Raw genomic sequence first — 109,715 nt, 5'->3', positions numbered from 1 at the left:
ACAACTTGGTTCTATCAAAATCCTATGAGATTACTTGGTTTGAAAGAAACTACTCATGTTTTAAACTATGAATTCTACAAATTTTGTCCTTTCAATCATATGTTGTTCTCCCTAAAACTTGGTATGAAATACTAATATAAAGTTCGAAGGCAAGCAACAAAATTATCTATTGGTAACTTTTGGTTGATACTTTCTTAGTAAATGGTTTGGTAAAACTGTTGGAGTTTTAATAGATGAAATCTGCAAAATTCTAGATTTCTTTTAGAAGAATTATTTGTAAAATGTACACTTGTAGAAATCACTACATTTTATCCGCCTTTACATACAACTAATCGCAGCCTTTTACCTACTCTTACATACACCTACACACACAAATATTAAAGAAAGAATGAATTCACATGCACAAACTAACAAAGCTATAATGATATGTGCTGTGAAGTGGTGAAGCGATTAAGTCCTAGGTAAGAAGTGCAAAACATATAAAATCTATATATATGAGTATGCAAAGAATTCAGTTGAATTTGTTTTATTAATAACAAACATATGAATTACTCTGGTCCATATTTGAGAAATGTTCAAAGGATTTGTTCGGTTTAATTAAGGGCTCAAACAAAGTCATGCATTCAGTTTAAATACTTCCAAATTTCAAAGTCCAAGTTTAATAAGGTGCCGGCTAGGCGGGCCAACACTCTTTCATCATATTTTCCCATATATAATTCTCCCAAAAGTTTTGATAAATATTTGGAGAGGCAAGAAATGAGTAAATTCTATCCGAAATAATCAATCAAACCCAGTCAAAATTCGCATCATTATTTTCGTTACTTACCATCATAATGGAGGCCCAAATCGGATGCAATACGGGCTAAGTGAATACCATTTTCATTTCAGCTTGGTGAGCCATACCCAATCTACATCTGCCCCAATTGTGCTAAAGTTATATACCATGCCAAATGCAATATGTAATGCCAAATCAGACTGACTGTAGTTGGATTATGTAAAAAGTGTCAAACAAAAATATAGATCATTCATCAGACATTTTCCTTGTTGAAAGAAGAAAAATTGATAAAGAAAAATATTCTACAATTATAATTGATTAAATTCAATATATGATACTCCTTCCATCCACGAATAAGAGTCTCGTTTTTCTATTTTGGTCCGTCAGCGAATAGGAGTCCCGGTTCACTTTTACTATAAATGGTTATAGGGTCTCATATTTCACTAACTTAGTTCATCCACATTTCATTTAAAACTAATAGTACTATTATACAAGTGTCACTCATATTCTACTACCCACTTTTCTTAATATTTTTTAAAATTCGTGCCACCAAGGAATGAGACTCTTAATAGCGGATGGAGGGAGTATTATGGAGTATGAAGTATGAACCCCAAATCTCTAAATTTTTACTAGCATTTCACCGCTTACTTAGATACTCCCTCCGTCCCACAAAGATAGTCCCACTTTGACCCGACACGGATTTTAAAAAATGCAATGAAAAGTGAGTTGAAAAAGTTGGTAGGATGTGGGTCATACTTTTAACGTATTAATTTTATAATAAAATGTGAGTAGGAATGAGTTGGTGGAATATGAGGTCCACTACTAAAAATGGCAAAAGTGAAATGGGACAAACTTTGTGGGACAGACATAAATGGAAAAATGGGACAATCTTTGTGAGACAGAAGGAGTAATTTTTTTGAACATATAAAAAAGAAAAAAAATTGAAAAAATTGCGATATATGCATAGCTCATACAAAATATTTCATATTTGTTTCATATTGGTACAAAACATTTGAACTTTATATAAGTTATACAAAGAGTTTCATTCTTGTTAATTATGTTTCGACGACATTATCACTTTGCTAGTACAAAATGTTTCATCATTGTTTTTTGCTAGTACAAAAAATTGCATAATATTTTATGTTGGTACAAAATTTTTTATTATTGTTTATCTTTCGTGTTTTTTATGTTTTGATATCATTATATCTTTGCTTATTAACGTGTATAAAATGTTTCATTATTGTTTTATGTTGGTACAAAAATTTTCATTATTGTTTTATGTTTGGCTAACGATATTCAAACACATGAATTATTGTTTTATGTTTGCTATGTTGAAACTCATATGACAGAATGTATTAAATTGAAACGTTATGAAATTTTTTGTACTCCATTCGTTCTATCATACGTGATTGATTTCCCTCCCTCTGTTCTACCATACGTGATGTCCTACCATACGTGATTGATTTCCTATTTTTAACTAAAAACAAAATATCTAAAATCAGTTACTTTACTCTTTTATATTTTAGTTTCTCTTATTTTATCATATCTTTTATTTTATTTTATTTATTTAATTTAATAAATAGAAGCACCTTTTTATTAAATTTTATGTTGAGAAGAAATTGCCCACATATGGTTAAACGGATTTACTGAGGGCGAGGAAGTATAATTTATGCAATTTTCAAATATTTTATACCAATATAATTGTTAAAATAAAATGTTTTGTATGAATTGTGTAATTATTTAAAAAAAATCAAATCTCTGAAATCATGTCTCTTGGCTAAAACCCCAAATAAAGATAATCAATTAGGACGAAAGCATCGCCCTACCCACACACCCAACTGGAAAATTTCCCCGCAATTCACATCAATCACCCTTTATGTTTATGGGAAGATCAATTCAATCTGCACAAAATATCCAGCAATTTGTTCGATTCATCTCTTCCCCTCAAATCGAGCCACGCCGCGCCGCCCAATTGAAACCCAAATCCAGTGCTCGACCCGCCTCCTCCCCCTACCCGACCGATCCCATACCCGACCCGCACAAGCTAAGGGTGCGCACCCGCCTCATGGAAGCGGGCGAGAACTCTGAGCGCCAGCGGAGGACGCCGCTGGCGGATGTGGTGTCGGATTGCGCAAGGCGGTGGTTTCAAGACGCGCTCAAGGAAGCCAAAACTGGTGATACCGCCATGCAGGTGCTTGTGGGCCAGATGTATACCAGCGGATATGGGGTTGCCAAAGATGCCCAGAAGGTGTTTGGTTTTATGCCTGTGTTACTGTAGTTTGTTTATTTGATACTTTCTGATTGTTTGAAATTTCTGTTTGGGCAAAAGATTTTACTTTGTAGCAAGAACCATGTAAATTGAGTTGGGAGAATTGGGGACTGATGCAGGTAAAGGTGAAAAATAACACTAAGCTACAAGTCTTGTGGTAATTGCCATCGGGGAATTGAATTTAAGTGCGAAATTTCAGAGAATATGGTTTAACAATTTAATATCTTAATAATGCAATGTACTTTGATAAGAGGATGGATTAAAATAGCTTTCTTTATCTGTTTGGAGTAGCTCAGTTTCTTATTGCATTTTGTTTTCAGGGAAGAGCATGGATTAACCGGGCAGCGAGAAGTCGGTCTTCAGTATGGAAAGTAGGCGATAAGCGTCCAGGTATTTGATTTTAGTCACTCTGTCGTTAAACTCAATTACTAGTGGTTCCAGCCGTTTGCTATTGCTCTTGATTGATTTGTTGTATTTTTGTTCTCGTCAAGGCTATAATGCTAGTGATTCAGATTCAGACGAAGCAGAAGAAGTCTCAAATAGTTAAATGAGTGTACATCAATGATAATGTGAGTCCTCTTCTCGCCACAAGTCATCGAGCTTTCTCTTCTTGCTCCCCCTGTTATCAACAGTGTTTTACTGAAATTGGTCTGTGTTTAGGTTTCTTGTTGAGATATGTAATCTCTTCTCTCCTTTTCATATCTACTTATCATTTACGAGCATCTTTTCACTTTAATGTTATAACCATACTTTTGTAATGAATGGAATGATATTTGCTATTGATGGAATTGATGCAATGCAATCAACAAAGGAGGCTTAATGTTAGGGTACAATAGGTCTGATTGATTGTAGATAGCGCGCAAAGTTTTGCATTAACTTTTAAGTAGAGCTCCACAAGGTGCAACACAACCAATACAACTACTGTAATACTATATGTATTCGTTTCAGCTTCCCAGACATATATACTCTGAAAGAAGGATATCAATACTTGTTTAAGCTATAGTAAAACCTGTTTTATTGCAGTGTACTTCTATGCTGTCTGAAATCTCTGGCTGCCATGCTTCTGTAACTGCGATGATCTGCTTCGTTCTGACCTCACACATTTTCCTTCAAATTAAGCTATTGTTTGGATCTTATCATCTTCAAGTGCTTAATTTCCAAATTGTGTTTTCTTGTTCTATGGTCATCTGTATGCATCTTAACACAGCTCTTCATTGTTGTTGCCTTGTTGGATCACTCCATCCCTTTTCTTCTGATTCTTCTGAGTTTGGCTGCTTGTCGTATCTCTATGGATTTTGGTTACTATGGGAAACCATTTACTCAGTTTATATTTGCTGGGTTTCAACTATGTAAACTACTTGTGCGCACACACAGGAAAATAATATTTTCATTGCGAAACACTACTTGATCAATAAGCACTCTAACCTCATGTGGATCTTGAAAATAAGTGAGGTTTTGAGCATAATTACATAGCTCTATATAAACAGCTTGGACTCAAGAAGATAACTTATATTTGAGTCCTAACAAGTTAGAGTAACAAAAAATTTCAATACCATTTCCTTAAATAACATAATCACATTCTAATCCTTAGACCAAGATGCCAAGCGATCTATCTGCTTTCACGTCTGTCCTTCCTCCACTCCCATGGCATATCCGGGTTCAGAGATGACCATAAACCCACCCGCTTCACACGAGCCTCTTTCTCCCACTTCATCATACAACACAACAGTGGATTCATAAATATCAAGGCCTATCCAAAATAACGAGAAGACAAGCAAATGTGTATTAGGAAGACAACCTTATCCAGCTCTGGACGTCGATTTGTAGTGCCATGCTAGCCCCTTCTTAATCATCAACTCCTATCAAAACCCAACACTCTTATATCACATTGTATTCAGATGTTAACCAAAAGAATGGTGCATGAATCTGATCACACTACCTGAAGTCCTGAACAAAGACGCCGTTGCAATATACATCACCCACGCACCTACCATAACGATCTTCACCAAACACTAGTACTCTTAAACACTTGTTCTGCACAATTTTCACCAGTTCTTCCTCAGCTTCTTGTCCGAATGGCATTTCACGCTCAGGTGCATCAATACCCCTATTTAAGTAAGTCCACACACTTCAGAAATGTCTCAAAAAACACCAAATGCATTCAAGAAATCACTACCTTAGCTGTATTCTGTATTTTTTTGGCAAGAACCTCCTCATTTTGAAGTTTTATCACCCTGCATACAAAGCCTAATCAGCATCGATTATCTGAACTCACATTGACCTGCAAGACAAGAGATTACACATCCAACCTGTATCCAGCATCAATAATAAGCTTGTGGAGTTCATCAGCGTCACCATAGTTCCTCCTCGCACGAGCCTTAGCTTTTTCATCAGCTGCAACTTGGACTAGTCTAGGAACATTAGCAGACTCCCTAGGGTCCGCAACACTTACGTACACAGTTATTGTATCGCCATCCGTCACAGCCCTCGGGTCTACCTGCTCCGATTGTATAGTTATCGAGTCAGAAACAGCTGCTGATTTCAGACTGTAGGAAAGGTCGAAAGAAAGCATTTTTCTTTTCTTACTGGTATAGTATGTAATTCGAACATGAGACCTTGAGGCTCGGACGGAGGAGCCCCGGTGGTGAGCTCTGTCAAAGAGTGAGGCAGAGGAAGGCCATAGTAAGCTAAGATACCCTTCAAAAGGAAAGCAACCAAGATTATAAATATCCACATTTTGCTACTACTCATTATTGCGAAAATGGTTGTAAGGCCGTCAGTTTCTGTGCTTAAGAAAGGAAACAACATGCACGTGTGTGCTAAGGCGTTAAGCACGCCACTGGAGATCCTTAAGTACGCAGCCGATGCACGCATTTTGTGCATAAGCACGGTCACTGATGTTTCTAGTTTTCACGTTTCAGGTACTTATGCAATTTTTTTCATCTCAACATAGGGCATTTTAGTCCAAAATATGCAGAAACATCTCAAACGTGCAAACCTCAAAATCAAAATCCAGTGTAGAAAAGCACATGATTAGTGTAAGAAGATAGGCAGAAAAGCACGTGGATAGTGCAAGTGCTCAAACTTGAAGTGTTTTAATTTGCTTGAACATGGTTGCTGATGCGATAAGAAACCTCGACGTCAGCCTTTTGATTTCTCTTGAGAGTCCGAATTACTAGCCGGGAGGCTTCTTCCGCCGATTTAGGTGGTGGTTTTGTCTCTCTCCATGCTCCGGCTAGAATTGCAGTTGGTCTCCTATGAGGGCTGTGGTTTGTAACTACCGTCTCGAAGCCGAGCTTGCGACGTCAAAAACTAATTCTAATCCTGGAACTTATTTATTAGAATTATTTTAGAATTGATTGATAAATTATGTTGTTAATTATGATGCATTAGTATGATGATTGCAAATTTTTTTGAACCAAGAAAACTAATTATAGAGATTGAAGTTTGAAAGGTACAAATTTCAAGAACAAGTGGGATGTCAAACAATGAAGTAGGTGTTCTTGAAGAAAACATTTCCTAAAGACTGAAGAATGTGTCACCCAAATTGATGTTGACAAATTAGGCTACAAAAATCGAATGCTAAAGTTTTTAATTGTGTTGTTGTGTGTTCTAATTGGATTGATCATCTTCCATATCATCTTTAATCAGTTGAAATTTGTTATCAATAGGAAAAAGATTGAATATCAATCAAAGTTCATGACAAGTACTGAGATAAGTCCTCTTTAAACAAACTAAGAGTATATTAATACTTAAAACGAATAAAATTGAAAGATTTAAGAATACGTGAATTATGATATTGAATTTTAGAGAAATGACATAATTTGCATTATGATATATATAGATGAAACTTACAGATGCATGATGCATGACAGTATTAGAAAGAAAAATATAAAATATACTATCATGTATAAGGATACATGAGTAGTTGAGTAAAACTATAAGGAACTTAAGAAAGAAGGACATGGAGGTATCGGAATCTCGACAGTTCCCTCCAACATTAGCAAAACTTTCTTCATAGTTGGGCGCAGTGACGGATCATATTGCACACACCATATCCCTATCTGCACCATCCTCTCCACTTTCCTCTCCTCCACCATCTCGTCCCCGACCAAACTCCCAATCTTTCCCGTTGCATAACAGTCGTAAACCCATTCCTCAAGAATTGCCTCATCCTCATTCTTGCTCGAATCAACACACTTCCTACAACATATGATCTCCAGCAGCATCACTCCAAAGCTATACACATCCGCTTTCACTGTGATTGCCTGCTTTTGGAACCACTCTGGTGCAACATAGCCTTTAGTCCCTCTTATCCCAGTATATGTTTTAGTCTGATCTTGTTTTAGAAGCTTCGCTAGCCCAAAGTCTGATATCTTAGCGCACCAGTTCCCATCCATGAGTATGTTCTGAGGCTTTATATCGCAGTGAATGATCTGCGTCTCACACTCTTGGTGCAAATACAATATCCCTCTCGATATATCTCGAGCGATATCCATCCGCTCCTCCCAGGTTGGCTGTTTCTCTTGATTGAAAAGTATGTCAGCGAGGGATCCGTTGCTCATGTACTCAAACACCAACAGTTTGTTGTCTCCATCAAAGCAGTAACCTAGGAGCCGGACTAGGTTCCTATGATACATCTTCCCAATCGTCGTCAACTCTGTCTTGAACTCTATCTCTCCTTGTGCGAATTCCTTCTCCAACCTCTTCACTGCCACCATTTTCTGCTGCAGAACCCCTTTGAACACCGTACCAGATGCTCCTCTCCCCAGCTCTTCCATGAAGCCATTTGTTGCTTCGGACAGATGCTCGAATGTGAACAATTGCAGCGAAATGCCCTCGGCAACGTTAGCTCCATCATCCTTGCTGATCTTGTTGTAGTCCTTCCGTTTCTTGTGAGCAAGCATCACAGAAATTGACAAGGCCAAGATGCCTATAGTCATAACCACAATGCTGATGATTAAAAGGTCTATACGCCGCTCTTTCTTGATGATTCTTGTATTGTCGGAATTGCCTCCCATGTTGGATAGCGTGGTTGTACTGACGCGAACGAAAGCTATGTTTGAGTTTTCCATAGACCTTCTGCCGAATCTTAACGGAAGCCTTTGCTTCTTGCATTGGTTGTCTTTAAAGAAGGCTGCTTCGCAGTTGCAGTCATCGAGGCATGCTTTGCTGCACTCTTCTTCACTCATCATCATATTTAAATTGCCATAAGAGTTATCCTCCCATTCGGTGTTTTCTACCTTTCTCATATCGTATTTCAATCTTCCGTCAATTTGGGAGCAGCCCTGCGCTTGGAAGTATCTAGAACATCCAGCTGTGTTGTTGCCGGGCTGAACGTAGGTGAAACCGGGAAGACACTGACATTCCGGCTTATTATCCATAAGAATGCAGAATGAGTTGTCTCCACATAAACCTTTGGGATCACACTCGTTGAGCGTAGATGACCATCTCCTGGTCATGGCGAGATTACCGAGAGACAGCGAGTAGATGCGGAAAATTCCTCCGACGTCAAGCCTCATGAGATTGATGGATCCCTGCGTAGGGAATCCACCACTGGATATATTCATCAGAGGCAAACTACCGTTGAGCAGATAAAGGCGGCCATCGCTGTCTAGTTCTAGAGAGACATAAACACCTGCTCCGTTTGTTTCTGAGAGACATAACCACCTGCTCCAACCTGTATCCTGCGTCAATAATAAGCTTGTGGAGTTCATCAGCATCACCATAGTTCCTCCTCGCACGAGCCTTAGCTTTTTCATCAGCTGCAACTTGGACTACTCTAGGAACATTTGCAGACTCCCTAGGGTCCGCAACACTTACGTATACAGTTATTGTATCGCCATCCGCCACAGCCCTCGGGTCTACCTGTGGACACACACCAATTGCACAGTTATTGAATCAGAAACAACTGCTGATTTCAGACTGTAGGAAAGGTTGAAAGAAAGCATCTTTCTTTTCTTACTGGTATCGTATGTAATTCGTACATGAGACCTTGAGGCTCTGACGGAGGAGCCCAGGTGGTGAGCTCCGCCAAAGAGTGAGGCAGAGGAAGGCCATAGTAAGCTAAGAGACCCTTCAAAAGCAAAGCAACCACGATTATAAATATCCACATGTTGCTACTACTCAGTATTGCAAAAATGGTTGTAAGGCCGTCAGTTTCCGTGCTTAAGAAAGGGTAAAACACGTTAAGCACGCAGCCAATGCCCACATTTTGTACATAAGCACGGTCACTGATGTTTCAACTTTACACGTTTAAGGTACTTTTGCACTTTTTGCATTTTCATCATCTAATGCTTAAAAAGGGCATTTTGGTCCAAAAAAATGCACGTTACATAGTGCATACCAGCAGGGGAATAGTGCAAGTGCTCAAAATTTAAGAGTTTTTGCATGCACGTGGTTGCTAATGCGCTAAAAAACCTCGACATCGGCCTTTTGATGTCTCTTGAGAGTCCGAATCACGAGCCGGGAGGCTTCTTCCAGTGATTTAGGTGGTGGTTTTGTCTCTCTCCAAGCTCCGGCTAGATTCTTGTACCTTTAATTTTCAGTGTTGCTAATTTCAATTTAATGCGAAAGAAATAGATAAGTGAAAAAAATGGATCGAGTGATTTACCACTTGCATTGAGCTTTTCTGGAGGAAACAACATGCTTACACAGTTCTCTTGGAACCTAAAGTTAAAATCCAGAAACACCAAAAATTAAAATCTGTGGTCTCTTTCTAGAAAAACAAAAGAAAAATTCGAATAAATGTGGTAATTGGGGTTACCTGGTTGGTGATTTCAAAGTTGTAAAGATCGTGGGCGAGGGCGGAAACTCCGACAGTGACGCCGCCGGAATCGGACCGTTCGCAGAGTTTGGCGGACAGGAACCTTAGAGCGTTCCCCATTTGCAGAATTTTTTTATTTTTTTCCGATTTGGGGGTTTAATGTATTTACGATTGCCTTGAAAATGATGAAATACTATTCCATCTTGCAACTGTAGTTGGGGTTTTAACTGCTTTTGCATGTAAAGAAAAATGAAGATTGCAACTGTAGCTGGGGTATTGACCGGCTACTACATGTTTTCTTGGGGTTATGACTTGCTGTTCAATGCTACTCATGTCTCTTTCTCTCAAATTCTATTGGTGGAAATTTGAGATGTTGCCGGTTCAAGAACCATCGGTTTGACATTGACTATGCACGTTTTATTATGCTTAAACTTAGTTGTTAGATTTTTTTTAAGAATGTATTGATGGATTATGTTGTTAATTGATGCATTATAGTATGATGATGGCAAAAAAATTTGAACAAAGAAAATTATTTGTAGAGATTGAAGTTTGAAATAGGCAAATTTGAGGAACAACTACTAGTGTGATGCCAAACCATGAAGGAACACTTTTCTTAAGGATTGAAGAATGTGTCGCTTCAAATTGATGTTGACAAATTAGGCTAGAAAAATCGAATGCTGTGTATTATAATTGGATTGAAGATCTTCCATATCATCTTTAATAGTGAGTTGGAATTTGTTATCAATAGGATAAAATTTGAACCTCTATCAAAACTCATGATAACATACACTCCACCTTAAAAGACTTACTATAACTTTAAGCAGTACTCCCTCCGTCTCCGATTAAGAGTCACACATTTCCATTTCGGTCCGTCCTCAATTAAGAGTCACACTTCATTTTGACCATAAATAGTAAGTAGGTCCTGTTGGAAGATCTGGAGTATTCAGCAAGACATCTTCTGGAGTATTCAACAAGACATAAGATTGAGGGAAATCTTACCTTGTATAGCATTATTCTAGCTTATATATAATGTACAAATTCATTGTGAATAACATAATAAAGAATTTACCCAATTCTACATGGCATCCGAGCAGGTTAGGCACAAAAAAATATCATCATAGCCCCCAAATAATAACCCCAGAACAGATATACAATTCTCGACCGAGACGGCGAGAAACCAACAATCAAAATGACCGACGAGAATAAGGAACAAATCGAGCCGATTGCCGAGAAGATCAGATCAAGTAAAAGCGTTACCGTAGCCTTCAAATTGAATGGCTCCAACTATTCACTATGGGCTCGCCTAATGAAGGTGGCCATCGGCGGCAGAGGAGTCTACCGCCACATCATTGGAAATTCGACTCCACCGGGACCGGGAGAGAAGGGATACTTCGATTGGGAGGAGATAGACTTGATAGTCTTCTCATGGATTATTGACAACATGGAGACACATATTATAGCCGATTTCGCACACCACCAAACGGCGAAATCTCTGTGGGATACGCTCGCCGTAACCTTCGCAAGTTCGGCAGATTCGTATCTGATATATGACCTGCGAGAGAAAGCAAGCAGAATCACTCAAGGGGAAACAAGTTTGGAGGCCTACTGGAGTAGACTCCATGGAGCATGGATGGACATAGATCGGTGTCCACACAGGACCGTAGATTGCTGTGATAAAGGAGTTTCACAGTATCGGAGCATCAAATCGGAGTTGAGATTATTCAAATTTCTCACCGGATTGAACGAGAGGTACGATTGGGTCAAACGCGAGATCCTCAAGGAGGATCCATATCCCTCAGTCGATGAGGCCTACGGATGGGTGAAACGGGAGGCAGCTCGATTGAAAATCATGTCACCGGCGTCCGAATCACCCACCACCGCCGTCGGAAGTGACTCATCATCGGGAGTAGGGTTCGGCTTTGGAGTCAGAGAATACCGCCAGTCGCAACCTCAACACAGGAGTCAACCGCCGCCACGCCCCACCACTAACCGCCGGGGAAGCACCAAACCGGACAAATCAAAGCTATGGTGTTCCCACTGTGGGATGAACAAGCACACAAAGGAAACTTGCTTCCAATTAATTGGATATCCAGACTGGTGGGAGGAGGAGAAGGCGACGAAGGCCAAGGTAGCCATAAGGAGGAGGAAAAATTCAGGGAGGAGCAGGGGCAGAAAGGAGCCGTGAAACGGCTCAGTTCCAGGAGCGGCGACCGGAAACCAGTGGTCTCCAAACCGGCGGTGGCCAGCGCGGCGACAATGGAGGGAGAAGAACAGCCGAGGCAATGATCGCCTCCCTCAAGCTTGACGGTGCCGAAAGTGGAGGTAAAGGGTTGGGGAGTGAGAACCCTAGCCCTAATACTTTCTCTCTTGCAATTAAGTCCCCAGTTAATAAAAAATGTGAAAGAAGACCCCATTTTAGGAGTATTACAGAATCCGACCCCGTTATTTGCAAGAATTCATTTGCACCCTTAGAAAGTTTGTCGTATGCTTTTGAGGCCCGGGATAGTGATGAAATTGATGATACGGGGTGGATTTTCGATTGTGGGGCCACAGATACAATGACTTATGATAGAAAAGATTTTGTAGAATTTTATAAGACCCCTAAGTCACATATAAAAACTGCCAATGGAGGAATAACACCAGTTGAGGGGGCAGGGACTATAGAAATATTTCCGAATGTGCAACTTTCGAACTGCCTCTATGTTCCGAATTTATCTCAAAAGTTGATGTCAATTAGTCATGTGACTAAGGATTTGAATTGTACTCTGCTGATGCAACCAACATTTTGTCTCTTCCAGGATATCCGGACGGGGAAGATTATTGGACGTGGCACTGAACGGCGTGGGCTCTATTTTGTAGACGAGATCGCTCAACAAGATGGTGCGGCGATGCTTGCTCACGGACCAACCACTCAGGAGACTTGGCTCTGGCACCGAAGAATGGGTCATACCTCTCCGGGTTATCTAAAATCTTTATTTCCCAAACTTTTTGTTCCTAAGAATTTTTCTTGTGAAACTTGCGTTTTGGCCAAGAGCCACCGTAACACCTTTAAACCGAATGATACTCGTGTTAAGACTGTTTTTTCTTTAATACATTCTGATGTGTGGGGCCCTGCGCCTGTTGGTACTAGTCTTGGTTTTAAGTATTTTGTGATATTCGTGGATGATTGCAGTAGAGCCACTTGGGTATATTTTATGAAACAAAAATCAGAAGTTGTTGACAAATTTATTTTGTTCTATAAAATGATCCAAACCCAATTTCAAACATCCATTAAGATCCTACGTTCAGATAGCGGGGGGGGGGGGGGGGGGGGGGGGAATTTGTGAACAAATCTATGTCTCAATTTCTTAGGGAAAATGGGTTAATCCACCAAACTTCCTGGCCTCACACACCCGAATAAAATGGAGTTGCTGAACGAAAAAACCGAATCATCCTAGAAATGACCCGAGCCCTCTTATTTGACTCAAAAGTTCCACCATATTTTTGGCCAGAAGCCATATCCACCTCCATTTACCTTCTAAATCGACTCCCCACTAAAACATTAAACCAAAAAACTCCACTAGACCACTTGGCTACCTTGACACAAGTTCCCGCAGCCTTATCTCTTCCACCAAAAATTTTTGGCTGTTCGGTCTATGTACACATTCCAAAACACGAAAGAACCAAGTTTTCACCATGTGCGATTAAGTGTGTATTTGTTGGTTATGGGATCAATCAAAAGGGCTATAGATGTTACGATCCAAAAACCAAACGGGTTATCACTACCATGAACTGCAACTTTCTCGAAACAGAATTCTTTTACCACCTTGGGACTCAGGGGGAGAGTGAGAGACAGAGGGAGACCCAAGAAACCGACTCCCTTTGGTGGTATGTGCCAAGTCACTTTGATATGGGGCCAACAGAGCAAGTTGGCACTGTTCATGAGCCGAACCTGTCTACAGAAATGAGTCAAACGACGCTTCCCCTGCGATCCTCTGATCCAACCATAACGAAATGTGAGGTAATATCTAGTCCACATCTTGACAGTTCAGTTATTATTTCTGACCCTCCTAGTACAGAAGAAGAAGACACTAGTATTGATCAAGATACAGGGAAATATGTGCGTCCCGTTAGGAGTACGAGGGGCATCCCTCCGAAAAGATACTCTCCAGAAAGAATAGGGCGAAAGAGCAGGTACTCAATAGCCAACTTCGCCGAGGCCAACATCTCCAAAATGGCAAAGGCTTTTCAAACTGTATTGTACGAGGAGGAGATACCTCGAACCTTTGAAGAAGCAGTAAAGATCAAACATTGGAGGGATGCAATGCTGGTAGAGATGAAAGAATTAAAGAAGAATGGTACTTGGGAGATTAGTCCATTGCCCAATGGAAAGCATACAGTGGGGTGTCGATGGGTCTTCACAATTAAACGAAGACCAGATGGAAGTATCGAGCGATACAAAGCTCGATTGGTAGCAAAGGGATATACTCAAACCCAAGGGATCGACTACTCTGAGACGTTCTCTCCAGTTGCGAAGATGAACACTGTGAGAGTACTTCTTTCTATTGCGGCAAATAGGGACTGGCCACTTCATCAGTACGATGTAACCAACGCATTCCTTCATGGAGAATTGAAGGACCTTATATATATGGAGGCTCCACCAGGATTCTTTGAAGAGTTTGAGCAAGGAAAGGTGTGCAAACTAAAGAAGACACTATATGGGCTAAAGCAATCCCCAAGGGCCTGGTTCGGAAGATTTACAGAGGTGATGAAGAAGTATGGGTACCAACGGAGTAACTCCGACCACACCCTCTTCATCAAACGAAGAAAGGAAAAGATCACTTGTCTAATAATCTATGTAGATGATATGATAATTACTGGAGATGATGTCGAAGAGATACAACAACTCAAGGAACATTTAGCCACAGAATTTGAGATGAAGAATCTTGGTGACCTCAAGTATTTCCTCGGGATTGAAGTACTTAGGTCAGGGAAAGGAATCTTCATCAGTCAACGAAAATATGTTCTTGATCTTTTGGCAGAGATAGGGATGTTGTAAGCCGGCAGATACTCCTATTGTTCAGAATCACGGACTTCAACTCATCAAAGGGGCGGTCCCTACTGATCGGGGAAGATACCAGAGGCTAGTTGGGAAACTCATCTATCTATCCCATACTAGACCAGATGTTGCATATGCAGTGGGAGTCTTAAGCCAGTTCGTGCATAGTCCGCAGGAAGAACATTGGGAGGCAACTTAGAGTTGTTCGCTACTTGAAAGGAACCGCTGGGCATGGAGTTTTGTTTCGAAAAAACGGACATCTAGATATCCATGGATACACTGATGCTGATTGGGCAGGGAATCTGGTCGACAGACGTTCCACGAGAGGATACTTCACCTTTATTGGTGGGAATTTGGTGACTTGGAGAAGCAAGAAACAGAAAGTGGTCGCCCTCTCTAGTGCCGAAGCAGAGTTTCGAGGAATCAGGAGCGGATTAACTGAAATCCTTTGGCTTAGGAGATTGATGAAAGAATTAAGCTTGGAACCGCAGAAAACATGCAAATTTTTGTGTGATAATAAGGCCGCGATCAGTATCTCAGAAAACCCGGTACAGCATGACAGAACGAAGCATGTCGAAATTGATCGACACTTCATAAAGGAGAATCTTGAGGAGAAGATAGTGGAAATTCCATATGTGAAATCAGAAGATCAACTGGCCGACATCCTGACCAAAGCAGTCTCGGCAAAGTCATTTCAAGAAGTGTTGGGCAAGTTAAGCTTCGGTAATCCCGTCACTTAACTTGAGGGGGAGTGTTGGAAGATCTGGAGTATTCAGCAAGACATCTTCTGGAGTATTCAACAAGACAAAAGATTGAGGGAAATCTTACCTTGTATAGCATTATTCTAGCTTATATATAATGTACAAATTCATTGTGAATAACATAACAAAGAATTTACCCAATTCTACAGGTCCCACATTCCACTAATTCAATTCACTCACATTTTATTATAAAATCAATATAAAAAAATGGATCCCACATTCCACTAATTTTTTCATCCACCTTTTCTTTACATTTCTTAAAACTCATGTCAAAATGTGACTCTTAGTAATACTCATAATGAGTTTGTGATACAGGACATTATTCGAAAGAAAAATTAGAAAACAAATTACACTCGTATAATAAACGAGTTTGTGATACAGACATTATTCGAAAGAAAAATTAGAAAACAAATTACACTAGTATAATAAACTACGCTAGATAGAACTTAAGAAAGAAGTGGGATTTGGAGGAATGGGAATCTCTACAGTGCCCTCCAACATTAGGAGAACTCTCTTCATTGTTGGACGCAACGACGGATCATATTGCACACACCATATCCCTATCTTCACCATCCTCTCCACTTTCTTCCCCTCCACCGTTTCATCCCCCACCAGACTCCCAATCTTCCCCGTTGCATAACAGTCGTAAACCCATTCCTCAAGAATTGCCTCATCCTCACTCCTCCTATAATCAACACACTTTTTACAACATATGATCTCCAGCAGCATCACTTCAAAGCTATAAACATCAGCTTTCACCGTGATCGCCTGCTTTTGGTACCACTCTGGCGCTACATAGCCCTTAGTCCCTCTTATCTCAGTATACGTATTAGTCTGGTCTTGCTTAAGAAGCTTCGCCAGCCCAAAATCCGATATCTTGGCACACCAGTTCTCGTCCATCAGTATGTTCAGTATGTTCTGAGGCTTGATTGCACAATGAATGATCTGCGTCTCGTACTCTTGGTGCAGATACAATATCCCTCTTGATATATCTCGAGGGATGTCCATCCGTTCCTCCCAGTTCGGATGTATCTCATGATTGAAAAGTATGTCTGCAAGGGATCCGTTGCTCATGTACTCAAACACCAGCAGTTTATTGTCTCCGTCGAAGCAGTAACCTAGGAGCCGGACTAGGTTTCGGTGATACATCTTCCCAATAGTCTTCAGCTCCGTCTGGAACTCTATCTCTCCTTGTGCGAATTCCTTCTCCAACCTCTTCACCGCCACCATTTTCTGGCTATTATGTAAAACCCCTTTGAAAACCGTGCCAGATGCTCCTCTCCCCAACTCTTCCTTGAAGCCATTTGTTGCTTCAAACAGATGCTCGAATGTGAATACTTGCAGTGAAATGCCCTCAGCAAAGTTAGCTCCATTATCCTTGCTGATCTTCTTGTAGTCCTTCCGTTTCTTGTGAGTGATGATCATTGAAATGGACAAGGCCAATACCCCTATAAACATAAGCACAATGCCGGTGATGAGGTAGTCACTACGCCATTCTTTCTTGATGATTCTCTTATGGTCGGAATCGCCTCCCATGTCGGGTACAATGGCTGTACTAACACGAACAAGAGCCATGTTTGAATTTCGCAGAGACCTTCTTCCGAATCTTAACGGAAGCCTCTGTTTTGTGCATTCGCCGTCTTTAAAGAAGGCTGCTTCGCAGCTGCAATCATCGAGGCATGCTTTGCTGCATTCTTTTTCACTTATCATCATTTTCAAACTCTCATACGAGTTATCCTCCCATTCCGTGTTTTCGATTATTTTCATTTCGTACTTCAATCCACCATCAACTATGGGACAGCCCTGCATGGAGAAGGTTCTAGAACATCCGGCTGTGTTGTTGCCGGAATGAGCAGAGACGAAACCGGGAAGACACTCACATTCCGGCACATTATCAATCAGAATGCAGGAGTTGACTCCGCAGAATGTAAGTTTTATGTCTCATATATGTGACATGTGATAGAATCTTAAATAGAATTGGATATTTAATATAATACATTAACTTGGTATGCGGCACATTTTTCCCTAATTAATTATTGTTATTGGGACGTTTCCTAATCATATGATTAATTAGTCAATTAATGGTAATTTACAATATGATTCCTATGGCTAACAAGGAAATTGAGGTTATATATAATTATATATGGCCGATTGTTAGTTGACTAATATATAGTCACTGATTTGGGAATAATATATTTCCTATCATATATTAAGGAAAGGAATATATAAGTAAGGAATAATGTTTGTGATTTACGTGAGACTTGAGAATCAAGTTTATGATTATGAATAAATTATTTTGGGCCTCTTTGATGGAAAGGGCTTTTAGGGTTTGATAATTAGGGTTTGTCCTCTCTCTGCCTATAAATACAAGTGTGGTGATCCCATCAAATCACACACATCAAGAGAACACATAAACGAGGGAAAGAGAGAGAAACAAATCCTTGGAGTTGGAGTTACGCCACTACGCCAAAGAAAGTCCGGGGAAGTTCGTCTCCTCCTTCCTCAATCGCTTCCGCTATGGATCGCCAAGGTATGTTTCGATCCTATTATGTTTATGGTTGTACGTGAAATACATGTTGTTGAAGATCTTGCTTTATTTATATTCAATTATGTATTCTTGAATATATGATGATAAATAATCTCCAACATGTGGTATCAGAGCATGGTTGAGAACTCATGTATTTTCGTATTATTGAAAACCATAATTTTAGAATTTATTGTTTGATAAACTACTGTATGAATTGAATCGTTTGTTTTTTTTTATGGTCAAATATATTATGAATTCAATTTTGTTGAATTGTATGTTACGTATTTTATGAATATATATGAGTTATAATCATAGAAACTTATCAAACTATGCTTTATGTATTAGTCGTCTGTTTTATTTTCTAGAATACGTTCAAGCATCTTATGACTTAGATCTTGGTAAATCGCATAACGTATTTGTGAATTTAGTATATGTACACGACCAGTTGAATTTTTTATGTTTTGATTCGGCTGTTTTGGTAGAAAATTATTTCAGCATGAATATTTAATTCTGTTATGATTGTGTGTATAGAATGAAATTAATTGATATTGTATTGAGATATGATTTTAAGTATGTTATACTTCCATAAATCGAAATATTGTTTCCATAGTTTGATTATGGATATTTTTAATTGATGAATTGTCAATTCATATTTGTATGCTCAATCCCTCATGTTTTGAAATATATTGTTTCCATATTGATTCTATTTATGTATATGGAATTGATTTTGGGTATATTGATGGTGTATATATTGTATGTAAATTGAGTTTAAATATATGTATTGATGAATTGAGATTTCAATTAAATGTTTTATGATTATGAATCTACCGAGACGGTGGAATGAATGTTTACATAATTCAATTCTCATTTTAACATGTATTTTGATTATATTATGTTTATTTTGCAATCACCAAAGTGAGGCAAAATAAGGAGAGTCTATAATCAAACTCATATTAAAATTTGTTTAAGCAATTAATCTCTATATGTTCTTGATTATATTATGTTTATTTTACAATCACCAAAGTGAGGTAAAATAATAGTTTATAATCAAATTAAGTGAAAATCTGCTTAAACAATTAATCGCTATACATTCTTGATTATATTATGTTTATTTTGCAATCACCAAAGTGAGGTAAAATGAGAAGAGTTTATAATCAAGTTAATATGAAAAATCTATGTATGCAATTAATCATCATGCTTGTTGTGGCTATTCATTATCTAAATAGTTTGTTTGTTGTAAGGTCTAGATTCTCAAAGGAAATAGTCTTTGCGACATAATAAACACTAATGGAGTTAATAATTTAAATTGGTGTCGATTACCCAAAGGTAACGCCAATTTATTATTACTCAATTATTGAACTGAGATATGGATATTAAAAGCATGATTTTTATTATTGTATGAAGACTACCCAAAGGAGTTTTCATAATTGCCTCATGATATGGGTTTTTCAAATTAATGTTCGTGTTATTATTCAAAGCTTTTATATGTGAGCATTCATTTCTTAATTGCTCCTATAATGTAAAAACATATATTTTCCGCTACTAGTATGTTTACCTCAAACGTTCCCCAACTTAATGGAACTAACTTCTTTGAATGGAAAGAGAAACTTAAGTTCACTCTTGGAATAATGGACTTGGAACCTAACACTGTTGAATGATAATCCAATTATCTTTGATCAAAGTAGTTGGTTAATTGCCCATAATGCTTGGGAAAAATCTAACAGGACTAAGTTTATAGTTCATTAGAATATTCGTTGTAGTAAAGTCTCTCAACGGACTGACATTGCAAAAGAATGTTTGCAGAATGTTGAAGATCGCTTCACAACTGCATATAAAGTCTATTGCAAAAAAACTTATGAAGGATCTCACAAGCATGCAATATAATGGTTCTCAGACTATGTACAAGCATGTGATGGACAAAAATAACATCTCTTCTGAGCTGAAGTTAGGATTATAGGTGAATGAGGATTTCCTTGTCCAATTGACCCTAATTTCCTTATCTCCTCAATATGGACCATTCCAAATTGATTCACTATAACAGATTAGTGGACTCTTAAAGAATTGGGAAACGTATTAGTCTAGGAGGAGCATAAGATGAAGAAGTATGGAATGGGTGCATCTCATGCTCACATTGCAACTGAAGGAGCGTCTAAAGGATAATATTCATTCGAATTTATCATTCTTATGGCATAAAAGAACTGGATCATGTTTCTAGTGAAAGAATTAAGAGGCTTATAAAGGATAATATTCATTCGAATTTAGACTTTACAAGCATTACCGTTTGTGTGGATTGTATTAAATGTAAACAAACCAAACACTACTAAAAATGCCACAAGAAGCAATGAGCTCCTTAAAATCATACATACAGATATTTGCGGACCTTTTGATGTCTCGACTTTTGGAGGAGAAAAATATTTTTTCACCTTTATTGACGATTTTTTCACGTTATGGATTTATTTATTGCAAGAAAAATCTCAGGCACAATTGAACATTTTATGACTGAGGTTGAAAGGCAATTAAATAGAAAGGTGAAAATTATTCGATCTGATAGATGTGGTGAATTTTATGGTCGTACCACTAAAATAAGTCAATTACATGGACCTTTTGCCAAATATTTAGAAAAGCATGGCATTTATGCTATGCCAAGTACGTCTCAAAAGAATGATGTTGCTGAGAGACGAAACCGAACTCTCATGGAAATGGTTAGAAGTATGATAATTCTACCTTACCCATAACGTTGTGAATTTATGCTCTTAGAACCGCTATTTATGTATTAAACCGGGTTTCTAATAAGGTTGTACCAAAGACTCTATTATGAACATTGGACAGGTAGAAAACCCAGTTTGCAGCACCTTCATGTTTGGGGTTGTTCAGCGGAAACTAGAGTATACTCTTCGCAAGAAATGAAAAAAAATGGATTTTAGACAATTATTGGTTATTTTATGGGTTACCCAGTAAAGTCCAAAGGGTATAGTTTTTACCATCCTAATCATAGCATGAAAATTGTTGAAACTGGAAATGCAAGATTCTTTAAGAATGATGAGATCAGTGGGAGTTTTAAAACTCATGATGCGGTCATATGTGAGATAAGGGTAATTTTCCTCTTCTCTCTTTTCCTTAAGAGTTAAGTGTGCTAAATATTGTTGAACAATCTAACAATATTGAACATTTGAATGACCAACCACTTAATGATGATGCCAAAGTCATTGAACATAGGTATGGAAGAAACATCTCCAGATGTGCCATTAATGCTTTCTTAATGAGAACGAAGGTGGCCATCTCTGATGACTATGTGGCATATCTCTAAGAATCCGAATGTGATATTGAATACGTAATGATCCAGTTTCATATTCACTAGCCATTAAGTGTAATAATTCTAATAAATGGATTAATGCATGATAGAAGAGTTAAAATCTATGGATTATAATAAATTCTGGGACCTTGTCGAATTACCTAATAGACAAAAGTATATTGGGTGTAAATGGGTCATCAAGACCAAATTCGACATAGATGGTTTATTCAAACGATTTAAAGCCAGACTTATTTCCAAAGGTTATACTTAGAAAGATAGCGTTGATTATAAAGAGACTTTCTCTAATGTATCAAAGAAGGACTCACTTAGAATCATTTTGGTACTTGTAGCCCATATTGACTTGGAGCTGCATCAAATGGATGTGAAAATAGCTTTTCTAATTGATGATTTGTAAGAAGAAGTCTACGTGAAACAACCTGAAGACTTTATTAAGAAATGGAATGAAAATTTAGTCTGCAAACTTAAGACATCAATTTATGGACTGAAATAGGCTTCTCGACAATGGTATTTTATATTCCATGACACTATTACTGCTTTTGGTTTTAAAGAAAACACCATTTATCGGTGCATATACCTCAAGGTTAGTGGGAGCAAGTTCATATTTTTGGTTCTGTATGTTGATAATATATTGCTTGCTAGTAGTGACATTGGATTACTACATGACACTAAAATTACCTCTCTAAAAGTTTCAACATAAAAGATATGTGTGAGACATCCTACGTCATAGGATAGAAATATCTTGTGATCAATCATGTGGACTCTTGGATTGTCTCATAAAAGCTACATAGATCGAATCTTTTAGAGAGATACGACATGAGTGCATGTTCTCCAAGTGTTGTTCCAATTCATAAAGGTGACAAATTCAGTTGAATCAATGTCCAAAAACTGAATTGGAACGTAAGATGGAAAATATTCCTTATGCATCTATTGTGGGAAGTTTGATGTATGCTCAAGTTTGTACTAGACCAGACATCAACTTTGCAGTTGGAATGCTAGGCCGTTACCAAAGTAACCCTGGTGTTGAACAGTGGAGAACTGCAAAAATAATAATGAGATACTTAAAGGGAACGAAAGATTTTATGCTCACATTACGGAAATTTGATCAACTATAAATTATTGGATTTCCATTAAAGCTAAATTTATGGTTTGCTTTGAAGCATTATTGATTGCAAAATTTTATTTCAGGCCTTGGTATTGTCTCCTCAATATCCAAGCCGTTGAAATTATATTGTGATGATAGTGCAATCGTATCTTTCTGTAAGTATATGACAAGTATTCAAGGAGCTAAACACATGGAATTAAAGTTTCTTGTCGTGAAAGATGGAGTTTAGGAACAAAGAATATCTATATAATATATAAGCACACAACTTATGGTTGTTGATCCATTGACTAAGGCGTTACCGCCTAAGACATTTATGGAATAAGTTAACATAATGGGTCTTGGGTATGGAAACGTCTAACCTTTATGTTTCCATGTTGGTTCAGACACTTAAGTTATAAATATTTTGAATTCAATAAAGTTGTTTCTACTTTTCCTGCATATACTTATTATTTGAAATACATATGTACGTTTTTAGTATTAATGCAGGAGGTCTTGAAATAAGACAATTACGGACACGGTGTCACTTATAGATTATATTAGAGTGGATATTGGTGATGTGGTACATGGAAGGAACTGTATCGATTGAATGATATACGCCCGCCATGACTCGCATTAGTAGTCTCTCTAATATAATACTTATGTTTACCAATAATGAAAGTATTTATAAATTCCAATATTATGCGCGCCTTATGTTTGTTATGTCTATTTTATCGTGGCTCTGTCACGTGTGACAAGTGGGAGAATCGAAAACTTTGTGTCCCACATGTTCGCCAAGTGGGAGAATGTAAGTTTTATGTCTCACATATGTGACATGTGATAGAATCTTAAATAGAATTGGATATTTAATATAATACATTAACTTGGTATACGACACATTTTTCCCTAATTAATTATTGTTATTGGGACGTTTCCTAATCATATGATTAATTAGTCAATTAATGGTAATTTACAATATGATTCCTATGGCTAACAAGGAAATTGAGGTTATATATAATTATATATGGCCGATTGTTAGTTGACTAATATATAGTCACTGATTTGGGAATAATATATTTCCTATCATATATTAAGGAAAGGAATATATAAGTAAGGAATAATGTTTGTGATTTACGTGAGACTTGAGAATCAAGTTTATGATTATGAATAAATTATTTTGGGCCTCTTTGATGGAAAGGGCTTTTAGGGTTTGATAATTAGGGTTTGTCCTCTCTCTGCCTATAAATACAAGTGTGGTGATCCCATCAAATCACACACATCAAGAGAACACATAAACGAGGGAAAAAGAGAGAAACAAATCCTTGGAGTTGGAGTTACGCCACTACGCCAAAGAAAGTCCGGGGAAGTTCGTCTCCTCCTTCCTCAATCGCTTCCGCTATGGATCGCCAAGGTATGTTTCGATCCTATTATGTTTATGGTTGTACGTGAAATACATGTTGTTGAAGATCTTGCTTTATTTATATTCAATTATGTATTCTTGAATATATGATGATAAATAATGTCCAACACAGAAACCTTTGGGATGACACAAGTCGTAGGTGGAGGACCATCTCCTGGTCAAGTTGAGATCACCGAGAGACAGAGAGTAGATGCGGAAGATTCCTCCGACGTCGAGCCTCATGAGATTGATGGAACCCTGCGTAGGGAATCCACCATCGTATATATTCTTCAGAGGCAAGCTACCGTTGAGCAGATAAAGACGGCTGTCGCTGTCGAGGTTGAGAGAGACGTTACTACCTGCTCCGTTTGTGCCTGTTGCATAGTAAGCGTAAGGCGCTGCGTCAGGCGCGTTGAAAGGATACTGCACGAGGTTTCCATCAGTCTGCATCTTCAACCTGATAATCCCTCTGCCGTAGTCAGTCTCTGATGCGCTGGAGAAGATCTCTTCCTCGGGCAGGAGGCGCTGGCCGGGGAGGAGGGTGTCTGTCGGGTGGTCGAAGCTCTGCCAGATTATTCTTGTACTTGAATCGTAGAGAACAAAGTTGCCGTTGTCATGCATTGATGCCAAGGCGATGGTTGCGGATAGGCTGATGACGTTTATGTCTTGGCCTTGTCTCCGGCGGAGGACTAGCCGGCCCTCAGGGGATAGTAGAAGGGAGACGGTGTTGTTGGGGACGGTTGGATTGGTGTCCCTATTCGCTGTCCAGACTACGGTTTTGTCGGGAAGAAAGATGCCGACAGCGTAGCCATTGACATGTTGAGGGAAGAATCCGAAGTTGTAGACGCCGGATGGGGAAAGCCAGGAGGAGTTGGAGGTGGGAGTGATGGAAGAGCCTAAGGTGATATTGGATGATCTTCTTTGGGCTTCTGCTGCTGTAGAAATGAGGAGGAGAAACAAGATTGTGAGGATGGACATTGCTGTAAATTTGTCTGTGTATTGCTATGCTGCTGCTTTTTATTTTTAATTGAATTAAACTCGATAGTTTACTTTCTGTTTGTGTTGGAACATGGTAATAAAGAAAAAAGTTTTGCGAAATATTTATCTCTGCTTCAATTTCCACGCATGCTTTTGTGTTTTCAATTTATGTTTTGGTCTTAAAGAAATTCCACATAATTATAATTATCATTAGTCTTGGTCATAAAGAAATTCCACATAATTATCATTAGTCTTGGTTCCACACCATATATGTAAACATGTGTTCTTGAAGAAAATTCCACAACTAGATGATATCGTGTGATTTAATGTTTGAACGTACGAGGGAGGATAAGTCATCTCCCCCGAAACTATCTCGTCTTGTTTTGCGTTTCAACGAAGGAATATATCGATGTTAGTAAACTCTATTGCCGTCGAAATGGGGCAGGTTGCGAGTCTATGAGTAGAATTATCAATGTTATTAAACGTTCTAATAACGTCACAATAGGGACAATGGCTCAAATATCTCTATTTGCAGTGTGTTTCGATTCATTCTTGTTCGTTCTCTTTAAAAGTAGGAGTTGCTCTTTATCTGTACCTCTCCATCAACGTTCATTTTTTGGGAGACGCGGTCTACCCATGCTTGATAAACCATTTATTAAATGCTCTAATTATTGCATTACTATTTTCAGCACTACATTTATCACCACCTTACATGATTACCAATATGTGAATTCTAAAATGCAGATAGGACTAAAATGGCTCACAAAATAAATAAAAAAGTTAAAAATAGCAAAAAATTCTAAAACAGTGTGAAAAATAGGAAAATTTTCTGAAAAAGTCAGAGATCTTTTTGTAGTCGGAGTATTTCACTCATTACCGTGGAATAAATAAATACTAGGAGTATTTCACAAATGAAAATTAATATTATAATCTAGAAACTCATGATCACAACAAACAGAAAGGAGGATTTTCCAAGCATTTGTGTAGAAAAATAAAGGGTTTTGATTTTTTCAACATTTTGAAATTAATTAGACGTTAAAGAAGACATGGTTAAGAAGTTTTTTGTAAAATAGAAAATTATTGAACTTTTCAAGATGAATTTTTAGATATCCAGATTTATTATAATTCATAAGTAAAATATAAATGGGTATATCGGGATATGATGGGTATAGTTATATACTTATATTAATTCTAGATTTCTAGTTTTATGATTAGAATTAATCCCTACATGCATAAGAAAAATGATAAATTTAATTTTTGGCTCTTATAGTAGTAAAGATGTGTGAAATGAAAGAGTGATATGAATTATAGATTTTTATAATAACACATTTACTCTATTACAAGAAAGCTATTAACATCCATTCATTCCAAGTATATGCAAGACCAAGACACTTGACAGCACTAAATTTGTCACATTTGTAAGCCTTACGTCTTCCAGAAATAAATCAAATCAATTAGGAGTACCTAACTATTCATATATAAATAAATTAATGGTTGAACCCCCCTAAAGAAACATGTAGTGATAAGAGCAAAACAATACTTAGAAAAACAGCAATGTCCCTCCTAACAATCTTGTTTCTTCTTTTCATTTCTACATCAGCAGAAGCTCCAAGACAACCATCCAACATCACCTTAGGCTCTTCCCTCACATTCACCTCCAACTCCACATGGCCTTCCCCCTCCGGCCTCTACGCCTTCGGATTCTTCCCCCAACGCGTCAACAGCTACGCTGTCGGCATCTTTCTTCCCGACAAAACCGTCGTCTGGACACCGAATAGGGACACCAATCCAACCGTCCCCGACGATGTTGTCTCCCTGCTACTATCTACCGACGGCAGGCTAATCCTGCACCGGAGGCAAGGCCAAGACGTAGACGTCATCAACCCCTCCATAGCCATAGCGTCGGCCTCAATGCTCGACAACGGAAACTTTGTTCTCTACGATTCAAATTCAAGAATAATCTGGCAGAGCTTCGACCACCCGACAGACACCCTCCTCCCCGGCCAGCACATCTCTAATGGGCAAGAGATCTTCTCCAGCGCCTCTGAGACCGACTACGGAAGAGGGATTTTCAGGCTGAAGATGCAGACCGATGGATTCCTCGTGCAGTATCCTATCAACACACCGGAGATAGATCCATACGCTTACTATGTTCAAAAGCCAGACGGAGCAGTTAACGTCTCTCTCAACCTCGACAGCGATGGCCGCCTTTATCAGCTCAACGGTAGCTTGCCTCTGCGGAATATAACCAGTGGTCGACTCCCTACTCAGGGATACGTCAATTTCATGAGGCTCGACGTTGGAGGAATCTTCCGCGTCTACTCTCTGTCTCTCCGTGATCTCAACTTGACCGAGAGATGGTCCTCCACGGACGACGAGTGTGCTCCTAAAGGTATCTGCGGAATCAACGCCTTCTGCATTCTGTTGGATAATAAGCCGGATTGTCAGTGTCTTCCCGGTTTCGCCAACGTTCAGGCTGGCAACCGCACATCCGGTTGTTCTAGAGCCTTCTCTGTTCCGGGCTGTCCCAAAATTGAGGATACTTCAAAGTACGAAATGCGAAGAGTCGAAAACACCGAATGGGAGGATAACTCTTATGAAAATTTGGATAAGATGAGTGAAGAAGATTGCAACAAAGCATGCCTCGATGACTGCAACTGTGAAGCAGCCTTCTATGAAAACGGCCAATGCAAAAAGCAGAGGCTTCCGTTAAGATATGGAAGAAGGTCTCTGGAAAGCTCGAACATGGCTCTCGTTCGCTTCAGTACAACCGTGGTACCCGACATGGGAGGCGATTCTGATACTAAAATCATCACCAAGAAAGAGCAGCGTATAGACATCCTCATCATTGGCATTGTGGTTATGTCTATAGGCGTCTTGGCCTTGTTAGTTTCTGTGTTCTTCGCTCACAAGAAAGGGAAGGACTACAAGAACATCAGTAAGGATGACAGAGCTAACTTTGTCGAGGGCATTTCACTGCAAGTGTTCACATTCGAGCATCTTTTCGAAGCAACAAATGGCTTCAAGGAAGAGTTGGGGAGAGGAGCATCTGGCACGGTTTTTAAAGGGGTTTTGCATAATGGCCTGAAAATGGTGGCGGTGAAGAGGTTGGAGAAAGAATTCGCACAAGGAGAGATAGAGTTCCAGACGGAGCTGAAGACTATTGGGAAGATGTATCACCGAAACCTAGTTCGGCTCCTAGGTTACTGCTTCGACAGAGACAATAAACTGCTGGTGTTTGAGTTCATGCGTAACGGGTCCCTCGCAGACATACTTTTCAATCAAGAGAAACGGCCTACTTGGGAAGAACGGGTCGAGATTGCTCGAGTATATCGAGAGGGATACTGTATCTGCACCAAGAGTGCGATACGCAGATCATTCACTGTGACATCAAGCCGCAGAACATACTAATGGACGAGAACTGGTGTGCCAAGATATCGGATTTTGGGCTGGCGAAGCTATTGAAGCAAGATCAGACTAATACGTATACTGGGATAAGAGGGACTAAAGGCTATGTTGCACCAGAGTGGTACCAAAAGCAGGCGATCACAGTGAAAGCGGATGTTTATAGCTTTGGAGTGATGTTGTTGGAGATCATATGCTGTAGGAAGTGTGTTGATTATAGCAGGAGTGAGGATGAGGCAATTCTTGAGGAATGGGTTTACGACTGTTATGCAACAGGGAAGATTGGGAGTCTGGTGGGGGATGAAATGGTGGAGGGGAGGAAAGTGGAGAGGATGGTGAAGATAGGAATATGGTGCGTGCAATATGATCCATCACTACGTCCAACTATGAAGAAAGTTCTGCTAATGTTGGAGGGAACGGTCGAGATTCCCATACCTCCATGTCCTACTTCTTTCTTAAGTTCCATCTAGCTTTTTAGTATGAGTGTGCATTCTCCATTCATGAACTAGTTGGTTTTGTCACGAATTTTAATAAATTGTTTTGAGTGTATTGAGCTAAGTGACGGAGATTCCTTTAAAAATTGGAGGACAATAAAAGCTTAAATCAATTATGCTAGATAGTTTAAAAGAAGGTTTTTTTTTTCAGTATCATCGAAAATGAAATAATTTTTATCAAGTCATTCATATGTTCTAACTTCCCAAAAAACCATCCCTATGTCCCTGAAGTTACATTTTTTTTTATTTTAGACTCTCCAAAAGTTTGTCCCTTTTAAAATGCTAAAAATAAAACCTCACAAAAAGACATATTTTATCATATAATGCTTCTATGTTTATCTTGTAGGCTGCGTTTCTTCTCCAATATGTGGCTCCACCACCGATTTAATGGTACATCTCATGTTAGAGGCATAATGTACCCAAGTTAGAATGATTTGTTTGTCATGAATTTGGCAAATCCAGAGAGATTTAGATTTGCAAGGGAAACATCATTTGAGAAGAGGCACTTGAGCTATGTGGATACTGCTTCAGTCCCTTGATTTGATATTACAAAAACTTAACAATAACCATTAAAATTCATATTTGTGGTTCTTATTTTAGTGGAAGATGTGTAGGCTGAAAACAAGTTTGGGTATCTATTGCAGGCTCTGGACATCTGTGCCCCCCTATCATGGTACGAAATGTAATTTCTCGAACTAAATATCGGTTACAATGCCTATATGAAAATGATAGTAAAATAGGTGGAGACTTCGCTTGTGAGATTTCAGCTTGTTTTATTGGATGTGGTATTAGGATATTCTTAGAGATGGTAATCGAGAGAGGCGAGGTTAGGGTAACTCATATTGAGAAAGCGTTTGGGAGTAGAAGATCGGTTTTTGTATATTTCTGTGCTGTATTACAATAGACTTCAGCACCTTATTATATAGATGTGAGAATTTCCTATCTATGGTAAATACAATCAACCTATTCTAGGAAAATATGTAATGGTATCAATCCTAGTCAATCAAATATTCTTCACCATTAATTCTGTAATCTTCTCTCCTTTTAATATGTCTTGACACTCCCCCTCAAGTTGAGCAATGGTATCTCCGATGCTTAACTTGCCCAATATTTCGTTGAAGACCTTTGGATGGACAGCTTTGGTGAGTATGTCCGCAAGTTGTTCCTCTAAGCGAACAAAGGGAAATTCAATGATGCCTCCTTCCAATTTTTCTTTGATAAAGTGGTGATCAACTTCCACATGCTTCGTTCTGTCATGTTGTACTGGATTTTCTGAGATACTAATGGCCACCTTATTATCGCAGAATAATTGACTTTTCCGTGTAGGTGGAAAACCAATTTCTGTCAATAATCTCCTCAACCATAGAATCTCCATGAGTCCACTCTTCATTCCTCGGAACTCAGCTTCAGCACTTGACAGAGCTACAACTTTTTGTTTTTTGCTTCTCCAAGTGACTAGATTTCCCCCGATGAAGGTGAAATAACCTCCTGTAGATTTTCTGTCCACCGGATTGCTTGCCCAATCAGCATCGGTGTATCCATCAATCTCCAAGTCTTCTCTTTTTGCTAGGAATACTCCATAGCCTATAGTACCTTTTAAGTACCGTACTATCCTCAATGCGGCCTCCATATGATTGGCTTGTGGTTGATGCATGAACTGACTCACTATACCCACGGCGTATGTGATATCAGGTCTAGTATGTGAGAGATAGATAAGCTTTCCGACCAATCGTTGATACCTTTCCTTGTCTGCTAGCTCTGCTCCTTCCTCTATTTTCAAGCCATAGTTGGGAACCATTGGAGTATCAGCGGGCTTGCACTCGAGGAGACCTGTTTCTGCCAATAGGTCTAGGACGTACTTCTTTAGCCTTAGGAATATTCCGTGTCTGGATCGTAACACTTCAATCCCCAAGAAGTATTTGAGTGCTCCTGGGTCTTTCATCTCGAATTCTCTGAACAGATTTTCCTTCAACCTCTGGATTTCTTCTACATCGTCTCCAGTAATAATCATGTCATCAACATAAATAATCAGACATGTTACCTTGTTATCTCTCCTTTTTGTGAAGAGCGTGTGGTCTGAGTGATTTTGCTGGAATCCATGTTTGAACATTGCTTGGCAGAATCTCCCGAACCAAATTCGTGGAGACTGTTTCAACCCATACAAGGTTTTTCATAGTCGGCAGACTTCTTCTTGTCCAAATTCTTCAGAAAATCCTGGTGGGACTTCCATGTAAACTTCCTTGTTCTTTTCTAGCTCTCCACGGAGGAAGGCGTTAGTCACATCGAACTGGTATAGTGGCCAGTTTTTGCACACTGCTACAGATAATAGTGCTCGCACAGTATCCATCTCTGCGACTGGGGAGAATGTCTCCTCATAATCTACTCCATACACTTGGGTGTACCCTTTTGCCACAAGTCTCGCCTTATATCTCTCGATTGAACCATCTGCTCTTCTTTTTATGGCGAATATCCACCGACATCCAACTGGCTTCTTTCCCTCTGGCAATGTGCATTTCTCCCATGTGCCATTCTTTACTAGGGCATCTATCTCCTTCTTCATGGCTTATCTCCAATGCTTATGTTTGTTTGCCTCATCAAATGACTGTGGAATGTCTTCTTCCTCATATAAGGCAGCTTCGAAGGCTCGAGCCATTTCTGATAGGTGACTTTGAACAATATTGGATACTGCGTATTTTGCCTTTCTCCCCTTCCAGTCTGGTGAGTACCGTCGAGGAGGGATTCCTCTTGTAATTCTCCGAGTTAGTTCATATGGATCTCCAATATCTCCATTTCTTCCACTAGCTCCACATTCCTCAGTACTGCCCCTATCAAGATTAGTGTGTTCCGAAGATATATTATTCAATTCTGAACTGTTTACCTCAGGAATCGAAGGCGGGGTTGACGGCTGGACAATGTCACTTTGTTCTTCGTTCTGTATTATAGGACTTGACGGCCCGGCGGTGCTGCTCACTTCCTCAGGTGGACCAACGTCTGTGACAGGGCTTGGCTGTGACTCTCCCCCTGTCTGGTGTTCCCTTGGATGTGGCTCTCCCCCTAAGTGGTGGTTTTCAATATCTGGTGGTCAATCTAGGAGGTCATTGTTTGGACTATTGTCTGAAGGTTGTGTCTCCCCCTGACTACTGGATTGGCTGTAGAAGTATTCCCCCTCTACAAAGTCACAGTTCATGGTGGTGTGCATCTGACGGGTGTGTGGGTCATAACATCGGTAGCCTTTTTGGTTTTTTCCATAGCCAAGGAAAACACATTTGAGGGCGCATGGATCAAATTTTGAACGTTCGTGCTTAGGGATATGGACAAAGACGGAGCAACCAAAAACTCTGGGTTCAAGGGATAAGGAGGATGAGATTTCAAAGTGTTGTGAAAAAATGTCTTAGGGTGTTTTGAAGTTAAGAATCCCGGTAGGTAGACGATTTATGAGGTAGACGGCAGTAGCGATAGCTTCGGGCCAAATGGATTTTGGAATTTTGGATTCAATTAAGAGGGCTCAGGTAATTTCCAGGATGTAACAGTTTTTTCTTTCAGCTACTCCATTATGTTCCGGGGTGTACGCACACGAGGTTTGGTGGACCAATCCTTTTAGTTTAAAAAATTCCTGCATTTTATTGTTGACAAATTCCCCCCATTGTCTGATCTAAGGATCTGGATAGTGTGGTTATACTGGGTTTGAATAAGATTATAGAACTCTACGAACTTATGAAACACCTCATGTTTATTTTTCAAAAAATAGATCCAGGTCATACGGGAGTAATCATCAATAAACAGCACAAAATAACGAAAGTCGTGCCCCCCAGTGACGGGAGCAGGACCCCAAACATCAGAATGTACTAAAGCAAAAGGAGATTGCACTCTCGTATTGTTCAACTTAAAGAAATGTCTATGGTTTTTAGCTAGTACACAAGTATCACAATGAAAAGAGTTCAAAGAAGTAGCTAATTCAGGAAAAATAAGTCGAAAATATTCTAAAGACGGGTGTCCTAACCGACGATGCCAAAGCCAAGCCTGTCTTTTTGTCGGTCCGGGAGTTAGTATTATTGCAGTACTCTGTTGGGCTATCTCGTCCACATAGTACAGTCCGCCTCGCTCAATGCCACGCCCAACTATCGTCCCCTTCTTGATATCCTGCAACATGCAAAATTGAGGTTGCATTAGTAATTTACAGTTCAGTTCTTTTGTCACATGACTAATAGACAACAATTTATGTGATAACGACGGGACATAGAGACAATTAGAGAGGCATAGAGTGGGCGAAATTTTAATTGTGCCAGCCCCCATAACTCGTGCTAGGTCTCCACTGGCGGTTTGGACAAAGGTTTTTTTTGCCGTAGAGATGGATATAAAATCTGAGGCCTCAAAGGAGATTGTATCTGTCGCCCCACGATCAAAGTTCCAGTGAGGATCCTTCGAGCACGACACGGATGTAGAGGAATAGACTAAGGCGTCAAATGAGTTCCGACAAGGTATGGAGGGCTGATATTCAACTGGGACTGATTGTTGGGGTGTAATTTGCAAGGTTTTTGCAATTTGGGGTTCAATCTGAGATTTAGAGTTTTTGTGGGGGTCAATCTGAGAGGATTGGGGGCGATGGGGGTTAGTATGGGTTTTATGGGAGTTTAGGGGTGGTTTCTGAATTGATATTTTTGGGTGGGGTATGGAGTGGTATTTCGCGTTTCTGGGGGCTGGGATTGCAATTTCCGAAAGTTGGGGGTGTTTAATTTTTGTAAACCTAGCCGCCTCCCCGTTGAGCTTTTCTACCAGGCGCACCTCGCCTAGTGATTCAATAGATGAAGGTGGTTGGTTTGGGTTTTTCTGAGACATACTTAGTCTCATGTATTCAGCGAATTGTTCGGCTGAAAGGGTTATTGGCTGGTTGTTTTTCGGAGGTGTTTCAGATTCGGAATCTGACATTTTGTTGGGTTTAGGGTTTTGCAGGTTTGAAAAAGGCCAGGAAAGGTACTCGAGACTATGATAATAATTTTCTGAGTCTTAAGCCCGAATTAACCTGATCTGATACCATCTTAGAGATGGTAATCGAGAGAGGCGAGGTTAGGGTAACTCATATTGAGAAAGCGTTTGGGAGTAGAAGATCGGTTTTTGTATATTTCTATGTTGTATTACAATAGACTTCAACACCTTATTATATAGGTGTGAGAATTTCCTATCTATGGTAAATGCAATCAATCTATTCTAGGAAAATATGTAATGGTATCAATCCTAGTCAATCAAATATTCTTCACCATTAATTCTGTAATCTTCTCTCCTTTTAATATGTCTTGACAGATATCAGCTTGCAGTTCTATTTTTTCAGTCCATTCAGTTATATAATTGTCCACGCTCGAAGATGTCTTTGAAAACAATGTCTATATTTGGATTTGTTCATTATGAGTTCAATCTATATGAATGTTGCATTGTCTTGTTTTACATCTACATAGAGTTCTTTCCACTGGAGGAATTGATTTTTGGTTGGATAGACTGATGATGCTATTGGGTGCGGCTAGTACGATCAGGGAAGTCATAGCGTTCCCCATGAGAACACCGGCCTGCCGTTGTTACTTGTGCACCCTTCGTTGTTGTTTCTCCCTCATTTGTAAGTAGAATTATTTGGTGATAGCTCATTGATTTTGCTCACCATTTTCTGATGTATTGCCAAAATAAAAGCAGGCCTAATTTGAGTGGAATATAATATCCAATTTGTTGATTGACGAGAATAAAACTAATTAATTAAATAATTAAAATTTTATTTTAATAGTACTAATTTTTGGTCACTGGATGGGCGTTTACATTTTTTTTAAAATTACCGACGGACGAAATCCGTCACTAATGTTTACTAATGTTTACATAAGTCAACGTTCAGATCAGAGGTTAATGACGATATTTACTATCAGTACTCTGTTAGTAAAATTTACTGACGGTCACCAGTCCGCATAATATTTTTACTGTCAATGTATATACCGGCAGTGACCATTGGTCACTAATCTCGTCACTAAAAGTGATTACGAACGGATTTGTCAGGATTACTGACGGAATTTTCGGTCACTAAAACCCACTTTTTTTTAGTGTTTATAATAGTATTGATTGATATTCCGAAAATATTAATAATAAATTGAACTAATTTAATTAAGCAGAAGTCTATCAGAATAATATCTATCTTCTATCCTACTCTTTTTAGTCGATTGGTTGGTCAAACTCATTAAATACTTAAAACCCAGGCAAATTAAAAATATTTTCTTGTGCATACTTTAACATTATTTTTAGACCTTAAAAGATTATTAGAATAAAGAAAACAAATTACATTAGAGCACACTCGTACTGTAAACTAAATCTAGATTGAACTTAAGAAGGAAGTCGGACATGGAGGTATGGGAATCTCGACAGTTCCCTCCAACATTAGCATAACTTTTTTCATTGTTGGACGTAGCGACGGATCATATTGCACACACCAAATCCCTATCTTCACCATCCTCTCCACTTTCCTCTCCTCCACCATCTCGTCCCCGATCAGACTCCCAATCTTTCTCGATGAATAACAGTCATAAACCCATTCCTCAAGAATCGCCTCATCCTCTCTCCTGTTATAATCAACACACTTCCTACAACATATGATCTCCAGCAGCATCACTCCAAAGCTATAAACATCTGCTTTCACCGTGATCGCCTGCTTTTGGTACCACTCTGGCGCTACATAGCCCTTAGTCCCTCTTATCTCAGTATACGTATTAGTCTGGTCTTTCTTAAGAAGCTTCGCCAGCCCGAAATCCGATATCTTGGCACACCAGTTCTCGTCCATCAATATGTTCCGAGGCTTGATGTAACAATGAATGATCTGCATCTCGCACTCTTGGTGCAGATACAATATCCCTCTTGATATATCTCGAGCGATGTCCATCCGTTCCTCCCAGTTCGGATGTATCTCTTGATTGAAAAGTATGTCTGCAAGGGATCCGTTGCTCATGTACTCAAACACCAACAGTTTGTTGTCTCCATCAAAGCAGTAACCTAGGAGCCGGACTAGGTTCCTGTGATACATCTTCCCAATCGTCTTCAGCTCCGTCTGGAACTCTATCTCTCCTTGTGCGAATTCCTTCTCCAACCTCTTCACCGCCACCATTTTCAGGCCATTCTGCAGAACCCCTTTGTACACCGTGCCAGATGCTCCTCTCCCCAACTCTTCCTTGAAGCCATTTGTTGCTTCGAACAGATGCTCGAATGTGAACACTTGCAGTGAAATGCCCTCCGCGAAATTAGCTTCAACTTCCTTGCTGATCTTTTTGTAGTCCTTCCGTTTCATGTGAGCGATGATCACCGAAATCGACAAGGCCAAGACGCCTATAAACATAAGCACAATGCCGGTGATGAGGATGTCTCTACGCTGTTCACTCTTGATGACTCTTTTATGGTCGGAATCTCCTCCGATGTCAGGTACAATGGCTGTACTAACGCGAACAAGAGCCATGTTTGAGTTTCCCAGCGACCTTCTTCCGAATCTTAACGGAAGCCTCTGTTTTTTGCATTCGCCGTCTTTAAAGAAGGCTGCTTCGCAGCTGCAGTCATCTAGGCATGCTTTGCTGCACTCCTTTTCACTTATCATCATTTTCAAACTCTCATACGAGTTATCCTCCCATTCCGTGTTTTCAATTATTTTCATTTCGTACTTCAATCCACCATCAACTATGGGACAGCCCTGCATGGAGAAGGTTCTAGAACATCCGGCTGTGTTGTTGCCAGAATGAGCAGAGACGAAACCGGGAAGACACTTACATTCCGGCACATTATCCATGAGAATGCAGAAGGAGTTGACACCACAGAAACCTTTGGGATGACACTCGTCGTAGGTGGAGGACCATCTCGTCTTCCTGATCCCATCAAGAGACAGAGAGTAGATGCGGAAGATTCCTCCAACGCCGAGCCTCATGAAATTGACGTATCCTTGCGTAGGGAATCCGCCATTGGTTATATTCCGCAGAGGCAAGCTACCGTTGAGCAGATAAAGATGGCCGTCGTTGTCGAGGTTAAGAGAGATGTTACTACCTGCTCCGTTTGTGCCTGTTGCATAGTAAGCGTAAGGCGCTGTGTTGGGCGTGTCGACAGGTTACTGCACGAGGTTTCATCGGTCTGCATCCTCAGCCTGAAAATCCCTTTCCCGTAGTCGGTCTCTGAGGCGCTGGAGAAGAGCTCTTCCCCGGGCGGGAGGCGCTGGCCGGGGAGGAGCGTGTTGGTCGGGTGGTCGAAACTCTGCCAGATGATTCTGGATTCGGAATCGTAGAGAACAAAGTTGCCGTTGTCGAGCATTGAGGCCGATGTGATGGCTGTGGAGGGGTTGATGACGTCTACGTCTTGGCCTTGCCTCCGGCGCAGGATTAGCCTGCCCTCGGTAGATAATAGCAGGGAGACAACATCGTCGGGGACGGTTGGATTGCTGTCCCGATTAGCAGTCCAGACGACGGTTTTGTCAGGAAGAAAGATGCCGACAGCGTAGCTGTTGACGTGTTGGGGGAAGAATCCGAAGGCGAAGATGCCGGAGGGGGAAGGCCATGTGGAGTTGGAGGTGAGTATGAGGGAAGAGCCTAAGGTGATGTTGGATGATCTTCTCTGAGCTTCTGTTACTGTTGAAATAAGAATGAGAATCAAGACTGTTAGGATGGCCATTGCTGTTTGTGTGTGTATTGCTATGCTGTTGCTGCTATTTTTCATTGAATTAAACTCAATAGTTTACTTTCTGTTTTGTTTTTGTAAGAATATAGTAGTAGTAATAAAGAAAAAAGTTTTGCGAAATATTTACCTCTAGTGCTTCAATTTCCACCAATGCTTTTGTGTTTTCAATTTTCGTTGCAACAATCATTAAAATCTCGGTCTTGAAGAAATTCCACAACACATGTAATAATCATTTAAGTCATGGTTCCACAACATGTATGTATACTTGTGGTCTTGAAGAAAATTCCACAACTATATGATATCGTGTGATGTAATGTTTGAACATATGAGCGAGGATAAACACTATTGCCGTCGAAATGGGTCATGTTCTCGTAGAGTCACATGGGGCCAACGACTCAAATCTCTCCCTTTGTAGTGTGTTTCTATTCATTTTGGGCAACACCGCTAATCTATGCTTGATAAATCATTTACTCTTTCCATCCACGAAATATTATCCAAGTTTGACACGGCACGAGTGTTAAGAAAAATGAGTTGAAAAAGTTAGTGTAATGATAGTCTCATATTTATATGCTCCTTCCGTTCTATAGTAATAGAGGCGTTTCTTTTCAGCACGAAGATTAAGAATGCGTTAGTTGAGTTAAGTAAAGGGAGAATAAAATAGAAAATGAAAAAAAAGTGAAGAGATGAAGAAAAAAAAAAGTAGGCGTGGAAAAATTTATTGACTTATTACTATGGAATGGAGGGAGCATTAGTTTTATAATAGAATGTGAATATAATATAAAGATTTAGTAGAAAGTCAAAAATAGAAAAAAAACAAAAAAAAAACTAATTGGACAACTTTTTACGGGTGGATCAAAATGGAAATACTGTACAACATTTCACGGATAGATGTATTAAATGTTCTTATTATTTATGTTCAGCACTAAATTTATCACGTTACATGATTACCACCATGAAAGTTCTAAAATGCAGGTAGGACTAAAATTGCTCTCAAAACAAAAAAATAAAGTGAAAAATAGCAAAAATTCTAAAACAGTGTGAAAAATAGGAAAAAATTCTAAAAAAAGTCAGAGATCTTTTCTGAGTAGGAGTGTTCACTCATTAGTCATTACCTTGGAATACTCTATACTTTCTTTACATATATTTCACAAATAAAAAGTATATAAATATGGAGTAATGTTATAATCTAGAAACTGAACACAAGCAAACAGAAAGGAGGATTTGAAGATTCCTATCGGTTGGGTGGGTGGCAAAAATAATGGGTTTTGACTTTTTCAACATTTTGAAATTAATTAGACGTTATAGGATTATGATTAAGAATTTTTTTATAAAATAGAAAATTATATTTTGAACTTTTTAGATGAATTTTTTTTAATTTCATATTTTTTTATATTTATTAAATTAAAGTATTGGTATATCGGGATATGATGGGTATGATTAGAATTAATCATTACATAAGAAATATGAATAATTTAATTTTTGCCTCTTATAAATAGTAAAGAAGTATGAAATGAAACAGTGAATATGAATTAGAGATTTTTGTAAAAATTATGTATATAGTAGATAAATAATAAGATTAATATTACATTATAAAATATTGATTTTACGCTATTATCAAGAAAGCTATTCACATGATAACATCCACTTATTCGAAGTATGTAAGACCAAGTCTTTTCTTAAGACAAAGACATCATGGAAATTGACAGGGCTAAATTTGTCACATTTAATTTGTAGAATTGTTGAACTATTGGAAAAAGGTACTACGCCTTCCAGAAATAAAAATCAATTAGTACAGCAGTGAAAAAAGCACTACGCCTTCAAAGTATAAATTAAAGGTTAAACCCCTCTAAAGTCTAAAGAAACAAGTAGTGAAAAAAGCATAACAATACATATAAAAACAGCAATGTCCATCCTAACACTCTTGTCTCTCCTTCTCATTTCTACAGCAGCAGAAGCTCAAAGAAGATCATCCAACATCAGCTTAGGCTCTTCCCTCACACTCACCTCCAACTCAACATGGTCTTCCCCCTCCGGCATCTTCGCCTTCGGATTCATCCCCCAACACGTCGGCATCTTTCTTCCCAACATAACCGTGGTCTGGACAGCGAATAGGGACAGCGATCCAACCGTCCCCAACGATGTCGTCTCCCTCCTACTAACCCCCCAGGGCCGGCTAGTCCTCCGCCGGAGACAAGGCCAAGACGTAGACGTCATCAGCGTCAGGGAAACCATCGCCTTTGCATCAATGCATGACAACGGAAACTTTGTTCTCTATGATTCCGATTCAAGAATAATCTGGCAGAGCTTCGGCCACCCGACAGACACCCTCCTCCCCGGCCAGCACATCTCTAATGGGCAAGAGATCTTCTCCAGCGCCTCTGAGACCGACTACGGAAGAGGGAATTTCAGGCTGAAGATGCAGACCGATGGATACCTCGTGCAGTATCCTATCAACACGCCGGACATAGATCCATACGCTTACTATGTTCAAAAGCCAGATGGAGCAGTTAACGTCTCTCTCAACCTCGACAGCGATGGCCGCCTTTATCAGCTCAACGGTAGCTTGCCTCTGCGGAATATAACCAGGGGTGGATTCCCTACGCAAGGAAACGTCAATTTCATGAGGCTCGACGTAGGAGGAATCTTCCGCATCTACTCTCTGTCTCTCGGTAATCTCAACTTGACCAGGAGATGGTCCTCCACGGACGACGAGTGTGTTCCAAAAGGTTTTTGCGGAATCAACTCCTTCTGCCTTCTCATGGATATTGTGCCTGTATGTCAGTGTATTCCCGGTTTCGTCAACGTTCAGGCCGGCAACCGCACAGCCGGCTGTTCTAGAACCTTCTCCGCGCAGGGCTGTCCCAAAATTGACGATAGATTGAAGTACGAAATGAGAAGAGTCGTAAACACCGAATGGGAGGATGACTGGTATGAGAATTTAGATAAGTCGAGTGAAGAAGAGTGTAGCAAGGCATGCCTCGATGACTGCAGCTGTGAAGCAGCCTTCTACAAAGACGGCCAATGCAAAAAGCAGAGGCTTCCGTTAAGATATGGAAGAAGGGCTCTGGATAGCTCAAACGTGGCTCTAGTTCGCTTCAGTACAACCACGGTACCTGACATGGGAGGCGATTCTGATACTAAAATCATCGCCAAGAAAGAGCAGCGTATAGACATCCTCATCATTGGCATTGTGCTTATGTCTATAGGCGTCTTGGCCTTGTTAGTTTCTGTGTTCTTCGCTCACAAGAAACGGAAGGCCTACAACAAGATCAGTAAGGAAGATGGAGCTAGCTTTGTAGAGGGCATTTCACTGCAAGTGTTCACATTCGAGCATCTGTTCGAAGCAACAAATGGCTTCAAGGAAGAGTTGGGGAGAGGAGCATCTGGCACGGTGTACAAAGGGGTTCTGCAGAATGGCCTGAAAATGGTGGCGGTGAAGAGGTTGGAGAAGGAATTCGCACAAGGAGAGATAGAGTTCCAGACGGAGCTGAAGACGATTGGGAAGATGTATCACAGGAACCTAGTCCGGCTCCTAGGTTACTGCTTTGATGGAGACAACAAACTGTTGGTGTTTGAGTACATGAGCAACGGATCCCTTGCAGACATACTTTTCAATCAAGAGAAACGGCTGAGCTGGGAGGAACGGATTGAGATCGCCCGTGATATATCGAGGGGGATACAATATATGCACCAAGAGTGTGAGACGCAGATCATTCACTGCGATATAAAGCCTCAGAACATACTAATGGACAAGAACTGGTGTGCCAAGATATCAGATTTTGGGTTGGCGAAGCTGTTAAAGCAAGATCAGACTAATACACGTACTGGGATAAGAGGGACTAGAGGCTATGTTGCACCAGAGTGGTACCAAAACCAGGCAATCACAGTGAAAGCGGATGTTTATAGCTTCGGAGTGATGCTGCTGGAGATCATATATTGTAGGAAGTGTGTTGATTGGAGCAGGAGTGAGGATGAGGCCGTTATCGAGGATTGGGTTTACGACTGTTATGCAACGGGGATGATTGGGAATCTCGTGGGGTCGGAGATGGTGGAGGAGAGGAAAGTGGAGAGGATGGTGGAGATAGGGATTTGGTGTGTGCAATATGATCCGTCGCTGCGTCCAACTATGAAGAAAGTTCTCCTAATGTTGGAAGGAACTGTGGAGATTCCAATACCTCCAAGTCCTACTTCTTTCTTAAGTTCTATCTAGCTTTTTACTTTGAGTGTGCTTTCTCCATTCACACACTAATGACCTAGTTGGTTTTTGACATGATTTTTAGTAAATTGTTTGAGTGTGTTGTGAGTGGAATGACGATGTCTTCAAGAGATTAGTCTATATGGATTGAGATGAGTGACGGAGATCCCTTTAAAAATTGGAGGACAATTAAACATTAAATCAATTATGCTGGATGGTTTGAAAGAATGTTTTTTGTGCATATTATAAAAAATGCAATAATTTTTGTCAAGTCAATTTATGTTCTAACTTTCCAAAATACCATCCGGATGTAAAAATTTCCATGTTCGCCCCCTCTATTTGTCCAGCATCATCCTGAAAATAGAAAAAAAATTTGCTACTATAATCACCCAAATCAAATCCAAATGAGATGAAAGTTATTAACCCAAGTCCAACAAAATATTGAAGTATTTACTCTCTCCGTTCCTATGTAGTAGAGACATTTCGGATTTAAGAAAAATTGTTTAAAATGAGTTAAGTAAAAGGAGAATAAAGTAGAAAGAAAAAATGTAGAGAGATGAAAAGAGAATAAAGTAAGAGAGAGTAAAGTACTTTTTGTCAAAAAAAGGAAATAACTCAGCTATAGTGGGAAAACTCAAAAAGGAATACGACTCAACTACAAATGGATGGAGGAAGTATTTAAAATTTTTTGCTTCTGTCATTTTTATAATTATTTTATTATTTTATTTCACCCCATTTATGAGGTCTGAATCCGCTATTGTCGTCATCTTGATTATGACAATTGACAAACGGTAAAAAAAAAATTGTCATTTAATTGGGAAGGTAGAAGTTTTACTCTTTTTGGATGACTAGTCAAACTCATTAGAGTAGGAATATACTCCATCGATCACTGAAAAGTTTGAACATTTATTTTAATAAGAGTTTTAATATATAATTGGTAAAGTATGAGAAAAAGATAAAAATTAGTGTAAATAGTGTAGTAGAAAGTGAGCTCCATGTTCTTAATAGTATAGTGTAATGTTCAAGTTGTAAATAAAAAAATGTGTAGGAATAATTTGTTGTTTAACTATCCTTAAAGGTAGAAAGTTCATACTCCCTCTGTCCCATCTCATGTGATGGATTTCTTTTCGGCACGAGAATTAAGAAAATGATATGTATTGAGTTAAAGTGGATATAGTAAAGTGTGAGAGAGGAAAAAGTAAGAGAGATAAATAAAGAATAAAGTAAGAAAAAGAGAATAAAGTAAAAGATGGTTGAAGTTTTGTTTTTAGGTAAAAGAAAGGAAATCAATCAAGGTGAGACAATTCAAAATGAAAAGTTGATCACTTAAAGTGGAACAGAGAGAATAATTTTTAAGAGAAAATAGTCAGGGACTGTGGAAGTATTAAATATTTACTCCTTCCACCATGATTAATTGCCTTCAATTTATTTTTTCGTCCATTTACAATTAATTGATATTATTTTCTCATATTTAATGGATTCTACACTTCACTATTTTATTATATAGAGTATAAAATAGAATTAATCATGAAGGGAGATAATGGCATAAATCCAGCCTGATGCGTTTGCCAAGTGCCTACCGCAGCCTCAGTTTCTCCGTCGCGCCTTCCGCCGCCATCATCACCGTCCACCATAAGGTTCTTACTCACCCGAAATGTGAAGGTCACGCGATTGCCCAAATTAATTCAATCAGCACAAAAATCCAAGAGGATGATGTTGAGGCGGAAGAAGCAGCCATTGCCGGCGATTCTGTATTCTAATTCCTCTTGCAATCGCGCAGAAACCAAAATTGTAAGATTTTCTTATGCATACTTTTTTTTTACAATAATCTGTATCGATATTCTGTGATTAGAATTAATTCTTTGATTATATGTGGATACTTATATTTACTTAAGTTAATTTGTGGCATTAAATATTTTTTTCAATGATATCACATCTCATCTGATGTGAGTGATGTTTGCTGAATTATGATAGTATTAGTTTGTAGAGAAATGATTTGATTTGGATTATGATACTACAAATTTAGACCAGCTAGATACAGGACATTCTTAGAAAGAAAAAGAGAAAAAAAACATTAGAGCACACTTGTATGGTAAATAAGGCTAGGGGGAACTTGAGAAGGAAGCAGGTCTTGGAGGTATGGGAATCTCCACAGTTCCCTCCAACATTAGCAGAACTCTCTTCATAGTTGGACGCACCGACGGATCATACTGCACACACCATATCCCTATCTTCACCATCCTCTCCACTTTCCTTTCCTCCACCATTTCATCTCCCACGAGATTTCCAATCATCCTCGATGAATAACAGTCGTAAACCCAATCCTCGAGAATGGCCTCTTCCTCACTTCTGCTCCAATCAACACACTTCCTACAACATATGATCTCCAACAGCATCACTCCGAAGCTATAAACGTCTGCTTTCACCGTGATCGCCTGCTTTTGGTACCACTCAGGTGCAACATAGCCCTTAGTGCCTCTTATCCCTGTATGTGTATTAGTCTGATCTTGCTTCAGGAGCTTCGCCACCCCAAAATCCGATATCTTGGCACGCCAGTTATTGTCCATGAGTATGTTCTGAGGTTTTATATCGCAATGAATGATCTGCGTCTCACACTCTTGGTGTAGATACAGTATCCCCCTCGATATATCTCGAGCAATCTTCACCCGTTCCTCCCAGCTAAGCCGTTTCTCTTGATTGAAAAGTATGTCTGCAAGGGTTCCGTTGCTCATGTACTCAAACACCAGCAATTTGTTGTCTCCATCGAAGCAATAGCCGAGGAGCCGGACTAGGTTCCGGTGATACATCTTCCCGATCGTATTCAGCTCTGTCTGGAACTCTATCTCTCCTTGTTCAATTTCCTTCTCCAACCTCTTCACAGCCACCGTTTTCTGGCCATTTTGCAGAACCCCTTTGAACACTGTGCCGGAAGCTCCTCTCCCGAGCTCTTCCTTGAAGCCGTCTGTTGCTTCAGAGAGATGCTCGAATGTGAATGCTTGCAACGAAATTCCCTCCACAAAGTTAGCTCCGTCGTCCTTACTGATCTTGTTGTAGTCTTTCCGCTTCTTGTGAAACAAGATCCCTGAAATTGACAATGCTAAGACGCCTATAGACATAAGAACAATACCGATGATGAGGATGTCTATACACCGCTCTTTCTTGTTGATTCTTTTACCTCCAATGTTGGGTACCACCGTGTTTGTATTGAAGCGAATGAGAGCCATGTTTGAGTTTCCCAGAGACCTTTTGCCGAATCTTAATGGAAGCTTTTGCTTTCGGCATATGTTATCTTTGAAGAAGGCTGCTTCGCAGTTGCAGTCATCGAGGCATGCTTTGCTGCACTCTTCTTTACTCGTTATATTCAAAATCTCATACGAGTTATCCTCCCATTCGGTGTTTTCGACTGTTCTCATATCATCCGTTTTGGGACAGCCATGCGCCGAGAAGTTTCTTGAACAGCCGGCTGTGTTGTCGCCGGACTGAACAGAGACGAAACCGGGAAGACACGGACATTCTGGCGCATTATCCATCAGAATACAGAAGGCGTTGACTCCGCAAAAACCTTTTGGAACACACTCGTCGTCCGTGGAGGACCATCTCCTGGTAATGTTGATTTTATCGAGTGAGAGAGAGTAGATGCGGAAGATTCCTCCGACGTCGAGCCTCATGAGATTGATGTATCCCTGCGTAGGGAATCCACCATTGGATATATTCTTCAGAAGCAAGCTACCATTGAGCAGATAAAGTCGGCCATCGCTGTCGAGGTTGAGAGAGACGTTACTACCTGCTCCGTTTGTGCCTGATGCATAGTAAGCGAAAGTCCCTGTGTCCAGCGTGTTGATAGGATACTGCACGAGGTTTCCATCGGTCTGCATCTTCAGCCTGAAAATCCCTTTCCCATAGTCGGTCTCTGAGGCGCTGGAGAAGAGCTCTTTCCCTGGCTGGAGGCGCTGGCCGGGTAGGAGGGTGTTGGTCGGGTGATTAAAGCTCTGCCAGATTATTCTTGAATCAGAATCGTACAATACAAAGTTGCCGCTGTCGAGCATTGACGCTGATGCGATGGCTACGGAGGGGCTGATGACGTCTACGTCTTGGCCTTGCCTCCGGCGCAGGATTAGCCTGCCGTCTGTAGATAGTAGCAGGGAGATGACGTCGTTAGGGACGGTTGGATCGCTGTCCCTATTAGCAGTCCAGACGACAGTTTTGTTGGGAAGAAAGATGCCGATGCTGTAGCTGTTGACGCGATGAGGGAAGAATCCGAAGGCGTAGACTCCGGAGGGGGAAGTCCAGTAGGAGTTGGAGGTGGGTGTGAGGGAAGAGCCTAATGTGATGTTGGATGATCTTATTTGAGCTTTTGCTGCTGAAAATATCAGAAGGAGAAACAATATTGTGAAGATGGACATTGCTAACAAAAATGGCAAAATATGACATTTATTGATGAACAGATTGAGTAATAGTTATTCTTATGATTAAAAGTTTAAATAAGGGACACTGGGATCTGTTTATTTGATATTTTAAATTGAATGATTTAAAAATTCATCAGATTTTCTTTTTCTTTGATTTCATGGATCTTATTGTAGGGAAAGAGTCAGCGTTTTCTTTGTAGGACCGCAATTTGGAAAAATGGCACATACATTTATTGGAAGTGAACGTAACGCTTTGATTTCCAAGAGTGGACTAACATTCTAGTGCTGTTAATTTCCACAGACTGGAATGGGTAGAGTATAACGTTTATTATGGGACAGGAATTACTATTTGTATTAGATATTTAGATATTGTTATGGGTAAAGAGTATAACGTTTAAAATAGTATTTTACTTAAAAGTAGAAATATTTTTTTTACTTGAATTAATCTCAATAGATTTAATTTCTGTTCTTCTCTGATAAAAAAAGAAAATTAGAGTTGCGAAATATCTCTTGTCCTATTTATACATATATATATCTTCTTGGCAGTGAGAAGCGTATATTTCGTTCAACCGAAATTTGGAGAATGGCAAACTTACTTATTTAAGTATGCACTCTGGTTTTTATTAAAGTAAGTTACATAATGCCTTTTTTTCCAAGAGTGGACCGAAATTCTACAAAGGTGACGGTCTAATTTCCACGAATGTTTTTTTTTTCTTTTCAATTTTTGGTGTAACTATCATATTGAAGTCTTGGTCTGAAAGAAAATTCCACAACTATACATCTATACTTGTGAATGAATAGTTAGACTTAAGAGAAATGATGCGATTTGCATTATGACAAGCAAGTTACAAGACGTTATTCAAAACAAAAGGAAAAAAACATAAGATCACTCTCTTTTAAAACTAGGAACTTAAGAAAGAAGTGGGTCTAGGAGGTATGGGAATCTCCATAGTGCCCTCCAACATTAGCAGAACTTTCTTCATAGTTGGACGCAGCGACGGATCATATTGCACACACCATATCCCTATCTTCACCATCCTCTCTACTTTCCTCTCCTCCACCATCTCATCCCCGACCAAACTCCCAATCTTCCCCGTTGCATAACAGTCGTAAACCCATTCCTCAAGAATTGCCTCATCCTCATTCATGCCCGAATCAACACACTTCCTACAACATATGATCTCAAGCAGCATCACTCCAAAGCTATACACATCCGCTTTCACTGTGATCGCTTGCTTCTGGTACCACTCAGGCGCAACATATCCTTTTGTGCCTCTTATCCTAGTATACGTTTTAGTCTGATCTTGCTTCAGGAGCTTCGCCATCCCAAAATCTGATATCTTGGCGCGCCAGTTATCGTCCATGAGAATGTTTTGAGGCTTTATATCACAGTGAATGATCTGCGTCTCGCACTCTTGGTGCAAATACAGTATCCCCCTTGATATATCTCGAGCAATCGTCATCCGTTCCTCCCAGCTAGGCCTTTTCCCTTTATTGAAAAGTATGTCTGCAAGGGATCCGTTGCTCATGTACTTGAGCACCAACAGTTTGTTGACTCTATCGAAGCAGTAACCTAGGAGCCGGACTAGGTTCCGGTGATACATCTTCCCAATCGTCTTCAGCTCTGTTTGGAACTCTATCTCTCCTTGTGCAACTTCCTTCTCCAACCTCTTCACCGCCACCGTTTTCTGGCCATTCTGTAGAACCCCTTTGAACACCGTGCCGGATGCTCCTCTCCCGAGTTCTTCCTTGAAGCCGTTTGTTGCTTCAACCAGATGCTCAAATGTGAACACTTGCAGTGAAATTCCCTCCACAAAGGTAGCTCCCTCGTCTTTATTGATCTTGTTGTAGTCCTTTCGTTTCTTGTGAATAAAAATCACAGAAATCGATAATACCAAGACGCTTATACACATAAGCACAATGCCAATGATGAGGATGTCTGTACGCCGCTCTTTCTTGATGATTCTTTTACCTCCAATGTCGGGTGGTACCGTGTTTGTATTGAAGCGAATGAGAGCCATGTTTGAGTTTCCCAGAGACCTTCTGCCGAATCTTAACGGAAGCTTCTGCTTTCGGCATCGGTTATCTTTGAAGAAGGCTGCTTCGCAGTTGCAGTCATCCAGGCATGCTTTGCTGCACTCTTCTTTACTTGTCAACTTGTCCAAAATGTCATACGAGTTATCCTCCCATTCGGTGTTTTCAACTGTTCTCATATCGTCCGTTTTGGGACAGCCATACGCCGAGAAGGTTCTTGAACAGCCAGCTGTGTAGTTTCCGGACTGAACAGAGACAAAACCGGGAAGACACTGACATTGCGGCGCACTATCCATGAGAATGCAGAAGGAGTTGACACCGCAGAAACCTTTGGGAACACACTCGTCGTCTGTGGAGGACCATCTCCTGGTCATGGTGAGATTATCGAGAGAGAAAGAGTAGATGCGGAAGATTCCTCCGACGTCGAGCCTCATGAGATTGATGGATCCCTGCGTAGGGAGTCCACCATTGGTGATATTCATCAGAGGCAAGCTACCGTTGAACAGATAGAGTCTGCCGTCGTTGTCGAGGTTGAGAGAGACGTTATTACCTGCTCCGTTTGTGCCTGTTGCATAGTAAGGGTTAGGTGCTGTGTCGGGCGTGTTGATAGGATACTGCACGAGGTTTCCATCGGTCTGCATCTTCAGCCTGAAAATCCCTCTCCCGTAGTCAGTCTCTGAGGCGCTGGAGAAGAGCTCTTTCCCTGGCTGGAGGCGCTGGCCGGGTAGGAGGGTGTTGGTCGGGTGATTAAAGCTCTGCCAGATGATTACGGAATTGGAACCGTAGAGAACAAAGTTGCCGTTGTCGAGCATTGACGCTGATGTGATGGTTGCAGATAGGCTGATGACGTCTTCGTCTTGGCCTTGCCTCCGGCGCAGGATTAGCCGGCCGTCAGGGGATAGTAGAAGTGAGACGACGTCGTCAGGGGCGGTTGGACCACTGTTCCTATTGGCTGTCCAGACGACAGTTTTGTCGGGAAGAAAGATGCCGACAGCATAGCTGTTGACATGTTGGGGGAAGAATCCGAAGGCGTAGACGCCGGAGGGGGAAGGCCAGGAGGAGTTGGAGGAGGGTGTGATGGAAGAGCCTAAGGTGATGTTGGAGGATCTTCTTTGAGCTTTTGCTGAAGTAGAAATGAGGAGGAGAAACAAGATTGTGAGGATGGACATTGCTGTTAGTCTAGTAATGAATGATAATAAGGTTTGGTTATCTTATAGTGTAAAAGATTCAAGTATGGGTGAATTTATAATCAGATCTTTTTTTATTCAGACACTTGATTATAGATTTACAGTATAGTGTTTACTTTTACTTTGTGTGGGTGGAATTTGGAAGAAAAAGAAGGCACATGCATTATATGGAAGTGGACGTAACGCTTTAATTTTCATGAGTGGACTGAAGATTCCAGTGCCCAGCACTATATGTCTAGGGGTGGGTGGGGTTTTTCAATTTTTTTAATCTATTCAAAAAATTCTATAAATACATCTCCACTTCTTCTCATTCCTTCACTTCTTCTCTCCGTAGATTTTAACATTATAAACAATTAATAACATCATAAACAATAATAAAAAGAAAAATATACTCCTACCAACCCCATCTAAATGAAACATTTCATATTCGGCATACGATTTCTATATTTTTTAATTTATGAACTAAGTGGAGAATATATATAAAAAGAGATGGACAAAAAAAACTAAGAGGAGAAATAAAATAAAAATAAATGAACCATGTATTACCAATGTTATGCACGGGACATAAGAAATTTGACCCTAACTCGACCCGAAATCTTCGAGTTCTTATTGGGTCGACCCTATAAAGGTCCCAAACCCTATACGTACGTGTCTGTATCGGTTAACTTCGCGCAGATTCGTGTCGGATAAAAAATTGTCCGCCTTACTTTCTTTTACCCCTTTTCTTTCATTAATTAAAATATTCAAAGTCCATCATTTATTCTAGAAAATATATAAACAATATATTATATCTCGTAAATATCTAGATGTACAAATATTCATTACAATCATTTAATTACACCACAATAAATTTAATGTACCATTCAATAAAATAAATAAATTAAAAACCTTTAAAGTCGAAATTGTAGTAAGTATATTTATTATAATGACTCAACTACTCTGGCATAACTCGAAAGGAATAAAAATTGTTCATTAGTTTGGTTTGTTTACATGCATTTATTTTATTATAATTAAAATATAAAAGTAAAAATATTATTAATAAAATAATAAAATTTATGATCATATTAAAAAGATTGATGAAAGCATAATCAAATCCACCTAAAAGTATAAATTATAAGTATTTATTATAATAATTTTTTAACAAACTAACTTTTTCAGTAAAGATTAACATGTTACTATAAAAATTAAATATAATTAGTGTCATAGACCTTACTATAAATTAGTTCTCGAATAATTGCAAATTAACTACATATATACACGAACTTTTTAAAGTTCGTGGGAAAAACCGGAATTCATGGAAAGTTGGTGATTTTAAAAGCAATTACCCCTAATTAAAAACATATTACTTTTGAAATTTTAGGTTTGGTATATGTATATAATTAGTGTTGTAACTTTTCTAACAGAATATAATTAGTAATATAGTAGAATTTACTATAATTAATTTCGACAATTAATTGGGAACTAGCTCCATAAATACATCAAGTGAATATTCAAATCTCACTATAACTATAAGCTGATAACTTTGAAATTTTAAGTTTGGTATTTTAGTTATTTTCAATTTTAATATATTATTCTTTATTTATTTATAATTAATTAGGTTTTTTTTTTACTTAAAGTCTTGCAAAAACGTAGTAATAATAAATTACAAAAAGTTTGGGAGACGGAGGGAGTATTATTCAGTACATCGTATATTTTATTGTTCAATACAAATTATTGTTCCGTAGTATATTTTATTAATAATTATTTTTGGCCATGGAAATTAATTAATTTATTTAAATTTTGACAGATATAAAATAAATTAATCATCCCAACATCCAAATTAAATCCCCATTTAGTTAAAAAGAGTATCAAATGGTATAAATCTGTTATACTGCTGTTTTCATTTATTATAGAAAATACATAAAAAAGCCTGAAACAAAGCTCAAATATTTTACTACTACTACAACATAAATTATCAAACCCTAATACTTCTTCATATTTTGACAGATATAAAATAAATTAATCATCCCAACATCCAAATTAAATCCCCATTTAGTTAAAAAGAGTATCAATTAGTATAAAACTGTTATACTGCTGTTTTAATTTATTATAGAAAATACATAAAGAAGCCTGAAACAAAGCTCAAATATTTTACTACTACTACTACATAAATTATCAAACCCTAATACTTCTTCACACACAGGAGGCGGCGCCCCCCTCTCCCTCTCCCTCTCCCTATCTCTCTCCCTCTCCCTCTTCCTCTCCCTATCTCTCTTTATCTTCCCAATCGGAGCTGCTACTCGCCGCCTCTCCTTCCGCCCCGACTCGCCGCCCGCTCCCTCCGCCCGACTCGTCGCCGCACCTTCCGCCCGCCCCGCCGCTCCACCGCCCTTCATCGCCGGTTCTTCCGCCATTCTGTCATATCTCTCTCGGTTTCACGCCCCAACCCAGTTGTTGCCGTCCCGGCCCCGACAGCCACTGCATTAGGTGGCCGCCGTCACCCTCTGTTCTTTCATGCCGGCGTTGCCCTTTGTTTGTCGCCGGAGAGGTCGCCGGTTTCGGGCAGAATATACCCAGGAGATTAGCACTGCAATCAGAAAATTAGTTCACGTTAGTTCACATGAATGAATAAATGAATTCTCAACCAATTCTACTTCTATTTATCATTATTTCAAAACTTGTTTGGGAAGTCTCATTTGATTGGACCATTAATTTGGCCACTGCTTTTTTTTCCATTTTTCTATTAGTATAGATAAAAAATGAAAGCTTCATTGCAGCAACACAACTTTCAAGAACTCTCTCTGCAAATTATTTATGTAAATAAAGGGCTCGTCTGGTAGCCCGTAAATGGCGTGAAACACCATTCTTCCCCTTCTTTTCCATTGTTTGGTAGCACATACACCATTCCAGCGACCCGGTATACATTCGTCGGGTTTCACGGCTACATCTACTCTTATCAGCGCAAGTGTGTCAACACTATCAGAGTGAGGAGTGGTATTAGTTTTTGGCTTTCGCCGATTACGCTGAAAGGAAGCTACTTGTACCAATTTTCCCTCATTTGGCGGTAATTACTTGCGTTTTGTGAACCCAGAAGGTGAAATTTGGTCGTTGCTGTTGTGTAATTCTACACTTGCCGGTGTCGGACTCTTTTCAATTCTGGTTCCTTCGCACTACCTTCATCCGGGTATGTCAAATTGTCCATTTTTGGGTTCGATCTGTTGGATGTGAATATGAATTTGGTGTTGATGTTTGAATTTGGGTTTGATTTGAACAAATTTGACTCTGCATCTATAGCTTTACAATTTGCACAACCGAATTGCATTGTTTAGGAGCTCAATCTGTTGGGGAATGTTTTGCATATGCGAATTGTGTGTGGTTGTGATGTTGCATTCTTTCTGGATTTGTGCCAATTTTGCGAATTTGTGCTCGATAAGTATGGGTTGCAGAGTTTATTTCGTCCTGCATCCTCCAATGTTAATTAATATTATGATAGCTTAGTTACCGTTCTGTGCTGCCGTTTTAGTTCGAGTTTGCGCTTCTGTGGATTGCGATCTATTGGTTTGAGATTAGAAAATGTTATTTTGTCGTAGTTCTTTGCTTCTGTCCTTTGAGCAAAGTTTGAAATTTTGCATATGTATTTCAGTTTGTCATGAATAATTGATTTGGGACAGCCTCAAAAAATGTCACTCCAATTAGATATTGTGCTTGTATGTTGCTGTTCCTAAATTTGGAGTTGAGAATTGATTATTTTTGTCTTGATTCCAGTGGTTGTGAATTTGGTAATTTCAGTTTACCATCTATACTAGCGTTCCTAGTTCTACCAAGGTAGTCGCTCTGTGATGGAGGAAGGAAGGGGAAGAATCTACCTTGAAGTTAGGCATTGTGCTTGGAGTGATTGGTGCAATTGTGGCGATATTGGGTGTTTTGGGGCTGTTGATTATTGTTATTTACAGAAGGCTGCAGAGGAAAGGGCTTGATGAATTCAGAAGTGAGAGTTTTGTGATGGAGAAAGGCTCTCCTTTGGGAAGTAAGCATCAATCCTAGTAAAATGAATTGTGTTTTAGTCTATTTTTGATCTATGAAATGAGTTTGGTGTTTGCACTTTTAATCAGGGCATGTTCCGCAGCCGATGAGGATGGCATCGATAGGGCGGCCCCTGTACCATAAGTTCACACTCGAGGACATGGAGGAGGCAGCGAACAACTTTGATCCATCCAATCTAGTGGGAGAAGGGCAGGTATGTGTACATATTGCTCGGTGTCACTCTGTGTTTGTGTTGAATAGTAGTATGATGTTTTGTGTGAATTATGGGAAAAAATGTTGATGAGCAGCTATATAAAGGAAGGCTGAGAGATGGATCTGTAGTGCTTGTGAAATGCCTGCTGAAACGGAAGCATTCTCCTCAAGCTCTGCAGCACCACATGGAGGTGATGTCCAAGCTGAAGCCCTGGCATTTGGTGAGGTGCTAGGCCACTGCATTGTCCCACCAAATTGGAACCTGCGTCGATAACTAAATCATCAAGGAGAGGGGTAGTTTAGTCACGGTCGATTTTGTTTCCTTCATTCTCCATTTCAACCAAACGCTGGAAATTGGGCCAAACTCCTACATGGGCTGAACCAAACACTACAATTCTATCCACCAAATCATGAAATCCCATTTACTATAAACCCATATTAAATATTTTACTACCTACCAACGCACCCAAAGTAAATAAATAAATGAGACATCATTTATTACACATCACTTTCCATTTTCCCACCAAAAAGGGTGTTCTAGTAATTTCAACAAACTGCCACTTTTAAGTAGTATAGATTTGTGGTTTTCAATATTTAGAAATTTTAATTTTCTAATTTTTAGGATTGTTATTTTATTTTATTATCTATGAAATACTTTTGAACTATATATTTTCCTGTATTTTAATTTTAAAATTAAAATAATAAATAGTGTAAATTAAAAGCTATGATCCGGGGAGTTGAATAATATCTGGGGAAAGGCGTGGGGAGAGGTTGTACCTTGTAAAAGTTGTGGTTTGGGACCCAATCTAAAAATCACATCAAAATACTCATTAAATTATTTGTCCTCTAAATTGGCATGTTAGTGGATATAGTAAATGGTGGACTAAAAGTTTGAAAAATGGCAAAAATATCACGAAAGTAGTTAAAAGACCTCAAATATCAATGCTAATAAAATTCAACGAGGGCCGCACATACACAAATTCTATTATCCATGGACTATATTTGTAGTTACTCTTTATTTAAATATATTCACTCTCGTCTATTAATTATAGTTTGATTTGGAAGTGAAACAAATGCCTTTTTTAAAGAGTCGACCGAGATTCAAGAAATTCTACAAGTCGAAAATGGTGTACACATCGAAGGCCATCGCAACGGGAGCGACGAATGAGGTCTTCTATTCCACTTTTACATTTTTAATCATATTTAATTTAAATAAGTTAGGTTTAATAATACTCCTATGATTCATTTGTTTGTGATTTAGTGTATAAAAATATGGAATTTGTGACAACACAAATTTTGATACGAAATTGGTTAAGTATGAGAAAAATAAAGTTCTTAGAGTATTGCTAATGAAAAATGAGATCAACCTCAAAAATGACAAAAACTTGCTAAAATGGAAGCGGATTAATTTTATGGAACGGAAGACGTATTAATTTTTTTAATAATATATAAATGAAATGAATTAGTAAAATACGAAATCTATTTAGTAATATAATAAAATTGAATAAGATTTGTAATGACAGACACAACCAGTGGTGGACGCAGTAAGAGGTGCCCTTCCCAAGAGTTCCATTTTCTTGATTTTTCTACCTTTTAAAATTTTTTGGAAATTCTAAAATCATCTTCAACCCTCACCAAGATATTCCTATTATTTTAGATGACTAAATGATCAGATGTTGAAAAGGAAGGAGGTAATGAACGAAATTAAAGAATCGATAATTACAGAGGTGAAAATGTAGCAACAATCGATACCATGTGGTTGAAGAAGAATAAAACATTTATAAAAACAATATTAATAACTCTTATTACTAAAGCATCTGGTAAAATGTGCAATGTGTGAAAATGTTGACATATTTAAAAAGAGGTCATGTTCCAGTGACGAACGTAGAAATGAACGTAAGTTGAGTAAATTTTCAAAATTTTACTTAAAATAAATTTTTAGGTGATTTAGTTTATTAATAAGGACTTTTATAAAATAATGAATAAATTTATAATTTTATAACAAAAAAAGTTTAAAGAAAGAATTCATTAGGGGTTAAACTTAAATCCCTCCCCATGAATACGTAGTTCCGCCCATGACTGTTCACTTATATGTACAGTGCTGCTTAAAAAAATTGCCGTGTAACATTACAAACAACATTGCCGTGTAACTTTACAAAAAAATGCCGTGTAAACTAATTCTCTTCATCTCACGATAAAAATTACATTTTATTATTTCGATCCGTCCCAAGTCACAAAATTAACTATACACAAAATTTAAAATGACCAATAGAAAATCTAATTATAGGGCTTTTCACGGCAAAAACCATCATTTACAAAAGTATAGTTTTAATTTTCTTTCACCACCATTCATAGTCAATCATTTGTACACATAGACGAATAATAAGCTGTCACGTGGCAAAAAAAAAAAAATCTGAAAAAAGACGGTCAACAATTTGCTGGTCTTTTTCCAACAATATTTCTTGTCCAACAATATTCGACACACTATACAACGATCTATAGATTGCTGCGTAGTGTTCTAAATATTGCTGTATAAGTGGTGTCACGGTGTCACTTTAAGAGGGGTTGTCATTTTAACACAAACCTATATATATACATACATATATATATATAGAGTTGTGATCAATGTCGAACCAATTTTAAAGACCGAACTAGAGACCAAATCTAGGCCACTAGATCTAGTTTTTTTGATGAGATGTGCTGCTGTGAAAAAAATTTCGGCTTCATTACTAGCCCATTTTACTTCATTACATAGGTTTATTACTTCATTCTGTACTTCAAATGCTTCTACACATACTTCATTCCAATAATTTATTATATTATTCCATGTGTTTATTAAACCATATTAGCGCCAAGGCGGTGGTGATAGATATCGTAGAGAGAAAGAACGGCACAGGATGGCGAAACCACATTTACGTACTGAAATGAAGTAAAAACCTACTGGAATGAAGTAAAAACCTACTAGAATGAAATAAAAACCTACTAGAATGAAGTAATATATTCTGGAACGAAGTTAAATCTTCGTAACATGTTAGTATGACTTATTTACCTTCAGATGAATTAAAATAGGCTCGTGTTGAAGGCGAAAATAATTTATAAATTTCTGTATCTTATCCATAAAAAACTAGATCTAAAAGCCCTAATTTGGTAGGGTTCGGTGGTTCGGTCTTTAAGAGTGGATTTGTGGATAATGGGACTCTCTCTCTCTATATATATATATAGGGATGTATTCAAATCCTTTTCATATCTTTTGTCCTTTTTCCTTCTTAATCCTAGCCCCACGATTTTGTCATCTGACGGTTAGATTAATGCCACGTGTCATTTAATAATGCACATTTTCATTCTAATAATGCACAACGGCTAATAATGCAACATTATAGACTAATAATGCACATTTTCATTCTAATAATGCACAACGGCTAATAATGCAACATTATAGACTAATAATGCATTGATCACAACCATCCAATTGAAGGATCCAAGGGCTGAGATTAAGAAGGAAATAGGACACTTAGGGTGCAAAGGAGCCTAACGCACCCCTATATATATATATATATAGGGGTGCACTAGGGTGCCACCATAGTTAGGATAACACCATACCATCAATATAGTCCGTTAGATCTCATTTATGGACGCCTAGGATTAAGTTTCGTGAAAAAACACGGGTTTGCAGTCTACTGTATTAGATATTGCAGTCTACCGTATTAGATATTGCAGTCGTGGTAAACTGCAATATTGTTGTGGTAAGACTGCAATGTTCAATGAACAACACTGCAATCTGGTAACGTAAAATTAGAAATTTCCTATTTTACCCCTCCGTGTTTTTACACGTGGCAGCTTGACAAGCACATGATTTTAAGATCCAATGGCCTAAAATGGTGGTATGGTGTTACAACAAAGAGGGTTGTCATATTAACACATCCCTATATATATATATATATATATAGGTTTGTGTTAAAATGACAACCACCCTTAAAATGACAACGTGACAACGCTTATACAACAATATTATAAACGCTACACAGCAATATCCAACACGTTAGACAGCAATCTATAGATTGCTGTCTAATGTGTTGGATATTGCTGTTCAAGAAAAATTGCTGTTTAAAGACCACAAAATTGCTGCCCGTCTTTTTTGGTTTTTTTTTTTTTTTTTTTTTTTTGCCACGTGGCAGCTTATTATTCGTCCACGTGTACAAATGATTGGCTAGAAATGGTGGTATGGTGTTATTTTAAGGGGTGGTGGCACCCTAACATGCCCCTATATATATATATATGTATATATATAGAGTCCCATTATTCACAAATCCAGTCTTAAAGACCGAACTAGAGATCAAATTTGGGCCCTTAGATCTAGTTTTTAATGGATGAGATTAGACAATGCTTTATTAATTTCGCTCCTTCATTAGGTAGACAAATTACTTCAACATAGGGGTATTTATGTCATTTTATAATTAGGGTAAAAAATTAGAATTCAATATCTCAAAAAATTCACTCATTCACATTCTCGTCTCTCTGTCTCTTCTTCTCTCAAAACCTCTCTGAAATACTAGCTGAAAAATCATCGATCATCTCTAGCTAATTCAACTGAAATCGACGACAGTCATCCATCATTCAGCATCTCCATTGGTCAATTCAGCATCACCATCGGTCGCTCAGCATCTCCATCGATCATCTCCAGCCGATTCAATTGAAATCGATGACAACCATCCCCGATTCAGAATCTCCATCAGCCGATTCGGCATCTCTATCTGCCTAGTTCGACAACTCTTCAGCCTAACCCGAAATCGGACGTTAATTCGTAATGGTTGACACTCACAAATAGTCCACCGAAGGTGAACGACACCTATTGCTTTATTGTTTTTACTTTTATTGTTTTTCCATTCTCATCCATCATTACTTGTTTGGTACCAGCCACAAAATGCGAATCTTCCTTCAATTTGCTCTAACAAATGTGGGCGTATGTATGTATAGATAAGTGATTAAATTCGTTGCAGTATCTGTGGGGTTTCAATTGTGATTCGAGCATGAAGAGACATAGTAGAGGAGGAAAACAGTTTGAGGTGAGAGATGGTTGCTTGGAGTTGTGCCTTTGATGTGTTTGTAGAAATGTTTCAAAGAATATAGAGGTTTGATGATTAAGTTGTGTGTTTTTTTGTTATTTATGTCGGTCGTTCTAACTCTCCAATATAATGAAAAAATAGCTAAATATTAAGCCTAAAGTTTATGTTTTTGGTGATAATAAAGTGGACACAGAGAGTGAAGAAGATGATATAGCCTATCAATTATGTTTCTTGCTTCATCACTTTGTGAGCTTAGCTTTTGTTTCTGACTTGACTACTGTTTTGGAAAGCTTGCACTTGTAAAGATGAATATATTATGCTTGATGATAATGTCGACTCGACTAGGGGATTTGAATATGCTTGCTCAACCAAAACTACAGATGGTCTAATTTTAAACTGATCATTATTAATTAATTCATAGATAGTGAAAACGTACGAAAACTTTGCTTTTCGAATGTATATAGCATTTGTTTGATCAAATGCTGGAATGAAGTAAACCCGTAGTCCAATGAAGTAATAATGGTTTTGAATGAAGTAAAATCCTACTGGAATGAAGTAAATATCTATTCATTCTCAATATTACATATTTGTGTTTATTATGATTTTTGACTAACAATATTTAGTTTTTATGTTTTATACCAGTGTCTTGTTTTATTTTCTAAATAGAGTATATGTCCAAGGCTGGTCGTAGATATGCCATATGAAGAAATAAAGAATTTGTCCAAGCTTGGTCGTAGATGTGCCAAATGCCACATAGTTGGTTGGCATGATTCAAGGAATTGCGACAAAACATATGAGAAGAAGCAAATATAAGTGAAGAGTTGTTTTAGTGATATTCTTTTGTTAGCATTTTGATTTTCTGAAAATGTTGTGATACATTTATTTGATTGTATTTATTACTTCATTCCAATAGGTTTGATACTTCATTCCAATAGTTAATCATTTCGGTACTTTATTACTTCATTCCACTTTGAATTTGAACCTGTTTAAACTTTTTGCAAACTTTAAAGTGAATAGACTGTATGAATTATTTTAACAATGAAGTACTTTATCTTTATTATAATGTATTCATATGTTCATGCTGAACCTATTCATTTAAAGATAACTATATGTGCATGCATTATTAAGGTATTTTCACATCCTCGTTATTTATTATGATATATTCATTTAGTTTGTTGTCGTTTAAATTTTTGGAGGTAAAATAAAATCTCATTTCAAAAGCACATAATTCTACTAATGAAATACTTTTTTTTGCGTTTCGTTTTATTATTTATTAACCTTTCAATCTCTTACCAAACAAAATATATAACATATGATTAAGATTATCGTGATAAATGTTCTGTTGGACAATCACTTATCAATAGTTATTGTCTTGTTTTATGTTGATTCAAAGTAATTAACGAACGAAATGAACTAGTAAATCATTTACGTGATGAAGTTTACGAAAGAGTGATCACTACTTCATGCGTACGCGCATTTACTTCATTCAACAAATATATCACTTCATCACAATAGCTTTTTACTTCATCAAACTTCAAGTGAGTTATTACTTCAGTTCACTACCTTATTAAATACAATTAAGTCCATATTACTTTATTACATGTGGTTATAACTTTATCGAGTATGTTATTTTGTTTATTACAATTATAATTCTTCGCAAACTATGCATACAACACAATTCAGTTCATATTATTTCATTACTTAAGGTTATAACTTCATCAAGTGCGTTATTTAGTTCATTACAATTATAATTCTTCGTAATCTATGCATACGATACAGTTCAGTTTATATTAGTTCATTCTTTGAGGTTATAACTTCATCATGTGTGTTATTTGGTTCATTACAAAATTAATTCTTCGCAAACTATACATATAACACAGTCTCTATCTGTTCTTTTCCACTCTGAAAAATTCCTTCAATCTACCACGACGATTTCCCCCAGAAATCCTTCAAAATCAAACTTGATGATTACAAATTATTCTCGAAGCTTCTCTAGCCCGAATGAAGCAATATATGCATTTCTTTTTGTGAAGTTTATTTATTATCATAGACCCACTATTGTTGGTATATATGTACGAGTTTATGACTTTCTTCATTTCTTAAAAATGAAGTTATGACCTAGTCATAATGAAATTGTAAATTCATACGATGAAGTTAACTGTGTTGTATGCATTTTGGTGAAGAAATAACAATTGAATGAACTAAATAACCTACGTGATGAAGTAATAACCTCATGAAATGAAGAATATAAACTGACCTGCTTTGTATGCATATTTTGCTAGAAATTACATTGAATGAACAAACTAACCTACTTGATGAAGTAACAATCTCATGAAATGAAGTAATATAAATTCACTGCTTTGTATGCATATTTTGCTAGAAATTACATTGAATGAACAAACTAACCTACTTGATGAAGTAACAATCTCATGAAATGAAGTAATATAAATTCATTGTTTTGTATGCATATTTTGCTAAGAAATTACATTGAATGAACTAAATAACTTAATTAGTGAAGTAATAACCTCATGGAATGAAGTAATATAAATTGACCTGTTTTGTATGCATATTTTGATGTAAAGTATGTTTGTAATGAACTAAAGAACCTAAATGATGAAGTTACAAACTATTTTACTGAGGTAATATAAACTATGTTTCAAATGCTGAATTGTTGTTATGTGTTTCTTGTATATAGGTGAACAAAATGTTGGGGAAAAATCCTCTAGCTCACAGCTGAATAAGAAATCAAATCGGGGGAGGGGATGAAGAGTTTCTGGAGATGTAGTTGAGGCATTATTGATGAGGACATTTGTGCAGTCGCTGAATGGGCTATCCCCAAGCCTAACAAAGGGGCGATGGCCAGAATCATGGCTCATCCTATTGAGATGCGTTGGTGTTTCATTTTTGGATGATTTATTGTATTGGAAAAGTTTGTGTTTTTCTTTTTTGTAATTGAGATTTTGTATTTGGTTATGGAATTTATATAGTGAGCATGGCGTGGTTTACCAACTTTCTCCTACTGTGGAAATAGTTGGCTATTTTGGAGAAAATTCAAATAATTTTAGTTCACGCACACTATTAAATTACTGGAATGAAGTAATAAACTAATGGAATGAAGTAATAAACTACGACAATGAAGTATTGAACATACAAGCATGATTAATAGGCAGGTGCAGTCTTAGCATACAAATACATCATTATAAAGAATAAATACTTCATTAATAAAACACTTCATATAGTCTATTTGATTTAATGTGTGCCAAAATTTAAATAAATGCAAATTCAAAGTATAGTGAAGTAATAAACAATTAGAATGAAGTAATAAACAACTGGAATGAAGTAAATAACTACATGAATGAAGTACGAAACCTACTGGAATGAATAATTTACTATAAGGAAATAAACTCATCAGTTCTTCTTCTTCTTCTTCTTCTTCTTCTTCTTCTTCTTCTTCTTCTTCTTCTTCTTCTTCTTCTTCTTCTTCTTCTTCTTCTTCTTCTTCTTCTTCTTCTTCTTCTCCTCCTCCTCCTTCTTCTCCTCCTCACTATCTTGTCGCAATTCCTTGAATCAAGCCGACCAACCTCGCCACATTCGACACATTAACAGTCAGGCTTGGACATATTCTTTATTTCTTTCTCAAGTCGTGAAACTTTCTGACTACTTCAAAATGAAGTAATAACCTAGTCAAATGAAGTAATAACCTAGGTGAATGAAGTAATAATCTAACTGAAAGAAGTTATAGCCTATGTGTTTGAAGTAATATATAAATCTAAATAATGACAATTTCCATACTTTCTTCTCCACTCAGAAATGCATCCAATCAATCGCAACGACTGAAGTAGGTGACGCTGCTTTGCAGCTTCTTCCTCTTCTCAACCACTGACGACAACTCGTCCAGCATCCCCTCCTGCCCATTCTCCTAACCTCATCAATTATCTTCTTATGCACCACCTACACTATGCTGAACAGCAAGTGCAACACCATGTTATCTACCATCCTCCCCATCACCACCACCCATTACGCCGACATCATCATATTCAGATCGTACGCTACTTGCACCACATCCGTGTTCACGCCCCATAGATGTGTGATGCAGCGAGAAACTAGCGCGAATCTGTTCCATGAATCGGTTCTGCTCCGCCATTAGCTTGTTCCACGACGCTATATGCCTCGTTCCATGTGTAGTCGGTGAGCTTTTCCATCTCCACCAGATCGAAGATCCACTCCGCAGAGTGGTGTTTCTTCCTCAACTCGGATGCGGTGGGGCGGGGGAGGCCATGGAGGTAGTTGCGCCGGGGATAGGTGAGAGAGAAACATAGAGAGAGAGAAGTGGATTGGATTTAGAGAGAGAGAAGTGGATTGGATCTGGGAAGGGAAGAGGTGTATACACGTAGCTGCATCATTTTGGTTCTTCCAAAACTACCCTTGTGTCAATTTAACAAAATAAAAAAATCAGCTAATGTGTAATTATTAATAACCATTAGATGTGATTAATGGATGGATGAGATTTGGTCTCTAGTTCGGTCTTTAAGAATGGTTCGACATTGATCACAACTCTCTATATATATATATATATATATATATATATATATATATAGGGATGTGATCATATCATAACCCATATTTATGGTGATAACCTAATAACCCTCATTTTATGGACGAAAAATATCATTTTACGGAACAGAATATCATTTTATGGAATAAAAGTATCATTTTATGCATGCTGAAAAAATATCATTTTATCGTGTATAAATATCATTTTTAGTAAAAATGATACTTTTGACCCATAAAATGATAGGGTTATTAGGTTATCACATAAATATGAGTTATGATATGATCGCACCCCTATATCATACAGGAAGTGATCATATCATAACCCATATTTATGGTGATAACCTAATAACCCTCATTTTATGGACGAAAAATATCATTTTATGGAACAGAATATCATTTTATGGAATAAAAGTATCATTTTATGCATGCTGAAAAAATATCATTTTATCGTGTATAAATATCGCCGCGATTTCTTCTCTCCTCTCAAAACTTCTCTCAGAAGATAGTTCATCTTCATCTTCCATCGGTCATCGATCATCGCCGGCAATATACTCGGAAAACTTCACCGAAAACTTCTACCGGCAATAAGTTCAACATTTAATCGGTAGATTAAGTTGCAAAATGGTCGATACTCGGAAAACTTCTACCGAAACTTCTGGACGCCAGTTGAGTTCTGGCCACATTTCTGATGAAGGTAATACAATTTGAAGCTTTGAAAACTTCTTACTCTTAATTTAATTCATCTATTTCCTGACCTAGATTCTTATTTTCGTCAAAATAGTAAGGAAATATAGTCGCAAGCAGCCGGCTAAATCAGAGACGATCAAAAAGTCAAATCGGAAGCCGGATGCAGATGCTGGAAAAAAAATTACAGATCCAGAAGGTAAAACCTAGGAATGCTTGTTGACTGTTGGATGCTTGTTGCTAGAGGATCTGTTCATTAGTATTCGAACATGAAGTTTCATAAGAGAATGTAGAATTAAACTTAACTGTTGTAGGTAAATCTTCCTTGAATGAGTTTAGAATTTTAGAATAAAAATTAACTGCTGCATTGTTTGATGTTTTTAAAATAAGAATTGGTTGTAACTAAGATCGAGCTTGTTGTTATTTGATTCTGTTGCTTATGATTGTTCTTGATCATGAACCAGTTGGAATTGTAAAAGTTTGAGTTCTTTTTTATGTTTGGATTTGGAGCAAATTGCTTGAATATTTTGATCTATGTCTAGGTTTGCTCTGTATTTGACTTTGCCTAAAATGATTTTGATTATGAATATCTGATGTTATCATGTAAATGAAGTAATAAAATCTTATACTGAAGTAAATTCCTGAGGAAGAAGGTGTAAAAAATATTTGTTATGAATTAGTAATTTGATAAAATGAAGTTAAAGCCCTAATATAAAAACTATCTTGTTTAGAATGTGTGGCTGGGTATGTTGAAATGCATCTAGTTTTTCCAACATCCAACTGTAGCATGTGCCATCTCTTGCTAAAATGATCTATTACTATATAATGAAGTTAATTGTTATTCTTGCTATGATATGCTAACTTTGATTATGTATTGATTATATAGGAGGTAAAACTTGCTTGTAATGAAGTGATAGACATTAAATATGAACTATCTATTTAATGTGTTGCATGGCTTTAGGATTAAACTCAGCTACTGTGTTGTTTGCACATTTAAATAAGCTATATGTTGTAATAGTTGAAGTAGTAAATTGGTAAGGTGAAGTAATAAATTGAAATAATGAAGTAATCTATCTACTAAATGAAGTTATCATGTAAAAGGCTTAGAAATAATTCTGTGCCAGAAAGTAAAAAGTGAAATCTAAGCTATATAATGAAAGTTAATTGTGTATTTAATGAAGTAACATAGTGTTCATCGTGAACTATCTGTAACTGTGGATGATATGTATATTTATTCTGTAATCTTGTGTATAGGTGAAAGTTCCTTACAAAAGAAGAAGAATGCAAGTATTTCTTTACAAATCCTCTCTAAATACTTATGCAAGTACCTCATTCATACACTTTATTACTTCATTAATGTTGTCTGTTACTTCATTTATACACTTTATTACTACATTCATGTTAATGCACACATCAATAAACATACAAACTGCTATATGCAGCTGACAATAAATTGAAGGCTCTAGAGAAGAGTATTACACCAACAGAAAAACTACAAGGTTTAATTCATAAACTCACATTATATTTTGATTTAATACAACATGTCATTTTATCCATTGACTAAAATAGTCCTCTTTTTTTTTCCAGAAATGTTAAATATGAAGAATGTAGCTGGTGGTGGTAATACTTCAAAACAGCTTGCTAATGAAGAATATGAAGTCAATGATGAATTGCATACAAAGAAAAAACTTGACAAGCATCCAGTAGAAGGACATAAAAACATAGGTATATCAAATGAATGTTGGATTTTTGTTTCATATTTAATATCTCATTTGATGTTCTATTTAAATTAACTGATAAACTGACATGTTTTAATGAAGTTATTGATGAATTGAGAATGAAGAAAAGACATGACAAGCAGCCTGTAGAAGAACCTCAAAACAGAGGTACTATACAAGTGTTTTCAAATATGATGTTATAAACTATGATCTACTACCCTTGTGTGTGTTTCACTTCCTTGTATCTGGAATTTCTTTACTCGACATTGATTATATTGTAGTGCAGAAAGAGCATTTAAAAATGTGCATTATTGGCATCTCTTTTGACATCATTATTGGATAGTAATGAACTATATTCACTAAATATGAACTAAATTGATATGTTATGAAGTATTTTTGACATGTTATTGAAATAGCTTAATAATGCAACAAATTTTAGTGTTAAACCTTAAGCGGTAGTAATGAACTATATTTAATAAATAATGAACCAAATGACAGTCAGTAATGAAGTAAATATCACATTTTATTGAAATATAATGTTAACTTCATTAAGTCATGCGATTGCTTCATTACATTAGTTTATTACTTCATTTAGTCATGCTATTACTTCATTCAGTCATGCAATTTAGTGTCAAATATGATGTTAACTTTTATACATTTTATATCATTATCATTATTAATTATAAACATATGTTAGGTATGAAGAGGATAAGGGGAACTGAGCCAGAACATAGTTCACCTGCTGGGGAAGATGTAAACAGAAAGATGGTAAAGAATGCTAAGAAAGCGTCAAAGAATGTTGATAAAGTTGCTACAAATAAGGGCACAGGAGTTTCTGACAGAGTTCTGTGTCTTAAAAGAGGTCCGACAAAGTTTGTTGAAGCAATAAAATCTCTGAATGAGGAACAACGAAAGGCAGTAGAAGATATGGGTTTTGGGAGTCTTCTTCATTTCAATTTGACCTTTATTCCAGCAAAGCTTGCATATGAGATACTAGATAATTTTGATATAGATACATGCGGAGTAAAGTTCAAACGAGGAATACTACATATCGGCGATGATGATGTCCATGCCACGCTTGGTTTACCAAATGGTCATTTGAAATTTGAAAGGAATGGACATCAAAAGTTGGACAAATTCATCAACGAGATTGCTGAATCTTGTAACCGAGCTAGAAAAAATATGGGTCCTGATATGTTTATGGAAAAAATGTTAAGTGATGTTGAAGGTGGGGAAATGTTCAGGAAGATTTTCTTGATTTTATTCGACACAATCTTGATTAACCCCTCTGGAGACGGATACTTGACAACACAGATTGAAGAGGTAATCGATGACATTGATAATGTCAAAGATTATAATTGGTGCGGTTATGTGATTGATTCTCTCCTTCATGCCCACAAGGTTTGGGCTAAAGACAAGAGCAAACCATTCACTGGGCCAGTTTCATTTCTGGTGGTAGATAACTAAAATATATATCCTTGAATTAATCTGTTTTAAATATGAAGTATTATCTAGAAGTGATGAACTAATTCTAAGTTTCATTTTGTAGCCATGTTATGTTGATAGGATTGTTCTTCAATCATGGCTCGTCACAAGAACATTCCCAACAATCAAGGGCTGAACAAGCAAACTGCTAAACAAAAGACAGAAAATGGAGCTTGAGCCTGGGCCATTTGGAAGAGGCATTAAGGAGGGTATTTTCAATCCCCAAAGAAGCAATCTGTTTGAATTGGGTGGAAAGCATGACATTGCCAGCTCATCTTGCATAAAAGGAAGTGATATCTCTGCTGCTGCAAAACGTAGAAAGCACTTTTTCAAAGTTATGGGAATTGCAGCTGATGCACTAAGTGAACTTATGAAGAATATAGAAGAAGAGGCAGAAGAGGTCAAGAAAGATGGCTGCTCTAAAGTTGCAGCTAAATGCTCATTGAAAATGATGGGCGTGCAAGAAATGGGACAAGAAGAAGATGGCATTGAAATCCACAACATGTCTCAAGCAATGTCTCAAGCAATGCAAGATGACGACGTTGATGATCCAGAATTTATCGCTGCAGTTGAGAAAGTAATGAAGGTGGCAGAGCTAAGAAAAAGATGGGAAACTGAAGGTCCTTCGTTTGATTTAGGATTTGAGGTTGGAGGAAGGAACGTAAGTGGATGAATGACTTCTTGGTTGAAAACTTGGATGTTGTAGTATGGGAACTTTGTTTTGTTGTGTTGTAATTCATATAAACAATGGGATGTAACTAACTGACTTATTTTGTTTTGTATTTGGGGATGAACTAAACTTATTTTGTTGTAAAATATGAAATGGTTTTTGTAACTAACATGTTCTATTTAGGCAATGGAGAATAGTTGTTCATTGGGTTTTGTTTGTATTGTTGTTTATAATTGACAGGTTGATAATACACCGTCAAGGGACATATATCCCGGGAACTATATCTTCGAGGCTGTACAATTCATGCCCGTAGATGATGTGAATAAGGTAAAATTTTACCTTGCTTTTTATTAAGTCTGTTTGAAGTAATATTTCAGTATAATGAAGTAATTATCGTACTGAATGAACTATTTTTTACCTTTCCCTTTATTAACTCTGTTTGAAGTAATATTTCGGTATGATGAAGTAACTGTCATACTGAATGAACTATTTTTTATATAATACTACTGGCAGGGTCTTAATGTACAAATGGCAGATGTTACATCGCCATCAAACTTCAGTGTTGACGCATGCCTTATGGATAACTTAAAAGCTAATATAATGGAGAAGATCAAATCTGAATTTTTAGAAGTATACATCTCAAACAATAAAATAGTTTGTCTTTGGAATAAATAATTTTCTAAATCAATACCAGGATTTGAATACATTATGTGTTGTTCAACATGGATCAAATGTGAGATTGCATATAGATGATGAGCCAAAGGATGATGGTACCAAGGTATAAATCTAAATTACATGATTAAAAATCTTTATCACCCTACTACACACAACATACAACCATGTGACATGATCCCTTTACTTGTTTGATCCATGTTTACAAATGTCAAACCTAACAAGTACTGAATACTTTTTACTTCATTATATTAATAATTTGGTTCATTACGTAGAAGATCCAGTTCATTATGAATTAACTATCTTATTTAATGAAGTATTTTGTTATGTTATTCTACTTCCATAATCTTAGTATAAATGGCAGATATTACACAGTCATCAAAGTTCAGTGTTACCTTGTCTTTTATTATCTCTATTTGAAGTAATATTTCAGTATTATGAAGTAATTGTCGTATTGAATGAACTATTTTTTCCCTTACCTTTTATTAACTCTGTTTGAAGTAATATTTCAATATAATGAAGTAACTGTCGTACTGAATGAACTATTTTTTACCTTGCATTTTATTAACTCTGTTTGAAGTAATATTTCAGTATGATGAAGTAACTGTCATACTGTATGAACTGTTTTTTATATAAATCTAAATTACATGATTAAAAATCTTTATCACCCTACTATACACAACAAATGTCAAATCTAACAAGCAATAAATACTTTTTACTTCATTATATATTTATAATTTGGTTCATTATGTAGAAGATCCAGTTCATTATGAATTAACTATCTTATTTAATGAAGTATTTTGTTATGTAATTCTACTTCCAGGATCTTAGTATACAAATGGTAGATGTTACACAACCATCAAAGTTCAGTGTTGATGCTGGACTTATGGAAAACTTAAGAGTTAATCTAACGGAGAAGGTAAAATAACAATTTGAGAAGTATACATCTTAAATAATGAAGTATCTTGTCCCTGAAATGGATCATTTTCTGAACCACTACCAGAATTTGAATACACCGTGTGTTGATCAGCATAGATCCAACTAGTATTAACCCCCGTGCTATGCACGGGACATAAGATTTTTCGTATAATGAATACTAATACCAATGAAACTATAGGAAATAAGAATTCATAACAATAGAAAGATTTACAAAATCAAATACTCCCTCCTCCATCCACAAAAAATATATCACTTTTGCCATTTTAGGATGTCCACAAAAAATAGATCACTTTCTAAAAATGGAAAGTTTATCTCTCATACTTTTCCTAATTTTTCTTCCCTCTCTCATACTTTACTCATTTTTTCTTCCCCTCTCTCTTACTTTACCTACTTTGTCCCCCTCTCTCTTACTTTACCAATTCTACATTAAAACCCGTGCCGAACAACAATAGATCTATCGTTTGTGGACGGAGGGAGTATATGCTGATCTTGTCCCACTCTAAATCAATAATTTACTTATTCCTAAATCAAATATTTCAAATTCAGTAAACAATTTTATACAATTAACACTCGTGCTATGCACGAGACAAAAGATTTTCAAGTAATGAAGATATAATAACAGCTAAATATATTAAAATAAAGAATATAGAATAAATAATATAAAAACATATTTACAAATAAGAATATAAAGTAATTATAAAGAATATACATAACATTATAAACAACAACAAAAAGAAATTTGTATTTCTCTCAAGATACTGTAAATGAACCCTTTCATATTCAGCATATGATTTTATACAATTTTAATAGAATCTAACATGAGTTTAGTAATATTAAATAAAAATTCGTTTCCTGAAAGAAATGAGACTTCTATTCAATGACGGAGAGAGTATTTATTATTATTATTATTATTATTATTATTATTATTATTATTATTATTATTATTATCCTACATGACACCAAATTATCATCCGTTCATCTCAATATATTTATTTTTAAAAATATAAATTAATAGTATTAAACTTATATTGTCATAACATTTATATGTCACATACATTTATCATATACTCCCTCCGTCCCCTAAAAATAAATTTTTTTGAAATGACATAAACTTTAATGCAAATTTGGTAAAGAAGAGAGATAGAAAGAAAAATGTTTTAGTGGAAAATGAGTCCAACATGAGAGAGAAACTGACCTTAATTTTTGTTAATGGTCATTGCATACGACATAGCTAAAGGAAATTTTCGTCGTTGGAATCTAAATAGCAAGTTAGCAACTTTGAATCAGATGGTATTAAAGACATTCGAGGAATCAACACTTTATGGCTAATTTTATGGTCACCCAATATTTGACCCTCCAAAATATGATTACCTAACCTTGTAATTATCATTATATATACACTTCGTAAAAAAAGAAATGTACTACAAATAAGATTAATAATTTTATCGTACAAATAATTATATCTACAAATATCCATTACAACAATTTAATTATACCACAAGTTGATTTACAAATCAATAAAATAAAAATACACCTTTAAGGTTGAAATTATAGTAGTACTCAACTGCTTTGGCACAATTCGAAAGGAATAAAAATTGTTGATTAATTTAGTTTGTTTACATGAATCTATTTTAAATTTTATTGTAATTAAAATATTAAAGTAACCACAACAACATTTGTGAAATAATAAATTATATGGATATATAAAAAAGATTGGTAAAAGCATAATCGCATATAAGTATTTATTATAATAATTTTTTAACAAATTAATTTTTCATTACAAAGGAATACAATTCAACTATCTTCTCACGAAGGAAGCATAATTTAAATGGTTAGTGTATATTAAGAATTTAATATTTCAAAATATTTTTATTTTAAAATTATATATAAATTATTTTTATACAATTAGTGATAGTATAACTTATGTAATTAAATATAATAGGGGATATAGACGTTGCTATAATTAATTTCTAAAATTAATTGGGAATCAATTACAATCTTATGTCATGAATATTCAACTCCTCCTATGATTACAAATCGATAGCTAATAAATTTAATATCGACAAATGTAAAATTATAATATCACTATACATTAAACAGCCCAAAACAAAGCCCAGACATTATATCTCCATAAATTAATAATTGATCAAACCTACTTCTCAAACATACAGGAGGGGCCGCCGACATTTCCCTCTCTCTATCTCTTCCCAATCGGAGCTGCTATTACCACCGCTTCACCGCCCTGCATCTCAGCGTCTTCCGCCCTACCTCACGCCTGCTTGCTTCACCTATCCCACCCACCTCGGCCAGCCGGCGCCGCCCACCACTGACCGCTGCTTTTTCTTTTTTTCCTTCGTCTCTCTCCTTTCCTTCTTCTCGCCATTGTGTCACATCTCTCTCGGTTTCACGCCCCACCTTGTTGCCGCTGCATTCGGTGGCTAGACTTGGCGGCGCATTGATAGGGAGACGGAGAGGAAGAAGAGGGACTTGACAACCCCCTAGCCGGCGCCGGTGCCTCTTTCTCCTTCCTCTTCTTTTTCTTATTCTCTCCCTTCTCTCTCATTGTTTCTCATAGCCAGCCGTCGCCTTGCCGCCACTGCCCCGCCGACCTCCATTCTGAATCGCAGACACTTCTTCTGCACAGCCTCGCCGATCAACCGCTTTGCCTCGCCAATTCATCTGCCCCGCTTCGCTGCCCGCAGGAACCTTGCCCGCCGCCCTCGCTGTAGTGTGCCCCAGAGTATTTTGGTGGTTCTGCACAACCACCTAACTGGCGCCACCGGCATTTCTCTCATTCTCCTTCCTCTTCATTTTTTTCTTCTCACCTTTCTCTCTCGTCTATCCCTCTTGATTGTATAGATTTTTTGTCCAATAATATCTGCCTCTTTTCTATTTAATGGTGGTCATTTCTTAAAATGACCAAAAAGAGTAACAAAATAGCTTTACATTTTCCCTCAAAAAAGGATAAAATTGTCTTTTCACCAAACTGTTACTTTAGATTAGGATAGATGTGAGATTTCATAAAGATGATGGAACCAAGGTACAAATCTAATTTATGAATGTCATACTCAAACAGCAGTGCATACTTTGTACTTCATTTTATTTACAATTTAGTTCATTATGTAGAATATTATTGTGGATGCGGAAATTCAGTCAGTGTTGAATGCTTATAAGGATATAGACATGGATGATGATTTCATGAAAAATTGTTTGGTTGGTAAGCCAGTGTCAACTGAGCTCATTGTTTACAACGCTAACAAGGTAAGCTTGTGCAAAGTCATAGATAATTTGAAGTTTGTTCTTAATATGATGAAGCTATAATAATTGATTTATTTATTGCAAACAATAGATCAAAACTTTGAAGGAACGGATGTATGTACGTACTAGAAATGAGAAAACTGTGTCTCATGCATTGAGATCTCCATTCAATGAACAACCAGTTAAGATTATAAACAAGCTCAGTAAAGATGAAAAAGAATCATATTACTGGATTCTTACAACACATAAAACGTAAAAGTATGATTTCTAAATTGTTTTCTAATAGTGTATCGCATTATTTTTACTAGTATGTGAAATTCTAACATATATTAAAAAATATGCAGACTTGAATTTGTTTATGACGATGACGTTGTAAAAGTTACAAAGATGGAAATGTGTTCCTTGATACCTAGGAAATTAATTGTGGTTAGCGTTATAGATGCATGGGCTTCCTACCTCAACAATATGGAAGAATTCCGATCACTGAACTCATCAAGGCGACTATTTTTCACCACTTATCCATGTGTAAGTAAATATTATTTAAATTAAATAATATTAATTGTTGTGAAAATCCTAACTATGTTAATATACAGTTGTATACGATTGTTACAAAGCCTCAAAACATGGATGTCAGCAAAATCATTGCAAACTTCTACAGCAACTTGGACAGAGAGGTGAAGGAAATACCGAATTTCAAATGGGAACATGTGGACACGGTACAAGCATCATTCTGAAGTATCTTAATTTTTTATGAAGTAGTAATTTGAAAAAATGAAGTTAAAGCTATACTGTATAAACCTATGAAGTAGTTAATTGCCAAATGAAGTAATAGAACTTAATAGTGAAGTAATAGACTCTAAATATGAACTATCTATTTACTGTTTTGTATGGGTTTAGGGTTTTAGGAATAAACTCAGCTGCTGTGTTGTTTCATATTCTTCAGATATTTAACAATACTTCATTCTCCCAGTTTTTTACTTCATTCGTGTGATCTTTTACTTCATTACATAGGTCTTTTTCCCCATATGTGCGAATGAGTATTATTATGGTATTTGCTTTTGCTTCAAAAGAAATGGAATTGCTGTACTACATAACTCTGAAAATGGTGACGACAATGATCTCACAACCAATTATAGTGACATTCCAGAGACGCTGGTTTGTATTCTCCACATATGATTTAATTTTATTACACTTACATATGATACACAACTAAAAATAACATATATTTTATTATCCATGCTGAGATCATATTTTTGTCACTTCCTAACCAACATTGGTCTTCACAAACAGTGCAAGACAATATCCAATGCTGAAATACAGAGATTCAAAATGCCATGGAGAACTTCTGAAAATGTTGAAGACTGTGGAGTATTTCTAATGCGCCACATGGAAACATACAAGGGTGAGCGCGAAGGTTGTTGGAACTGTGGTTTAAAAAAATCAAGTTCAGGTGTTCTCCAGAGCTTGAGGGCCAAGTATTGCTCAGCATTGATGTTAGCAAATAACAGCCATACAAGCTTCAACAACAAACAAGTTACCGCAGCATACTATAAAGAGGAAAGCAATAGCCATGTAATAGATGTTGAGAAAATGATTGCAGCATATTTAAAGAAAAAATGAAGATTTTAGCATATTAAGTTTTGATATATACATTGATCTGTTTTGAGCAATTCAAAATAAAGTACTTCGCTTATTAATTTTGTTCTATATTAGATTTAAATGTCGCATTGGATAATAGATATAGTTCATTGGGTAGTTAATTTGTAGAATGAAGTAAAAAATTATAATAATGAAGTGGAAATCTATAATAATGAAGTATCAGATTTTTATTATGAAGTATCTATTTAACTGCTGTGTTATTTGCACATATAAATGAACTAAATATTCTATTTAATGATATAATAAACTCATATCAATTAATAAGCTAATGATCTGTTTTCATAAAAAGTTTAAACTAATTCAAATTCAAATTATAAATGAAATAAGAAACTACGAGTCTGAAGTACTGAACTTAAAAAATGAAGAAAAAAACATATTCTACTGAAGTAATAAACAACAAAACAGAACTACTGTTAGAGAACAGAACAACAAGCATCAACATTGTTGTTTCCTCTTTTTCTTCTTCTTCAACTCCTGTATCTTGTCACAATTCCTTGAATCATGCTGACCAATCTCGCCACATTTTCCACATTTCCTTCCAGGCTTCGACAACTATCTTATTTCTTTCTCAAGTTGTGAAAGACGTCGACCAGGACCCTTGGTGCTGACAACATCAGGTGGATGAACTTCTATTTCACTAGGGACTTCTGAGCCATACAAATTCTCAATCATCTGTCTCTTTTCACTTATAGACAATACATTTCCCTCACCAAGTACTTCTTTTTTCCCTTCAGCCATAATATGTCTAAATGCACGAATTTTATCACCATCTCCCTCTATAAGCCGTGCGATATCATAAAAATCAGCATGCATTGTAACATCCCTAACCCGAAACATGCATCATTTTATATGTTTATACATTTGTTTTTATATATAAGTACATTTTTATATTATTATTTGTACAATAAGTATTATATATATAATTATATTACTTTAATAATTAAGAACTTAATTTAAGTGTGTGCATGTGATACAATATACACGTAACTACATATATATAATACCTATATATATATATTTGTGCATGACTATGAAATTAGGGATAAGGATTTATATTAGAGCAACACGTGTAGATATATAAACATAATCCAAATAGATTAGTTAAACGGTGGAATAAACATATGAAGTCAACGTCAAAAACTATACTATTATTTAATATAAATAAGAGTCGGTTTAATGAACTTATCAAAAATAAATAATAGCCTTAGGAAGTAACAGATAGGAGATAGCGGAAAAGAGACGCGAGGAAAAAAAAAGAAGAAGAAAAATTGTGAGGATTGTTGATTGTTGATCGTTGAAAGGGAATAAGGGTTCATGCTAGATTACAATCGAAAATAAGGCGCGTATAAATCATACTTTTAATTTTACATATTTTAATAAGGCGTGTATAAATCATACTTTTAATTTTACATATTTTATGTGATTGATTGCTATGTGTTAAATTGGAGTGAATATTTGAATTATATGATGTGAGCCTGAAATGGTTGTGTTATTTGATATTGATGTTGTAAATAATGTGGATATATGATTTGTGCAATGAATATGTATTAGAATTATTATTGATGACATATGGGTATTTAATTGGTGCAATGGATACGATTGATGCATGGTATTGGAATTTTTTGAACCATGGAATTAAAGAGGATATGTGACAATCTTGCCCTGGGTCTGATATACAATAGAAAAAGACCTACGGGTCATATTCAATGATAATGGACCTACGGGTCAAAGAATATATGCAAAGAGGGACCTTCGTGGAAAGGTCAAATCAAAGAGGGACCTTCGTGGAAAGGTCAAATCAAAGAGGGGCCTTCGTGGAAAGGTCAAAAAGTAAAGAGGGGCCTTCGTGGAAAGGTCAAATAATGAAAAGGGACCTTCGGGTCGTATACAATGGAAATCCCGGGCAGATACCAGGCTTGATCTGTCACAGAAGAATAAAAAGAATGGAAAGGCATATGCATATGAATATTAAATTGTTTATGATATTTATTACTTCCGGTAATATATGTTGGTGAATGAATGTATTTGATATATGTATGTGGAATTAAAGGTAAGGTTTATATACACTGAGTTGTGGCTCATATAAACCACTAATATTTTTCAGAAATAAGATACCAATAATTCGTGGGTTGATGTGAGTTACAGTTATTATAAGGGTCGGCAGCTGACGCATTTTGGCAACTTCTCTTCCTCATCATTTTTTTGCATGTAGATAAATGTATAGTATATAGAGTGGTGAGAGGGTCCCACTACGGATTAGAATGTTTTGAAATATGTACTTGATAAATGTTGATTTTTGAAATGATATAATATATGTGTTTTATTTACTTGACGTGTGGATTATTTATTTTAAATTTTGAATTTATTTATAGTAAGTGCATACGTCATAAGGGTTGGGGTGTGAAATGCATATCCCTGTATTCCTGCTTCGTCTCATCCACAACAATAAATGACTCAATATTATCATCAAAACCAAAATGCACAGGCTTGACAAATTTAGACTTCAACCAGCGTCCTCCATGTAACTCATCAGGGACTAACTTCAATTTTTTGTTTCTCAAGATCCAAAATATGTGACTGCAAACGAGCCCAAGCCTCTCAAACATCTTACAACCACATGCATATGAATCACAAGAAATTGAGTATGAAACTGTCCAATTCTTTGAGAACTTATCATTCAACACATAAATCTCATTCTCACCAACGGTTGACACTGTCACCATGGTGACATTATCGACTGCTTCCTCAATCTCACTCTGAATTAGTTTGAAACCACTGTCACTGTAAATTGTTGATGCATGCTTCTCAAGAGCCGAATTTGTTTTCAAAGTTGGAATTGTGTTAAAATCCAAGTATTCAAGCCTATTATTGTTGCTCCTTTGACCATCCAATGCATTGTTGTAATACATAAGAAATTCAACAAGATTAGATCGAGACTTGGAGTACCTCTTGAAGAATATGTTCTGAGATTCAGATATAGATGTGGTCTTTATCAGTGAACTCATTGGAAAATCCCTAAAATATGCAGGAACCTGTGGTTCATCAAGTAATAAAAATACTTCATTTATTGGCTAATATACTTCAGCAGACAGAAAATATGTTTCCAAAGGAGGATACGTACCCAATATTTTCGTGAGTCAAACATAGAGGTAAAGCACTCATTGTCCTTAAGCCCATATTTTTCCATTACATTATTCCAGGATTCTTCAAATTCTTCAGGCTCTATCAACTCAGACCAAACACAACTATTTAACTCCTTTTTCAAATCTTCATTGCCAAGTTGACTCTTTGGTAACTTTTCCACAACTTTAAACATGATGTGCCACATGCACCATCGATGTCTTGTATCAACAAGGACTCTTTCCACATCAACCTTCATTCCCAAATCCTGATCAGTAATGATCAATTTTGGTGCAGAACCCATGCATTTGACAAAACGTTCAAACAACCATGAGAAAGAATCGGCATTTTCCTTAGATAATAAGCCTGCACCAAATGTTACAGGTCTTCCATGGTTGTATTTTCCTGTGAACGGTGCAAATATCATGCAGTACCTGCATTAAATCAATTCATCAAAAAGATTCAGTAAATGTTATGCAGTACATGAATTATAAGTTAGTTCATTATGTTTAGTAAATACTTCATCTTGTCGGAGTTTTACTACATTCAACTAAGAATTCTAAATAATTATGCACTCACTTCATTCCAGTAGACTATTAATTCATTATTGATAGTTACTAGTACCTAAAGTCAATGTTTCATGCATATGCAAGTTGATCACATCAATAATCATTTTACTATAAACATCATTATAAGTTAGTTCATTCTGTTTAGTAAATACTTCATCTTGTCGGAGTTTTACTACATTCAACTAAGAATTCTAAATAATTATGCACTCACTTCATTCCAGTAGACTATTAATTTATTATTGACAGTTACTAGTACCTAAAGTAAATGTTTCATGCATATGCAAGTTGATCACATCAATAATCATTTTACTATAAACAACATACTTCATAACTGTTAGTTGAATAGGTTGTGTCATACGATATTATATCACCGTAGAGATGGAAATTCTTCTTAGCAATGGGATCACACCAGAAAAGACGAGTGAGCCTATCTTTGGAGTTCACCTCAAAATCATAAGTGAATGCCGGACAATTCTCCTTCTTTCGGCTCATTTCATTAAGTATCATCTGTGCATCTGCCCCACGAGTAAATGCTCTCAAGTCGCGCCTATAGTTTCGAACTTCTACAACCGTACACCCAACATAATCCAGCCCACCAAGAACCTCATTCAGCAACTTAAAAGTCAACGTAGGACCTATGTTTGCACTTGCACAATCTAATATAAATTTCTGATGCATTAGATCAATGTTGCGATTCAGCCTCATGAATCGCCTATGGCGTCCCTCAACCATATCATGATTATGTTTTTCTTCAAACTGTTTGACAACATAACCAATTCCCTTACAAAACTTAATCCAATTTTAGACTTGCAAAAACACTTCCTAGAAGAACGTCTACGTTTTGACTCATGCCCTTGCATTTTATTTTTCTTCTCAACTTCTCTACTGCACACAACATATAACCATGTGACAAGATCCCCCTCCTTCTTTGATCCATGTTTACGAGTGTCAAACCCAACATGCCGTGCATAATTATTATAGAACTCAGTAGCATCATCAAGTTTAGGAAAAATCTGTCCTACATAGGGCTTCAGTTGGGATGGACAGCCAGGTAGGTATGACACTGATATAAAACATGCAAACTATTGCCAGTGGAAAATTAAAACAAACAATTTATGCCTACAAATTTAGTTCATTATAACAACAGTTTAGTTCATTTAGCTGTTTTATTACTTCATTATAACAACAATTTAGTCGAATTAATGGCATACTTTAATGTGCAAACAACACATCAGTTAAAGATGTTACTTCATTATAATATTTTATTAATTCATTTTTACAGCGATTTACTTCATTATTATGAATTATTACTTCATTTTAACAGTGATTTAGTTCATTATTATGAATTATTACTTCATTTCAGTAATAAAACCTAATTGTATAAACAAATCAATGATATTACTTCATTATCATAATTTATTACTTCATCTTATCAGTTTATTACTTCATTAAAAAGAATATGTAGTTCATTTTAATGTGCAAACAAGTCAACATATACACTACAATAATATCAACATTTAATATTCAATAAGAACAGAAGTTTAGTTTTAATGGTTATTACTTCAGGATAATTTAACTTTACTTCATTATAACAACAATTTAGTCGAATTGATGGCATACTTTAATATGCAAACAACACATCAGTTAAAGATGTTACTTCATGATAATATTTTATTAATTCATTTTAACAGTGATTTACTTCATTATTATTAATTATTACTTCATTTTAGTAATAAAACTTACTGTGTAAACAAATCATTTATATTACTTCATTATCATAACTTATTACTTCATTTTATGAATTCAATACTTCATACTAACTAGATTATAATTAAAAGGAAAACATATCATTTATATTACAGAATCTTATCAGTTTATTACTTCATTCTCATGTTTTATTACTTCATTTTGGTAATAAACCTAACTGTATAAACAAATCAATGATATTACTTCATTATCATAATTTATTACTTCATCTTATCAATTTATTACTTCATTAAAAAGAATATGTAGTTCATTTTAATGTGCAAACAAGTCAGCATATATACTACAATAATATCAACATTTAATATTCAATAAGAACAGAAGTTCAGTTTTACTGGTTATTACTTCAGGATAACTTAATTTTACTTCATTATGAGTACAAATCCAATATACACTACAATAATATCAGCATTTAATATTCAACAAGAACAAAAGTTCAGTTTTACTTGTTATTAGTTCAGGATAACCAAAGTATAGTTCATCATGAGTACAAATCGCATATACACTACAAACATGAAAAAAATTTGTTTTACTTCATTAGTTTTAAGCTCATGGATCAGCGTTCCAACGTTGCAACGTAGTTTTTAGCTCATTTTTTCGACCATTTACTTCATTATTAATATGATTACACTACAAACATGAAAAACATCAAAAATAACACAAAATAACACATTACTCAATTGGAAAAAGTCATGAACCTTCAACTGTGGTATTATCTGATTCTGGCTCTAAATTATCCGTATCAAAAAGAGATCCTCCTGGATTAGTAAGATCATCCATAATCGATCCAACATTGTTCGATGTAGATCCAGTTGAAGTAGATCCTAATCCGTCTTCAACCGCGGAATTTGTTGATGTAGATCCTAATCCGTCGATATTCTCCATGAGAATCAGAATATTGCCAAATTGAAGCAAAACGCGATGGTGAATCAAAGGCAGATCGTGAATCAAAGTAGAACGCGATCCTGAATTGAAGAATCGTGGAAGGAAGATTGAGGAAGATTGTAGAAGAACTTGATTGAAGAATTGAACGCGATCGACGAATTGAAGAACTTGATTGAAGATCGTGGACGGCAGATCGTGAATTGAACGAGAATTGAAGGAGAATTGAAGGAGAACGACGAATTGCGATTGAGATGAGGAGAACGACGAAACGCAATTGAGATGAAGAGAATAGGTTTTGCATGTTAAAAATTAATTTCCTAAAATACCCTTCAGCAAGTTTTAATTGAATAAAATTAAAAATAAATTGTAAATTAATCCTAGCCACAAGATTAAGAAAATGGAAGGCCCTAATTTGGTCTCTAGTTCGGCCCTTAAAAATGGTTCGACATTGATCACAACTCTCTCTCTCTCTCTCTCTCTATATATATATATATAGGGACGTGTTCAGATCAATAAGTGAAATTCTGTCAAAAATTAAAACAAATCTCAGTCATTGGATCTTGTAATGTAACCGTTAGATTATTGCCACGTGTCATCTAGTAATGTAGATTACTAGTCAAATAATGTAACTTAGCTAATAATGTACTATTTTAGTACAATAATGTAGCATTTTAGTCTAATAATGATAATGTAGCATTTTAAGCTAATAATGTAACTTATCACATCCATCCAATCTCAGGATCCAAGGGTTGAGATTTGTTTTGATTTTTAACAGAATTTCACTTATTGACCATAATGCGCCCCTATATATATATATATATATATATATATATGGTCTTGTTAGGTTGAGATATATCAACCTAATTGAGAATTAAGATGCAATCTCAGCCACTCATCCATAATATTTGTGAAATGTCAACAGCATGTAGTTTATGTCAATAGAGGGGCACAATTGTAGTTTTTTTTAATTTTTTTTAATTTTTTTATAATTTTTTATAATCTTTATAATTTTTTATAATTTTTTTAATTTTTTTTTCAACTACATATAAAATTCATGTTAACTACACATCAAATGCCAACAACTTTATTCAATAAATACTACTCCCTCCGTCCCATTAAATATGCAACATTTGCTTTTTGGCACAAGATTTTATGCAGTGTAGTTTTGTGAGTTAATGAAGAGAGAGTAAAGTAAGAGAGAAGAAAAAGTAGAGAGAGTATTGTTTCCATTTTAGGAAACGTTTCATTTTTAATGGGACAAACCAAAAAGGAAAACGTTTCATTTCTAATGGGACAGAGGGAGTATTTGACATGAATTGTACATGTAGTTGACATTATATTGTGTAGTTAACATGAATTGTATATGTAGTTGACATGGATTGTACAAATAGTTGACATTATATGTGTGTAGTTGACGTGAATTGTGTGTGTGGTTGACATGGATTGTACATATAGTTGACATTATATGTGTGTAGTTGACATGAATTGTATATGTAGTTGAAAAATAAAAATAAAAAATAAAAAAAAATAAAAATAATTTTTTTTAAAAAAAATAAAAATATTTAAAAATATTTAAAAAAAATTAAAAAAAATTAAAAATATTTAAAAAATTTAAAATAAATTAATAAAAAATTAATAAAAAATTATAACTAAAAAAAAAAAAATATTTATTGAATAAAATTTACTATGATATTACCATTCTGCCATTTCATAATTAATTAATCTAAAGATTTTCCATGTGGAAAAATCTGGACCACTCATTTAATAAAAATGAGTGGCTGATATTGCATCTCATTTCTCAATTAGCATTAAAAATCTCAATTGATCACAATCCTATATATATATATATATTTAGAGTTGTGATCAATGTCGAACCAATTTTAAAAACCGAACTAGAGACCAAATCTGGGCCATTAGATCTAGTTTTTTTGATGAGATGTGCTGCTGTGAAAATTTTTTCGGCTTCATTACAAGCCCATTTTACTTCATTGTATAGGTTTATTACTTCATTCTGTACGTAATACCTTGAAACTACAACATGTTTTTACTTGCTTCCAGTAGGTTTTGAAATGATTCAACATATGCTTCATTCAAATTCATTGACGTGGGTTTTTGCTTGATTAACATTTAAAAATGCAATTTATTCAAGTGAGTTTATTACATCATTCAGAAACGTTATTACTTCATTGGATAAGATTTTTACTTCATTCCAGTATGACTTCAAATGCTTCTACACATACTTCATTCCAATAATTTATTACATTATTCCATGTGTTTATTAAACCATATTAGCGACATGGCGGTGGTGATAGATATTGTAGAGAGAAAGAACGGCACGCGACGGCGAAACCACATTTACGTACTGGAATGAAGTAAAAACCTACTGTAATGAAGTAAAAACCTACTAGAATGAAGTAAAAATCTACTAGAATGAAGTAATATATTTTGGAACGAAGTTAAATCTTCGTAACATGTTAGTATGACTTATTTACCTTCGGATTAATTAAAATAGGCTCGTGATGAAGGCGAAAATAATTTATAAATTTCTGTATCTTATCCATAAAAAACTAGATCTAAAAGCCCTAATTTGGTAGGGTTCGGTGGTTCGGTCTTTAAGAGTGGATTTGTGGATAATGGGACTCTATATATATATATATATAGGTGCGATCATATCATAACTCATATTTACGTGATAACCTAATAACCCTATCATTTTATGGGTCAGAAGTATCATTTTTACTAAAAATGATATTTATACACAATAAAATGATATTTTTTCAGCATGCATAAAATGATACTTTTATGGATATTCTGTTCCATAAAATGATATTTTTCGTCCATAAAATGAGGGTTATTAGGTTATCACCATAAATATGAGTTATGATATGATCACATCCCTATATATATATATATATATATAGGGTTTTGATCTATGAAGACCAGGTTTAAATACAGAAACGCAGAACACGGTCATACGTAATGCATTTTTATATATATATATATATATATATATATATATATATATATATATATGGATCATGGTTAATTCTTGATAAAATATTAAGTAGTTTGCTAATTTATGCTACCTCAACCCCTGAAAGTTTGACACAGTTTACTATTTCGGTCCGTCCTTGAGAGTTTGACAGACTTCACCTTTTACCATTTTTGGTAGTGGACCCCATATTCCACTAATTCATTCCTACTCACATTTTATTATAAAACTAATACTTTAAAAATAGGACTCACATCCCACCAACTTTTTCAACTCACTTTACATTACATTTCTTAAAACCCATGTCAGATCAAAGTGTGGCAATATTTGGGGGACGGAGGTAGTAAATATCAATTGACAACACAATATCTATATGTTTCTTGGTAATAATAATTCGTTGATTCATCAGTTGGAATTTATAAAATTAAAAGCAATCAATATCAATTAATCAACAAACCGATAATTTCTTAAATTCTGGTTTTAGTTTAGTTATTAATTGATCATAATTATATACTCTCTTCGTCCGTCATAAAATTTTCCATTCATTTTTGTCCGTCCACTAGGGGTGGCAAAATGGGTAGCGGGTAATGGGTAATTCCCATCTTGACCCGCTACCCGCCGGGTATCGGGTACCCGATACCCGACATTAATGGGAAATGGGGCGGGATCGGGTAGTGTGTTTTAGAGTTTTGCGGGTAGCGGGTATACCCACTACCCGTACGGGTATACCCGTTAGTCCCGTTAAACCCGTTATTATTAGTATTAGAGCCATATATCATTTTTAATACTCCCTCCATTCCATATTAATAGAGGCGTTTCAAATAGTTAAATTAGAGAAAAAAATAAATAGTTAAATAATAATAGCCATATACACATTCATTTTGAAAAATTAAAAATAAATAGTTAGAATGAAGAAAAAATAAAGTAAGAGAGATAATAATGTAGAGAACAGTATTTATATTATTATTTTTCCAAAATGAGTGAAGAAAATGAAATGTTTCTAAGAGTTCTTTTGAAACATTTTTATATTCCGACGAACATACAATTGAAAACTCATCGGAACTAGCTATAGAGTCCCCTCAGTTTTATTCTTAATCTATTCAAAGTTTACCATCAATATTAATTAAGTAAATTAGGGAACATTGACGATTATTATGGTTTTCAAATTTTTTATTCGAATTTCGGGTCGGGTACGGGTACCCGCAATGCCGGGTACGGGATACCCGACACGGGTATTGGGTAAATCCCGGTATATAACGGGGCGGGTATTGGGACAACTAATTTAGCTAAAATCGGGTACGGGTACCCGACTTGTCGGGTGCGGGTACCCGCGGGTAACCCGTTTCGCCACCCCTACCGTCCACCAATAAATGTCTCATTTCACTTTACTATTATATTTGGTAAGTGGACCCTACATTTACTAACTCATTCCATTCACATTTGATTATAAAACCAATATATAAAAGTAGACCTCAAATTCTACAAACTTTTCTACCCACTTTACTACGTAAAGTCAAATGATTTCTTAAAACCCGTGTTGGTTAAATATGAGACATTTAATCATGGACGGATGGAGTATATACAATTTAAGAAAAAGAAGAAAAAAATAAGTTAACATTAGTAGATAATGAACCCAGACCATCAATCACACAATGTGTGGTAAAATAAATATCTAAAAATAAAATTGAACAGTTTTTCGTGGACAAATCAAAATAGTAAAAATAGACTATTATTTTTAGGGACAAAGTCACTGGTAATATTGTATAGAGCCCTGCCAACAAAATTTTCCGGTCCGCTATTGAACAATACACATAATAGGGAATCGTATTCTATACCATTATTGCGACGGCCAGAGGCGAATTTAATAGTGTCACTTTATTTTACACAGTCGATCGCTACATTAGATGGTGATGGTATTGGAGGAGATGACCCAGTCTTGATATATATGTCCAAAAACTAAATTACTATGCAATTTCATACGGTAAGAAACATCTACTATCAAGAATAAGTACAGTTGTGGACCATGGAAATTTACAGCTCTTATTCTGTCATATTCGATTCAAAGTCTACGTAATAGACATGACACAAGAGTGAATTTTTCTATCCTTCAAACAAAACGCGTGATGCACGGCATCTATTTACCAGAGGGAGAGTGGAGCCCTTAAATAAAGCATTGAGTAATCAACTCTATGTAAAATCAATAATAATAACTATTCATACATAAATGAAAGTATTGTTTAAGATAAGATGTTAAGTAGCACTAGCAGCCTCAAACCAATACTCAGAAAAACAGCAATGTCCATCTTCACAATCCTGTTTCTCCTTCTCATTTCTACATCAGCACAAGCTCAAAGAAGATCATCCAACTTCACCTTAGGCTCTAACCTCACACTCACCTCCAACTCCACATGGCCTTCCCCCTCCGGCATCTTCGCCTTCGGATTCTTCCCCCAACACCTCAACAGCTACGCTGTCGGCATCTTTCTTCCCGACAAAACCGTCGTCTGGACAGCGAATAGGGACAGCGATCCGACTGTCCCCAACGACGTCGTCTCCTTGCTACTAACGCCCGAGGGCCGGCTAGTCCTGCGCCGGAGACAAGGCCAAGACGTAGACGTCTTCAGCCTCAACGCAACCATCGCGTTGGCATCAATGCATGACAACGGCAACTTCGTTCTCTATGATTCAAATTCAAGGATAATCTGGCAGAGCTTCGACAACCCGACAGACACCCTCCTCCCCGGCCAGCGCCTCGTGGAAGGGGAAGAGATCGTCTCCAGAGCCTCGGAGACCGACTACGGCAGAGGGAATTTCAGGCTGAAGATGCAGACCGATGGAAACCTCGTGCAGTATCCTGTCAATACGCCGGACGCACCAGCTTACGCTTACTATGGATCAAGTACAAACACAGATGGTAACGTCTCTCTCAACCTCGACAGCGACGGCCGACTCTATGTGCTGCTCAACGATACAGCGACTCTGCTGAATATATACAATGGTGGACTCCCTACGCAGAGATCCATCAATTTCATGAGGCTCGATGTCGGAGGAATCTTCCGCATCTACTCTCTCTCCCTCGGTGATCTCAACTTGACCAGGAGATGGTCCTCCACAGACGACGAATGTAAACCCAAAGGTATCTGCGGAATCAATGCCTTCTGCATTCTGTTGGATAACAAACCGGATTGTCAGTGCCTTCCCGGTTTCTTCTTCGCTCAGTCCGGAAACCACAAAGCGGGCTGTTCGAGAAACTTCTCGGCGCAGGGCTGTTCTAAAACAGACAATAGAGTGAAGTACGATATGGGAACAGTCGTAAACACGGTATGGGAGGATAGCTCGTATGAGATCTTGCAAATGAAGATGAGTGAAGAAGAATGCAGCAAAGCATGCCTTGATGACTGCAACTGTGAAGCAGCCATCTTCAAAGATAACAGCTGCCAAAAGCAGAAGCTTCCGTTAAGATTCGGGAGAAGGTCTCTACAAGACTCAAGCATGGCTCTCATTCGCTACAGTACAAACACGGTACCCGACATTGGAGGCGATTCCGACCGTAAAAGAATCATCAAGAAAGGGCGTCCTATAGACATCCTCATCATCGGAATTGTTCTCATGTCCATAGGCGTCTTGTCGTTGTCAATTTCTCTGATCTTTGTTCGCCAGAGGCGGAAGGACTACAAGAAGATCGGTAAAGAAGATGGAGCTAACTTCGTAGAGGGCATTTCGCTGCAAGTCTTCACATTCAAGCATCTATCAGAAGCAACAAATGGCTTCAAGGAAGAGGTGGGGAGAGGAGCATCTGGCACGGTTTTCAAAGGGGTTATGCAGAATGGCAAGAAAATGGTGGCGGTGAAGAGGTTGGAGAAGGAATTCGCACAAGGAGAGATAGAGTTTCAGACAGAGCTGAAAACTATTGGAAAGATGTATCACCGGAACCTAGTCCGGCTCCTAGGTTATTGCCTCGATGGAGACAACAAACTGCTTGTGTTCGAGTTCATGAGCAACGGTTCCCTCGCTGACATACTTTTCAATAAAGAGAAACAGCTGAAATGGGAGGAACGGATGGAGATCGCTCGTGATATATCTATAGAGGGATATTGTATCTGCACCAAGAGTGCGAGACGCAGATCATTCACTGCGATATAAAGCCTCAAAACATACTCATGGACGATAATTGGCGTGCAAAGATATCTGATTTTGGGCTGGCAAAGCTCCTGAAACAAGATCAGACTAATACAATTACTGGGATAAGAGGCACTAAGGGCTATGTTGCACCAGAGTGGTTCCAAAAGCAGGCGATCACGGTAAAAGCAGATGTGTATAGCTTCGGAGTGGTGCTGCTGGAGATCATATGTTGTAGGAAGTGTGTTGATCATAGCAGGAGTGAGGATGAGGCGATTCTTGAGGAATGGGTTTACAAGTGTTATGCAACGGGGAAGATTGGGAGTGTGGTGGGGGATGAAATGGTGGATGAGAGTAAAGTGGAGAGGATGGTGATGATAGGGATATGGTGTGTGCAAGATGAGCCGTCGCTACGTCCAACAATGAAGAACGTTCTGCTAATGTTGGAGGGTATTCTCGAGATTTCCATACCTCCTAATCCTTCCTTTTCTTAAGTTCCATACAACTTTACTATGTGTGTCCTCTCTCCGTTGAACTAATGACCTTGTTGGTTATGCCACAAGTTTTAATTAATTGTTAAGAGTGTATTGCGAGTGGAATGTGTTTTAATAAGTTGTTTGTATGTTTTGTGAGTGTAATGCGTTTCAATATATTTTTTGATTGTGTTGTGAGTGCAATGAGGATGTCTTGAGGAAATTTGTCTTTACAGATTGGGCAGAGCGACAAAGATCCTAAAAATTGAAGGACAATCAACTCTGAAATCAGTTATGCTTGATAGTTTGATAGAAGGTTTTTTGTGCACATCATCGACATCATCGAAAGGGAAATAAAACACAATTCTTTGCATCAAGTTATTTATATGTTCTCACTTTTTAAAACATAGGTGACATGATACGTGCCTATCCCACGTATCTCTATTGTTTAGTCTATTTTTTATTTATCGTATCTATCCCGTATTTCCTAGATATTACTATCTTTGTCCCATTAAGTATAAAATTTTTGCACGGCACGTGATTTTATGTAGTGTTGTTTTATGAGATAATATGATTCCATTTTAGGAAACGTTTCATTTTTAATAGAAAATGGAGTATTAGATTTGATGTGGTATGATTAAATGTTAACTTTCTTAAGTTGCTAACTTGCTAACTCATCAACGCAGTGTATTAAAAATGTCAACACATAAACTGTGGAATGCTAGGAATCGAATTTGTTTCAATAGACTGATGAAACAGAAAAAGTGTTACGCTCCCTTAAAAGCTCAATGGGGAAAAGCATCAGCAGGTACGTGATACGGGTCCCCCGCTAACACCTCCAGTGCAGGAGGATAATGCACGAGAGGAGAGCCCGAAGTAGCGTTGGAGTCAACTCCAGCAATAAGCGACCAGGAGAAGAGGGAATCAGCGACGACAAGGACACTGAGGCCGGGTGACAAGCTAAAGCCGCCGAGCAAGTTTCAGAAACAAAGGAGCGGGAGTTAATTTCATTTATTTATTTCAGTTTTTGTTATTTTGAATCTTTTATCTTATGTTGAACTCTATTTAATTTATTGTTGAGTCGGGACTTAATTATAAGCCCCGTTCGGGTTTTCTTTGCGGTTCTTTCCCGAATGCCTATGTTAGGTCGAACCGCCCTAGGGTCCGTAGTCTTATAAATAGATTATTTCATTTACCAATTATTTTTATGAATGAAATATTTTCGCTAAACCTAACGTGTGCAAAAAGATTATTTTCCTTCGCTCTGTTACTCAAGGAAAACGTCCGTGATTCAGCAGATTTCTGTGATCAATTCTTCGAGATTGTCGAGGGGTTGTTCATCGTCTTCACGAGAAGTCAGTTTACTGGACTAATACGGAGTACGTCTGTATTAACTGGTGCTTTCATCCCGTAACTCGATATCAACAGCGAAACAAGATCTGATGGCGTCAGATTTGCCAGGGGCTGAAACAACGACGGCGGCGCTGCACTTAGGGTCAGCGCGCCAGCGGAATAACCGCGAGGTTGGAGGTACGTCTACACAGCCAGACCCGATCACACTAGGGTTTGAGAAATTGAACGCCCGCTTCGATAACATGGATCGCCGGGTCGAACACTTGGAACGACCGCCAGCAATCCATATGGACGGCCATGATACTGATTTTGACGAAACCGACCAAGAGTGGGAGGAATACTGCAGGCACGATGCACCGCATTTTGATGGTTCAGATGCGCCGAACTGGATTTCCCGGTTGCAATATTACTTTTATCATAAGCGAATTCCTGAGGCTGAGCGTTTACGCTATGTCGTCATGCTTTTTGACCCACCGGCTTCAGAGTGGATATTTAATTATCGGGATACCAATGGATTCGTTACTTGGCCAGAGTTCTTGGACGATGTTAGACACCGATTTGACCCGCAAAGCTTCAGAAACTACACGGGCTTGATTGCCAAATTGGTTCAGACGTCCACCGTGGCAGATTACCATGCGACGTTCGAACAGTATCTCAATCGAGTGACGGATTTATCTGAATAAGCCTTGATTCCAATTTTTATTCAAGGGCTCAAGCAGCCTTTACAAGAGAAAGTCGAATTGCAATATCCTTATTCTTTGGCAGAGGCGATGGCTTTGGCGCTACAACTAGCCGCAACTCAGGAGGAACGGCCACATCAATCTTCTTCGTATCCTCGCCGCCAATGGTCGAGCAAGGAACAGCGGCCCACCACAGCCCCTGTTTTAAATTTAAACCCAGCGCCCCAGCTGCAGGAATCGTAGGGTCGCGACTTGGACAAATCACGAGTTTATCCGATTAGAGTTTCTAATACTGAAAAAGCGGATAGGGCTCGCCGAGGACTTTGTTATCATTGCCCAGAAAAATGGGTAACGGGCCACGTTTGCAAAGTGAAGTTACTCTGCTATATGGACGACGACATTGACGATCCACAGGCTAAAAATGCAGGGGAACGGTTTCCCGATGATGAAATAAATACTGCAGACTTGTCACACCTTCATGCCTTGGATGGCCGAGGGAGCTCGAAACCATTTATTGTTCAGGGGACAGTGGGAGAGACCACGGTGCGAGTGTTGATTGATACATGGGCTACACTAGACTTCCTCCACCCGAGAATTGCGGAGGGTCTCCAGCTAGAGCTAACACCTATTCGCCCGTTCCATGTACTAGTTGGTAATGGTGCTTCTTTGCTTTGTACTCATATATCTCGTGGCACGAAATTAACTCTGCAGAGTACATTATTTTTGGTGGATCTTCATATTCTTGCCCACCATGGATCGGATGTCATTCTGGGGATGAATTGGTTGGAGTCTTTGGGGAAAGTTTCTGCATATTTTGTCAAGAAGATGTTGGAATTCACTAAGGAGGGCCAGACGGTATTTTTGCAGGGAATGATGCCAAGACCGAAGCAGATTTCATTGCATTCATTATGTATGTTATCGACACAAGCGGCCGACCATGAGTTTTATGAAGTTGTGCCTATCGACAGCATTGTGGAGGCTAGTGGTTCCAGCGCACAGTAAGATTTTCCTCCTGACCTGCCGGCCGAAATTTTGGAGGTCTTGACAGCGCACCAAGCGGTTTTTAAGCAGCCACGCGGCATGCCTCCGCCACGCCCTTTTGACCACATGATTCATCTTTTTCCCGGCACAAAGCCGGTTAATGTTAGACCTAACAGGTATCCCTGTTTTCAAAAGGCTGAAATTGAGAAGCAGGTGCGCGATATGTTGGAGCAGGACATTATTCGGCACAGTCATAGTCCGTTCTCATCCCCGGTGTTGTTGATCCGTAAGAAGGATGGCACGTTCCGCTTTTGCATTGATTACCGTGCTCTCAATAAGGCTACCGTCCCATATCACTTCCCCATACCTACGGCCGATGAGTTATTTGACGAATTGGGAAAGGCCAGGTATTTTACAAAGCTGGATCTTCGCTCTGGTTACCATCAAATTCGAATGAGTGAAGTAGAAATCTTTAAAACGGCTTTCAGAACTCATGACGGTCATTTCGAGTTTCTCGTAATGCTATTCGGCCTCATGAACGCGCCTTCGACTTTGCAGGCAGCTATGAATGCAATTTTCCAGCCGCTCCTCCGTCAGTGTGTCATCGTTTTCTTCGATGATATCTTGATTTACAGCCCGTCGCTTGTGCTACACGGTCAACACTTGGCGGCAGTGCTAGAGCTGCTCAACAAAAATATTTTTTTTTGTCATACTCTCAAAGTGTTCATTTTGTAGTGTGTCGGTGGAGTATTTGGGGCACATTATTGCCGACGGCCAGCTCAAGGCGGATCCTGCGAAATTGAACGCAATGACGGCGTGGCCTACACCGAGAACAGTGAAACAGTTACAGGGTTTCTTGGGTTTGACCGGCTACTATCGACGTTTCGTCGCACGCTGCGCTATGATTGCGGCGCCCCTCACGGATTTGTTGAAGAAAGAAGCTTTTCAGTGGTCCCTAGAGGCCGAAACCGCGTTTGCAGCGCTAAAGACAGCAATGACTTCGGCTCCGGTTTTACAACTTCCAAATTTCAGTTTGCCTTCGATCATCCTATTGCTTTCTTTAGCAAGAAATTGGGGCCGCGTAGAAGGATCGCCTCAACATATCATAAAGAACTATATGCCATTGTGGAGGCCGTGCAAAAATGGCGCCAATATTTATTGGGGTGCGAGTTCATTATTAGAACTGATCAGAAGAGCCTAAAAGAATTATTGCAGCAGGTGGTTCAGACTCCAGACCAACAACTTTATGTTCGAAAACTTATGGGATACAAGTTCGTGATCGAATATAAGCGAGGAATCACGAATAAGGCAGCCGATGCGTTGTCCCGCCAACACGAGTCAGCGGAAGTATAGCCCGAGGGGGCGTCACTTAATACCTCGCGCATTGGTACAGCTTCCTCCACACTATCCGTGGATGAGGACAGTTGCTGGTGACTGTTTCCAAGCCAATACCGAACGTGATGCAGGTGCTACGAGGAGAGACCGCGTCGCAGCCTGATTTGGTGGAATTAGCGGCTAAGATCAGATCAGGGGACGCTCCCCCACATTTGGCGTTGGCAGATGGTCTGATATATTATCATTGCAGGGTAATGGTGAGCGCGAATTCCAAGGCGAAACACCTTTTATTGGAGGAGCATCACTGCTCGCCGATCGCGGGGCACTCGGGGCACGAGAGAACCTTCCGTCTGTTGGCGGCGGGATTTTTTTGGCCGAAGATGCACAAGGATGTGGTGTCGTTTGTGAATGAATGTGTGGTGTGCCAGGCCACAAAATATTCTACTCGAAAACCAGCCGGATTGTAACATCCCAAAAATGACCATAGACGAAGTTCGTTTTTTTGCAATTTTGCAAATGAAAAGTCTGAAGAAATAGTAAATAAATATAATTTATAATTATTATAAGGTTATATTGTGATGAGAATTGAGATTTTGAAATATTATATTGAGTTTTGTTTGTGTAAGAGAAAATTTAGTATTGGAATTAATATAAACATAAAATTGAAGAGTAGAAGGAATTAAATAAATGTTGAGTATGTGTTCAATTAGAGACCTATAATTAAAGAATTGCATATGAATTAATTTAAGGTTGCTCTTCCCAATCAAAGTGACGTGTAATGTGGAGAAAATAAGCTCCAACTTGCAAACTTAATCTAGATTAGTAAAGAGAAATTGAGTAATTCTCAAGTGATGAAAGAGTGCCACTTGTCATAGGTACTTACCATATGTTTAAGTATAAGACTTTTTTTTTTTATAAAAAAAATTACAAAATGCAACTCTCTCTCTCGATATTTCTTCCCCAAAAATAAATCACAGCTTCCATTTCTTCAACCTCCCACGGTTTGTAAACCGGCGGTTCCGGTTCGAAACCGCCGGTTCCGGTTTCGGGAAATGTGGAACCGGAACCAAACCGTGAGGCTATTTCACGGTTCCGGTTCCGGTTCAAAAACCGGCGGTTCCGGTTCCGGTTTGGAACTGCCGGTTTTTCGGCGGTTTTTAACGGTTTTTCACGGTTCCGAACCGCCGGTTTCCGACGGTTTTTCACGGTTCCGGCTTGGTTTCACGGTTTTTCGACGGTTTTTCACGGTTCCGGTTTGGAACCGACGGTTCCGGTACGGTTTCGGTTCGTAAAATTTGAAACCGGAACCGGCCCACGGTTCAAAATATGGCGGTTCCGGTTCAAGAAAAAAGTCACAGTTCCGGTTGAAGTAGTCATACAACCGGCAGCTTTATCAAGGTAGATCTTAGACCCTAGCTTACTCTTGAAATATATAAATTAATGAAAACGTAGGAAGTGTGAATGGTATATATGCGATTTTGGGGGTAATATAGGAGATGAATTCAATCTTCGATTTTGTTGATCAATAAATGTTTGTGGTTGATGAGTTAGTAGATTTTTGATATTGGAAATGGAAGAATGATTCACTTATTTTTAGAGGTGTATTGATCAACATCATAATTGGTTAGGAATTGTTTAGAAATGGACAATAGATTGAAAAATAGCCTAAAGTTGTTTTATTAAAGTTTATTGTGATGTTTTAGTATATTTTAGAAATTAGTACATTAGTGTATGCATTCCGTGGATAGTATCAGTAGGTTTAATATTTTATTTAGATGCCTTAATGCCATCAAATGATTATAAATTTGATGTGTGCTTGAAATCATAATGTGTAAAAGGTGTATTACTCTTCTGGGTATTAAGTGGAGTCTTTTTGGTATTATTAAGTAATTTATGAAAATAACTCATAAATAGTATCTTGTGAATAGTAAAAGAATAATTGGTGTTAATGAGAGAAAATGGATAAATAGTACTCCCTCCGTCCCATAAAAGTTGAGACAAAACTTTTGGGCACGGAGATTAAGAATTTATATTAAATAAATAGGAGAGATGAAAAAAGTAGGAAAGATAAGAGAGAGTAAAGTAAATGATAGAATAAAATAAGAGATATTAGATGTTTTGTCTTTAGTTAAAAAAGGAAATGACTCAACTTTGTTGGGACGGACTAAAAATGAATACGACTCAACTTTTATGGGACGGAGGGAGTACTATAGTATATTATACAGAGTAAATGATTACATAAGGACTGAATGTAATTAACATGAATTGCTTGTGAGTAGTATATAAGGCGAAGGATTATCGACGATGGTATAAAAGATAGGATAAGGATTGGAAGAGAAAAAGGGTGCGAAATGACTGAAATGTGAAGGTGGTAAAAAGGCTTATGCTCATAAGTCTGTCAGGTAGCATGCTCAGCACTTAAAATGCCTAATTCTCTTATTTGCTTTTATATGATAATTAAATGTCCTTATGAGCTTTATGTTTTTATATGCGAATATATAACTTGTGAACTCGATGAATTATGATTATTTATGGAATAAGAGACTTATGAAGTAAACTATGAGGATATAATGAAATATTGAATGAGTTGATAATGAAATATGAGAAGGGAAGAATGTGATTGTGACTATAAAGTTGGTTAGATAAATGTGGAGATGGGCGTTAAGGTGAATGTGATAAGTGATATATGTTGATGGGATGTATACCAATATGATTACTTGTGATGATGTCTGATCTATCTGTGATGATATATGATTGTCTGTGTTGATGTGTTATTTTGAAAATTGTACTTGACTGTGCTTACGCCCCGTGCTTGAGTGTGTTCTGTGGGTACAATTGGCATGCCATAGGACAACAGCGCTGCATTATCTGTGATCACTCGTCTCCTGGATAACCGAAGCGAGGATCATCTGTTATCTGATATCTGGATATCTGATATCTCATCTGTCTGATATGCACCCTAACAGGTGGTCTGTGTGTAGTCCTCTCAAGGACAAAATCCGTGTCTGCATCTGATTTTGATTCTGGTCCGTGTACCCTAGTATGTCACTAAGCACTTAATGGGTCTATATGTGTTTGATTATGTGAAAATGTTGAGGATCTATATACGTTTTAGTGTGTGATTAATAATCTTTGATATGAATTTTACTTTGTATTCTATCCTATTTGTTTATGAAATGCCATATGATTATAAATCTGGTAAATCCATGAGTTAGAGGATGATGACTGCATTTATGTTCTGGATTGATACTACTCATTGTTGGTTACTGGGCATGTGATGGTTATAGGGGAGATGTTGCCTAAACTATGTTAGAAATTAAAAAAATGATAATATGATGAGGTGGTAATAATTGGTTAATATAACAGTAATTAGAATTGTTAGAATTAAGTTGTATGATTATTACTTGAAGAGAATTTTGGCTAAAGTGTTGAGTGTGCTACATGTCAGTTGGCATTGGAGAGTACCAGTCGATGTTTGTTCGTGTCTGTCTCACCGATGCATCATTTGGTGGGTCACTGAGCTCTATCAGAGATAGATCTTTTGAATTGTTAGTTGTGGCATGTTAGAACTAAATTTTATACTAAGTTATTTCCGCTGTAATACTAAATATTAAATAATAATTTAAATATTTGGTTTTGAATGGTTTAGAAAATAAAAATTTTAATATGCCATACTTGACGAGTGACATTACCTATTCGGCCTGCTGACACCGGGTAGGGGTGTTACATGGATTATTGCAACCCCTACCAGTTCCGTCGCAAGTTTGGGAGGATGTGTCGATGGACTTCATCACCGGACTTTCCCAGTCCCGTGGATATACCTCTATTATGGTGGTGGTGGATAAGCTATCAAAATATGCTCACTTTGCGCCACTGCCCACCAGATTTGACGCTCTTAGGGTAGCCCAGCTTTTTGTGAATACGGTGGTCCGACACCACAGTTTTCCTAAGACCTTGGTTTCGGATAGAGATTCGGTATTCCTTAATGCGACTTGGGAAGAAATGATGCGTCTGAGTGGCACCAAGCTTTACTTTTCTACGGCTTATCATCCGCAGTCGGACGGCCAGGCAGAGGTTCGCAATAGGGGCTTGGAGCAATATCTGCGAGCTTTTACAGCGGATAAGCCCTCGAAGTGGGAAAATTTTCTGCCATGGGCTGAATTAGCCTTAAATTGTTTTCATCACTCAGTGTTGGGCACGTCTCCTTATCGCGCCTTGTATGGGCGAGACCCACCTTTATTAGTGGCATCACCACCGTCGGCCAAGACGCCTCCTAACGTGGCAAAAATGATCAGGCAGCGGGGGGAATTATTGTGGTTTGGCAGATGGAGCAGCAGAGAATGGCGGATGGAGCTAACCGCCACCGCCGCCACGTCGAGTTTGAGGTCGGGGATGTGGTTTGGCTGAAGCTCCAGCCTTATAGGCAACATTCGGTGGCGAAGCCGTTGTCTGCAAAGCTGGCCCCGCGATACTATGGCCCTTTTGAAATTTTGGAGAGAGTAGGGCAGGTGGCTTACATATTGCAAGTGCCAGAAGATAGCAGAGTTCACAATGTTTTCCATGTGAGCCTCTTGCGGGAATTAGTGGCGGGGACTGGAGATGTGGACGGAATTAAACTTCCACCTGAGTTTGTGGGTAGTAGGCCGGTGGTACGGCCAGTGGCGGTGTTGGAAGAACGAGTCAATTGGCGTGACGGAAAGCCCGAAAAACAGGGTCTGGTGAGGTGGGAGGATGACGATTCCACACCTACTTGGGAGCCTTTGGAGGAGATTGGTCGTCGGTTTCCAGATATTCACCTTGTGGGCAAGGCGGTTCCTAACAGTGGGGGGGTTGATACGGGTCCCCCGCTAACACCTCCGGTGCAGGAGGATAATGCACGAGAGGAGCAGGAGGCAGAGCCCGAAGTAGCGCTGGAGCCAACTCCAGCAATAAGCGAACAGGAGAAGAGGGAATCGGCGACGACAAGGACACTGAGGCCGTGTGACAAGCTAAAGCCGCCGAGCAAGTTTCAGAATTAAAGGAGCGGGAGTTTATTTCGTTTATTTATTTCAGTTTTTGTTATTTTGAATCTTTTATTTTATGTTGAACTCTATTTTATTTATTGTTGAGTCGGGCCTTAATTATAATTCCCGTTCGGGTTTTCTTTGCGGTTCTTTCCCGAATGCCTAGGTTAGGTCTAACCGCCCTATGGTCCATAGTCTTATAAATAGGGTATTTCATTTACCAATTATTTTTATGAAGAAATATTTTCCCTAAACCTAACGTGTGCAACAAGATTATTTTCCTTCGCTCTGCTACTCACGGAAAACGTCCGCGATTCAACAGATTTTTGTGATCAATTCTTTGAGATTGTCGAGGGGTTGTTCATCGTCCTCACGAGAAGTCAATTTACTGGACTAATACGGAGTACGTCTGTATTAGTACGCTAGGCGTTTGGAGGACTACTTTGTGCTGAATACAGAGCTTTGGGTCAGTGTTGACTCGTTGATGTTGGAAATTTGGGCTTCCACATGACTAATTTAATGTGTATGGCTATCTTTCAGTTGCCCAATTAAAGTGATCCAATAAAGATTAAGGTTTGGGATAAAGTGTATTTAATTGTTATGGAAATAAGTGTAGATACCATAAAGTGATTTTCTATTTGATGAGAAAACAAAAAGAAAATAAAGGGACTTATATTTATATAAATATAAGATAGGGTTATGGTCCCCAGACGTCAGAAGAACGTTCAATATCTCTGTATTCTATCGGCAGACTATTGTGAAGGACGTCTCTGATCGTTTGGAAGATCCATAGCCGCTGCAAAGCAATTCCGCCGTTTAATTCGTTATGGATCAAGGTACGCTTCCGCTCTACAGTTTATGCTCCTTCTCCGTCGTTCTCGGTTAATCACCATAGAGAGCTTTATGTAATTTTTCACTCAATTATTCCAACAGTTGAATCTCGCTTAGGAATATGGACTGTAATTAGATGTCAAATGTGACAAATTGTCGTTGTTCACTAGGTTAACTGATGGCTAGAATTGGCAAGTCAATGTTAAACATGTGTACAGAGAAATATAGCAAATTTTATGGCTAGTTGGGGCTCAAACATTACCGCTCTGTTTGATATCATGGAAGTGGGAGTGCGGAATTAGAATTGGAATTTGAGCCCTCAATTCCAAATTAAATGTTGGGTACGCAAATATTTGATTTAGGAATTGAATTATAGTATCGATTCCAGCCAAATTCCAATTTAAATTCTATATCAAAAGTATAGAACTAGAATTACAAATAGTTATAAAACAGACACCTTCACACATGACACACACTTCACACATATACATTGCACTCACACACACAATATATATAATTTCTTCAAATTTAATTCCATATCAATTACATTATATTTACCGAATAAAGGATTCGAAACTGAATTATAACTCAATCCTAGATGGATAATTATGGGATAATTAGTCATAGCTAACCCCATATGACTAAAATAGTCTCACGACTTAACCCTAATCCTAGATTGTATTTTGGTATTATTTTATTTTGGAAACCGAACACCATCTTAATGTATCTAAAAACAATACTCATGCTACCATCCAATAAGCAAATCAGTTCTTAGAGCTTGGTAGGTATGTATTTATGCAAGATTCAGCTTAATGTTAAGGTGTGTACTAGTATGAGATTAATTACGGCTCGTGTAGGCTCAATGACCACATGCATCTAGAAGCTATTGCCATTCAATGACAACATGGAGTACTGGAATTTTCTTTAAGACTATTCATGCATGAAAATCACATCACTAGACTTCCAAATCAACGTCTACTTAATTAATATCATGACTCAACTAAATACATGTGCATATTTTAAATTTCTCAATAAAGAAATATTCTTACTTATTCAATATTCACATATCAAATAATAGGACATATAAAAATATATTCCTACATAGTTGAAAACTTATACTATGAAATAAAAAATAAATCTACAAAAAAAAAAAAGAAGGGACACCAGGAATAACGCAATTGACGAGATGAGATAGTGCAATGATTGTTAGTATTAGTAACAAGAAGCACATAAATAATGTAATTTAGTGATAAGATGATCCTGCGGTTTTCGATGACCTAGTCAAGGAATAATCAACCCTAACTAAAAATCAATTATAAACTATTCGTGTGGTTTATATAAATACCACACCATTAAAAGGGAGTCAAGTCAATGCATAGCCCTTTTAAAGAGGAAGTAGAGTGAAAACAGCAATGCAATACTCAAAACTTACAGAAATGTCCATCCTCACAATCTTGTTTCTCCTCCTCCTTTCTAGAGCAGCAGAAGCCCAAACAAGGCATTCCAACATAACCTTAGGCTCTTCCCTAACACCCAACTCCACATGGCCTTCCCCCTCCGGCGTCTACTCCTTCGGTTTCTTCCCCCAAAACATCAACAGCTACGCTGTCGGCATCTTTCTTCCCGATAAAACCGTCGTCTGGACAGCGAACAGGGACACCGATCCAACCGTCCCTGACGACGTAGTCTCCCTTCTACTAACCCCCGAGGGCCGGCTAGTCCTCCGCCGGAGACAAGGCCAAGACGTAGACGTCATCAGCCCCTACGCAGCCATCGCGTCAGCGTCAATGCTCGACAATGGAAACTTTGTTCTCTAGGATTCAAATTCCAGAATCATCTGGAAACGCTTCGACAACCCGACCACCACCCTCCTCCCCGGCCAGCGCATCTTTCATGGGCAAGAGATCTTCTCCAGCGCCTCGGAAACCGACTACAGAAGAGGGAATTTCAGGTTGAAAATGCAGAATGATGGATACCTCGTGCAGTATCCTGTCAACACGCCGGACACAGGGGTTTATTCTTACTATGTTCAAAAGCCAGAGGGAGCAGTTAACATTTCGCTTAACTTCGACAGCGACGGCCGCCTTTATCAGCTCAACGGCAGCTTGCCTCTGCGTAATATAACCAATGGTCGACTCCCTACGGATGGATACGTCAATTTCTTGAGGATCGACGTTGGAGGAATCTTCCGCATCTACTCTCTGTCTCTCGGTAATCTCAACTTGACCAGGAGATGGTCCTCCACAGACGACGAGTGTGCTCCCAAAGGTTTCTGCGGACTCAACGCCTTCTGTATTCTGATGGGTAATGCACCGGTATGTCAGTGTCTTCCCGGTTTCTTCTTCGCTCAGACCAGCGACTACACAGCTGGCTGTTCAAGAAACTTCTCAGGCTGTCCCAAAACTGACGATAGAATGAAGTACAATATGAGAAGAGTCGAAAACACAGCATGGGAGGATAGCACATATGAGATTTTGGATAAGGTGACAAGTGAAGAAGAGTGCAGCAAAGCATGCCTCGATGACTGCTACTGTGAAGCAGCCATCTTCAATGATGACAACTGCCGGAAGCAGAAGCTGCCGTTAAGATTCGGGAGAAGGTCTCTAGAAAACTCAAACATGGCTCTCATTCGCTTCAGTACAACCGTGGTACTCGAAAAGGGAGGCGATTCTGATACTAAAACCATCGCCAAGAAAGAGCAGCGTGTAGACGTCCTCATCATAGGTATTGTTCTTATGTCCATAGGCGTCGTGTCGTTGTCAATTTCTGTAATATTTGTTCGCCAAAGAAGGAAGGACTACATGAAGATCGGTAAGGAAGACAGAGCTAACCTTGTCGAGGGAATTTCGCTGAAAGTGTTCACATTCAAGCATCTATCCGAAGCAACAAACAACTTCAAGGAAGAGTTGGGGAGAGGAGCATCCGGCACGGTGTTCAAAGGGGTTATGCAGAATGGCAACAAAATGGTGGCGGTGAAGAGGTTGGAGAAGGAGTTCGCACAAGGAGAGATAGAGTTTCAGACAGAGCTGAAGACTATTGGAAAGATGTATCACCGGAACCTAGTCCGGCTCCTAGGTTCCTGCCTCGATGGAGACCACAAACTGCTTGTGTTCGAGTTCATGAGCAACGGTTCCCTCGCTAACATACTCTTCAATAAAGAGAAACAGCTGAAATGGGAGGAACGGATGGAGATCGCTCAAGATATATCTAGAGGGATATTGTATTTGCATCAGGAGTGCGAGATGCAGATTATTCACTGCGATATAAAGCCTCAAAACATACTCATGGACGATAACTGGCGTGCAAAGATATCGGATTTTGGGCTGGCAAAGCTCCTTAAACAAGATCAGACAAATACAATTACTGGGATAAGAGGCACTAAGGGCTATGTTGCACCAGAGTGGTTCCAAAAGCAGGCGATCACAGTGAAAGCCGATGTGTATAGCTTTGGAGTGATGCTGCTGGAGATCATATGTTATAGGAAGTGTGTTGATATGATGTAACGCCCCACTTTTTCAAACCCTAATTTTCGGGTTATAAAATTTTTGCATTAAATGCCTTAAATGCTATGATATGTGAATTATTTGATGAGTGATTAATTGCATAAGTGTCTTTGTGACCTAATTGCGTATGAGAATGGAGATTGAGTTGAATAGTCAACTTGTTGAAATGTTGACGTGGCTATTGAATAGTCAAAGATGTGGAAAAATGATGTGGCCGTTGAAAGGTCAATACGATGAGAAAATGAAGTGAAAGTGAAGAGATGATTGATTTGGAATATGCGAATATTTTGATGCGGAGAAATATAATTGTGGGGAAATTATTATTTACTTTGCTAAGGGATGAGTGAGAAAAATAATAGGAGCATTTATTTAAATCATGTGGAATTTTCGGCCATCATGATTATTGGAGAAGAAATAATATTATTCTTGGATTTAATTATTTGTTTGGGATAATTATCCAAATTAAATCCAAAGTCCAAATACTCTATAATTCCTACATGGAATTTTCGAACCACCACTATAATTTTTCCCATGAGATTTTCGAAAATCTCATTTATTGGAGAAGAGAGAATTATTTATTTATTTGATTCCTTATTTATTCTATTCCATGAATAAATATAAATATGCTAAAATATCCTAGCATATCTTGCCAAATCTAAGAAGATATTGCATATCCTAATTAAATTAGGATTTGAAATTCAAATCCCTTGGAATTGATTTTACACGCCACTTTTCCTTTTAATTGGGGAAGAATATTATTATTTTTCTTGCTCCGTGATATATTATTCTGCTCCGTGAAATATTCAAATTAAATCATAGGCTATTTATTTAAGCCTAATTTTCGAAAATCCTCCCACTTCTCAACAAATTTTAACGCCACTTCCTCAAATCTCTCCATTATCTCTACCAAATCTTCCAAATCTTTATTTATTTAATTATTTGGATATTATTATTTGGCACTCTATAAATAGGAAAGAAAAACTAAACCCTACCATCACAATACCGGCGCCTCCCATTCCCCCATTTTTCGAAAACTACTCCCCACTCTCTCCAAGTTTTCTTCAAGATTTCTTCATCAATTGAGAAGAATTTAAGTGAAATTCAAGAGATTATTGAAGAATCAAGACTAATTCCTTGTTTCTACCGTTCGTTCTTTTGGAAAAGGTACTTTATTTATTGATCTTCTCTTCTTCTACCGATTAATCGGTATTCTTGAGTCCACATGCATTTAGATGAGTGAAGGGGAAATAAATTGATGAAATTGGGATGCATGGATGTGTGTGTGTGTGTGCACGCCTCGGTCGGCGTGCACAAGTGTGATGATTGTGTGCGTATGTTGTGTGAGTGGAACACTCATGCGTGATACGAATTATTGGTGATTTTGGAATGAGTATTTAAATAAAAATGGTATGTTCATACTTTGATTGTGATATTGATGATTTTGAAAATAATCGATGGGAAAAAGGGAAACGTGAGATCATGCATAATATTGAAATCCATGATTGAAACTGATGTGAGATACGCCTAATTTAAAGGTGATACTTCGCGCTCTCAGCGTGATAAACGAGGAGAAGAGAATTCTATCGAGCTAAACCTACGAGGTGGGCTTTCTTTTAAAATAAGGACATTGTCCTAAAATGATATTGATGAGAATGAAAGATGTGTTATCATGCCTTGATTTGTTTTGTCGTGCCTATCCCTCGTGGCTATGCCACTATTGTTATAATCGAATTCGGATCCTTGTAGAGCCGCAAACTCTACTTGGGTTAGTGTACACCAATGTTAGACCGAGTGCTGGCGTACGGGTCGGCCGGTCTAGTGACCTGGATTGCGGCCGCATTCCTTGTCATGTAGAATGAGGATATGGTAAACGTCTATGAGAAAAATGGTTGCGCGACCGTGATATTTGAGAAAGAAGATATTTTGGTGCCTCGGGTCTTTCTAAAGTTAAAACCCCGATGGACACTTGAAAATGGCATGATAACGACTATATTTGTGATAAAACTGTTTTCGGCAATGAGCCCATTGAGTATGATTATCGTACTCAGCCCTGCATGTGTTTTCCTTATGTGCAGGTTGAGTGGTGGCGAGCGGGCGGCGGTGTTGAGTAAAGAATAATAAGATGATCTGTTGGTACTTAAGGTGTCGTTGTGTCCTCATACATAGCCTCACTTCTTTCTTGGTCGCTTCCGCTATGCTACGCTATTTTTTATGAAAACTTATGATCTTTTGTTGGGATAAATACTGTTATTTCGTGGGTATATTTTGGGTATAGAACACTTGGAAATATTTTGGAACCTTTGCTACTTTGGAGCATTTATGGTGATAGCCTTTTATTGGATTTCTTTGCTAAAGCATTAATTCTTTTCCTATTAAATTGTTCATTAAATGCTTTGGTGAAAATCTCTTTTCAAATGGAACCCTAGTCTATGATCTTTGATGCATTTAAGTCTGTTTAGATAACGATCGCCGCATTTATTATACCCTAGATGGGCGGGTCGTTACATATGAGCAGGAGTGAAGATGAGGCGATTCTTGAGGAATGGGTTTTCGACTGTTACGCAACGGGGAAGATTGGGAGTCTCGTGGGGGATGAAATGGTGGATGAGAGTAAAGTGGAGAGGATGGCAAAGATAGGGATATGGTGTGTGCAGTTTGAGCCGTCGCTACGTCCAACAATGAAGAACGTTCTGCTAATGTTGGAGGGTATTCTCGAGATTTCCGTACCTCCTAATCCTTCTTCTTTTTCTTAAGTTCAATCTAGCTTTTCTATGTGTGTGCTCTCTTCGTTCGTGATCAGGGTCAATGACCTTGTTCGTTTATGACATGTGTTTTAATAAATTGTTTGAGTGTGTTGTGAGTACAATGAGGATGTCTTCAGGAAATTTGTCTTTACATATTGAGTAGAGTGACAAAGATCCCTTTAAATTTTGGAGGAAAATCAATGCTAATTCGTTGGAGGAGATGTAATGCTTTGAACCATTTGTCTCTGAAACTCCAGCCTCCCCCTTCGTCGCTCAAACTCTAGCCTCACCCTTTTCCCATCTTGTGCAAAGTGTGGTCTACACACAATAAATATGAACATAACTTTTGTAACCCCTTGCTCGACCAACTAAATAATCAAATAAACTCCCCTTTGGGTTTATTTCCCATAGTGGTGTTTGTTTTCTCACTGATTTCCGGGCCTGTCCGGACTTCGTTCCTTGGGTATGCCCAAGCAGATGATTGTAAACTTTTATTTTCATCTATTCATTTGATTTATTTATCAAAAAAAAAAAAAAAAAATCAAATAAATAATGTCACGCTTCAATAATTATTTCAAAAGGACATTGCTGTTAGTCTAGTAATGAATGATAATAAGGTTTGGTATAAGATTCAAGTATGGGTGAATTTATTAGATCTTTTTTATATTCGGACACTTGATTATAGACATAGAGTATGGAGTTTTCTTTGTGGGGGTGGAATTTGAAAATAAAGGCACATGCATTATATGGAAGTGGACGTAACGCTTTAATTTTCAAGAGTGGACTGAGATTCTAGTGCTGCATGCCAATTTCAACAGACTCCGCACTATGTGAATAAATGGTAATGGCTTCTTTACTACTACTTGACTTCTTGTGGATGTTTCTCTAGAGCATGTGCAATGGGGAGGGCGGTAAGGGCCGGACGCGGGGAGGGGTGGTGCCGGGAATATTGATCCTAACGAGAACTGAGAGCACACGTTGTAGCAAAAAATAACGAAACAAAAGTAACCGAGAGCTTTAAGATGAGAAAAGTTGTTTTTATTTCTTTAATTCTCAATACTTGACTATGGGGTTTCTATAGTATTTATAGAGAACCCGAAAGACTCAATCCTAATGGGAAAAGGAACCGAAAAAAAATAAGGAAACAAATCAATCAAAAATAAGGAAACAAATCAAAAGAAATCTCTCTCAAATGGCTGACATAGTCCCGATACTTGGTAGGTCGAGACGCATCTCTCCTTGGTCGGTCTTTCCTTGTCCCTCTCGTCTTTGGTCTGCCTCTTGCCTTTAATCCCTTCTCCTTGTCTAACTCGGACGTGTCGTGGTGCATGGGTTCTCGGAGGTCGTATCAGGTGTGCCGGGCGTTGGACCACTGGAGGGTTAAATAAGTTAGATTCAATAATATGATTCATTTTTTTGTTTCATACACAAAGCGAATATATAAGTTTAATTTAAGAAATGTAGTAGAAGTTGTTTTAAAAGTTAGTAAAAAATGTCTCATTTTTTTATACTCCCCATTGTCATAAAAATATGGAATTTAGTGACGACATAAATTTAATACAAAATTGTTAAAATACAAGAAAAATAAAGTTATTAGAGTATTATTAATGAAGAATGAGATCAACCTCATAAATGACAAAAACTTGCTAAAATGGAAGTGGACTAATTTTATGGAACAGAAGAATTATTAATTTTTTAATAAGATTAAAAAATTAAATAAGATATGTGAAACTTATTTAGTAATATATAGTAAAATTAAATAAGATATGTAATGACAGAATGATTTTCTACTTTAAAATTTTTTTAAAATTCTAAAATCATCTTTTACTCTCACTAAGATATTATTTTAGATGACTAAATGATCAGATTTTTAAAAAAAAAAAAATAAAATTAACTCCTATGTGAAGGAAGAAATTACAAATAAACTCCTAAGATAGGAGGAAATTACAACTGATGTCAAGAGGACTCGAACTCGGCATCTCATACATTGATTTCTAAGCTCCTTACCGCAAAGACAAAGGCTCTGGACGACTAAATGATCAAATGTTGAAAAGGAAGGAGGTATTAAACGAAATTGAAGAATCGATAATTACAAAGGTGAAAATGTAACAACAATTGATATCGCGTGGTTGCGGAAGAATAAGACATTTTTAAAACAAATATTGATAACTTTTATTACTAAAGCGTCTTGTAAAATGTGCAACGTGTGAAAATGTTGACAGATTGAAAATGAGATCATGTTCCAGTGACGGACACAGAAATGAACTAAGTTGAGGCTAAATTTCAAGATTTTACTTTTAAAATAAATTTTAGGTAATTTAGTTTATTAATATGAGCTTTTATAAAATATGAATAAATAAAAATTTTATAATTAGGGTTAAAATCCCTCCCCATGTATGCTTAGTTCCGGCCATGACTGTTCACTTATATGCCTAGTAGATAAAGTACTGCTTTAAAAAAAAGTGCCGTGTAACTTTAAAAAAGGGCCGTGTAACTTAACAAAAAAAAAAGGTGACGCGTAAACTTATTCACTCAATACCATAATAAAAGTTATATTTTATCATTTTGATTTCTCCTATAATAAGAGCCAGAAAATCAATTATACACAAAATTTAAAAATGAGCAACCAATAGAAAATATAATTATAGTGTTTCACGGAAAAAACCATCATTTACAAAAGTATAATTTTAATTTTCTTTCCATATAATCTATGCAAATTCAATAATTTTATAATCTTAGGCGTCTTGGCGTTGTCAATTTCTGTGATCTTTGTTCGCCAGAGACGGAAGGACTACATAAAGATCGGTTAGGAAGATGGAGCTAACTTTGTAGAGGGCATTTCGCTGCAAGTGTTCACATTCGAGCATCTATCCAAAGCAACAAATGGCTTCAAGGAAGAGGTGGGGAGAGGAGCATCTGGCACGGTTTTCAAAGGTGTTATGCAGAATGGCCAGAAAATGGTGGCGGTGAAGAGGTTGGAGAAGGAATTCGCACAAGGAGAAAGAGATTTCCAGACAGAGCTGAAGACGATCGGGAAGATGTATCACAAGAACCTAGTCCGTCTCCTAGGTTACTGTCTCGACGGAGACCACAAACTGCTGGTGTTTAAGTACATGCGCAAAGGATCCCTCGCTGGCATACTTTTCAATAAAGAGAAACAGCCTAGCTGGGAGGAACGGATGGAGATCACTCGTGATATATCTAGAGGGATATTATATCTGCACGAAGAGTGCGAGCCGCAGATCATTCACTGCGATATAAAGCCTCAGAACATACTCATGGACGGGAACATTAGTGTATAACCACAAAACTGAACATTAGTGTATTTCTCATTTATCTTGCTCTAAATCACATATTCACCCGAAAAATACACTGAATATCACATATCAACGGATAATTTTACATATTTTACGTAATTGCCCCTAAATAAGCACGCCAACTATATCTGGCACGAGACATAACAAATTATTCATAATTCAACAGTTAACAGATTTAATTCATTTTCTATCAGAGTTATCCAGTGTTCAACATATATCAGAGTTACTGCAGGATTCAGAAACAAGAGCCAAATTGGCAATGGTTTCGGTGCGTATTCATGCTCGACTCATATATATTGTTTTTGCTTGATTTTTTCTTGTTCCAGTATAATGTTTGTTGATTCTTGTTAGAGAAAATATTGATAATAATGATATATTCCTTCTGATTTCATCATCTCTACGACCTACGGTACCACCAACAGGTACCACTATCGTCATGGTCATATGCTTGTCACCACAGTGTCAGTGGATCTTCCTCCTGTTGATTGTTGCGCTCGTGGTGGAATGCGTGCTTTTTTCGGCTATGCTTTCAAGGTTTATCAAGGTGGTTGGGCCCGGTTCGAGATAGCTGATGCCTTCCTCTTCATCATGTATGCACGTGTATGGCTGGCACTATGGGACGTTGAAGCGCTACCGTTCGAGATGCATAGCAAGGCTTGGATTCTAGGTCTTGACCCTGGCTCAGTGCTCGTCCACGTCTCCCCGGGATCATGCTCTGTATTCAAATTAATAAATTTTTTGCATTTCAAATTCAAATGACGGTAAAACAATTTAATTTAATTCAATATAATATTATTTCTAGTTGGTTTACTTTATTTATTTAATTATTACAACTAATTTAGGAAAATACAATAAATTGAAATGTAATTTATTAACAATTCAACCAATAAAATACAGAATGCTATAATATTTTTAAATATCAGAATGTCGAGCACCAAGGTGCTCAGAACTATTCCATTTCCCCAAAGTGATCAGAAATTTTCGAGCACCGATATGAGCTCGAAAATTTTCGAGCACAAATCGTGCTCGGATGAGCGAGCACACTAAGAAATTAGCAAGGTATGGAATGGAATGGTTCCATGGTGTCAACCTTTTTTCCTAGTAAAAACAAAAATATCAAATTTGAGTTTTACTATATAAGATAAGTAGATATGTGTGGATAGTAAGCCTCCGCAGGGTTTTGATCTATGAAAACTAGATTTAAATACAGAAACGCAGAACAATATCATGCGTATGACATTTTTAGGTCATGGTTAGTGTATTTTTAGGTCATACTAACCAAGTATGACTTAAAATGATCTTAACATGACATTAAACTCAAATCTTATAATATGACCTAAAACTGCTTAATTATGACCTTCCGTGTTTTTGGTTAATTATTGACCATTAGATCATCTAATCCTAGGGCTAAGATTTGGGCTGCATTTCTGGATTTAAACACATACTTATTTTGATCATCTCTCTCTATATATATAGGGATGTGATCATATCATAACCCATATTTATGGTGATAACCTAATAACCCTCATTTTATGGACGAAAAATATCATTTTATGGAACAGAATATCATTTTATGGAATAAAAGTATCATTTTATGCATACTGTATATATATATATATATATATAGGGGTGCGATCATATCATAACTCATATTTATGTGATAACCTAATAACCCTATCATTTTATGGGTCAAAAGTATCATTTTTACTAAAAATGATATTTATACACGATAAAATGATATTTTTTCAGCAGGCATAAAATGATACTTTTATTCCATAAAATTATATTCTGTTCCATAAAATGATATTTTTCGTCCATAAAATGAGGGTTATTA

The 109,715-nt window shown here is 37.5% G+C and overlaps 9 protein-coding genes and 4 pseudogenes across 16 annotated transcripts; 7 read left to right on the top strand and 6 right to left on the bottom strand.

Annotated features, from left to right (window-relative positions):
- Positions 1–2,531: 2,531 nt before the first annotated feature.
- LOC125207269 (uncharacterized) lies at positions 2,532–4,300 on the top strand. 2 transcript variants are annotated; one of them, XM_048106548.2, is made up of 4 exons: positions 2,532–3,023; positions 3,365–3,434; positions 3,536–3,613; positions 4,068–4,300. In XM_048106548.2, exons 1-3 carry the CDS (start codon positions 2,652–2,654, stop codon positions 3,589–3,591), a joined length of 498 nt encoding a protein of 165 aa, XP_047962505.2. In that variant the 5' UTR covers positions 2,532–2,651; the 3' UTR covers positions 3,592–3,613; positions 4,068–4,300. The 2 variants fall into 2 exon arrangements, with proteins under 2 accessions (XP_047962505.2, XP_047962499.2); XM_048106542.2 differs by lacking the exon at positions 4,068–4,300 and having other exon boundaries at positions 2,751–3,023; positions 3,536–3,832.
- Positions 4,301–4,652: 352 nt separating this feature from the next.
- LOC125220495 (staphylococcal-like nuclease CAN2) lies at positions 4,653–9,944 on the bottom strand (annotated as a pseudogene). The gene is made up of 9 exons (XR_016135051.1): positions 9,811–9,944; positions 9,658–9,713; positions 9,465–9,579; positions 9,010–9,120; positions 8,725–8,912; positions 5,221–5,278; positions 4,984–5,151; positions 4,843–4,919; positions 4,653–4,752 (listed from the first exon to the last, which is right to left on the bottom strand). The product of XR_016135051.1 is annotated as a staphylococcal-like nuclease CAN2 (transcript).
- A 1,055-nt stretch (positions 9,945–10,999) lies between these two features.
- On the top strand, positions 11,000–11,995 carry LOC148932165 (uncharacterized). The gene has a single exon (XM_089065016.1). It carries the CDS (start codon positions 11,000–11,002, stop codon positions 11,993–11,995), a length of 996 nt encoding a protein of 331 aa, XP_088921142.1.
- A 4,034-nt stretch (positions 11,996–16,029) lies between these two features.
- On the bottom strand, positions 16,030–24,915 carry LOC125192427 (G-type lectin S-receptor-like serine/threonine-protein kinase LECRK3). Its single transcript, XM_089063498.1, has 2 exons — positions 24,058–24,915; positions 16,030–17,549 (listed from the first exon to the last, which is right to left on the bottom strand). The coding sequence occupies exons 1-2, from the start codon at positions 24,902–24,904 to the stop codon at positions 16,045–16,047; spliced, it is 2,352 nt and encodes a 783-aa protein (XP_088919624.1). The 5' UTR covers positions 24,905–24,915; the 3' UTR covers positions 16,030–16,044.
- Positions 24,916–26,458: 1,543 nt separating this feature from the next.
- Positions 26,459–28,869, top strand: LOC148932164 (G-type lectin S-receptor-like serine/threonine-protein kinase LECRK3; annotated as a pseudogene).
- Positions 28,870–35,069: 6,200 nt separating this feature from the next.
- LOC148932163 (G-type lectin S-receptor-like serine/threonine-protein kinase LECRK3) lies at positions 35,070–37,516 on the bottom strand. The gene is given in 2 exon segments (XM_089064521.1): positions 35,070–36,927; positions 36,930–37,516. Coding segments are annotated over 2 exon segments (2,367 nt in total). The 5' UTR covers positions 37,513–37,516; the 3' UTR covers positions 35,070–35,143.
- A 1,847-nt stretch (positions 37,517–39,363) lies between these two features.
- Positions 39,364–41,939, top strand: LOC148932162 (G-type lectin S-receptor-like serine/threonine-protein kinase LECRK3). Its single transcript, XM_089064319.1, has one exon. It carries the CDS (start codon positions 39,377–39,379, stop codon positions 41,681–41,683), a length of 2,307 nt encoding a protein of 768 aa, XP_088920445.1. The 5' UTR covers positions 39,364–39,376; the 3' UTR covers positions 41,684–41,939.
- Positions 41,940–43,131: 1,192 nt separating this feature from the next.
- Positions 43,132–54,345, top strand: LOC148932161 (putative LRR receptor-like serine/threonine-protein kinase At1g14390). Of its 4 annotated transcripts, XM_089064448.1 has the most exons (5): positions 51,410–52,268; positions 52,366–52,458; positions 53,040–53,301; positions 53,387–53,511; positions 53,606–54,345. In XM_089064448.1, exons 3-5 carry the CDS (start codon positions 53,277–53,279, stop codon positions 53,741–53,743), a joined length of 288 nt encoding a protein of 95 aa, XP_088920574.1. In that variant the 5' UTR covers positions 51,410–52,268; positions 52,366–52,458; positions 53,040–53,276; the 3' UTR covers positions 53,744–54,345. The 4 variants fall into 4 exon arrangements, 3 of the variants coding, with proteins under 3 accessions (XP_088920576.1, XP_088920574.1, XP_088920575.1); XM_089064450.1 differs by lacking the exons at positions 51,410–52,268; positions 52,366–52,458 and adding an exon at positions 43,170–43,459; XM_089064449.1 differs by having other exon boundaries at positions 51,410–52,458; positions 53,064–53,301.
- On the bottom strand, positions 43,649–46,193 carry LOC125201962 (G-type lectin S-receptor-like serine/threonine-protein kinase LECRK3). The gene is made up of 2 exons (XM_089064447.1): positions 44,844–46,193; positions 43,649–44,750 (listed from the first exon to the last, which is right to left on the bottom strand). Exons 1-2 carry the CDS (start codon positions 46,069–46,071, stop codon positions 43,771–43,773), a joined length of 2,208 nt encoding a protein of 735 aa, XP_088920573.1. The 5' UTR covers positions 46,072–46,193; the 3' UTR covers positions 43,649–43,770.
- Positions 46,882–49,429, bottom strand: LOC125201963 (G-type lectin S-receptor-like serine/threonine-protein kinase LECRK3). The gene has a single exon (XM_048100270.2). The coding sequence runs from the start codon at positions 49,275–49,277 to the stop codon at positions 46,977–46,979; it is 2,301 nt and encodes a 766-aa protein (XP_047956227.2). The 5' UTR covers positions 49,278–49,429; the 3' UTR covers positions 46,882–46,976.
- A 22,251-nt stretch (positions 54,346–76,596) lies between the features above and the next one.
- LOC148932160 (protein FAR1-RELATED SEQUENCE 5-like) lies at positions 76,597–80,550 on the bottom strand. The gene is made up of 4 exons (XM_089065015.1): positions 80,364–80,550; positions 78,260–78,557; positions 77,334–77,766; positions 76,597–77,244 (listed from the first exon to the last, which is right to left on the bottom strand). The coding sequence occupies exons 1-4, from the start codon at positions 80,548–80,550 to the stop codon at positions 76,597–76,599; spliced, it is 1,566 nt and encodes a 521-aa protein (XP_088921141.1).
- Positions 80,551–85,756: 5,206 nt separating this feature from the next.
- Positions 85,757–89,364, top strand: LOC125218443 (G-type lectin S-receptor-like serine/threonine-protein kinase LECRK3; annotated as a pseudogene). The gene is made up of 2 exons (XR_016134866.1): positions 85,757–88,111; positions 88,821–89,364. The product of XR_016134866.1 is annotated as a G-type lectin S-receptor-like serine/threonine-protein kinase LECRK3 (transcript).
- Positions 89,365–93,426: 4,062 nt separating this feature from the next.
- LOC125202417 (G-type lectin S-receptor-like serine/threonine-protein kinase LECRK3) lies at positions 93,427–101,941 on the top strand (annotated as a pseudogene). Its single transcript, XR_016135816.1, has 3 exons — positions 93,427–93,881; positions 94,763–94,885; positions 95,932–101,941. The product of XR_016135816.1 is annotated as a G-type lectin S-receptor-like serine/threonine-protein kinase LECRK3 (transcript).
- Positions 101,942–109,715: the final 7,774 nt, after the last annotated feature.

Source organism: Salvia hispanica, chromosome 2 (assembly GCF_029641045.1).
Source record: "Salvia hispanica isolate PSC_SH4W2 chromosome 2, Shi_PSC_v1, whole genome shotgun sequence".
Lineage (NCBI taxonomy): Eukaryota > Viridiplantae > Streptophyta > Magnoliopsida > Lamiales > Lamiaceae > Salvia > Salvia hispanica.
This window is presented reverse-complemented; position numbering and strand designations above follow the sequence as displayed.

Bases quoted from the DNA above. Each gene is read 5' to 3' on its own strand.
- LOC125207269 (XM_048106548.2), top strand. From the start codon at position 2,652: ATGTTTATGGGAAGATCAATTCAATCTGCACAAAATATCCAGCAATTT. The intron at 3,024-3,364 runs GTGTTTGGTTTT...TTTTGTTTTCAG, and splicing joins TTGCCAAAGATGCCCAGAAG to GGAAGAGCATGGATTAACCG. The intron at 3,435-3,535 runs GTATTTGATTTT...GTTCTCGTCAAG, and splicing joins AGTAGGCGATAAGCGTCCAG to GCTATAATGCTAGTGATTCA.
- LOC148932165 (XM_089065016.1), top strand. From the start codon at position 11,000: ATGACCGACGAGAATAAGGAACAAATCGAGCCGATTGCCGAGAAGATC.
- LOC125192427 (XM_089063498.1), bottom strand. From the start codon at position 24,904: ATGTCCATCCTCACAATCTTGTTTCTCCTCCTCATTTCTACAGCAGCA. The intron at 17,550-24,057 runs GTGTTGGACATT...CACATATATGAG, and splicing joins GTGTCATCCCAAAGGTTTCT to ACATAAAACTTACATTCTGC.
- LOC148932162 (XM_089064319.1), top strand. From the start codon at position 39,377: ATGTCCATCCTAACACTCTTGTCTCTCCTTCTCATTTCTACAGCAGCA.
- LOC125201962 (XM_089064447.1), bottom strand. From the start codon at position 46,071: ATGTCCATCTTCACAATATTGTTTCTCCTTCTGATATTTTCAGCAGCA. The intron at 44,751-44,843 runs GTAAAAGAATCA...TGTCAATTTCAG, and splicing joins GGTGGTACCCAACATTGGAG to GGATCTTGTTTCACAAGAAG.
- LOC125201963 (XM_048100270.2), bottom strand. From the start codon at position 49,277: ATGTCCATCCTCACAATCTTGTTTCTCCTCCTCATTTCTACTTCAGCA.
- LOC148932161 (XM_089064450.1), top strand. From the start codon at position 53,277: ATGGAGAAAGGCTCTCCTTTGGGAA. The intron at 53,302-53,386 runs GTAAGCATCAAT...ACTTTTAATCAG, and splicing joins GAAAGGCTCTCCTTTGGGAA to GGCATGTTCCGCAGCCGATG. The intron at 53,512-53,605 runs GTATGTGTACAT...GTTGATGAGCAG, and splicing joins ATCTAGTGGGAGAAGGGCAG to CTATATAAAGGAAGGCTGAG.
- LOC148932160 (XM_089065015.1), bottom strand. From the start codon at position 80,550: ATGGAGAATATCGACGGATTAGGATCTACATCAACAAATTCCGCGGTT. The intron at 77,767-78,259 runs GTATGACACAAC...GATTTAATGCAG, and splicing joins CTCTACGGTGATATAATATC to GTACTGCATGATATTTGCAC. The intron at 77,245-77,333 runs GTACGTATCCTC...GATGAACCACAG, and splicing joins TTGACTCACGAAAATATTGG to GTTCCTGCATATTTTAGGGA.